General features: G+C 43.3%; 1 protein-coding gene and 1 long non-coding RNA gene across 7 annotated transcripts; one reads left to right on the top strand and one right to left on the bottom strand.

Moving 5' to 3' along the window:
• Positions 1–5,705: 5,705 nt before the first annotated feature.
• On the bottom strand, positions 5,706–110,923 carry LOC118361871 (mineralocorticoid receptor). Of its 4 annotated transcripts, none has more exons than XM_052486725.1 (9): positions 110,450–110,923; positions 106,624–108,570; positions 51,420–51,556; positions 33,015–33,131; positions 31,757–32,116; positions 29,754–29,898; positions 21,725–21,855; positions 13,796–13,953; positions 5,706–12,249 (listed from the first exon to the last, which is right to left on the bottom strand). In XM_052486725.1, the coding sequence occupies exons 2-9, from the start codon at positions 108,549–108,551 to the stop codon at positions 12,094–12,096; spliced, it is 3,132 nt and encodes a 1,043-aa protein (XP_052342685.1). In that variant the 5' UTR covers positions 108,552–108,570; positions 110,450–110,923; the 3' UTR covers positions 5,706–12,093. The 4 variants fall into 4 exon arrangements, with proteins under 4 accessions (XP_052342685.1, XP_052342684.1, XP_052342686.1 ...); XM_052486724.1 differs by having other exon boundaries at positions 110,478–110,923; XM_052486726.1 differs by having other exon boundaries at positions 51,429–51,556; positions 110,478–110,923.
• LOC127913668 (uncharacterized) lies at positions 43,569–45,868 on the top strand. 3 transcript variants are annotated; one of them, XR_008086367.1, is made up of 3 exons: positions 43,569–43,648; positions 44,533–44,736; positions 45,415–45,868. It is a non-coding gene; the product is annotated as an uncharacterized LOC127913668 (long non-coding RNA). The 3 variants fall into 3 exon arrangements; XR_008086365.1 differs by lacking the exon at positions 43,569–43,648 and adding an exon at positions 43,776–43,852; XR_008086366.1 differs by lacking the exon at positions 43,569–43,648 and adding an exon at positions 44,135–44,194.
• Positions 110,924–118,317: the final 7,394 nt, after the last annotated feature.

The following is a 118,317-nucleotide window of genomic DNA, read 5'->3' as shown; positions in this document are numbered from 1 at the left end:
GAAATAATTTGAAGTCTTACTGAATGTTTCCTTTCTACTTATTGAGTCATTGGATATTCAGTAAACATTTCTCTATAGACACTGCAGAGATTTTTCGTCACTGATTCCGTCTGCTACAGCCCGACTGTCTGCAGTCGAGTTGGTCTTCCACTTTATAATGGAGGCCTACTTAAATTTGCATTATACATTAGGATAGACCAACAAAGCTCTAGTCCAGTCTATTGGAGCTGTACGACTGCAGTGTTTTCCGAAGGATCATAGTCTGTATCAACAGGCCACGTGATGTCTATCTAACCTCAATCCTCCACTCATATGTGAAAATCCTTGGGATTTCATCTGGCGTAATTAATGTACAAATTGCTTCCAGCGGGCCACTGGGATGTGATGCAGTGTTAGATAATTATCACGCGTCGTTGGCCTCCAAGTCTTGCCGAGTTCAAAACAACGGAACTCCGAAATCTGACTTCAGCGCATTCAAGACCGCTTGGAACATGATGGGGGGACAAGCTCCGACTGGGAAACATAGTTTTGAATGGTCAGCCAAGTCGGAAACTTGGGCCTCTTTCTAGAGCTCCGACCTGAAGATCACTGACGTCATGAACTTACCTAGTTGTATTTATTTATTTTCCCCAGAGTTCCCAGTTGTCTTGAAAGCACCATAAGACATCCACTCTTACGTAGTATGTACTGGAGAGCAGGGCATGCCGACTAGCTGGGTCGGATGTTTAGGCTAAAAATAAATACAGGGTGGTCTGTGTCCAGGGGGAGGGTAGTGTGGGGGGAACTAATGGCGAAGGAGGAGTCATGGCTCGAAATGAAGACTGCAAAAGAGGAGGCTGTGACAGCAGTGGTTACATAATCAAACAAGGCTGGGCTAATGAGACTCAAATTATTCTCACTATCAGACTGCCTCGATTTTGTCTCTCTCACTCTGTCTGTATGTCTTTACTATCTGCCTGTCTCTCTCTGTCTTTTTCGCTTTAATTTTCTCTTTTCGTCTCATCTCTTTTTTGCGTTTGTCCATCTTACACGGAACCCAAACAGCCTGCGCTTGCGACATCGTGCATAAATGTATTTTGTCCCCCTACACCAAACGTGATCACGACACGCAGGTTAAAATGTCAAAACACACTGAACCAATGACACATTAATTTGGGGACAGGTCGAAAAGCATTAAATATGTATGGAAATTATATAGTTAGCTTGCACTTGCTAGCTAATTTGTCCTGGGATATAAACAGAGTTATTTTGCCTGAAATGCACAAGGTCCTCTACTCTGACAATTAATCTACACAACGGCCAACCGAATCGTTTCTAGTCATCTCTCCTCCTTCCGGCCTTTTTCATCCTTGAATTTATATGGTGATCCATCTAAACTTTCATAGTATTTCCATGACGACCGGCAAAACGGTTCGTCTTTCAATCGCCCACGTGGGTATAACCAATAAGGAGACATGCTTCTACACCTGCATTGCTTGCTGTTTGGGGTTTTAGGCTGGGTTTCTGTACAGCACTTTGAGATATCAGCTGATATACGAAGGGCTATATAAATAAAATTTGATTGATTTGAGATGGCACGTGGGTACCTGCTTCTATAAACCAATGAGATGGGAGAGGCAGGACTTTCAGCACGATCTGCGTCAGAAATAGAACTGACTTCTATTTTAGCCCTTGGCATCACAGACGCTTGATGGCGCGTGCAATAATTGAATAACATGGATTTCTACATTTATTTTGCGATGCTTGCGCATGTGACGTGTCTGGTCTGGTCAGCATGTTACTGCCTCACATGCTGACCAGACCGCTCACGCGCATGTTGAATTTTGTCCCCCCACACCAGATGTGATCAGGACTACGCAGATTGAGATATCAAAACGAACTCTGAACCAACTATATTAATATCGGGACCGGTCGATAAGCAAACATTTATGGAAATTTAGCTAGCTTGCTGTTTGTTGCTAGCTAATAAGTCCTGGGATATAAACATTTGGTTATTTTACCTGAAATGCACAAGGTCCTCTAGTCGTCTGACAATTAATCCACAGGTAAAAGGGTAAACAGACTTTGATTCTAGTAATCGCTCCTCCTTCTGGCTTCTTATTTGTACTTTAAATTGCGGTTGGCAACCAACTTTAAGATGCGTTACCACCATCAACTAGCCTGGAGTGTGGACCTCAGTTCATCTTTCAATCACCCAAATGGGTATATGCTCCTAAAAACCAATGATGAGATGGGAGAGTTGGGATTTGCAGCATATCAAGCGTCACAAATAGAACCAAGTTATTTTTTAGCGCCTGGCTACGCAGACGCTCATGAGCAGTGTGGGTGCAATGATTGAATAACATGCATGTGTACATTTATTTTGCAAAGCGAGCTTTGTGGGAAGCCTCTGTCTGCCCCGTTCTCGCTCTGTCAGTCTCACTCAGCGTCTGTTTGCTCCACTTCTTTCACCCTCCCTGCAAATTTTTAGGTAATTTGTTAAGAAAATCACTGATACTACTCTAGTCACTCTTGTTGAGGAGCTAACCCAATATTACTTATATTAGGACTTGAAGGAGCTGGAATGAAAATGAGTCTGTATTGCTGCTCAAAAAGTTGACTGGCTGCCTGCCTGTCTGTCTCTGCCCTTCCGTCTATTTGTGAGGTTCACTTACAGTATAGCCCCAATCATCCGTGTCGTCACTTATAGTTGTGTACTTTGATACAGTACAAATCTAGCTGGATGTTTTTAATTTCCTCGGCCAGCAGTCTTCGGCCACGCCTCAGCTGTCGTCCACCACCTGCGGTGCGGTGTCCTTGAGCACCTGAAAGTAGACCTGGTCTTTTATTACATCATGGCCCCTAGACAACATAGCCTAGTGACAGTGTTCAGCTTATGCCATAACAATGTAACAGAAGTCTCAACACTTTCCTTTTTATAAAATAATATGTGGGTGACCAGCTGGCAAGTGTCTACACTGAAATGTTCAACCTTTCCCTGGCCCAATCTGTAATACCTTACAGGGGTTCGTGCTTAGTTCTCTCCTGTTCACCCACAACTGCGTGGCCACGCACAACACCATCATTAAGTTTGTTGACAACATGACAGTGGTAGGCCCGATCACCGATGACGGTGAGACAACCTATAGGGAGGAGGTCAAAGACCTGGCAGTAAGGTGCCAGGACAACCTCTCCCTCAACGTCAGCAAGGCAAAGGTGCTGATCGTGGACTACAGTAAACGGAGGCTGCCTTACTGCTTGGTAGGGCCACTGCTTGGCATCTGAGCACAAGGCACTACAGAGAGTAGTGCATACTGCCCAGTACACTATGGCCAAGCTCCCTGCCATCCAGGGCCTCTGTACCAGGCGGTGTCAGAGGAAGGCCCTAAATATTGTCAGACTCCAACCCCCTAAGTCATAGACCATTCGCTCTGCCACCGCACGACAAGCAGTACCGATGCACCAAGTCTGGAACCAACAGGACTCTAAACAGCTTCTACCCCAAGCCATAAGATGGCTAAGTAGTTAGTCCGGGTTGGTATTTGGTTAACTATAAACTCAACATGTCAAGTGGTGTTCCCATGTTTCATGAGCAGAAATAAAAGATCCCCAGAAAATTAACATACACACAAAAAGCTTATTTCTCTAAAATTGTGTGTACAAATTAGTTTACATCCCTGTGTTAGTCAGCATTTCTCCTTTGCCAAGATAATCCATCAACCTGACAAGCTTATTAAACAGCATGATCATTACACAGGTGCACCTTGTGCTGGGGGCTATAAAGGTCATTCTTAAATGTGCAGTTTTGTCACACAACACAATGCCACGGAAGTTGAGGGATCATGCCATTGGCATGCTCACTGCAGTAATGTCTACCAGAGCTGTTGCCAGAGAATGCAATGTTAATTTCTCTACCATAAGCCGCCTCACGACCGCAGACCACATGTAACCATGCCAGCCCAGGACCTCCACATCCGGCTTCTTCACCTGCGGGATCGTCTGAGATTAGCAGGGTCTTGATGCAGTTCGGCATCGTAACCAACTTCAGTGTGCAAATGCTCACCTTCGAAGGCAACTGGCACGCTGGAGAAGTGTTTTTCACGGATGAATCCTGTTTTCAACTGTACCGGGCAGATGGCAGACAGCAGACAGCATGTACTGTATGGCATTGTGTGGGCAAGCAGTTTTCTGATGTCAAAGTTGTGAACAGAGTGCCCCATGGTGGCAGTGGGCATTCCACAGGCCACAATCAACAGCCTGATCAACTATGCAAAGGAGATGTCGTGCTGCATAAGGCAAATGGTGGTCACACCAGATACTGCCTGGTTTTCTGATCCACACCTACTTTTTAAGGTATCTGTGACCAACGCATGCATATCTGTATTCCTAGTCATGTGAAATCCATAGATTAGGGCTTAATCAATTTATTTAAATTGACTGCTTTCCTTAATACAGTATGAACTGTAACTCAGTAAAATCTTTGAAATTGTTGCGTTTTGTTTTTGTTCAGTGTGTCTGCATTGACCCTTTGCACTGTTTATTATCTATCCTGTCACTTTATTGCTGTGTATATCTACCTCAATTACCTCGTACCCCTGCACATTGACTCAGTACTGGTACTCCATATATATAGCCAAGTTACTCATTGTGTATCTTACTTGTGGGTATTTTTCTATTATTTCTCTATTTTCTTTCTCTGGATTGTTGGGAAGGGCCCGTAAGTAAGCATTTAGAAGAATATGACGAACACAATGTGATTTTAATCTGGTGTATTAGGATAACAATCTCAATTCCCTTGAATCAGAATATCAGAATATCTGAATATTAATATAATAATAATAATAATATTAGCCTATCTTGGTGGGGAAGGATTTTCCAGAGTGCGATTAGGCAACAACAGAAAATGAAAGCGAGAAGAACCAATGCAGGGTGAAAAGAACAGATGAAGAAATGAGAGAGAAATAAATGTAAAGCAGAGTGTAGAATGTTTGGAGAGAGCGAAAAGGAGGTAGCTGGGAGAGAAAGGGGGCCACAGAAGCCGCCATGTGTGCCGGGTGCAGCGGTGAAATGGGACTGATCCAATAGATTCTGTTTATCTGGCACGACTACACAGTGAAAGCTATTGGAAAACTGGGGGAGATTTGGAAGTGGGCTGTGGATTTTTCAAGAGCGAGGGAGAGGGGAGAGAGGAAATGAGCAAAAGTCATACTGTCGGGTTCTGTTGCTGCAGTCTGGCATCCGGGAGTATTTTCAGATCAGCTTTTAATGAGGTTAATGGTGATTCTGTCTACAAGGGTGGCTGGTGGAGGGAGGGGGGGGGGCGGTTATAATATTATAAATGTCTCTAGTCTCTTTCTCTTCTGTTTTCCATCCCTCTTTCATTATCTATTGAATTGTTCAGTCTGTATGAGCTAAAAAATAAAAAAAAAGTTGATATTAGCAAAACAAATAAACATGCATTTGGATAACATGCTAAATTCTCTCCCTCGGTCTCTCAACTCATTTTCTTCTCTTCCTGGCACATCTTAATTAGTCATCTGGCTCTCTCTCCCTCCCATCCTCCTACTCCAATTTTCCCAGTCCTGGATCTATATATACAGATTGGATAAGCCAGTGGCCCGAGCTGTGTGCATTCCCTCTGGTTTTCCTCTTTCAGACAATCTCATTGGGGTCTTCTGACGCATGCACACACTCGATGTTACTTACAAACTGCAAATCAAAAGACATTTTGTTAACGGTTTTATTGGAATCTCTTGATAGTTTTGCAAACACAGTTATGGCAAATATCTGCTTCAAGATATACAGTTTGTAGTAGGAACTAGTTGTTTTTATTCACGCTGAAGGATATTCATGTACTGTGGATAGTTGCTGACAAATATTGTACAAAGCATTGGATTAAAAATGTATTTTGGGATAAAAACAAACCAGGTGCTATTAATAGGAAATGTTGAGCTTGGATGTGGCTTTGGGGATATGGCTTAGTCTCAATATACGGGGTTAATGTTTGTTAAAAAAAAAGTTTAATGCTGTGGCTCCATTACAACTGTAACTGTCCAATAATCGGTGACGTAGGACAGAAATCGATGGTAAGCTACATAGTGAGCTCAAAGTATTAGGACAGTGACACATTGTTGGTTGTTTTGGCTCTGTACTCCAGCACTTTGGATTTGATATGATACAATGACTGGAGGTTAAAGAGCAGACTGTCAGCTTTAATTTGAGGGTATTTTCATCCTTATCGGGTGAACCGTTTAGAAAGTACAGCACTTTTTGTACATAGTCCCCCCCATTTTAGGGGACCAAAAGTACTCGGACAAATTCACTTGTGTAATAAAATAGTCTAAAGTTCAGTATTTGGTCCCATATCCTAGCATAATGATACACTTTAACCTCTCATAGTCATTGCATCATTTCAAATCCAGAGTGCTGAAATACTGAGCCAAAACAACAAATGTGTCACTGTCCCAATACTTTTGGAGTTTACTGTACATCCATGTCCTTGCACAGAGATAAATGAATGCTGTAAAAGATGAGTAATAAGTGTTTTTGTTTAGAATATATCTGAATTGAAAGTCCTCATTTGTTATTCTATATGCATACTGTAAATGAGATGGTGGTAGGAAATCCCTTCATACACATGCATAGTGTTGTACTGTAAAAGGATGAGCAGATAACTACTAACTTATTTCTGAGCAAGGCAGTAAGCCATATACAGTAGAACTTCCATTGGGAGCACTGCAAAATCTGAGACCAAGCCAACTAAACCTGTGAACAGTCATGATGCATCCATATCTCAATGATACAAATGGTTGTTTCTAGAAATCCCAGGGTAGCACGGTTTGGGTTCTATATTATCAACAGTATTGGAGTCGAATTCATTTAGGTGTCAAACTTTCAGTCAATCCAAGAGTTATACCCCAATGAACCTTTTCCTCCAATTCAAATGGTATGTCCAGATTATTTCCTAAATGGATTGGAAGTGTAGTAAAATGAATCCCAAAGGTTGATGTGGTCACCACAAGTCTTTCACAATGTATCTGAGTTGGAACCTTTAATAGCTGAACAAACTGAAGAGGCAAGAGTATTTTCAACCTACAGTATTTCAGCTTTAATCTTCTTCTTTTTTTTGTTTTTTTGATTGCTTTATTTGTGTGGTGCTATTAAATCACATATCGCCAAGGGGTTTGGGAGATAATCATGTCAACAGCAAGAACTCATTGATCCATAGTTTGGTACTGTCTACTCTCTGTAACAAAGAAATGACATATGTTTGCCTACTTTTTTTTAAGTCACATTGACATAAAATGCAAAATAAAAGTACAAAACAAATCAGATCAACAGTTAACATTATTTGTAAAGGAAGAAGAAAAGACGACGACATTTCTGTTCTTTCTCTAACATTCAGGTAGTAAAGTGTCTGTCACAATGTTTGGTACTTTCATAACTCACTCTAACCCGTTGGCTTTTTTGTAGCCTGGTCCCAGATCTGTTTGTGCTGTCTTGCCAACTCCTGCCAATCGTTATCATGTTTGGAATCACAATGACTGGCAAGAGTTGACAATACTGCACAAACCGATCTGGGAGCAGGCTAGCTTTTTCGTGTGAACCTTGTGCCATTTCTTTCTATGATCCAAAATGACAACATAACAAGTGGGAGCCGCATGAACTGCAGATATTCCAACAAGATGTAAGTTAAAGGAATAATCCACTCAAAAACTATATATTTAATTTGTTTCATTAGTCCCCTGTTGATAGTCTCAATGTTTTTGCATGTCAGCAGCCAAGTTTTCAAGATGTATGTTTTTCAATAAGCAAAGTGCAACTTTGGTGCTTTCAAGACACAAACACGGGGTAAAATCATGTCGGAGATCTTCAGGGTTAGAAAGTCAGAGCTCTAGAAATATGCCAGAGTTTCCCACTTGGAATTTCGAGTTGAATTCCGAGTTGAAAATGACCCCCCACACCCACGACAGCATTTGCTTCTTGAAAATCCTACATCTTGAAAACTTGACTAATGAAGTAGTTTATTATATTTTTTTACACTATTAACAGTGGACTAATGAAACCAATACCAAAATATTGTTTCTGACCGGATTATTCCTTTAAAGTATAAATGTTTTTTACACTACTCAAACATAATGACTTTATTATTTACAATATATACTGTAAAATTTTAAATCAGGTGAGATAAAAAGGCACAATTTTCCCTTCTTAAATACAATGTAAACATCTCATCAAAAAAAGCATGCAATAAACATTTCACTTTACAAAAAAAGTTATGTTTTTTATTTTTAGACAAAGTACTTAAATATTGTTTCCAGCAAAATATAATTCTTTCAAAAATACTTTCCCCATTCGTCCTATGAACCTTTTTTGACACTTTTTAAAAAATAAAAAGGAGAGGGTAGAGGAGCAAAACAAGAAAAAGAATAGCGGTTCTTTACAGCGTGTCTTTAGGGTCCTTCAGTTCACAACTTCAACACAGCAATGTACAAAAGGGACATGGATGGACAGTCTGCAAAATGAGACTGTTTAAGCATAGGGACTGGCTTTTTCTTTCATCGTGATCCTCCTGCCATTGTCTGTTCTCTATGTCCAACTCTGGACAGCTTCCTACAAAGTAGAGCCTATAGTGAAACACCAACAGCACCTTAAAGGGGGAGTTCACATTTTGAAGTGAACTATCTCTTTAAACTATAGGCCTTATTCATGCAGGGTCTCCCCGTTTTTATTCACATTTAGTTATCAACCAGACACACAACGTTCTAGCTGGGTTAATGCCTCAATTGTCACATCTCTTCTGTACAAATCTAATTCAGGCAATTAGGATATTCAGCATAATCCTATAGAACGTAGGAAAACTAACAATGCCCTCGAAAAATGCAGATCAATTATGCTCATGCTTGCCAGGAAAACAACAACAACCACACACCCTCACTCACAAACGAGGTGAAACGATGGAACCAAACGCCCCCTCTGTTTTTCCTCTCAAACGACTATCTCTCACGCTATTCAGTAGCATCATAGTGTTCCACAATGGTTAAGCAGTCAGTCAATCTGGTGTGAAACTAGTAAGAATAAGACCTGGGTTCAAGTACTATTTGAAATGGTTTCAAATTCTTTAGCTGTACTTAATTGAGCTTGACTTTTGCAATAGCACCACGTGAAATGTCCCAAAAAATGCAAAACCCACCCACCTGACAGTCCCGGCAGACTAAAGCAAACGCTCAAAGTAGTTTGAAAGGTTTTGAATCATGTTTGAACCCAGGTCTGGTAAGAATGGTCCAGATGACTGGCCATACATCTAGAGTTGGCCCAAAGACAAGATGGACAACACAAAATCAGGACAGGTGGCCAATGCAATGAGTCAATCATTTATCAGCAGTATCAACATGTACTTCCAAAACAGTTTCTGTACAACAGTGGGGGAAATGTGACTGTAACCTAAGCAAGTGCCATTGCATTTACTGTATGTATTTGCCGCTTGCCAGGTAAATTTGAATACATTATGCATTTACTGAAAGCACTGTGACTGTAGAGTAATGGCATTTTCCAACATCCAGTTCCAATATCAACTCCATACAGTATGTTTGAAGGTTATTGTATCTAATCAGGGTTGGGGAGTTACATGTAATCTGATTACAAAAAAATGCAACTGTAATCAGTTACTTTGCCAGCACAAATGTTATCTGATTACGGATGCCTACTTTTAAAAATAGATGATTACTTCTTGGATTACTTTTAAATTCAGAATGGATGTTTGTGGGAAAAAAATCCATTACGACACCTTTCCGTTTTCTCTATGAGAAAGGCACGTTTAAGTTCCACCTGAGCGGATCTGATCACAAGTCGGAGACCACTGATGACACACACAATGCATTTGATGGATTATTTCTGTCATCTTCTAATGTCTCTTAAGGGGAAAGTAATCAGATTGCGTTACTGAGTTTGGGTAATACCAAAATGACGTTACTGATGAACATTTTGGACAGGTAGCTAGTAACTGTAACAGATTACATTTAGAAAGTAACCTACCCAACCCTGTATCTAATGCTGATAATTGTACATGTGTTAGTTACCAGAAAAGTGTTATTTCATCTTTACGTTTACAAAAAGAAGCACCTTAGGTGTAAAATGTCTGGTTTATGAAACCGAAAACCTTTGCAACAACACAAATGCTTCATTATTATTTCTGGAAACGGTAGATAAGTGTCGGTTGACTTCACAAAGGGTGCTGGTTTGGATGCACTGTAAGTACGTAGAAATAGACCAAGAAATGGGTGCTCTGATGTTTTCACTCTACTGTATAACTCAGGGGTTCTCAAAGTGGGCTCCACATCTCAAAATGTATTTCTTTTTGTACTTTTATTATTACTAACAGATTAAACAAATCTGGGCCAAGGGATCTGTGGAATAATACTATATAAAGGGTGTAATACATATTATTAATCTACTGTACAACTGATGTTCTTAACCCTGGGGAACATGGGCCTGGGAGGCTCACAGGGATATTGGTATCCACAGTACTCAACCAATTATTAATATTCAATATTAATTATCCTTGTATTCCCCCATGTTTTTTATATGCACTGTCATTCAAGCTTTAAACAGCTACGGTTTCTCTCTGGCTCGTGGCAAAATGTGTAGAATTTTAGGATATTAACTTTAAAGCTACAACAACAAATCGGCCCCATGACAAAATGTGTAGAATTTTAGGATATAAACCTTAAAGCTACAACAACAAATCGGCCCCATGACAAAATGTGTAGAATTGCAGGAAATTAGCTTGAAAACGGTAACGTTTTCTCTCCGATGCCAAGGGCCTTTTAAAATGGTCTTTCCCAGGGCCCAAGACTTGGTTCGTCCAGCCATGCACAGCGAAAGTCCTAGTAAAAATCCTTTTATGCTATTTTTAGTCATTAGAGTTGTGTTCTGATTTATGAATGGGTTCCTGATGAATTTGCTATGAAAAAAGAGGTCACAGCCCCAAAAAGTTGAGAACCCCTGGATAACTAACTGGGTGTACCGCCGTTACGATGTGAGGGAAAGTCGTCATTGTGAATCCATCAGGTGTTTCCATACTCCTGCACCTATTATGGATGGAATTAATCTACTGACAAATGTTGCGTAGTTAATCATCTACATATCAGAAAGCCTTCACGTATGACATGGCAGATTCACTTTGAACTGTTACTCAACTTTTTTCACACTGGATCACACAAAACACCATACTTTTGAAAATTCTTCATTTTGAAGTTTTTGCATATTAATACGAGTTACGTTTTTGATCGTTATACAACGTTAAAACAATTTTAGTTATGCGGGCATTTGGGTGTTGTAATGCACACCACTGCAGAACAAAAGTGGAATTAGTTAGCTTTTTAAGCAACTATTCAGTTTATTGTTAAGCTTGTTAGCCCTTGGAGTATGTTCAAATAGACCTTGATCCTCTCACAGAAACCCTACATTTAGTCTTTGTCATGAAAAAATTGTATGTTGCCATGTAACCTAATGAAAATACACTGCATAGCAACATCTAAGCATTGTTTTCCATATTGTCAGAGTAGTAGAACTAATATCCATGAATCAATGCAAAAGCACAGTTATCATCTGACATTTTTCAGGATGGTAAGATGGTCTGTGTTACTGTCTACCTGTGTGCGTGCTGCATTACTGTACACGTGGGTCTGTGTGAATGTATGGACTGTAGCGCAACCAAAAAAATGTATGGCTTCGAATCCATAGAAAAACATCATCGTCTTTGGGGGGTGGTGGCACGCTAAGGGTCGGGATGCTTCTTTGTCACATTTTAAAAAGTCCTCGTCAGTGCGTTTTCCTTGGTGCTGAGATGTCACTCACTCAGCGTCACCTCTCTAACCGGCGGACGGAGATTTCAGTGTGGAGGACTCAACTTCCTCCACCTCACTTCCTGCCCCTCACGTGTCACTTCCTCTCCCATTTGAGATCGGGGAGGGGGCAGCAGATTGACTGGCTGGCATAGTAGTTAGGCCACTCCTGAGGCTAGGGTCCTTCCTTGGCCTTCCTCCTCTCCCACTCCTCCCCCTCTCGTTATTTCATTCTCTCTCCTCTCTTCCTCCCAAGGACTCAGTACAGTCACTTCTTGTGGAAGTAGAGGGTGTGTGTGTTGCCCGACTCCACCTTTGGTATCTGGTCACTGATTATCTCCACCAGCATCTCTGGAAACTCTACCTTCAGAGCCTGAGACTCACGGAACGTGTAGAAACAGAAGTCTAGCAGGTTCCCCACCAGCTAGAGGACAGAGAGAGAGGGAGGGATCAATCATTCGCATGTTATTTGTCACATAGAGACTAACAGTGAAATGGGTCCTTCCCAACAATGCACAGAGAGAAATGTAGAAAATACACATTGAGAGGGGTAGAGAGAGAGAGCGGGGGAGGGAGAGCGGGAAGGAGAGTTGTAAGTTTGATAGAATCCAGCTGTGTTTGCATAGGGATTTCATTGGCTTATAGTGAAGTGTGAATAATACACAGTACAATCAAAGCCTTGTTCTTGGAAGTTGGGGTCAACTTTGTGCCCTGGGAAAACTTGAATTGGCATTCCCCTTTTCTGACGTGTGTTCGGTTACCTTACCGTACCTTATTCAGAGTGATGGCACCTACCATAGCCAGATCCTTAGGTTAACGTTGTCATGGCATTGTGTTCGGTTACCTTACCGTACCTTATTCAGAGTGATGCCACCTACCATAGCCAGATCCTTAGGTTAACGTTGTCATGGCATTGATATGACTGTAATTGTTTATCGGTTAGGGGTCACAACTCATGAGTCTGACATACCACTAGGGGGTGCTACTGATTCTCAATAGACTATACCTGCTCTTCAACATAGGGCATTGTTTCCCAAACTAGGGGTTGCATGAGTTGAAAATGGGATCACAAGGGAAACTCTGGGGGAAAAATAAATATAATAATTGCTATGTTCATAGAACCAGGGTTACGTCAGTAACCTCCGGTAGCTGCTAGATGCGGTTGTAATAAACAGCGTTTTTTTGTTTTCTTCCTACAAATGCGTCTCTCTTTTCAGCAGGTTAAGCTACAAAATATTATGACCCCATCACTGAAGGAAAAGACTCTCAGGAACATGTATGTGTCTACAATGCCCACAAACAGTGCAGGACTCATTAGATTGGACAAGACCAGGCACTAAATCAGACTGGGGGAAAAAAAGAACATCAATGAAGATCTATGATCTTCAGTGTAGAAAAAAACAAGATTATTGCCTGATCTTCTGAACTTCCCAATACCTTTCTGATGCATGTCAATCACTTCAAATCCTACTTCTTTCAAAAGTATGGTTTGACAGACTGATTTTAGACCATCATAGCCCAAATATCAGGGACTTTTCCCTTTGTGAGATGTGAGTATTTTTCCCTAATGCTTCTAGCTCCTAATGTTTCACCACATGCTAAGTTGTCCTTGCATAACCCCTACAGTCAGTGCGTTCAGTGCATTTAGTTAGGGGGACAGTTGTATTGACCCACCAGGCCACCACTCTGAGCCTGGACATTGATTCCTCCATGTTCCATTCATTCACCAATACAGGGCAATCTCTGCCCATTCCAAAATAAACACCCTTTAGGGCTAGTCATTGGAATGTAATCTGTTGTTTCAGAGATACTACCTTACATTGTTAAACTCCAGTCAGTGATGGGGACCTGCTACTTGCTCTGTGTATGCATAGCATAGAGGAGGCTTGTTGATGGGACTTGGCATGGTGATGTGGCGCTGGGTCCAGTGCCTGATGTTATGGATACAGTGATGCGGGTCCAGTGCTTACATCATGCATGGCGTCCAGTAGCTTGGTGAGCTGGAAGAAGCGTTGCCACGTCTGTCCAGAGTTGTTGGTGGCCTTGCCCACAGACCTCCTCAGCTCCTTGATGTAGTTCACTCTCATCTCCTCAAACGCTGCCTGGTTCTTTAGGCCCTCTTTGGGAACTGAGAGGAGAGAGGAAGCCAAAAGATAAGTATTAATGGGAGGTGTAAACAACTAGCCTGCATAACACAAGATACATGTATTGTATAAGCACATGGCAGTTTGACCTAAACTTGACCTGAGAACATTTAATTTGAACACCCGACAGTTCTAACCATGTCATAAGTATTTGAATCAATTACCTTTTTTTACTCTTTTTTTTTTTGTTGACCAACCACATCAACCCTTTGTCACTTCGCCCATTTAATTCAGTTCATGGTAGTTGTCCTCTTTTTTTTGACTACAGCGTCAGTCAAATAACTAAGAGAGTGATGAACAGGATGTACAGAGTATTTTAAGTGAGAAATTAGATAAGTGTGTCTTCTCAGGATGGATACAGGTATCCTCTCCATTTCTCCCTTTCTAAATCTCTCTTTCCCTTTAGCTCGCTCTCTCTTTCTCTCTCTCTCTCTCTCTCCCTCGCTCATATCTCCGTAGAGGACAAACTAACGGCGATATGGCTGCCTGCCAACCTCATCTTAAATGACATTCCGTGTCTGGCTGGCTAACTGATTAAGAAACACCTCGTCTCTCAAAGAATGTCTGGCTCTCAAGTCTCCCAACGCAGTCTCTCTTAGATCTTTCTTCTAGTGGAGGCCTACAGGAACACTTCTGATATACACTGTGGTGTAATGAACAAAGTGCAGCAGGTACAGTAATCAAACTAACCAGCACAGTGCCTTTATCTCTAGTAGCCTGCAACTCTGCCACTGTTATTCCACTGTTGCACTGGAGGTTGGTGGCACCTTAATTGGGGAGGGGTGATGGCTGGAGCGGAATCAGTGGAATTGTATCAGCATGGTGTTTATGTTTTTGCGGGCATTATAGTGAGCCGTCCTCCCGTCAGCAGCCTCCTGTGCACTGTTGATTATCATAGCTGCTACTACTACAGTAGATTATCATAGTACACAGTAACCTACATTATTATGGTCATACAGAGGCATCACATTCAGACATATATTGAAAACAGGTCTATAGGTCAAAAAACAATTGTTTAGTTTTATTAAGTGCAATATCACGGGACAGTGTTAGTTCGGTACTACACACACACACACACACACACACACCGTGTTGGCACACTAAGGCAGGTGTTCTCTACCTAATGTTAGTAATTGACTAAGTTGCTTCAGGTAATGATTACCTCAAACCAGAGCAACCAACTGTTCCAAATGACACACTTTAAAGTCTAATTGGCATCCTGTTTCATAGGGAGAAGGATGACACACCATAGCCCAGGTTAGTAGGCTACCTGCTGGGCTGGTCCCAAATCTGTTGGTGCTGTATAGGCAACTCCTATGGTCAGACGTGGCGTTAGCTGGTCCCAGTTCTGTATGTGCTGTATAGCCAACACCTATGGTCAGAATAATCATGCCGAACAAACAAGTCCGGGATCAGTCTAGGACCTGCCTGGTCCCAGATCTGATCCAAACATTACATGACAGTGACCATAGCAGTTGGCAAGACAGCCCAAACCGATCTGGGATCAGTCTAGAAGCCTTGGCTACTTGCCTGGTCCAATATCTGTTTTTTGTCCACATGATGACAATAACCCTAGGAGATGGCAAGATAACACAAACAGATCTAGGACCAGTCTAGGGAGGATAGGCTACCTGCCTGGCTAGATCCTTCTGGTGTCACAGCGTAGCTCGACCTGCCTCACAGTGGTACGCTAATGACAAGCTGCTCTCCTTGTACTGTTTCTATGGTCAGTTTTGATATCTTTAAACATTTAAATTAAAAAAGCTATGTTCTGGGTTGCCTATGGCTGAGTTGAGGCACTGTGTTGACCCTTGAGGCCTGCATTTGATATACAGATGTAGGATCTTAATTTGATCACCCTGTTCCGGGAGACCTTTCCTGCTATGCAGGCCATTTGAAACTTGTAGTATATTTGAGGTTTAAAAAAGCTTGTGAAGTTTGTTAATACCACTTTGAAAGTCCGGACTTGATTTTCCCTTAGGGGGTCTGGCCCGCCCTACCGTACCTACTTGCCCATCCAAATGAAATATTGATCTGACAGATGCACGCTGACAGAAAGACTCGATCTCAGATGAAGTATCAGCGTGAGCGAAACGGCACCCCTCTGTCTCCGTATGTGCAGACCGTGTATCTGATAGTCTGGACAAAAGGAGTATGGCACGTCGTACTTAAATCTGTGGATTGTTTCAAATCACATGCATAGGCCTATGCCTATTTGGGAAGCCGGCAATTTGGGCAACGCGCTTGGCAATAGGCCTAGTTGATTATTTAGTTGCGGCTGTCAGTGAAAACGATCTTTAATGTGTCTTGAGTATCCTTTTAAAGTGTTGAGACGAGGGGAGTGGTGTGTGGTGACGATATGGCCGTCTTTCTCCAGAATGTGCTCCGCTGTCTGCTGCATTGTTCCATTGTGTGAATTGTTTGCCCTTTTGATTAGATTTGTTTTAATCAATTCACCATTACATATGTAACGAGTAGGTCTACTAAATGTACCGTTCATCCCTGCCATCTGGCTACATTAATTTATGTTAATGCATGTATTACAGACATTTATTATTCTCATTCTAAGAGTGGAAACATTGTTTGCAGAGAAATCCGTTTAAGTTAATTTTATATCCATAATTTAGGAGTTTAAAAAAATGTTGTCTTTTGTTTGGAGTGCTCCATGTGAGCAATGAGGATTTGAGTGGTTGAGGGAGCGTGCGCCCATGAGCACGCCAACCTGCTGAGTTGATACAATATTGCACTTTACTAGCGATAGCTCACGTCAAGACAGGTAGAAAGGGAGGCAGACAGGCAGAGTATAGAGATTAATACGATTGACAGAACCTGAATTTTCACCAGGCTTATTTATTAGTTGGCTTTAGGCCTATGTATTTTACTTAGTTGACGATGGAAGTTATTGGCCTACTGCTGCATTGGCCTATAGGCTATCTCTGGGTAACATGCACTCATTTCTTTAGCTGCCAAAGTATCACGGGGTATCAATGTGTTCATATGGCAAAGGCTGGTGCTCTTGCATTAGTTACATTTTCGAATTTATCGTTTTGATTCAGATTTTTATGATTAACCACGTGACAATAATTTTGAGTAACGAAAACATTATTGAAATGAAACTGTTCCACAAACATTTTATATAAAATATAATCCATAACTGGAACATAGATCGGTAGAAATGGTAGGATAAATTGTAAACTTCTCCAAACTTGAAACTACAAGCTGCCTGTGGTCTTTACTATAACACCCAATAACACAATTCCTGAAAACAAACGGCTCGTTTTTAGAAATCATAATGCCCATCCAACTGATTCGCTCTGTTACCTGCCCTGAAACAATGCCCATTTATTATAATCCACGTAATAATTCACACTTCCTGTTGTTGCAGGATTCTTTTTTCTGCTGTAGCAAACTGGCTCAAATTAAGATCCTACATCTGTACTATACTCCGTCTGAAGTAAATGTGGTGCACCTGCAAGTAAACGTGTAATTGTACTGTGTACACCATGTGTGTCATGTACATATGACAAATACACTTGATTTGATTTTATGTTTAATTAGCCTAGTTTGAAGCTTTGCATTTGAAGACTTAACCCAAACCAACATGTGGCAGACAGAAACGCACACCTGTTGATGCTGAGAGCCATGTGGGAAAATACAGTTGACAGGACTTTTTGTTTCTTAGAACACACAGCCACAGGCAAGAGTAGGACTAGAGCCTGTCAGTTAGCATTGCATCTTGGAGGAAATCGCTCAGCGAATGGCAATGCTCAGTCGTACGTACGCAGGCACGACACACACACACACACAGAGGCATAGACACCGTGAGAGATGCAGACGCACACACACAAACCTAGCCTAGAACGTAACAGAGACCAAGAGCAAAAGAACGACAAAGCAGTAACTAGAGCTCTCTGGAAAAACATCAAGGCGAGAGAGGGATTCTGTTCATTCTGTTTCGCGGCTTGTTTTGTGGCCCTTATTAACAGGAACATGCTAAAACCAGTGCCACATTTGGGCCCTGTGCTCTCGCCCCACTGACTCAGTCCCTAATTTAATTCAGCTCCAGTTGGCATTTAGTGTCTAGGGCCTGCAGAAAGTGTGTCTTTTAGGGGCGTGGCCGGCAGAAAGTGTGTCTTTTAGGGGCGTGGCCGGCAGAAAGTGTGTCTTTTGGGGGCGTGGCCAGCACAAAGTGTGTCTTTTAGGGGCGTGGCCGGCAGAAAGTGGGGCAATTACTCAACGCAGGTACGCAACCTAGATGTGTCAACCAGGCCGTATTTCACACTCACGCACGCACATCCATATTTCTTAAGCAGCACCGGGTTTAATAAATAATAATAAGCACCAAACGGAAGAAAACTGACTGAAATAGGGAGGGACTATCTATACCTGAACTTGTCCAATAAGAAATGCTTGTTTTCATTTTCCATTTCAAAACCTTTTGCTACGGTGCTCCCTAATGAATATGACCCAGGATTTTCTATGAATTGCAACCTGCAACCTTGAACCCTCTTTTTTTTTTTCACAACCTAGAAATACTTGCATTGTTTCTGTCTCCTGATATGTTCTGTACATAGCCTATATATTATATTGGGTGTCAATGTGAAAATATCCTATCGTTAAACACACATGACATCTAGCTTCCTGCTTTAGTCTTACCAGCTCATACCTCACTGACTGTGTGTCTTGGCCTTGAATCAAGCCATGATGTACCGGCTTACAAAGAAAATGCAGGGTATTTCAATAAATAAAGACTGCCGCACAAATATGCCTGTAGACTGTTCTCCTCCTAGATAAAACTTCATCCAGAAATATCGCATCCCGTCGCACCGGAAACGTTTAATAAAACAATGTCAAAAACAGCCCCACCAATGAATAACACTCAAAGGATTATTATCTATCTGACAAATAAATCAGATTATAATAATGGATTGTGGCTTATATAATGATTATATTGCTTTTTTTGTACTAGTTTTAGAACCCTACTTTATGTGAGGTAACTCACGTTATCTACCATTAGTGTAGCACCCACCTAGTGAGTGAGGCTAATGCATGTCAAGTTTAGAAACCATTTGATGACCAAATCATCCACCACAATATGTATTAGGGGGCGTTCTATTAACGAGTATTGTTTAAAGGATAATGTTTCCACACACTATCACTGTGGAGCCGAAGGGTACATCTGTTTTTATCAGATCACACCCATTCTACAGGGTCTCATGAGAGACTGCAGGGCAAGTGAACCCTTAACCAAGGTCAAAGACAAAAAACAGCTCCACACACAACTACTTCTCTGTAAACACTTTTCCACAATAACTCATCACACACACACACACACACACACACACACACACACACACACACACACACACACACACACACACACACACACACACACACATTATCCTTATCTCAAATGTATTAGTTGGTGACAGTCTGTTCAAGAATATGGAGGACGTTGGTAGCTGGAAATGTTTTCTCTGCCTCAAGTATCAGATCTCACTGTTAGTCACAAATATTAAAAGAGGATGAAATAGCCTTTTACAAACCTAAAAAGTAAACAACATAAAATTCATAGTCACTTCAGTATAGAAGGATTGAGATGCTAAAATGAGAACCTCTATCATCATCCACAAGAAGACCTACAGTAGGATGCAATCTCTGACAGACACTACTAAAACCCTATTCTGACAGATTCATGCAGCGACATAAGATCAGTCAGATCACCACAGCTCTCTCCCTCCATTTGGGCCATGTTTGAAGGAAGTAGGAGGAAAAACAGCAGGTTTTGGAGTGCTTCCCAGTGCTTGACTGGACTTTATTAAGTACAGCAGGGCTCTTTGGAGAGGCTCTAGAGGATGAGGAGGGAAGAGGCAACAACAACAGACGGACCAGAGAGCGCTCTCGTTCTTTCTGTGCTCTCTCTCTCTCACACTCACTCACATATATATTAATTCCATCCTTCCACTCCAACAGCACTCCTGCGTTCAGATTAATTTACTGACACTCGGGTTGTCAGGCCAGTGTCAATGCCCTTTGGGAATGCTTAGAATTTAGGGACTAAAATCTAATTGAATTCAAATTACACAAGTGTTTTATGTCATTGATTGATCTCCTTTTCATTTAAGATACACATTTTAGTTAATTGTATTTTTTCATGCATATCCTCTGAGTGGGGTCATGACCAGTGCCACTGGAGCACCCCTGGAGTAATTAGAGTTAAGTGCCTTGCTCAAGTGCACATCAACAGATTATTATAAAATGTTTTACCTTGTTGGCTCCAATATTCAAACCAGCAACCTTTGGGCTACTGGCCCAACGCTCTAACCTCGAGGCTAAATGCCGCCCCTTGCAGGTAGATAAAGCAATATGCAACTAAATTAGGTGTCGATAACATAATTTTGTATTAAAGGGGTCATAGCTGCGGGAAGTAGTTTGGGGGTGGAGGTGCCTACATTTTTTGTTGTTGTAATGAAGCCCTGTATTTACTTCCCCAAAGCCAGATGAACTCGTGGATACTATGTTTGTCTCTCAATGCCGTTTGAAGGAAGTTGCTAACTAGCATTGGCGTAATTGCTAACGCTAGCTTGCACTGGCTCGCGAAACTCTAACTTCCTCTGGATGCAGAGACGTACAAATGTAATCCACGAGTTTATCTGACTCTGCAGAAGTAGATAAATGGCTTCATTGTCAAAATCCCAAAGCATCCCTTTAATAGTTTGTCATTTTCCGCTCTGTTTGCTCTAACAACACTCCTAGCCAGGCATCCATTATCAATCAGGCAGAAATCCATGGAAAGCTGAGTAGTGCTGCCTCTGGCTCCAAGTGAGACTACCCAGGATCCTCCAAACGGAGGCCCTGCCTGCCTGACAAGTCTAATAAACATTCCTACAAATCCGCACGGCGGCAGTTCAAAGCAGAGCAGAGGGCTGAAGCCTGGCCTCCCAAAATAGCTCCCATAACTGGCCTATGTAGCCTTGCCCTCCTGTAGCTCTGCCTGCCTGCTCTGGTCCGACTGCGTTTACTGCTGGCCGCCAACAAGAACCTTGTCCTCAGGTGCCATATGGTGAAACAATATGGGGGTCTCGCTTTCTTTATGTCCCGTGTGGCTCAGTTGTTAGACCATGACGCTTGCAATGACAGGGCTGTGGGTTTGATTCCCGAAGGAGGACCAGTACAACAAGGGGTGCACTCCCTACTGTAAATCACTCTGGATAAGAGCGTCTGCTAGCTAAACGCCTAAAATGTAAATCCCTCTCTCACACTGATATTCTTCTTCTGTACTTTCTCACTATTTTACCTCTCGCTCTCCATCGATTGCCCTCTCTTCTCTTTCTCTCTGGCACATTAGTGTCATGACAGGTTGCATGCCAGAGGTATAGCATAATCGTTGCATCCTGTAGAGTCACCCAATCCCGCTTTCCGTGCATACCTAGAATGTATACTACCTCAGCTCATAGACATGACCCTGTATGTATACCTGTTATTATTCCCTGGTTCCTGTTTGTGTTCCAACTCCAAGCTCAGCAAACAAATGACAAGTGATGTACTTGTTATTTACTCTGTCAACCTGCTTGTATACTGACATGTGGCTGATACACACTACCTCACTATAGCTAGCTGTTGATTGGTGCAACACACACACAGACACACCATATAGACACACACACTGCTGTATGCACACACTCAGAGTTGGGTGTTTTTCTGGCAAAGGAACTCACACCCCCCCCCCTCTCCACACACCTTCAGCTGCCTTACCTGTGCTGAGCAGCAGCAACACTTTCATGGAGAGGAACTCTTGGTAGGTGAGCTGCAGCCTGACAAACTCCTGGCTCACCTGCCTCATGCCCAGACACAGGTCGTACATGGCTGACTGCTGCATGCGGTCCCTGGGGGGAGAAAGGATGGTTGGTCAGTGCCTGAGGTGTATTGGTTCTTGCTCTCACTATACAGCGCTGTACGTTTACCTCTAAAAACAACTGAGTGCATTCCCACTGGGAACACACTGGTTGAATCAACGTTGTTTTCACGTCAGTTCGATGAAATTCCGTTGAACCAATGTGGAGTAGACGTTGAAGTGACGTCTGTGCCAAGTGGGATGGCTCAGTAAGCTCCCATTAGCATTGACTATATTGTGTCCAGCCAAACTAATCTCAGATGTCCATGAAATACAGCCAACATCCCCAAAACACTGTGAATCATCCATGTAAACTCTTATATGTACATTTCCCACCATCCACCACATGATAACATACAACATACACACACACACACACACACACACACACACACACACACACACACACACACACACACACACATACTACTGCGCCTCAACCCCTTGGAACATCTTTCCACATCGTTATTCTACTCGCTGAGATAGGATGAGTTGAGAGCCAAATTCCTCTAGAGTACAGAGCACTGCACACCCACAGGAACACAACGCAGATGACTTAGCTGCTTCAGTACACTGTGTAAAGGCTGTGAAAGACTTACTGCATCACCCCAGTCATGGTACCTGAAAACACACAGATACACTAACATACACACTCCGTTCTAAACACAGTCGCTCACACACCATATCAGAGACGTTGATCTCGATCCGGTCAACGTGCAGAAACGGCCAACCAACAACAACGGGGCAGAGGGACAGTAGAGTAGGTTGGGTCGGATGGAGAGGGAGAGCCAATGTGTTATGCAGATGCCGCAAATCCCAGGGAATTATGGGTTTTGGAAGCCACCTTCTCCACTTTAAATCACCCATCACGTCGAGACTCGAATAATCTAATGCAAGCGGTGTGGCTCCACTTGAAAGGGAGTTCACCATAGGGGCTGCATAGCAAATGGCACCCCATGCCCTATTTAGTGCACTACTTCTGACCAGAGCCCTATGGGGCTAGGGTGCGATTTGGGAGGCAGCTCATGTGATACTACTGCAGAAACCGCATCGTGACACTAGGACAGAGGAGGGAGATTCTGCTCTGTGGATCGAACCAGTCTTAACATTCTGAAACAGATTTGCAGAAACAAGGGAGAATTGGTGCATATGTTCTCATTATAAGCATAAAGTAGGTTTCAAATACTAATTAGTCCAATTAGTTTACTGTATACAATGTTCATCTGGCTGCATGAGGCTTGGTTTAGCTGAGTGTCTCGTTCTTTTTCTGAGTGTCTGACTGTATTTCTGTCTGTCTGACTTTGTCTAACTTAAGAACATATGAAAAATGTATGTGTTTTAGGAGTAGCATTGTGTTGGAGTTCTGCAAACGGCATTTCATTATTTGGAGAACCTTGGGTCTGAGAATAAAAAGTCTCTACATATTTTGTCTGAAATCAATTTTGCTGAATCATTGCCCAAAATTAGAAGAAACTCACTGCCCCTGGTTTTTCTCTCTCCGGCTCCCACCGTTGCCATGGAGAGAGATTCAGGAAGCAAGAGCGAGGATGTAAAAAGTCAGACTCACTTCACTGATGTGAATATCCCTGATAGACAGAGCAACTACAACTGTATAACCCCCACTTAAAATACAATAGTTTGTATTGTGTTTGTTTTTCTTGGGGTCACTGGATATTATTGGCAAACGTCTTTCAGAGTCTTGTTTATACCTCGTTATCTTCTGTCCTCTTGGGTCGAGAAGGAACTTTGCATGACCTTCTTGACCCTCCTCTGTCAATTGCTACAGTTTAGGTCTAGATGCACCCACTACGGGCCCAAAAGTTGGAATAACTGTTTTAATACAGCTATTGCAAGCTATTAATGCATAAATTAAGTTTAAAGAGCCACTGAACACAGATTGGTGTGTTTTTTTTCTTCTGTTGCTCGTTAGAAAGATGAGATTTCAGTCTTGGAAGTGTGTTCCTGACCGATTCTGCATTTGGTTAATGACGTTGGTCTCCCATGAGACACTGCAGGTGCAGAAGCCTGTTTCACTTCCTCATAATCCACAGAATAAATCTAAGAACTCAAGAAATGTTTCATTCATTTTTACATTTATGCCAATGATGTTTTAGTAGTGAAATTTTACATTAAGGTATTTGGTGCAATATTTCTCAAGTAAATAATGTGTTGTCTTATGTAAACAAAGTTGGAGTTGCTGGGTAGGTCTGCCTCACTGTCTATGCTATTGGATAGACAGCAATCACTGCAGCTGTTCACCCCATGTTAGTGGGAAAATTGACAAATCGCCAAATCAAATCAAAACCCAACCTTCATTTACATGTACAGAAGTTCCAAACTCCATTTTAGATGAGACTGACTTCATGACCAAAATTATCCTATTTACAAGTTGTCGTCAATTTTGACACTAACCGTTTCGGACTCATATCGATGCCACATAGTTTTCAAAGGGATTCGTTGCTTTTTGAAGGCAGTTGCTCTTTAATTTAGATGTATTTGGCTTTGACATCAAGAGCACATTTGTCTTTTTTTTTTGTTCTCTCTCAATCAGTAGACCGAACTAAATTAGGACGAGAAATCCAAGTGGGCGGACTATCCAGCTCCAGCCAATTAATTCATTAAACAATGTCAAGACAAGGAAGTCACTAAGGAGCCATAGAAACCATAAGTTAACAAACTGCTTCCTCGAGGACAAGAGATGAACGAACTACTTCCTCCTCAAGGACTAGAGATGAATAAACTGCTTCCTCCTCGAGGATTAGAGATGAACAAACTGCTTCCTCCTCGAGGACTAGAGATGAACAAACTGCTTCCTCCTCGAGGACTAGATGAACAAACTGCTTCCTCCTGGAGGACTAGAGATGAATAAACTGCTTCCTCCTCAAAGACTAGAGATGAATAAACTGCTTCCTCTTCGAGGAGTAGAGATGAACAAACTGCTTCCTCGAGGACTAGAGATGAACAAACTGCTTCCTCCTCGAGGATTAGAGATGAACAAATTGCTTCCTCCTCGAGGACTAGATGAACAAATGTGGAGAAAGTATGGATTGTTTGATATACTGATGCAGACGGGCTAAACAGGCTAGTTTCTCTACACATCACTATAGAGTGACAGACGGGTTAGTTAATCTACTCAATACGCCAATAGACAGGCTAGTTTCTCTACACATCACTATAGAGTGACAGACTGGTTAGTTTCTCTACACATCACTATAGAGTGACAGACGGGTTAGTTACTCTACTCAATACGCCAATAGACAGGCTAGTTTCTCTACACATCACTATAGAGTGACAGACTGGTTAGTTTCTCTACACATCACTATAGAGCGACAGACTGGTTAGTTTCTCTACACATCACTATAGAGCGACAGACTGGTTAGTTTCTCTACACATCACTATAGAGCGACAGACTGGTTAGTTTCTCTACACATCACTATAGAGTGACAGACTGGTTAGTTTCTCTACACATCACTATAGAGTGACAGACTGGTTAGTTTCTCTACACATCACTATAGAGTGACAGACTGGTTAGTTTCTCTACACATCACTATAGAGTGACAGACTGGTTAGTTTCTCTACACATCACTATAGAGTGACAGACTGGTTAGTTTCTCTACACATCACTATAGAGTGACAGACGGGTTAGTTTCTCTACACATCACTATAGAGTGACAGACTGGTTAGTTTCTCAACACATCACTATAGAGTGACAGACTGGTTAGTTTCTCTACACATCACTATAGAGTGACAGACTGGTTAGTTTCTCTACACATCACTATAGAGTGACATACTGGTTAGTTTCTCTACACATCACTATAGAGTGACAGACTGGTTAGTTTCTCTACACATCACTATAGAGTGACAGACTGGTTAGTTTCTCTACACATCACTATAGAGTGACAGACTGGTTAGTTTCTCTACACATCACTATAGAGTGACAGACTGGTTAGTTTCTCTACACATCACTATAGAGTGACAGACTGGTTAGTTTCTCTACTTGTCTCTATAGAGTGACAGACTGGTTAGTTTCTCTACACATCACTATAGAGTGACAGACTGGTTAGTTTCTCTACACATCACTATAGAGTGACAGACTGGTTAGTTTCTCTACACATCACTATAGAGTGACAGACTGGTTAGTTTCTCTACACATCACTATAGAGTGACAGACTGGTTAGTTTCTCTACACATCACTATAGAGTGACAGACGGGTTAGTTTCTCTACACATCACTATAGAGTGACAGACTGGTTAGTTTCTCTACACATCACTATAGAGTGACAGACTGGTTAGTTTCTCTACACATCACTATAGAGTGACAGACTGGTTAGTTTCTCTACACATCACTATAGAGTGACAGACTGGTTAGTTTCTCTACACATCACTATAGAGTGACAGACGGGTTAGTTTCTCTACACATCACTATAGAGTGACAGACTGGTTAGTTTCTCTACACATCACTATAGAGTGACAGACGGGTTAGTTTCTCTACACATCACTATAGAGTGACAGACTGGTTAGTTTCTCAACACATCACTATAGAGTGACAGACTGGTTAGTTTCTCTACACATCACTATAGAGTGACAGACTGGTTAGTTTCTCTACACATCACTATAGAGTGACAGACTGGTTAGTTTCTCTACACATCACTCACATAGAGTGACAGACTGGTTAGTTTCTCTACACATCACTATAGAGTGACAGACTGGTTAGTTTCTCTACTTGTCTCTATAGAGTGACAGACTGGTTAGTTTCTCTACACATCACTATAGAGTGACAGACTGGTTAGTTTCTCTACACATCACTATAGAGTGACAGACTGGTTAGTTTCTCTACACATCACTATAGAGTGACAGACTGGTTAGTTTCTCTACACATCACTATAGAGTGACAGACTGGTTAGTTTCTCTACACATCACTATAGAGTGACAGACTGGTTAGTTTCTCTACACATCACTATAGAGTGACAGACTGGTTAGTTTCTCTACACATCACTATAGAGTGACAGACTGGTTAGTTTCTCTACACATCACTATAGAGTGACAGACTGGTTAGTTTCTCTACACATCACTATAGAGTGACAGACTGGTTAGTTTCTCTACACATCACTATAGAGTGACAGACTGGTTAGTTTCTCTACACATCACTATAGAGTGACAGACTGGTTAGTTTCTCTACACATCACTATAGAGTGACAGACGGGTTAGTTTCTCTACACATCACTATAGAGTGACAGACGGGTTAGTTTCTCTACACATCACTATAGAGTGACAGACTGGTTAGTTTCTCTACACATCACTATAGAGTGACAGACGGGTTAGTTTCTCTACACATCACTATAGGTGGTAGTTTCTCTACACATCACTATAGAGTGACAGACTGGTTAGTTTCTCTACTTGTCTCTATAGAGCGACAGACTGGTTAGTTTCTCTACTTGTCTCTATAGAGCGACAGACTGGTTAGTTTCTCTACACATCACTATAGAGTGACAGATGGTTAGTTTCTCTACACATCACTATAGAGTGACAGATGGTTAGTTTCTCTACACATCACTATAGAGCGACAGACTGGTTAGTTTCTCTACACATCACTATAGAGTGACAGACTGGTTAGTTTCTCTACACATCACTATAGAGTGACAGACTGGTTAGTTTCTCTACACATCACTATAGAGTGACAGACTGGTTAGTTTCTCTACTCATCTCTATAGAGTGACAGACTGGTTAGTTTCTCTACTGGGTTAGTTTCTCTACTCGTCTCTATAGAGTGACAGACTGGTTAGTTTCTCTACACATCACTATAGAGTGACAGACTGGTTAGTTTCTCTACACATCACTATAGAGTGACAGACTGGTTAGTTTCTCTACACATCACTATAGAGTGACAGACTGGTTAGTTTCTCTACACATCACTATAGAGTGACAGACGGGTTAGTTTCTCTACACATCACTATAGAGTGACAGACGGGTTAGTTTCTCTACACATCACTATAGAGTGACAGACTGGTTAGTTTCTCTACTTGTCTCTATAGAGCGACAGACGGGTTAGTTTCTCTACTCGTCTCTATAGAGCGACAGATGGGTTAGTTTTTCTACTCGTCTCTATAGAGCGACAGATGGGTTAGTTTCTCTACTCGTCTCTATAGAGCGACAGATGGGTTAGTTTCTCTACTCGTCTCTATAGAGCGACAGATGGGTTAGTTTCTCTACTCGTCTCTATAGAGCGACAGATGGGTTAGTTTCTCTACTCGTCTCTATAGAGTGACAGATGGGTTAGTTTCTCTACTCGTCTCTATAGAGCGACAGACGGGTTAGTTTCTCTACTCGTCTCTATAGAGCGACAGATGGGTTAGTTTCTCTACTCGTCTCTATAGATCGACAGACGGGTTAGTTTCTCTACTCGTCTCTATAGAGCGACAGACGGGTTAGTTTCTCTACTCGTCTCTATAGAGCGACAGATGGGTTAGTTTCTCTACTCGTCTCCATAGAGCGACAGATGGGTTAGTTTCTCTACTCGTCTCTATAGAGCGACACGGATTAGTTTCTCTACTCGTCTCTATAGAGCGACAGACGGGTTAGTTTCTCTACTCGTCTCTATAGAGCGACAGATGGGTTAGTTTCTCTACTCCTCTCTATAGAGCGACACGGATTAGTTTCTCTACTCGTCTCTATAGAGCGACAGATGGGTTAGTTTCTCTACTCGTCTCTATAGAGCGACACAGGTTAGTTTCTCTACTCGTCTCTATAGAGCGACAGATGGGTTAGTTTCTCTACTCGTCTCTATAGAGTGACAGACTGGTTAGTTTCTCTACTCGTCTCTATAGAGCGACAGATGGGTTAGTTTCTCTACTCGTCTCTATAGAGCAACACAGGTTAGTTTCTCTATACGTCTCTATCTCTACAGGGACATGCTGTAGCCATCCTCCTAACTCGGGACCTTGGCCTGATACCATGGTCAGTCACTGACACACTGGGGATAGTGGGGACACTAGGGCGACATCCAGGTTTTCGTGACAGAGCACTGTGGACATTCCAGTCGACATCCAGGCCATGCAGTAAATCAAGTTGGTGTAGGATACTTCTCATGGGGATTGTCACCCAGAATACCTGGACCATCTGTCACTCAGACAGGCAGTTCCACTGTAACTGCGTCACACACAGGCGTTTCAGAAGGTCTTAGAATATGTATCAGCAGCACATGCTTAGGAAGGCATCTACTGTAGGTAACTTTATGATCATATATGGAATTAGTTAAATGATAGAATGTAACTTTCTCATTGTATTTTACATGTAATGACATTGTATCCAAGCATACTTGGTCTCTGCAATGACTTCATTATTGTCTGTCTTTTTTGTGTGTGTGCCAGGAAACCTTGCATTGAAGTCCTTCTTTTACAAAATCAAACAAGCCAACTCAATTCCGTTCCATCTGGGATTGATGCACTTTCCCCAGCCACCTGTAGGGGCCAGTATTCTCCCTCTGCCCGGGCCCTGTCCAGGTCCCATACCATTACCCTCCACTTCAATGCACCAGTCATGCACCACAGCTCCAATAAGCAGCTGCCCCATATACATTTCCTCTTCCTGTTCTCCTGTTCAAATATATTAGAGCGGATCACACGCCCCATTGACTCCTCGCTCCGCTCTGATCAACTGTGCTCTGGGGATCGAGGAGCCGTTTAGAGGTACAAAAGCCTTTGCTTTAGGGAGCAGGGCTATCTGACTATCAGTCAGAAGACAATGAGCATTTTTTTCAATCCCATCGTCACTCTGAGAGAAGTAGGAGGAACTATGGACTTGTCGTTTGGCTTTGTTCGGGAACTCTATAACTTTTTTTTCTGAAAACTGCATATCTGTAAAGCGAGACTAGGTCGGTGGTAGACAGACTTACTCGTTGAAGACGAGGTCGGGGGCGAAGTAGAGCATCTGTCCGTTGGTGTGTTTGTAGGACCTCCAGCTGAGACTGAAGGAGGACAGACACATCCAAGAGTACTGGATCAGGGTGATTTGGTCCTCTATGGGCAGGCCCCGGAAACCTGGGAGAGAGAGAGGACCATTATTGATGTGATATGTTCCTGCATGTTTGATTTGGCAATGAAAGTCCCTGACATCCACTGTTAATGAAGGCTATTGAATTGGATCAAAGGGGGCTGATGGGAAGGGACACGGTGAGAGGTAGTGAGTCTTAAATTGAGTACAGTAGTGAATGCAGGACCAGTGACATACCTAGAGAGACACAGGTACAACAACCCATGAGGCATTCACCCAGTCTTTCCTCTCTCTCTGTCTCGTGTGTGTGTGTACGCATATGGCAAGGTGCCTAGCAGCACCAATATTTGTTCAGACATGAACAAACCACTGCAGAGTATTCGCCCGGTGTTGTTTTACACAAAATCCCCCAAGGCTTCTAATTATTGGCCTGTTGTCTATGTGGGCCCTTAAAAAGACAGGCGGGAAAGTTGCCAATCTCTCACTCCGACTTTATACAGAGCATTACATATGAACTCTTCCTCATTCTATAATGCAGAGTCCCAACGAGGATGCCAATGCTGCAACTGAAAGTGACTGATCAGAGCTTAGGTACTATTCCAGGCTTTGCATGTCAGTCGTCAGCCATGCAGCCGCTGCCAAGCCCGCGATGTGTCACGGTATCAATTCATTGTTGAATTAGTGTGTGGGTTGTATTGCTGGCTACGCCTGTGGCTTTTTTAAAAAGGACTCAAAGCTCTTGATTCAAATAACCGGCTTACTGTATGTCAATGGTGCTCCCTGGAAGAATCTATAGCTGGGTCTAAGATGATTATTAAAAGATTAACTTTTGGGTCGCCCATCAAAGTGCTTGAAGACTGAAGACACTCAACAAGTCAATAGTTTACAGTGACTACAGTACAGGATGCTGCATACAGCATATACTAGGCTTCCTGTGTACTGTGGCACTGGACTGTCCAGACCAAGGCTTGTTTATAGTCTACAGCAGCCATGTAGCGCAAAGCAGTCTGCCTTATTAGTGCGAGTCTTCTGGAGGTGAGTTTCTGAGCTTTTATTAGCAGAGCTAAGTCCAAATGTAAACTGAATGCAATGGAACTTTCAAAGTCAGAGAGAGTCTCAGAGAGAGAGAGGGACAGGGGAGAGAGAGGGGCTGGTTTCCACCTACTGTGTCTGTCTTTCTATTTATATGTCCGGATACGGCAAGCAGACACCCTGGAAGAGGTATCAAATATTTGCAATACAGCGAATTAAACAGCATCAAAGAGGTACCTGTGACTGTAAGCCTGTAAGGCATCTTTTGAATATTTCACCAACGGACAGTTTTTAGGAACTTACTCACCTCTTTAAAAAAACAAATGGTATATTAAAGTCAAATTTAGCATAAACGAGTTCGATTTACATTATTTATGAAAGGCTGATGAATGTAAATGAGCTCCGTTTCCAAATCTTAAATCTTGATTACATTTTCACTTTAAATAGGATGCTATCGCTAATCTCATTAACGCATTGCAGAATCATTTCCTAACGAGATCGGGAACATTTCTGCCGGATATATTCAGAAGACACAAATGTTAATAATACCACACCATGTCAAAATATGCCTGGAGTATAAAATACATGATAGTGATTTCTCCTAACAGCCAATACGCCCACTCAAGAGATTTACCCATGTCTCTGCCCCCAAGCATTTAGAATGGAATGGGATCAAGTTGACTCTAGACATTTATCTGTTTCCGATGTCCCCTTCAAAGATATTACTGTATAGGAAAGGAAGATAACCCACTCTTCCTTAAATCCGTACTGCCCAATCCCATCCAGAACCCCCATGTCTGTCTAACCTGGAAGTAGTTTGGCCTCCACCAAAGATATTAGAAATAAAAGAAAGATACTGTATCTCACTCTAACCTGGAAGTACTTTGGCCCACTTGACCACACGGATCATCTGTTTCCCAGCCAGCTGGTTGAGGCTGGACAGCAGGTGGTCGGTGGTGTCAGGCTGGGTGTTGTCGTAGCCCGCAAACACCACCTCTGGCTCAATCAGCTCCAACACGCTGCAGATGGAGGGGGGCAAGTAGGGGGTCACCAGCCCACCTCCAGGGCCGTGGGGCACCAGGGCATTAGTGGGGCTGGTGCTCAGCTCCTTCTCTCCCGAGGACAAGTACCCCCCTCCACCTCCAGATCCAGGGCACGTCTGCCCCCCCTCCTTGGTGGGGGTCGAGTCTTCGTTCACACCCTTCAGCTTGCCTAGCTTCTTAGACTTCCGCGCTATAGGGAGGAAGAGAGAATGACGCACCTATTTAAAGTACAACTTACCATGATGTTTCTGCATTGTGTTGTTTCAAAATGTTCTGTTGATAGGAGAGCATGTAAAGTGTACGTACTGAAGTAACTACAAATATTCAAGCTGAATTTGAGCTTAACTTTGTTTGGCAATTGTTGGACTTTTGGAAGCTAAGTGTCATTTTGACCATTCCACAAGGCAGTGCACACTTGGCCCAGCATTGTCAGGGTTAGGGGAGGGTGTGGCTAGGGTAGGCCGTCATTGTAAAATAAGAATTTGTTCTTCACTGACTTGCCTAGTTAAATAAAGGTTCAATAAAATATTCTATCTGCACTTTTGTCAGATGTAGTAGTGCTCAAGATATCCTAACAGAAGTGTTTTCTGCCTCTCTCCAGGGTAACTTTGTGGGAAAGTATGTTAGGAAGTGAATCAGGATTTGGAGACTGTCCACCTATGACAAAGTACAGTAAGGAAAACATTTGTTCTGTATATTGCAATAGCGGTAAAACGGAAAACCTTTCTTGCTGTATAAGCAAGTCTATTTTGGTTCCCTGGCAGTATCCAAACTGTATCACACGTTAATATTGGCCTGCAAACTTGGCTGTGGATTCTGTAATGATACAGAACATCTCAAAGTAGCAGCAATTTGACTCCACACAATAACCCTCAACTTTGTTGTTTTTACGGTTCTACAACCAGTCGGGCACTGACATATTTCTCAGGTTCCTGCCATTGAACCCGCCTATGATCAGACTAGGAATCTGATTGGCCGCTCATCAATAATAGCCGTTAGTCCTAGAAAGCTCCCATTTCCTTAGAATAGGGTGTTATTTCGGATGCATCGGTTCAGATTTAGGATATCTGGCATTTATGATTCCGTACCTCCGAGATTCATCCCGGCTTGGAGACACTTCCGTACTCGACAGGCCGGACAGTTTTTCCTCCGGATCTTATCGATGATACAGTCATTTCTTCCGGCACACAGGTAGTTGTGCTGGCCTTAACACACACACAGACAGGAAGACAGGAAGTTTAATAGTGAGCCAAACTCTGAGAGACAAGACAGCAGGAAGCTGAACTATATGGAGGACAATAGGATAACTTACAGATGTCGGATCTTAATTTGATCACCCTATTGCAGGAAAACATTGTGCATTTCACGTTTAAAAATTCTTCTGAAGTTATTTAGACTTTGACACTTGACTTGATTTTCCCTTATGAACAACTTATCAACCCCTTCAAAAATGTCCACTAATTATCATCAACATAATCGTTGACATATCCTGTTAGCGGGATTATTTTCCTGCTGTAGCAAACTGGCTCAAATTAAGATCCTACATCTGTTCTCAAATGCATTGGAGTGTTTCCATAATATACTGTAACAACCTAAAATTCCAAGAAATCTTGATACCTTAAGCCATTCTTGTACACAGACATATACAGTACATATACTGAGGACTTCCTCAACTGGCCAGTATGGTCTCGTGATATGAATACTACATCATAGAAACGTAGGCTTTAGAATTGACTGTACATAACATCAAATGGGATTATTCCACTAGAACTATAAATAGTCACTAATGGTGTTTCTGTATGGTACATGGGTACTATATCTAAACACTAGAGTGTGGCTGGCTGAGGCATCGGTTGTGTGTGTGCGCACCCCATTTATGCGTGTGTGTCCGTGTGTCGGTCTCTCTCTGACTAGTGCCTGGGCTGCTCCAGTCTCTGACAGTGACGCTAAGAGGCAGAGAATCCCCCTCTTCCTCCCTGCCTAGCCCACAGCTAAAATGCTCTCCTGTTTCAGAGAGCCAGCTTCCGCTCCACTGGACCAGCACTGTACCTCTCCTCCTCCTCTTCCTCTCCTCTATTCACCCCTCTTCTTTTCCTCTCTACACGTCCGCCAGCCTCAGAGTACCACACGCGCCCACACACACATTCGTTCCTCAGGCCAGGGACGGCCAGGTTAGCGCGCCTCCACTGCTCCACGGAAGCTACACAAACACCGTGATTGTCTCACACACACACACACACACACACACACACACACACACACTGACCCGAGCTATGGCCCAAAAACCTTCACTATGGTATGTCACAGCCACAGGAAGTGGCCAAGCAAGATGCACAGAGTACAGCCAGAAAACAGGATACAGTGACATAGTTCATTACATTTCATCTGATGTTGACAAAGTCGGAGTGTCAACAAAGTCGGAGTGTCTACGTAAGTGGGGGTGTGCGTACGTGCCACAGGAGGTTGGTGGGACCTTAATTGGGGAAGACAGGCTCGTGGTAATGGCTGCAGCGGAATCAGTGGAATGGTATCAAACACATGGTTTCCAGGTGTTTGATGCCGTTCCATTTGCTCCAGTTCAGCCATTATTATGAGCCGTCCTCCCCTCGGCAGGCTCCACTGGTACATGCATGTGTGTTTCTGTGTGAGAGTGCCTACTGTACGTGCGTACCTGCATGCATACTCGTTTCTGAGCATGTGTGTGGGAGTGTTGGCATGCAAGCGTATTGCTGCATTGGCCTTCTGTGTGCATGCATGCATGACTGTGCGTCAATGTACAGTATGTGTGACCATACCGTGTGTGTGTGAAGCTGCACAGTGTGTGTGTAGTCTGATCTCTGCCAGGGGAAAGTGGAGGGGAGGGGGGAGAGGAGATAGGAGAAGAGAGTGGAAGGGAGGAGAGGAGGGAAGGGAGGAGAGGCAGCAGCTGTAGCTAGGTCTAGCTCCCTCCAGTCCTCCACTATTTCTGTCTATATCACATGACTCTTACATAAGCCCATTTTTCTTGCTCTAAAAAACAGTAAACTGCGACACAGGAAACGCACAACGCTAACCCCACCCCCCCCCCCCTGCCCTCTTCCCGCCCCCTCACTGGATGGTTCAGACTCTGAAAAAAGGAAAACTTGTCTTGGAGCCCTTCTATCCAGTGTCCAGCTCATCCCATGAATCCTGTTAATCATGGTCAGAAAGTTACACACTCCAAATTGTGTGTGTACATGTACAGTATTTAGTTTGTTCCTGTATGTATTGGTGGGTGAGTGTGGATTTTATGTTTCTCAACATTTACAAAAGGTGTGTTTGCTGATAAGTGATGAATCCCTTTTCCAGGGATTTTGCTCCGTACACTTTATATGAACCGGACAAATATTGTTTATCCTCATCGGCTCTACAGAGAATCTATTTGTTCACATAATTAGAAACTCAACTTACTACAATAGATTTCCCCATTTCCAGATTCATCACCTAGTCCACTATAATAAATATGAAGATGGCTGCCGTCTAATCGGCTCTTAACCAACCATGCTATTTTGTTAGTAACTTGTTTTGTACATAATGTTGCTGGTACTGTCTCTTATGACCGAAAAGAGCTTTTGGACATCTGAACTGCGATTACTCACCTCAGATTAGACAAAGAGTTTTTCTTGAGTCGGACAGGAGGGAGATACTACAGACACCCGACCAGGCCCAGCTTTCGCTGGAGAAGGAAACTGAGATTTCGCGGAAAAGATCAGGGTGCCTTGTGAAGATCAGGCAAGGAGTAGCTAATCTGCCTTTGCCTTCCGTCCTGCCAGCTAATGTTCAATCGCTGGGGAAAAAATGGAACGAACTGAAAGCGCGTATATTCTACCAACGGGACATTAAAAACTGTAATATCTTATGTTTCACGGAGTCGTGGCTGAACGACGACATTAAGAACGTACAGCTGGTGGGATATACACTCTATCAACAGGATTTAACAGCAGACTCTGGTAAGACACAGGGCGGGAGCCTATGCATATATGTAAACAACAGCTGGTGCACAATATCTAAGGAAGTCTCAAGGTTTTACTCGCCTGAGGTAGAGTATCTCATGATAACCTGTAGACCACACTATCTACCTACAGAGTTTTCATTTGTTGTAGCTGTCTACATACCACCACAGACCGATGCTGGCACGAAAACCGCACTCAATGAGCTATGTACCGCCATAAGCTAACAGGAAAACGCTCATCCAGAGGCGGAGCTCCTAGTGGCCAGGGACTTTAATGCAGGGAAACTTAAATCAGTTCTACCTCATTTCTATCAGCATGATAAATGTGCAACCAGAGGGAGAAAAAAAAAATCTAGATCCCTTTACTCCACACACAGAGACGTGTACAAAGCTCTCCCTCACCCTCCATTTGGCAAATTTGACCATAATTCCATCCTCCTGATTCCTGCTTACAAGAAAAAAGCATGAAGCACCAGTGATTCAGTAAAAAAAAGTGGTCCGACGAAGCAGATGCTAAACTACAGGACTGTTTTGCTAGCACAGACTGGAATATGTTCCGGGATTCTTCCGATGGCATTGAGTACACCACATCAGTCACTGGCTTTATCAATAAGTTTATCAAGGACGTCGTCCCCACAGTGCCTGTATGTACATACCCCAACCAGAAGCCATGGATTACATGCAACATTCGCACAGAGCTAAAGGGTAGAGCTGCCATTTTCAAGGAGCGGATACTCTGAAGCTTATAAGAAATCCCGCTATGCCCTCTGATGAACAATCAAACAGGCAAAGCGTCAATACAGGACTAAGATCGAATCGTACTACACTGGCTCCGACACTTGTCGGATGTGGCAGGGCTTGCAAACTATTACAGACTACAAAGGGAAGCACAACTGACAGCTGCCCAGTGGCATGAGCCTATCAGACGAGCTAAATAACTTATATGCTCTCTTCGAGGCAAGTGACACTGAAACATGCATGAGAGCACCAGCTGTACCGAAAGACTGTGTGATCATGCTCTCAGTAGCCAATGTGAGTAAGACCTTTAAACAGGTGAACATTCACAAGGCTGCAGGGCCAGACGGATTACCAGGACGTGTACTCCGAGCATGCACTAACCAACTGGCAAGTGTCTTCACTGACATTTTCAACCATAGTCCCTGTGCTCAAGAACACTAAGGTAACCTGCCTAAATGACTACCGACCCGTAGCACTCACGTCTAGCCATGAAATGCTTTGAAAGGCTGGTCATGGGTCACATCAACAACATTGTCCCAGAAACCCTAGACCCACTCCAATTTGCATACCGCACCAACAGATCCACAGATGATGCAATCTTTACTTCACTCCACACTGCCCTTTCGCACATGGACAAAAGTAACACCTATGTGAGAATGCTATTCATTGACTACAGCTCAGCGTTCAACACCATAGTGCCCTCAAAGCTCATCACTAAGCTAAGGACCCTGGGACTAAACACCTCCCTCTGCAACTGGATCCTGAACTTGCTGACGGGCCGCCCCCAGGTAGTAAGGGTAGGTAACAACACATCCGCCACGCTGATCCTCAACACAGTGCCCCTCAGGGGTGCGTGCTCAGTCCCCTCCTGTACTCCCTGTTCACTCATGACTGCACTGCCAGGCACGACTCCAACACCATCATTAAGCTGATGACACAACAGTGGTAGGCCTGATCACCGACAATGATGAGACAGCCTATAGAGAAGAGGTCAGAGACTTGATCGTGTGGTGCTGGGACAACAACATTTCCTTCAATGTGATCAAGACAAAGGAGATGATTGTGGACTACAGGAAAAGGAGGACCAAGCACGCCCCCATTATCATCGACGGGGCTGTAGTGGAGCAGGTTGAGCTTCAAGTTCCTTGGTGTCCACATCAACAACAAACTAACATAGTCCAAGCACACCAAGACAGTTGTGAAGAGGGCACGACAAAACCTATTCCCCCTCAGGAGACTGAAAAGATTTGGCATGGGTCCTCAGATCCTCAAAAGGCTCCACAGCTGCACCATCGAGTATTCTGACTGATTGTATCACTGCCTGGTACGGCAACTGCTTGGCCTCCGACCGCAAGGCACTACAGAGGGTAGTGCGCACGGCCCAGTACATCACCGGGGCCAAGCTTCCTGCCATCCAGGACCTCTATACCAGGCGGTGTCAGAGGAAGACCCTAAAAATTGTCAGACTCCAGCCACCCTAGTCATGAACTGTTCTTTCTGCTACTGCACGACAAGTGGTTCTGGAGCACCAAGTCCAAGAGCCTTCTAAACAGCTTCTACCCCCAAGCCATAAGACTCCTGAACATGTAATCAAATGGCTACTCAGACCATTTGCATTGCCCCCCTTTTCTACGCTGCTGCTACTCTCTGTTACTATCTATGCATAGTCACTTTAATAACTCTACCTCCATGTACATATTACCTCAATTACCTCTGTACCGGTGTCCCAGGACATTGATTCTGTACCGGTACCCCCTGTATATAGCCCCGCTATTGTTATTTACTGCTGCTCTTTAATTATTTGTTATTCTTATCTCTTACTTTTTTTGGTCTTTAAAAAAAACTGCATTGTTGGTTAAGGGTTTGTAAGTAAGCATTTTACTGTAAGGTCTACTGTTGTCGGCACATGTGACAAATACAAATAGATTTGATTTAATCCAAGAACCCATTGCCTCTATTTGTACTCCATAGAAGCATTCCTAGAACGTGAATGTGCACTGATGGACATGGTGGACCATTATTACATCATAATGTTTTCATATACCAAGGAACAGATCAAATCAACATTATACTTTTTATAATGATACCAAAAACACATTTTGTACATAGTTTCCTTCCTATAATACTATACTTTAGTACAATAATCTCCTGCAATCATCGTAAAAGGGCTACGGCTACATTACTACTGTAAGTGCTCAACCAGCTCCAGGAGAGAGAACTCCATTACATTACATGGCAACCGAGGGAGTTCCTGAACGGACTCCATTGATGTCTCTTTTTCGCTGCATTTGTGACATCAACATCTGGCAACCGGCCTATGAGCGGACCCTGTCTGTCAACTGGAGCATAAAACCGCTATGGGGATATTACTATTTACATTTACATTTAAGTCATTTAGCAGACGCTCTTATCCAGAGCGACTTACAAATTGGTGCATTCACCTTATGACATCCAGTGGAACAGCCACTTTACAATAGTGCATCTAAATCTTTTAAGGGGGGGGGTGAGAAGGATTACTTTATCCTATCCTAGGTATTCCTTAAAGAGGTGGGGTTTCAGGTGTCTCCGGAAGGTGGTGATTGACTCCGCTGTCCTGGCGTCGTGAGGGAGTTTGTTCCACCATTGGGGAGCCAGAGCAGCGAACAGTTTTGACTGGGCTGAGCGGGAACTGTACTTCCTCAGTGGTAGGGAGGCGAGCAGGCCAGAGGTGGATGAACGCAGTGCCCTTGTTTGGGTGTAGGGCCTGATCAGAGCCTGGAGGTACTGAGGTGCCGTTCCCCTCACAGCTCCGTAGGCAAGCACTATGTGGGGAATACTATGTCTCCCTATGGGAGACCCTTTTGAACAACTCTTTATTTTATTTTTTTGGCCGGGGTTGCCAGATACTGAGAATGTCCTTGAAAGAAGAGTCTGAGAGGCCCATGTCCTTCACAGATTCAGGTTTAGGCCATACAGTATTGCAGCCTTTAAGCAGTTCCTATTTAAATAGTCTGAACTTGAGACCGTGGCTCGTGTTTCGTGGTCATAGGTTGTCTGATATCTGTCCCGCATTGAGTGAAGAGGCGTTGTCTAAGACACTTGTGTCATTAGGCTAGGCTATATTTAGTGTTTACCGAGCGTCACATGCACACACGACGACAACAACAGAGAGCCTGCCAGTGGTATGTCTATTCAAGCCAGGCAATGTCTTCAACCACACATCCAACACATTTGACACAGGCCACCTTGGCTGCATACAGCTGTGTAACGACTGTTGTTGTTGGATTAAGGCAGTCGGCTCCTAAATGGCTTTCACCAGATAAAAAAAACTAAACGCTGGAGAATTTGACACAGGCTCAGAATGAAAAGCAATCATTTGTTTTCAATGACGACGTCTGTCAGAGTGGTATTTTTCAATAGAAGTTCTCAACACGTTCCTATTACATTCATGGTACACCTTGCAGTCATTCAAACACACACACTCTATACATTTTGTATTCAAAGAAAGGGAATAGGCACCCATCAACCAAGTTGATCTGGGTTTCCCATCTACTCCCCTATTATCTCAAACGTCTGTTATTTTACCCCAGGCTCACAGCCTTACATGTCTCCATGGTCATTATTCTCTCACCGGGACATTCTAATGAGGCTTTATTTCAACATGAAGGTATAGTCTATATCAAGTCCCCATTCTAATGTGGTTTTATTTCAACATGAAGGTATAGTCCCCATTCTTTAACCTACCTCTCCATCCTTCCCTCTCACACACACATCTAGTGGCCGATGTTCTCTTGGACCTCCATTTGATTTATTAGGGTCCCCATTAGTCAACGCCAGTGGTGACAGCTAGTCTTACTGGGGTCCAACACATAGCGAAAAAGACATTACAGACAAAATACTTTACAATTGACATTTAAAAACATGAACATGAAAGACAATATATTTGATTTCTATTTGGAAGGAAGGAGCAGCGTTCTTTTATAGAGCGGTTTTGAAAATAAACATTTCCGGCAGTGGGCCAAAACAAAAGTAAAACAAATCAAATCTTCCAAATAAAACAAATCAGAAAGTGCTTCATTACCTGTTTCTGGGGCTAATAGTTACACATATACAACCCTCTTGGATTTCCCAACTGCCCTGTCTGTCACAGCAGTGTGAGCATGATTTACTGATTTTATAAAGTCACTGACCTGACTCACCGCCTATCCTAAAGGTTAACCCAGTAACCACGGCAACCACATCCGCCCCTACAGGTTGAACTTCCCGCTTTACCACGACAACCACAGTGCTTAGTCACTCTAAAGGAATTATACCATTTGTGATGCAATAATTCAACAGTCTATGTAATGACATGCAATACTGTAGGTGTAGGATAATTGGCACACCTGCATATTTAGCATAATATAGACCTACGCAATTTAATCTGGCTTGGTGTAGTAGGTACAGTCATACAACTTTAATTTCAGTCATAACACGCACAAAAAAAAACATTTTCTTCAAAAACGTTCTGCAAAGCACAGTCACAACACCAATACACACATCAACAGTACACACACCCACCCACACACACTTACCCCCACACCACAACTGTATCAACACTGCTCCTGCGCATATCAACCACAAACCAATGAGCCAGTGATAACATTGATAAAGCCCATCTGATTGGCCTGGCGGTGTTATTTGGTTAAACACTTAAGGTGTATCCTACCCAGCGACCCAGTGCTCGGAACCCTCTTTGCATTGATGTCAAAGAACAAAGGTATCAGCTTGGAAGAGGAAGTAGATGGGTGGTGATCGAGGCCTTTAGTGCCACGGGGCAACGAGGGCATGAGTGGCTCCACACACCATCTACATGGGTCATCTCAGGTCAGGTTGAGTTAAGGACACTGAGGAAACACGGAGGGACCGGTCGGTCTGTTGGCTGTTAGATATTAACTGGCACTCACGGTTACGATACATCCGCATAGCACTGCCATAGGTCTATTATACAATGGACTAGGACTGCTACTAAGACTACTGCCTACTATTCATCTAAACTGCAAAATACTAGAATGAACCAATTAATAGTAACTGGCAACCGCTGATACTGTAGGCTCATTTGGGTCTGGAGCTGGACAAGTTGAAGGCCAGCCGTAGGCCTACATCCACGTAGCACTGTTTAAAAGGCCTACACAATAAACCAGGACTGCTGCTAAGGTGACTAGCATTCAGAGCATAGACAATAGTTGAATGAACCTTGGGTAACCCTGGTACTTGGCCTACTTACTCATGTTGCTAAACCAATTACTATAATCTGCAAAAAAATATATAGTATTCAGGCCTAGTGTTTTATCAATGCATCATCCACAGCTGTTGTTGCCTGCAACATTTAATTAATACAACTGTGGTGTGAAAGGGTTCGGCTTCCATTAAATGACACAATTACTTTTAATTATCTAGCATAATTACTAGAGGCTTAAGGAAATTCTACACCCTCAGTCAGTCACTGTCTGGCCTTGTTCACTAATTACGTTGACAGTCGTTAATGGGGTCAAGGGGAGGGCACTGTCATCATGGATTATATAGGTGTCTATAGGCTCTAATACAGGTGCATGATCAAAAACTGCTTTCACTGGGTGTTTTGGTAACTTGAATTTCTCGTTGCCAGACTAGGTAAATATAAATGTTAAGAGCATCTGACCTACAGTAATTAGGCGAGATTTTAGTTCTGGGTTTACCGGGATTAAGGTAACCTTAACGAAGTGGGTCAAACACAACCTAAGAGGTGGTCTTAATGACTTCCTGTTAGTTTATGTAATGTTGTTAGTATGGATTAGATTGCTATAATACCTGCTTTGATACAATCCATGATTGCTTACTTCACTTTACCTTACGTTAAAGGGACAAGTGGTGTTCATTGTATGGTACAACTTGGATAAATATGCAATTTTGGAACACCATGCTTATTGTTATTCTGCATATAGCATGACTAATTAATATAAAATATATCAGAGTAGTCAAAGGACATCACCTCTCTATAAAATGTGAAAATGCATATAGCATGATTGTAATAAATATACATTACATCAATGTATGTTTACTGTAAGTCTGATAGGACATGTATGCCATTCGTCTGAGAGGGACTGAGATGGGGACTGAGTCTAATAAATGGCTGGGTTTCAGATGCTGTTATATGAGACAACCTGAGACACCCAGCCCAGCTGTCAGTAAAAATATAAACCATCTGATTGGAGCATGAGCCTGCCAGTCAAAATATAAATCATCTGATTGGAGCACAGACCTGTCAGTCAAAATATAAACCATCTGATTGGAGCACGGACCTGCCAGTCAACTCATAAACAGTACCATTCGTGTCCTCAGATGAACTTTTCAACTGATGCCCGAAGAGAGACAGAGAGAAAGAATGAGAGGGAACATTAGAGAGGGAGAACTTTACATCAGTGTAATGCTAACCATCCCTGTGCCACATACTGTAATAATATACACAGATAGCTTGTAACACGGTTGAACGGGTTCACAGTAGACCTTTTGAGTTCAATAAAGTAAAAGCCAGTAAAGTAATAAGTCAAGGAATAAAGGAACTGTACTGAATATTATTAAACGGAACGGTATGCCAAACCACTGATGACATGTGAATAATAAGCTAGCAGCACTCAACAGTTAGTCTTACAGACCAGAAAGGGGATGTGTCCCAAATGGCACCCTATTTATTATAGTGCACTAGTTCTGACCAGAGCCCTACGCACTGTTTAGGAAATAGGGTGCCGTTTGAGACGCAAGCCCAGAGCAGCAGTCCACATGGAGTGGTTTACAGAGCCCAGCTGTCTTGTATCAACACACTGTCTCTGGGATGACTTCAGGGATAGGGTAGGGATAAGGGAGGGGAGGGATGGGTAGTGGAGGGGAGGCTTTAGGGGAGGGGGTAGTAGAGACTAGTTCAATATGTGAAGATGCTTGGCTTGGAAAGGTACTATATCCACACTGGGATAGGGTAGGGATAAGGGAGGGGGTAGTAGAGACCCTTGGCTTGGAAAGGTACTATATCCACACTGGGATAGGGTAGGGATAAGGGAGGGGGTAGTAGAGACCCTTGGCTAGGAAAGGTACTATATCCACACTGGGATAGGGTAGGGATAAGGGAGGGGGTAGTAGAGACCCTTGGCTAGGAAAGGTACTATATCCACACTGGGATAGGGTAGGGATAAGGGAGGGGGTAGTAGAGACCCTTGGCTTGGAAAGGTACTATATCCACACTGGGATAGGGTAGGGATAAGGGAGGGGTAGTAGAGACCCTTGGCTTGGAAAGGTACTATATCCACACTGGGATAGGGTAGGAGGGATAAGGGAGGGGGTAGTAGAGACCCTTGGCTTGGAAAGGTACTATATCCACATTGGGATAGGGTAGGGATAAGGGAGGGGGTAGTAGAGACCCTTGGCTAGGAAAGGTACTATATCCACACTGGGATAGGGTAGGGATAAGGGAGGGGGTAGTAGAGACCCTTGGCTAGGAAAGGTACTATATCCACACTGGGATAGGGTAGGGATAAGGGAGGGGGTAGTAGAGACCCTTGGCTTGGAAAGGTACTATATCCACACTGGGATAGGGTAGGGATAAGGGAGGGGGTAGTAGAGACCCTTGGCTAGGAAAGGTACTATATCCACACTGGGATAGGGTAGGGATAAGGGAGGGGGTAGTAGAGACCCTTGGCTAGGAAAGGTACTATATCCACATTGGGATAGGGTAGGGATAAGGGAGGGGGTAGTAGAGACCCTTGGCTTGAAAGGTACTATATCCACACTGGGATAGGGTAGGGATAAGGGAGGGGGTAGTAGAGACCCTTGGCTTGAAAGGTACTATATCCACATTGGGATAGGGTAGGGATAAGGGAGGGGGTAGTAGAGACCCTTGGCTAGGAAAGGTACTATATCCACACTGGGATAGGGTAGGGATAAGGGAGGGGGTAGTAGAGACCCTTGGCTTGGAAAGGTACTATATCCACACTGGGATAGGGTAGGGATAAGGGAGGGGGTAGTAGAGACCCTTGGCTTGGAAAGGTACTATATCCACACTGGGATAGGGTAGGGATAAGGGAGGGGGTAGTAGAGACCCTTGGCTTGGAAAGGTACTATATCCACACTGGGATAGGGTAGGGATAAGGGAGGGGGTAGTAGAGACCCTTGGCTAGGAAAGGTACTATATCCACATTGGGATAGGGTAGGGATAAGGGAGGGGGTAGTAGAGACCCTTGGCTTGGAAAGGTACTATATCCACATTGGGATAGGGTAGGGATAAGGGAGGGGGTAGTAGAGACCCTTGGCTTGGAAAGGTACTATATCCACATTGGGATAGGGTAGGGATAAGGGAGGGGGTAGTAGAGACCCTTGGCTTGGAAAGGTACTATATCCACACTGGGATAGGGTAGGGATAAGGGAGGGGTAGTAGAGACCCTTGGCTTGAAAGGTACTATATCCACACTGGGATAGGGTAGGGATAAGGGAGGGGGTAGTAGAGACCCTTGGCTTGGAAAGGTACTATATCCACATTGGGATAGGGTAGGGATAAGGGAGGGGGTAGTAGAGACCCTTGGCTTGGAAAGGTACTATATCCACACTGGGATAGGGTAGGGATAAGGGAGGGGGTAGTAGAGACCCTTGGCTTGGAAAGGTACTATATCCACACTGGGATAGGGTAGGGATAAGGGAGGGGGTAGTAGAGACCCTTGGCTTGGAAAGGTACTATATCCACACTGGGATAGGGTAGGGATAAGGGAGGGGGTAGTAGAGACCCTTGGCTAGGAAAGGTACTATATCCACACTGGGATAGGGTAGGGATAAGGGAGGGGGTAGTAGAGACCCTTGGCTTGGAAAGGTACTATATCCACACTGGGATAGGGTAGGGATAAGGGAGGGGGTAGTAGAGACCCTTGGCTTGGAAAGGTACTATATCCACACTTTTCTAACCGCTTTTATATACATTGTCAATTCAAGTCACATACAAAACCAAATTCCTAACGTGAGGTAACAGAGACTACAGTAAGCCTGAACAGTTAGTTTTGTAGGTACTGTATGAGGTGAAACAACGACCAACAAGGCTCAGAAATGAATGATAATTTGTCTACAACTTTATAGGAGATAATGATTCTACAGCAATACCTCTGGGTGTTATTCATAAGCCCCCGTAACCCTTTCCATTTAGCAACAGCTGCTAAGCTCAATAAATGATGCCTTGTGCTCAGCTACACAGAGAAGGCTATTTGTCATATCAGCTAAATGTATATAAAAAGACAAACGAACGAGTATTAAAATGCATACACCGTTATTCTCTAAATTACGATGGAATATTTATTAATTGAAATGAGAGATCTTTAAGGGAACAGTTAGTGGGCGAACATTTCCGTAAAGGAATTAAACATCATCTGGTTTCAGTCTGGTGGGAGGCAACATGGAGTGCAAAGGGACAACTGTACAACTGAATGCATTCAAAGAGAGGTGTGGGTGGGGAGCTGCCTTAATTGACAACCACGTCATCAGTGCCTGGGGAACAGTGGGTTAACGACCTTGCTCAGGGGCAGAACGACAGATTTTTGACCTTGTCAGCTCGGGGATTCGATCCAGCAACCTTTCGGTTACTTGGCCCAAGAGGTGTACAGTGCCTTGCGAAAGTATTCGCCCCCCTTGAACCTTGCGACCTTTTGCCACATTTCAGGCTTCAAACATAAAGATATAAAACTGTATTTTTTTGTGAAGAATCAACAACAAGTGGGACACAATCATGAAGTGGAATGACATTTATTGGATATTTCAAACTTTTTTAACAAATCAAAAACTGAAAAATTGGGCGTGCAAAATTATTCAGCCCCCTTAAGTTAATACTTTGTAGCGCCACCTTTTGCTGCGATTACAGCTGTAAGTCGCTTGGGGTATGTCTCAGTATCAGTTTTGCACATCGAGAGACTGAAATTTTTTCCCATTGCCTCCTTGCAAAACAGCTCAAGCTCAGTGAGGTTGGATGGAGAGCATTTGTGAACAGCAGTTTTCAGTTCTTTCCACAGATTCTCGATTGGATTCAGGTCTGGACTTTGACTTGGCCATTCTAACACCTGGATATGTTTATTTTTGAACCATTCCATTGTAGATTTTGCTTTATGTTTTGGATCATTGTCTTGTTGGAAGACAAATCTCCGTTCCAGTCTCAGGTCTTTTGCAGACTCCATCAGGTTTTCTTCCAGAATGGTCCTGTATTTGGCTCCATCCATCTTCCCATCAATTTTAACCACCTTACCTGTCCCTGCTGAAGAAAAGCAGGCCCAAACCATGCTGCTGCCACCACCATGTTTGACAGTGGGGATGGTGTGTTCAGGGTGATGGGCTGTGTTGCTTTTACGCCAAACATAACGTTTTGCATTGTTGCCAAAAAGTTCAATGTTGGTTTCATCTGACCAGAGCACCTTCTTCCACATGTTTGGTGTGTCTCCCAGGTGGCTTGTGGCAAACTTTAAACAACACTTTTTATGGATATCTTTAAGAAATGGCTTTCTTCTTGTCACTCTTCCATAAAGGCCAGATTTGTGCAATATACGACTGATTGTTGTCCTATGGACAGAGTCTCCCACCTCAGCTGTAGATCTCTGCAGTTCATCCAGAGTGATCATGGGCCTCTTGGCTGCATCCATGATCAGTCTTCTCCTTGTATGAGCTGAAAGTTTAGAGGGACGGCCAGGTCTTGGTGGTTTGCAGTGGTCTGATACTCCTTCCATTTCAATATTATCGCTTGCACAGTGCTCCTTGGGATGTTTAAAGCTTGGGAAATCTTTTTGTATCCAAATCCGGCTTTAAACTTCTTCACAACAGTATCTCGGACCTGCCTGGTGTGTTCCTTGTTCTTCATGATGCTCTCTGTGCTTTTAACGGACCTCTGAGACTATCACAGTGCAGGTGCATTTATATGGAGACTTGATTACACACAGGTGGATTGTATTTATCATCATTAGTCATTTAGGTCAACATTGGATCATTCAGAGATCCTCACTGAACTTCTGGAGAGAGTTTGCTGCACTGAAAGTAAAGGGGCTGAATAATTTTGCACGCCCAATTTTTCAGTTTTTGATTTGTTAAAAAAGTTTGAAATATCCAATAAATGTCCTTCCACTTCATGATTGTGTCCCACTTGTTGTTGATTCTTCACAAAAAAATACAGTTTTATATCTTTATGTTTGAAGCCTGAAATGTGGCAAAAGGTCGCAAAGTTCAAGGGGGCCGAATACTTTCGCAAGGCACTGTATATACTGTATATGAGAAGTTCCATTGAGATCAGAGTGGTATACTGTTCAGCTGACCACAGTTTAAAGCTACACTTACCAAACCACCAAAAACTACCATTCACACAAACCCAGTCCATACCTAGTTTACGTCTAACCCAAAATGATAACCTGAATTATAGATTATATTCCAGTTCCTTCCACTACTCACAGTGGTCCTTTGTACAGTATCACCTAATCCTATGGTTATTGCCAAAGCCACACAAAGAGATCTGAGACCAGCCTATAGACTACTCGACTTTGTCATTGAGAGGAAGTGGCCCCTCCCTAGTACACACGATTTTACTGTGAGCTGACGATAAGTAAAGAATACTAACTAGCTGTGGGTTGTAAATGGGTCTGAGACTCTGAGTCTGTAACTGGGTCTAATGGGCGGAGGCAGTAGGAGGCCGTCGTGACTGTGAGGCAGCTGGGGGGCGCCTTGACAGAAATTAAACATGGATTATTTCTCCCGTTGTATTGACGTTGTTCTGCAGTCTCCTCTCATAGCTCATTATCAGACTCACAGAGGCCAGGTTTATCACATTGAGGAAGAGGAGGAGAGAGGACGAGGGGAAGGAGGAGAGAGGGGGAGGAGGAGAACGAGAACGTCTCCTCACGTCCTACTTACACCTCTCCGGAGCTCAGTGCTGACACATCACTTTAGTTTTCTTTCTCTCGCTCTTGTTCCCTCTCTCTCGCTTACTTTCTCTCTCAGCTCCTCCTCTCTGCGTCTGTCTGTCTCCCCCTCTCGCTCTCTCTCTCTCTTTATTTTTGTCTGCCTCATTCTTTCTCTCCCCCTCCCTTCTATGTCTGTTTCTCTGCCCTCTGTCTCTCTTCTGCAATTCCCCTGTCTTTTTCTCCTACTCTCATTCTATACCCTACCTCTCTTCCCCTCCCCCGTTTCTTTCCTGCCCACCTCTATATTTCTTTCCCTCCCCCTCTACCTCTCATCCTCTCTCCCCCACCCTTCCCCTCATAGCAGCTATGCTGATGTCAGGTAAGGTATGCGCTAGCTGGGCTCACTGCACACATCACAAAGGACACACATACTACAGTAAGAGAGAGAGTGATGGCCTACAATACCTGACAGTACCAGTTTAGATGTGACACAATCTTCTCCTTAAGTCATTTTAAGGAGTAGGATACTTGTCCGGACGCTTATAAGAAATCTCGCTACACCCTCTGACAAACCATTAAACAGGCAACGCTTCAATACAGGACTAAGATCGAATCCTACTACACCTCTCTGATGCTCATCAGATGTGGCAGGTCTTGCAAACTATCCCGGATTACGAAGAGAAACCCAGCCGCGAGTTGCCCAGTGACGCGAGCCTACGAGCTAAATTCCTTCTATGTTCGCTACGAGGCTAGCAACACTGAACCATGCATGAGAGCACCAGCTGTTCCGGATGGCTGTGTGATCATGCTCTCCGTAGTCTATGTGAGTAAGACCTTTAAACAGGTTAACATTCACAGGCGGATTACCAGGACTCAAGAGCATGCGCTGACCAGCTGGCAAGTGTCTTCCCTGATATTTTCAACCTCTCCCTGACCCAGTCTGTAATGCCTACATGTTTCAAGCAAACCACCATAGTCTCTGTGCCTAGATGGCCGAGGTAACCTGTCTAAATTACTATCACCCTGTAGCACTCACATCTGTAGCCATGAAATGCTTTGAAAGGCTGGTCATGGCTCACATCAACACCATCATCCCAGACCCCCTGGACCCACTCCAATTCTCATACATCCCCGACAGATCCACAGATGATGCAATCTCTATTGCACTCCATACTGCCCTTTCCCACCTGGACAAAAGGAACACCTACGTGAGTATGCTGTTCATTGACTACTGGAAACAGAGGGCCGAGGAACGCCCCCATTCACATCAACTACCTCGTATTCCTTGTATATTGTCTCGATATTTTATTGTTTCCTTTTACACTTTTTTTTCTTATTTCCTTTGACATGTTTTATACATTTGTCTTTAACTCTGCATTGTTAGGAAAGGGCTCGTAAGTAAGCATTTCACGGTAAAGTGTACACCTGTTGTTTTCGGCGCATGTGACATACAATTTGATTTGATCATTTGACATGGCTATCTAACACACGGAAAGAGGACATGTTTAGGGGCTAATTGAACAAGTACACAAAGCAGCAGTTGTTCCACAGAAATCACAGCAGTTTCCCATGAGGCAAACAGTCTACAGATTCCTACTGTGTATCCCATTTGGAATTGAATGAGCCTAAAATAAGACTGAATAGGCTTGGGGGATAACACTCTTAACCAACCTCATGTGGCCAACTCTGCTGCCTGCTTTCTACACACACACACACACACACACACACACACACACACACACACACACACACACACACACACACACACACACACACACACACACACACACACACACACACCCACCCACACACACACCCACCTTCAGCTGTTAGATGTTAACTCTTCCCAGCCCTCCCGGGCACGCTCAGAGTGGAATGATATAATAATAACCCAGGAGACCTAATCCGGTTTCATAGGGATACATATATTTACTGTTTGTAAATATCATCAAATGAAGACATAATTCAATAGGAGTTCACTGTAGTTCCTCAGTTGACTGCTGAAAAAACACCTACCGACTGCCTTGTTTTTGCTTGCCTGCCTCCTCGGAGAGTGTGTGTGTGTGTCCGTGCACGTATATGTGTGTGAGAGATTTAGCCCAGCGCCTCACGCTACACACAGAAATGAAAATTGCATTATGAGTTTTTGTTGATTTTCCCCAGCTAAAACACAGCATAAAGGGCTGTTACGGGAGAAGTATGTAGTTTGTGAGGTTTTTATGACGTTTTCAGTCATCTTAGGCCACAAACTGTACATGCTGAGCAATTTAACCTTATTTGTTTCTGAATGAGTCATACATTTCTATTTAAAACTATAAATATTTCACAGGTAATTATCTAGAAGCTCCAAAAATGGAGTCATTCGTAAACACCAGTTTACGACTTCCTTTTAAACTTTACTGGTGTTTTTTTAGACTGACTGGTCTGGTGTCACCTCTCTCTGGGTGAGTATGTTTTGGGTTTGGGCTACTTTGTTGCTAGCTCAGCATTTTCTCCTGGAGGTTATTCTTCTGAGCCTATATGGAGACTGGTGTGAGTTAGCCTAGCGCCAGGGCGCTAACTTAACTTAGCACTGAGGTTTAAAAACCGCTAATGGAGGGGTTGTGTTTCGCACACAACCAAAATGGCCGACAATTATCTTTAAAGGCCGTATTCACATCTTCTGACCAGGCATATTTCTGTCCCCAAACAACTGTACTACTATAGACAGAAAAGCAGATTATAAACAGAAGCTCTTTAAAATGCATTTGACACTTTCTTTAAGACTTTACTTTACACTGTGTCCCATATGGAGTCTGAGGCCATAGAAGGGAGGGTTCCTCAGACTTCAACAGGAGGCACACTAGTAAGCACCCAAACCCAGACCCAAACAGAAAGGCATATCATACTTTTCCTACCTTCTACGGCTCTCTTGAAGAAGACCTTGCAGCTGCCGCATGTAACAACCCCGTAGTGACATCCCGACGCCTCGTCCCCGCAAACCAGACACACTTTGGCTGTGGACGACGGGTGTCTCAGCGACGCGCTGAAACAAAAGCACACACAGAGACGACACAGTTTAGCCTTTAAAGAAACGGAGGCCTCTGAGATGCTGGAAAACATTCACATTTTTACTACGTAAACAGTACATTAGCCGCACAATGTGGCTAACCATACGGATCCCTGCCAACTGACAGAAAAGAGACTTTGCACTTGTCAGATTTACTGCAGCGAGTTGGAAATGACGCTGACAGAAACACAGAGGAGACGTCTTTAGCAGGCTAAGAAAACCAAAGGACAGACAAGAGGCTGTGAGGTGTGTGTGTGTGTGTGTGTGTGTGTGTGTGTGTGTGTGTGTGTGTGTGTGTGTGTGTGTGTGTGTGTGTGTGTGCGTGTGCGTGTGTGTGTGTGCGCGTGTGTGTGCGTGCGCATTCGTGCAAAATAACAGCAAGACTGTGGAGTTGATTTGGCCCAGATGACAGAGTACAGGTTAAAGTCAGAAACTGTTAGCAGATGTTACATTAGGCTGACCTAACAATATCTCCCCTTCAACTACCTATTGCTGATGTCTAAGGTCAACATTGAAACAACTGTTTCCTAAATAATGGATTCTAAGATATGAAGGCTATAGGTCTGACCTACGCCATTGTCCACATGTGGAGAGAGATGTCAAACCAATGTCGATAGACTATCAGCCAAGTTGATAATGGGACAGCTCCCACTATGGACTGACCGGGCTGCAGAGTTCACATCCTGTCATGTCACTGAGTCTTGCGCCATAGTTAATGATTCTCCAGGTGGTAATCGGGCGAGGACTTAACTTGTTATTGATGACACAGATAGGTTCGAAAACTTAGTCACACACATCACACAAGTTTGCTCAATCATGTTGTTCTCCATTTCTATGTTGTGAGTCATGCTATGGCTTACGGGGTCATTATGGCTTACGGGGACATGTTCTAATAATATGCCAGACGAGTTCACCTATGTCTTAGGTCAACTTAACCAGAGCGTACTGGGGTTACGCAAGAAATACTGAGTGACGACTCAATATTGTACTGTGTAGCCTGTGTCATTGGTCAATTGGCCTGCTGTACTTAGGCAAGGTCGAAGATGAGGCTTTGATAAGATGCTGTTACGGTAGATAAGTTCAAATCTATACTGTAAGTTACACGCACCATAAAATACATCTCTCTGAGCACTGAGAGAGAGGAAGGGAAGGAGAGAAGTATACATTTTGCCCAAACATTTAAAAACGGACCAGGCCTGGGTGCTCCAAATAGTTTTGCTGAATCAGCAAGAGATCAGATTAAATCGCTGGGTGAAACCTGACATAGTTTTCGGGGCAGGAACTCGACAGCGGCACAGTGATGTCCTGTGGAAAGGTTTGAAAGTGACCCTTTCAAGTGATGCACATGGCATCAGCCTAAATTGCGGGAGTAAACTCTGGAGAAGTTGTGAATACACTGTGCACAGTGGGTAACATATTGAAGGCTTGTTTCTCAGGGTGGGACATTCATTAATGTCAGTTATTAATGTCTACTCCAGATACTGAGTCAGCCATAACCAAAAGAGGACTATGTAGAGAGAGACGTAAAAACCAGACAGAGCACAGCGTTGTTATTGACAAGATGCCTTATTATTACCGGGGCATTTGAAGTGTTTAATGTAAGTTACAGTGCTGTGGAGTAAATGTTGTACATGGTAAAAATATATGTTTAGTCTATAATACACATTTTTGCTGATTTACACAAAAATAACCTATGCACACAAATAAACACACATGCATAGAAACCCACACACACCCTACCCCCCTCTGAAACAACAAAAACAAGGAGATAGGTACAAAAACAGGACACATCGTATCAAGACATTAAAAACGACCTCCCTCCAGCCCCCCTCCTTCCATCTAATTACCTCTCTCATCTCAATCAATAACACACAAGGTGATTGTCTGGTTAGCATTCTACCGACATCCTTCATCAAACGAGCTGTCTTCTCTCACAGACACACACACACACTCAGGCACACACACTGGCTCTAACACACACACTTCCTGCCAGGGCTTGCTGGAGGGGGTAAACCAACAGCGGCAAGCAGATACAATCAGGAGCGCTGATCTAATTCAACCTTGACCATCTACACACACATTACATTTCTTAGCGCCCTTAGAGGAGTCTCTATCGAGGTGTGTGTGTGTGTGTGTGTGTGTGTGTGTGTGTGTGTGTGTGTGTGTGTGTGTGTGTGTGTGTGTGTGTGTGTGTGTGTGTGTGTGTGTGTGTGTGTGTGTGTGGATCTGGCACAGGGCCTGTGTATGTGTGTGTATGGGTGTGTATGTGTGGGTGGTTCTATTTATGATCAGCCTGCTAAGCAGACCTAATTTCCCACAAACCCAGTCATCTTTCCCACACCAAAATGCATTGACTGGACTCTGTAATATCAGCAAAACGATGCAGAGATGCGTGGTGAATACAGTGCCAGTAAGCCAGTTGCCTTGCCACGTCACAATAAACTCATCCACCCACCCCCACCCCACGCCCCCGCCCCTGCCTCGCTGCCGGCCGGTCCCCGACAAGGTGACTTCCCCTCCCTGGGAGGAGTTATGTAGGTCATCCCGACTCCTGCTTATGAAACAAGCAGACAGACAGCGGGCCAAGGCTGGCTGCAGTGACTGTGCACACACACACAGCTCCAACAGAACTGTAGTATAGTGAAGGAAGACAACACCCAGCCCAGTCAGGATAGAGAACTGACACATACATACAGACATGGATGCATATGAAATGGCAACCTATTCCCTATGGGCTATCTCTGCATACCTGTTTCTGGAATGTTTTCTACATGAACCTACCAACAACAAACATTCCGGAATATAATACTTGTTAGTTGGTATATCTTTATTTCAATAGCATATTTATACAGTACTGTTAAACCTCTATGGCAGTGGTATTCAAAGCTTTTCAGCTGGTACCCAATTTTTTTTGCCAGAATTTCTGTGGACCTTATTTTTCCCCAATATTTTCTTGTGACCCGACCATACCTCAAATCTAATGACACAACCTTAAAATCGGTAAATTCGTTGCATTTTTCACTCTTATCAAAATGAAAAGAAACCAATAAATACATTTGCTCAATAAAATGTTATTTTTCAAATTAGCTTTCTCAAAAACATTTGTATATTTTCCCATTCAACAATCTGTACTCAATTTTTTCTAAACATTTTGGCGACCCCAACTTTGCATGGCACTGCTCTATGGAGAAACAGAGACAGTTGTCTATTTGTATGAAGAGCTCTAATGTACTTTCACCAGAATCAGCGTAACCACAGCTCTCTCCAGTAATGTCTGTTTATTGCAATGAGCTCAACCTCTTTTAATACTACAGCCAGATATTAGTGTCATCCTTCCATCTGTTCCTGGCCCAAACCGTGCCAACACCCAAATGTGCTTTATAAGGCTGCAGCAACAAACTAACACTAATAATCAGTCATTTTATATGTTTTGCCGAGTACGAGTTGATGAACAGAATCACTTCTTTGGTCTGTGGAAATGATATTCGGGTGTTGCTGGTGTTGTTTTGAACATTAAGTATGCTATCAACCCTTGCAGTTAGCATAAGTATATAACGCAACATTCAACCAGCACTCTGCGATGAATCAGAATCACAATGTCAATATCTACCAATTTTTCAGTTCAACTCCTTATACATGGACATTTTACATTTAAGTCATTTAGCAGACGCTCTTATCCAGAGCGACTTACACATTGGACTATACCAAACATTAGGGACACCTTCCTAATATTGAGTTTCCAGCTTCAATTCATCGGGCATGGACTCTACAAGGTGTCGAAAGCGTTCCACAGGGATAATGGCCCATTTTGACTCCATTGCTTCCCACAGTTGTGTCAACTTGGCTGAATGTCCTTTGGGTGGTGGGTCATTCTTGATACACACGGGAAACTGTTGAGCATGAAAAACCCAGCAGTGTTGCCATTCTTGGCACAAACCGGTTACCTGGCACCTACTACCATACCCCATTCATAGGCACTTAAATATTTTGTGTTACCCATTCACCCTCTGAATGGCACACATACACAATCAATTGTCTCAAAGCTTAAAAATAATTATTTAAACTGTCTCCTCCCCATTCATCTACACTGTTTGAAGTGGATCTAACAAGAGACATAAATAAGGGATCATGGCTTTCACCTGGACTCACCTGGTCAGTCTATGTCATGAAAAGAGCTGGTGTCCTTAACATTTTGTATACTCAGTGTATATGACTTACTTCGTTTATAATGAATTAATCCTAAATGATATAACTACTTTTAAAGGGTTAGTTCGGGATTTCCCCAGAGTCAGATGAAATCGTGGATACCATTTTTGTCTCTGCATCCAGTATGAAGGAAGTTAGAGGTGGTTTTGCGAACCATTAGCATAATGACTCTAAGTCTAGCTAGCATGCTAGCTGTTCCAATAGGCGACTCCCTAAACAAAAACACCACTTCAATGCCAAAATTGAAAACTATATCAACAAAATCCTGAACTATCCCTTTAAGAGCCCAATGTTCTACCACCACCAGACACATGCAAAAGCAGGTGATATATCTAGCCTCAAGATACATGTCTAAAAATGAGCTCTTATTCTTTTCACTCTTGACCCCAGTCTCTTTTACATTAGATATGTACCATTGGATACTAACTCAAGGGGACTTCCAATGCTACCAGAAGATCAAAGCCCCCCCCAGTCCTTTTAAAATATATTTCTATACAAAAAGTCCCAGGGAAGCATTTTCATTGTTTGTAGTCTAACTGTAATCTTCAAACAATAACACAGGCAATACAATAGCAGTTTATTTCATCGCACAAATCTCTAGTCGGAACAACTTGAGCAAACAACCTTTATTTCTCGCCCTGCCTCGCTCCATATGAATCCGTAAAATATCTATGGGATTGATTTCCCCCCGCAATATCTCACTAGAGACTCTATTTTGTCTCAGGGGACTATATGATAATGGGAAAACTAGATAAGGCCGGAGATGTGATTGTGGGTGTGAAGCCAGAAAAGAGCTACTCACTGACTGTGCGGCGAATGCGTTATTGGGCAACAGCAGAACAGATGTTGGAGCTCAAACTAGACACCGGGCTAATTTGATGTCACACAAGGATAACACTGAGAATACTCAGAATGCTTCAAATATCTGGACACTTTCTCAGCTGTGTAAGGAATGCTTGGTCAGAATGAGTTAAGTTAGTGAAGATGGGTGATTTAGCTAATGTTAATGGTGGTGTTATTAGGGGGAAAGGCAGGGATGCAGTCTCATAGAAGGATACTATTGGAGATTGTTTATCTCTATGGATGATAAACAGCCTATTGGATATCCTACAATAATTGTCTGTCGATACAGATTAGTTTTTTTCCATATGTATTTTATTTATTCACTACAAATCTGTCTTAGTGTGTCAGTTGCCTCTGTATTTTGCCTGGCTAGAGAGAGAAAGAGTTGGTTTGTTTTTAGCTCAAGACTGTCAGTTAGCCTCCAAGACCAGAACACAGGTCAGGAAAGGAGAGTGCCCTTGGGGTCAGATGAACGCTGAAATGAGGTCGGATTTCGGAATGGTTACCGTGGAAACTGAACAGAAAATAACAAGGTATCTGCCGTCATTGACAAAGTAATGGGAGGCATTCTCAGAAGGTTACTCGTGTAAACGCATTACGTGGGTGATGTTAGATGTCATCGCTGTGACCATGAAGGCAGAACCCATGTGAGGGAATCAAACCCGTTGACCCCGATAAGTACATTAACATTACATATCACGTAAACAACCTGGATAACCTCACAAGGGCCCTGTTGGATAGAAGACAACGATGTCATCAGGCATATACTATACTGCTCTCTTTCTATCACTCTGTCTGTCACCCACATCTGAACTCATGGTCATGGAAGTGTGTGTGTGTGTGTGTGTGTGTGTGTGTGTGTGTGTGTGTGTGTGTGTGTGTGTGTGTGTGTGTGTGTGTGTGTGTGTGTGTGTGTGTGTGTGTGTGTGTGTGTGTGTGTGTGTGTGTGTGTGTGTGAGTATTTCAAATTTTAATGTCACGAGCAAGTACAGTGAAATGCCTTTCTTGCAAACTCCAAACCCAACAAAGCAGTAATCAATATCAATGTAGCACTAAAAAAAACATAAGGTAGAACAAAAACACACGAGAAATAATAATAAGAAATAAGAAACTACATGCAGAGTCAGTTCCAATACCATATTTACAATGTGCAGGGATACTGGAGTGATAGAGGTACAGTAGATATGTATATGGGTAAGGTGACTAGGCGCGTGTTTGTGTAGGCTTACCTTGGGTACATAGACAGCGATATAGTCACTGACTAATTCCACTTAGCTATACTGTATTACAGGGGTCAGACAAGAGCCATAGCCTCACTGAACCCACAGTCTTGAAAGAGAAGTACCCTTGACTTGTGCAAACAATAGCGCTACAGTACAGTGACCCGCTATGGTCTAGAGTACACTATTTATATAATCCACACCTCGAAATGTAGAAAAAGATTATGTAAAACAAACAGAGAGGGATAGAGAACGGATAAAACGAGTTATGTAACTTGTAGTCAGACAGCCTAAACATTAGGACACCCACTCACCACCTCCCAACGAGACACAGAGGTCTATTGAGGTGGAATTAGAGACTGTTGTTAGGGAGCTACTTTACTTCAGCCTCTGTGAAGGTGACCCTAGCATAAGGCCTGTTTGGAGAGTACCTGAGCACACAGAAATCTGATATGTGTATCCCTACGCCAGATTTCTGTTACATTGATACTGTGGTTACAGTACTGTACACTGGCCACTGTGGTAAAAGGTAAACTGTGGCCAAAGCTTGTTTCTATGTGTTCTGATGCTTCTACCCTTGAGTTGCATTTTTGACAACATATCTACAGTTTTTCACTTTGGAATGTGTATAGATTAAGGCAGGCCCCCGCACCTCTCTGATTCAGAGGGGTTGGGTTAAATGCGGAAGACACATTTCAGTTGACTACATTCAGTTGGACAACTGATTAGGTACCTCCCTTTCCCTTTCCTTTTTTTGTATTGCTTACTGGGTATTGTCCAATGAATTCTGCAACCACTCCCTCTTCAAATCATGGCCTTTGATGGACTTTTTTATTTTTTATTTATTTTACCTTTATTTAACTAGGCAAGTCAGTTAAGAACATATTCTTATTTTCAATGACGGCCTAGGAACTGTGGGTTAACTGCCTGTTCAGGGGCAGAACGACAGATTTGTACCTTGTTAGCTCGGGGATTTGAACTTGCAACCTTCCGGTGACTAGCCCAACGCTCTAACCACTAGGCTACCCTGCCGCCCCTGACTGTCATTTCTCTTTGCTTAATTGAGCTGTCTTTTACCAAATAGGGCTATTTCTATATACCAACCCTACCTTGTCACAACACAACTGATTGGCTCAAATGCATTAAGAAGGAAAGCAATTCCACAAATTAACATTTAAGAAGGCACACCTGTTCATTGAAATACATTCCAATCTAAAATATAAATATGTATTTAACACTTTTTTGGTTACTACATGATTCCATATGTGTTATTTCATAGTTCTGATGTCTTCACTATTATTCTACAATGTAGAGAATAGTAAAAATAAATAAAAACCCTTGAATGAGTAGGTGTTCTAAAACTTTTGACAGGTAGTGTACAAAGTGGGGCATATCTGGGATTCTGGGTATTTCATCCCAATTTTGTTTTCTTGCGCAACAGAACATGAATTGACTGTCCGATTGTATCTGGGCTGTGATTTCATTCCTTATTGAATCTTATCTGTTTTTGTGCTGTCTGCTCGCCGCATAAACTGTCCCTGACCCACCTGATAACAACAACAGATCTACATTCTCTCTCTCTATCTCTCATAAGAGAACGAGAGAGAGCCTGGAGAGGAGGAGGAGGAAACATTTTAGACGAGGCATGCAGAATTCTGCAAAACTATCCTCTGTGTACAACGTAGAACACCAAATAATGCATGCAGAGCAGAATTAGGCCGATACCCGCTAATGATCAAAATCCAGAAAAGAGACGTTAAATTCCACAACCACCTAAAAGGAAGCAATTCCCAAACCTTCCATAACAAAGCCATCACCTAAGGAGAAATAAACCTGGAGGAGAGCCCCCTAAGCAAGCTGGTCCTGGGGCTCTGTTCACAACCACAAACAGACCCCACAGAGCCCCAGGACAGCAACACGATTAGACCCAACCAAATCATGAGAAAACAAAAAGATAATTACTTGAAACATTGAAAATAATTTACCAATAAAACTGAACAAACTAGAATGCTATTTGGCCCTAAACAGAGAATACACAGTGGCAGAATACCTGATCACTGTAACTGACCCAAAATGAAGGAAATCTTTAACTATGTACAGACTCAGTGAGCATAGCCTTGCTATTGAGAAAGGCCGCCGAAGGCAGACCTGGCTCTCAAGAGAAGACAGGCTATGTGCTCACTGCCCACACAATGAGGTGGAAACTGAGATGCACTTCCTAACCTCCTGTCAAATGTATGACCATATTAGAGACACATATTTCTCTCAGATTACACAGACCCACAAAGAATTCGAAAACAAATCCAATTTTGATAAACTCCCATATCTACTGGGTGAAATACCACAGTGTGCTACACAGCAACATGATTTGTGACCTGTTGCCACAAGAAAAGGGCGAGCAGTGAAGAACAAACACCATTGTAAATACAACCTATATTTATGTTTATTTATTTTCCCTTTGGTACTTTAACAATTTGCACATTACATTTACATTACATTTAAGTCATTTAGCAGACGCTCTTATCCAGAGCGACTTACAAATTGGTGCATTCACCTTATGACATCCAGTGGAACAGCCACTTTACAATAGTGCATCTAAATCTTTTAAGGGGGGTGAGAAGGATTACTTTATCCTATCCTAGGTATTCCTTAAAGAGGTGGGGTTTCAGGTGTCTCCGGAAGGTGGTGATAGACTCCGCTGTCCTGGCGTCGTGGGGGAGTTTGTTCCACCATTGGGGGGCCAGAGCAGCGAACAGTTTTGACTGGGCTGAGCGGGAACTGTACTTCCTCAGTGGTAGGGAGGCGAGCAGGCCAGAGGTGGATGAACGCAGTGCCCTTGTTTGGGTGTAGGGCCTGATCAGAGCCTGGAGGTACTGAGGTGCCGTTCCCCTCACAGCTCCGTAGGCAAGTACCATGGTCTTGTAGCGTCATTACGCATCATTGCACATCATTACGACACTGTATAGATACATAATATGACATTTGAAATGTATTTATTATTTTGGAACTTTTGTAAGTGTAATGTTTACTGTAAAAAAATGTATTGTTTATTTCACTTTTGTTTATCTATTTAACTTGCTTTGGCAAAGTAAACATACGTTTCCCATGCCAATAAAGCCCTTAAATAAAATTAAAATAAAAAATATATATATTTGAAGTGAAAGAGAGAGAGAGAGAGACTGCCATTGAGGCAGCTCTGCCTGTGGCTCAGTTGGTAGAGCATGGCGCTTGTAACGCCAGGGTAGTGGGTTCGATTCCCGGGACCACCCATACGTAGAATGTATGCACACATGACTGTAAGTCGCTTTGGATAAAAGCGTCTGCTAAATGGCATATATTATTATTATTATTATTACATTATAAGGGCTCCCTCTGTACTGTAGGTGAAAGATGCATGCTATCATGCGATCTATGTACATACATACTGTACATTATATCTCAACTCACCCCTGCCTTAATTGCTAGCAAAACAGCCCAACCAGATCCACAGGTCTAACTGCACCTCGCCTAGTGTATCTCCTGACATATAGCTGAGAATAGCCCGTTTTATGGCAAGTTAAAGGGATAATTCAGGATGTTGGCAACGAGGCCCTTTATCTAATTCCCCAGATGTGGATACCCTTTTTATGTCTCTGTGTCCATAGTGTTAACATAATGAATGCAAGTCTATGAGTATGCTAGTATTTCACAACACAGTATCCCATTCCCGACCGAGAACTTTGACCTTTACCTTAAATAACCTAGAATACCAGCTGAAAGGTTAGTAGAGACATAGAGCTGACCTGGTATAACCCTCCTTTAAGCTAGAACCTTGACATCTAGTGATTAAAACTAAGCCTGAGGACAAAGTAATCCATTATGCAACTTAAATTTAGCCTCCATCACTCACTGTCACACCTATAGGCCTTGGTCAAATGTAGTGCACTATATATGGTATAATATGGGGTGCCATTACAGATGCAGCACTGACTGTAACTAATTGCCTGAGATAATGAAACCATCTAAGAATGTTCGTGTGAATCTCCACAGCGATGTGAGTGACAGGCTGTTATTATCTCAGTGGGAAGGAACTAACTCCTGGCTGGAAACTCCCATAATTCCCGGTTGTCAACATCAGAGAGTCCAGAGAGACAGAAGTAGTAATAAAATCCATAGGCCTCAGTCATGTGATACGGCTTTGAATGAGCTGCTGTCTAGCCTGGCGCACAAACTATGTCTCTGTACTAAACTCGTAGAAAAAAAGGTGCCAAGTGGAATAATATAGGGTTCTTTGGTTTGTCCCATTATAGGAACCCTTTTTGGTGCCAGGTAGAACCCTTTGCAGAGGGGTTTTCATAGAACCACTTGTAAATGGTTCTACTATTTTACCGGTGACTACCTCATTTTTACACGAGGTGATTACCTCATGAAGCTGGTTCGGAGAATGACAAGAGTGTGCAAAAGCTGTCATCAAGGCAAAGGGCTACTTTGAAGAATCTCAAATTTAAAATATATTTAGATTTTCAGTGGTGTAAAGTACTTAAATAAAAATACTACTACTTAAGAAGTTTTTTGGGTATCTGTAATTTACTTTACTATTTATATTTTGGGCTACTTTTACTTCACTACATTCCTAAATAAAATAATGTACATTTTCCCTGACACCCAAAAGTACTTGTTACATTTTGACAGGACATCCCTGGTCATCTCTACTGCCTCTGATCTGGTGGACTCACTAAACACAAATGCTTTGTCTGTAAATTAATGTCAGAGTGTTGTAGTGTGCCCCTGGCTATCCGTAAGTTTTAAATAAAAAAACAACTAAAATAAAAAAAATTGCTGTCTAGTTTGCATAATATAAGGACTTAGAATACTTTCCTTTTACATTTCATACTTAAGTACATTTAAAACCAAATACTTTTACACAAGTAGTATTTTACTTTTATTTGAGTCATTTTCTATTAAGGTATTTTTGCTTTTACTCAAGTATGACTTTTGAATACTTTTCCATCACTGTTGATTTGTAGAACACTTACAACAATTTGAACTTTTAATCACCTGCTACCTGCATTCAGAATGACTGCCAGGATAGGCAAGATTGAGTAATGAGACTCCCTAAATCATCTAAACTGGAACAATCATCTCAGTAACGGGTGCAATAAGTCCAACTACTAATAGATTGGATTTTTAGGTAGAACCTTTTTCCAAATAGGGTTCATCAGATTCAAATGGTTCTTGGTAGACATCTTTGCTGTTGTTTTGCAACTGAATTATCTACTAGGCCGATAATGAGTAATGACTGATTCCGGTTGTGCCAGCTCTGTATCTGACCAGAGAAAACCTCTTGATCAACAGTCCAAGGATGCATCCCAAATTGCACCATTACCCAATTCCCTACATTGCACTACTTTTGACCAAAGCTCTATGGGCCCTGCCGTTTGGGACGCAACCCAAGTCTGAACCACTTTGATCTGGAGCTGAGACAATATCTGTATTGACTCAAAGAATCAAGGCCTCACAAGTCCAGTACAGCTCTCTGATCAGTTAATGAACCTCATTGTTTCTGTTTTTAGCTGCAAACTTCCAGGAACGTTGTGCTGGAAGCAGCCAGAAAATTCCCAGTAATAGGCCTACACAGTCGGCCACCAGCTGGCAAGGCGACTTGTTGAGAAATAAACTTACTGGGCATAGGATTGATTTCCAGGCCATGGGAAATTGTGAGATACCCCAAACAAGAAGCCTGGTCATATACACAATGAGCTTTAAAAACCGAACAGAACATGAAATAAACAGCACCACGCAATGACTTTGATCGTATTTCCCCCCTCAAAATAACCTGTACAATAGCAAGGAAAACAAGCAAACTAGTTGGCGTTAGGCGTTAAATATAATCAAATTGAAGAAAAAGCCCTGTTTTCAGCACCTTTGGGGTAACCCGGCACACTATTTACCGGTACACTAATCTAGTTTAGTGGCGTAGCCCATAGACATAAACAGAACCTGCTGCGTCAAAGCTGCACTGCTAAATCCTGTTTCTCTAAGGCAACAAATCCTCTGCTTTCGGTGACACAGTTGAACTTGTGACCCTTGCCACCCTTAGCGTTTAACCTCCTACCCCCCGCCCTACCACGGTTCTCTACAGCTCCGATACCAGGCCTTGTCTGTTCGGCCCCAACAGGCCAAGCCAGGGTATGGACCAAAACACAGTCAGTTTAGAGTAGCTATGACAAACAGGAATAGCAAATCTCTAAAGTGCAAGATTATCTTGTGAGGATCAGGCCCTAGCCCTGACCTGAGCCATGCACCTCGACCCAGACTAACAGCTCTCTCTCTCTCTTTCTCTCTCTCTCTCTCCCTCCTCCCTCTCTATTGTACTTTGCAGCAACAGTTATTTCACAAAGCCCATGCTTTGTGTCGCATCACAGAGTACAGTAGTATTGGGCCAGTAAGATGGATTGTGCACATGTAGGGAGAAAGTGTCGAGACTCAAGTGTGTGGAGAGGTCATGACCTGAGCATGCATAAATGTAAAGAGTAGGACTCTAAAAGTGCAGCTAAAAACAGATGTTGATCTAGGGCATGCAAGTAAACTATGTACCATTATTTATTTAACCTTTATTTAACTGGGCAAGTCAGTTAAGGACAAATTCTTATTTATAATGACGGCCTGCCCTGGACAACGCTGAGCCGATTGTGCGCCGCCCCACGAGACTCCCAATCACAGCTGGTTGTGATACAGCCTGGAATCAAACCAGGGTCTGTAGTGACACCTCTAGCACTGAGATGCAGTGCCTTAGACCGCTGCACCACTTGGGAGTCCCCTAAAGAAATGATGTTTTAATAGTATACGGCGTGTCCCATGTGTTCCACTGCTTCATGCCGTAGTCACGTGACTACAGTAAACCCAGCAGCCAGCCTCCCTTATGAATTCCATCTGTACAATGACCCCTATCCAACTCTTGAGCTTTGAAGATTGCATCTAGACTGTGTGTTTACTCTACAGCACAATAAACAATGAGCAGCCAAACTCAGGCCCAGACTGCTCCTCCTCCTGCTTGTCAGACAGCCAACTTGACCAATCGCAGTATCATAATGAGTTAAATGTGAGAGTATGAGATTCCCTACAGTTCAATATCAACATTATAGCTACAGTAGCCAGATGTCCGCATACAAGTGAAAATAACTCAGCATTGACACAAAGACAAACACAGTGTTCCCCCTACATTCATTTAACTTGAACAACTAAACCAGATATACAGTATGTAGAAAAGATAACGGCGCTATTATGAGATCATCTTTGAGAACTAACAACCACAAATTAAAACTAAACATTCAGGGAGAATGTAAAATTTAAAAAATATCATGGCATAGGGCCCCCATTGTTATTATGTTTTGGTTTTCACTCAGCCCCATGCAAAAAATGTGTAGATTCAAGGAAATTAGCTTTAAACTGATTTTTTTCTCTCATCCCCATGATAGAAACGAGCCTTAAGGAGGAGCAACCCCCCACCACACACACACACACACACACACACACACACTACGATAAAATCTGTGGGTAGGCTTCAGTCATGCTGTTGATACACAACTATTTAATAGGCCTAGTCTTTCTTTAAAATAGCCCACTTTGTGTATTGAATTTAATTTCATTGTGCATTAGTACGTTAATGGTTAAAACACATAGTTAAGCTTGGCATAACATTGTAATCTGCAGAAACGTATTCAAAGAATGACCTTCATCGTAGCATGAGGATATTTAGAAAAAAAGTCTGTGGGTGTTAGCTGGGCACAAAAAGCAGTAATGTAGGTAGGCTATCAATCAATCAATCAATCAATCAATCAATCAGTCAAATGTATTTATAAAGCCCTTTTTACATCAGCAGATGTCACAAAGTGCTTATACAGAAACCCAGCCTAAAACCCCAAAGAGCAAGCAATGCAGATGGAGAAGCTCGGCTACACTAGCAGTGACGTGTTGCCAGCAACCATAGACATTAGCATAGCTGTCACATGCAATATCCATCACCTACCACCAGTCAGTGAATTCTAAATAAAAGATTGAATAGGTTTTGGAAGGAGACTGGTTGAGAGATGTCTTATGTAATGGGGATATAGGTTACTTCTAATGTACTGTACTATGTACACGATATACAGTACATATATACTGTTTGTATACTCCTACAGTATAGTGCTGTGCTTCAAAATATTGAGTGTGTGGGTGTAGGTCTGTAGCCTAATTCTCTAACCTACTGTATATACATCAGAGGAGGCTGGTGGGAGGACCTGTAGGAGGACAAAATCATTGTAATGGCTGGACCACATGTTTAACTCTTTTCCATCAATTCCATTCCTGTCATTACAATGAGCATGTCCTCCTATAGCTCCTCCCACCAGCCTCCAGTGATATACAGTACATCGATATATATTCAGTGTCCCCTCCTAGACTACAGTATAGCTGCCAAGCTAGCAGATCTGCCAGTAGGGTTTATTGTATGTACAGTTACAGATGTAGGATCTTAATGTTACCATTCTTTTGTTGCTGAGAATTTTCCTTAAAATAAAATGCTTCTGAAGTTTGTAATTTCCACTTTGATATGATTTGCTCTAATGAAAAATGTATCAACACCTACAAAAAAATCCCATTAATTATAATCCACATAATAATTCACATTTCCTGTTGCTGCAGGATTATTTTCCTACTATAGCAAACTGGCTCAAATTAAGATCCTACATCTGTAAGGGTTGAGCATCTCAGTAAAGTCACAGAGTATGAAACCGCAACCACAAGAAACTACAAGGCAGGCAGGCACTGCACAGGACTGCTTGTCAGCCAAGGCCCTCGTTAGCTGGCACACTGCCATGTGGTTAGCACTAGACCAGCACATTCTGCATAGGACTGGGAGTGCTAGCTAGTAGACTGCCTAGCACTGTTGAAGCTTTCCAGTCGGGCTTTATGTAGTATTTGGCTACGTCTGAATTCTAAAATGGCACCCTATTCCCTACATAGTGCACAACTTTTGACCAGGGCCCTTGGCACTACATAGGACATAGGATGCTGTTTTGGATACTTTGACATGCTGAGCTATGGAATAGCTGCATTCTGGAGCCCAACAAGAAGCCCTATCCACAGACACTTATTCCCTCATCTAGGGCCAGGCAAAACTCTGTAAGCTGCTTACAGCCGTCACAACAAGGTGTCATGTGAGGCCAACCTCCACTTCAATACATGCCACTTAGCAGACGCTTTTATCCCAAGCAGTTCAACAGTAGGCCTACAGAGAGTGCATACATTTAAGTATTATGCATGTGATCCCTGCACGAATTGATGCTTTGATGCATTGTTTAATGTGTTAAAAAAATCTGCCAAATATACATTTGGCTTATGCAGTTATCACAACTTTAGCATATTTAAAATCATGTCCAACTTCAGGTAAACTATGTCTATGTCTTGGGGTGGTAGGTAGCCTAGTGGTTAGTGTGTTGGACTAGGTACTGGAAGGTTGCAAGATCAAATCACAGAGCTGAGAAGGTCAAAATCTGTCATTCTGCCCCTGAACAAGGCAGTTAACCCACTGTTCCTAGGCTGTCATTGAAAATAAGAATTTGTTCTTAACTGACTTGCCTAGTAAAATAAAAAACGTATAGAGAGCATTGGGCAATGGCAAAATGCATCCTCCTGCAAAGGGGGGGGGGGGCTCTTTCAAGTATAGACAGAGTGGCAAACAAATTGCATGTATTATGTTAATTTTCAAGAATGCACAAATTACCATTTGACTATGAAGAATAAACTGTATCTGTAGTAATCTCACAATGTATTTCTAAGATGATTCTGAGTTTGTACTTTGTCTCCACGTCCACTAATTTCTAAAATGGACTAGTCCGGGCACAACTATCCCTCAGAGTTTATTGACAGGTAAGCTGGGTTGAATATTACTCCCTCAAAAAAGAACAACACATCAACAGACTGGGTGTAATGACAGGTATGAATACGCAAAAATATATAGTTTTAAAAGGTTTTACTGTTTTAGCTAGCCCACCAGGATAACATTACGCTAGGGGCTTGCTAGCTAGATAGCTCTGGACCACCAACTGAGATGTAGGCATTTTGGGTAAATGTAGTTACAGACTACTATGCTATTGGCTACTGTACCTGTCCTTGCCTGAACCTGTACCTTTGCTCTAGGCCTGTACCATGTACCATAAGACCTGATGAGGCATGAAACTCTCCTGTCTCCCATCAAATGTGCAGGTCTTTTCTAAATGACAAACATAGCTATATGATACCTCTATATGATAACTTTGTTATGTTCGTTGTACAACTCTGTGTTTGTTGGGAGAGAATAGTGTGTGACGACGTCTTCACTCTCATCATATTTTGCAGTGAAACCTCCTACAAGCCTAACACCTGACCTGACCTGACCTGACCTGACCTGACCTGACCTGACCTGCACAGCTTCTGTTATTACATAAACTACGTCCAATCAGCCATACAGTATGAGTCTGGTAGAGTACAGTATAAGGGAGGTCACATCTATGATACTCAAATGTAACATAATACTCTCTAATCCTGGTTCAACTGAGGATAATGGATGTAGTTGTAGAATGCCCCCTCCCAATTATTTTCTTTACACCTGAGTCAATAAAATAAAACAAAGCTTTCGGTGTTTCCTCTACATGCATTTAGCAGAGGCATTTGACTGGCTTAACCCAGGGCAACACTCATTACAACTATTGTTTTTTTTCTTTTTCTGAAAGGTCAACTTTGAGATTCTGACCCACCACAGTAGTACAAAGCATTCTACACAGACGTGCTACAAAATGTTAAGGACCAAGAGCATTAGGACCACACACATACACAAAACCACACACGTACCCGGTTCTGCTAAAGCTAAATGTGTCCTTGCCCGATGACCTTTATCGAATTTGTGCACGTCAGTGGATTACTGGCACATATGGCCATTGGACGAACAATGCCACACCTGTTCGAGGACGCGCTGCAATCACGTCCCAGTGAAAAACAAAACCACAATTAAGAAAAGCCTCAAACAGACAATAACAGACTATCCAGGGAACGTAATGCATCTGATGACGCTTTTTCCACAATCCCAGCAGTGCTATATGTTGTTTAAAATCCTCAAATTCAGATGATATCACAGGTGGCTGGTGGCATCGTAATTGGGAAGGACAGGGTCATAGTAATGGCTCGAATGGAATGGTATTAAACACATGAAAACCATAAGTTCGCGACCATTCCATCCACTCCGTTCCAGCCGTTATTCTGAGCCGTCCTCCCCTCAGCAGCCTCCTGTGGATGATATTAATGTTCTTGTGAAACGTCTGATTCTAATCAGAACAATAATAATGCGGCCAGTCAGTCGCATGAGAAGATGAAGCTGTGTCACATTAAAGTTGTAAGATGCTTTCTCGTTTAAACCAGTTCTACACACAATTTGGACTGTGTTATTCAAAAATACAAAGAGAAAGGTCACACGGGTGGTTGTGCAACAAGGAGCATTGAAGATGGAGAAACCGTAATGGGAGGGAGACTATTCAAATGCACAGAGAGTCGATTTGAACTGTAACAGTGTGGAATACAGTGATTCACCATCAATGTCTCTGGATCGACTGTGATACCAGTTCCAATCACACAGTGGGTTCAGCACCCCAAACCAGGCACTGCCAGGCAGTTGACATGAGAGAGAGAGAGACATGTTACAACACTGTATATAGACATAATATGACATTTGAAATGTCTTTATTATTTTGGAACTTTTGTGAGTGTAATGTTTACTGTTCATTCACTCTTGTTTATTATCAATTTCACTTGCTTTGGCAATGTAGACAAATGTTGAGAGAGAGAGAGAGAGAGAGAGAGAGAGAGAGAGAGAGAGAGAGAGAGAGAGAGAGAGAGAGAGAGAGAGAGAGAGAGAGAGAGAGAGAGAGAGAGAGAGAGAGAGAGAGAGAGAGAGAGAGAGAGAGAGAGAGAGAGAGAGAGAGAGAGAGAGAGAGAGAACCATGTGCAGTTAGCCAGTCAGAGATGCTTCAAAGATCAGGATGCTTTCTAAGAACACACTCCCTGCCCTCTACTCCCCCCTCTTTTTGCATCCCTCTCTCTCCCTGCTGTCCTTCCACACAGACGACCGTTCGACGGGAGGGCAAAGCCCTAAAACTAAAAACCAGCCAGCCGTTCAAGACAAGAGGTTAGAAATAACATCAATCACAGTAACCTTGGCTCAGGTGAGAAAGAGCTACCTCAGATATGGCCCCGGACCCATCTACTGATGTATATTTAATAAGGTGAAAAATATTTGCAGTGGCGCGAGAAGCTGTGCCCTTTCAGCCCGGGCGCCAATGTCACCTTGGACCTTGGATGTCAGCAGGCAGGCGGTACAGTACAGTTGAGAGGGGGAGGGAGAGAGAGCGAGAGCACTTCTCTATGGGATTTATTTGGGGGCTGCAGAGATGGCCATGACCAAGGTGAAGTTAGCTACAGTACATCTACCAGCAGACAGTGTTGTGGTGGTGCTTGCACCAGTATGTACACTATGCTTGAAATCCTGCTCATAAAATATTGCTACAAGTCAGCTAAATGAGAGTAGCCTAGCTACCTAGCAGTAGAACACACAGTTATGTAACCACCAGAAACAGTAATCTAGTACAACTGTCCCTCTCTGTCCCTTTCTTTCCTCTCCCCCACCTTCTCCTCCTCCTCCTCTCCAGACTCCCTCTCTCGCTCTGTCTGTCTGTCTGTCTGTCTGTCTGTCTGTCTGTCTGTCTGTCTCTCTCTGTCTCTCTCTGTCTCTCTCTGTCTCTCTGTCCCTTTCTTTCCTCTCCCCCACCTTCTCCTCCTCCTCCTCTCCAGACTCCCTGCCTCCTCTCTCTCTCTCTCTCTCTCTCTCTCTCTCTCTCTCTCTGTCTCTACCTCCATCTCTGTCCCTTTCTCCTCCTTCTCCAGGCTCCCTCATTTCCTCTCAACTCATCTGACCCCTTCCCTCTCTCCTCTATCTTTTCTCTCTCCACAGCTGATCCAAAGCAGTCCCATCATAATTCCTATCACGTCGCACTTTTAATGAATCATCACACCGACCAGGCTTTGCAGCTCAGACGCCCCAGTTCAAATAGAACTCTGCCCAACTCAAATATTCTTGGGGCCTCCAGGAATATCTCCCACTATTTTCCGTCCCAATGAAATACTGTCAATTCATCCCCCTCTTTTTCGCTGCCGTCTTCTGCAAACAGTACGTCTCATTGTTGGAGGTGTATAAAACTCTGAAGATTAGGATAAATACATGACATCCCTCCGAGTTCACTCATAAATATTTAGGAATGATGGGAGACGGCTTGGTCTCAGGCAAGGATGGAGGGAGGGGGAATATATATAGTGCTTTATTTGGAAGGTGTGTGTGGGAGTTATCTTTGTTTAAAGTGGGAAGTGAAAATAATGTATAATTTTTACAGGAGCTGGAGACGGGCTGGGGTTCTAGATCTGTGGAGATGGGTCTCTTCCTAAAAGTCCTAACAGCGCTTCACTACTGCAGTCAGTCAGTCAGTCAGTGTGGATTTCTGGCCTCTTTAATTACTCTTTGTGGGCTGGAGTTTAGTCTCAAGTGAGATTCGTTTTCAGGAGTGCTTAAATGGGAGACCGTGGGGATTTGTACGGCGAACAAAGGATTTCCTATTGAAAAGACAGGGCTTTGTACGCACAGCGGAAAAGCTGCTTGTCCTCGTGGCATTTATATATATTCACAATTCTGATTCATCTTGTAAAACCCTGTTTCGCTGTTGTTAATGGAAAATAAAGCATGATTGGTTGATTGAGAGCTATAAATACAATACTAAGACGGGGGGAGTACAACGAGGGATATGCAATCTCCCATCTGCTCTAGTACTGATCTAGGATCAGTTTGGCCTTTAAGATCATAATGATTAGGATTATATCGACAGGGGGGACCTTATCTTAGATCAGCATTACTAAGAGGCTTTTTGAATATGGACCCTGTGCTCTATACTACGTAGTGCTGTTTTGACACCAGGTATCGGACATTGGCAGCCTTTGAGGTTCGACTATACGCCTCTCTTTCTGTGTGTATTTTGCCCTTGGGGTCTGCCTGTCCTTAGCAACTTTTACAAGAAAGCTTGTCAAAACACGGTATTATAGTGTAAGTAGTGCCCTGTGCTGGGATGATCCCGGGCCAAAACACACACACACTCTCTGGTTACAGTTTAACCCCAGAGGAGGTGACACACACACACTCCTCTGAACTGGTTTACCGCTGCTAGTCTTTAGAGAACCAATAGGTCATATTTTCCGTTTAGCACCTCCAGTCTCTACACACACATTAGCGTCACAGTCTACTTCTACTAGATAAACTGCCCAGCAATGGTATATATAATCTGTTGTCTTTTGCAACCACTACCGTTGTACGGGTTGTCACTTAGGCATAAATTACAGTCACTCCGGCTATTTTACCCCACAAGCATCAATACCGCATAGCCTTTAACTCAAATAGGTTTTTGATGTATATATTTTTAAGTATATCCCCACTCATCAAACTGCCATGGTTGTTTCCAAAACCACTTTCCCCTCTGCTAACACATCTTATCCCAACACAAAAGCCCCCAGAATATATAAATGTTTTTCAGGGTTGGGGTCTATTCCATTTCAATTCAATAAATACACTGGAATTCCAATTTGGTTTACTTTCTGAATTGACCCCAACCTAGATTTGTATACAATGTCAAACATACAGTAAATCTAACCTCAAGGACCTCTGACCTTTGCTTTGAATTCCCCTCATGTCCTGGTATAACAGACATCACACTGCCTGCTTAGTGAGTACCGCTTCCTCCTGATTCAGCTCACACTGAGACTCGAACCCAGGACCTCTGCTTTGCTAGCACACGTCACCTCCCTCCTGATTCAGCTCACACTGAGACTCGAACCCAGGACCTCTGCTTTGCTAACACACGTCACCTCCCTCCTGAAACGCCTGACCAAGGCGAGCTATTCGGTGGTGCAAGTGGCGATACTTCAGGCTGAGGAGTAAGATTCACATTCCCCTATGTGCTACACTGGCTGTAGTAAATCCACTCTTCTGGCCAGTCCTTGCCCCCTGGTTCTCCTTTGTCCTCCTCTGTGGGGCTGCATCCAAATGGCACCCTATTCACTACAAAGTGCACCATATAGGAAATAGGATGCCATTTTGGACGCACGAGGGACTGGCTTTTTGTAGCGCCACAGGGCCTGTGCCTGTCACCACTTCTGTACTCTACAAGGTCTTGTAAACACCACATCTTTCTTCAGCTGTTTCCTCCTCCTCCTCCTCGTCTCTTAGTTCCTTCTGTTTGTCAAACATACACACAGGACTATATAGAGATTTTTTATTTTCTGGTGGCCAGACAATTCGACTCTTAATATATGGACAAATCCCTCTTCCTGTGTTCTGGTTTTGGGTAAATATGCTATAGGTTTTTGGCAATGCCATTTAGACAATTTATTTTTAATTCAGCAAAATACCAGTATACTGTATGTACTGAAGGTAATTCACATGAACATGCATACTAGTTTCTCCTGAAAGCCAGTTTCCCCTTCAGAGTCAGGATGTTGTGCAGAGCTCCATTTTGAATCCTGTTTGTTTTATTGTAATACCATCAGTTGTTATTAACGGCAAACATGAACCAGAGGATCAATTAATCCGTCTGTCTGAGACGCTTGCCGTCGGCCATCAATCAGTAACAATACTGCTGATTTAATTGGTTGGGAATGCAGGCTTGGCTACAGATTATACTGAAACATCACCTCCTCAACCATGGCAATAACGACTAGTTAGCCTAAATCCCAATTCTCTAGGAAAGTGTACACTTGTGCACTCCTCCCCATGCATCTAAACGCAATGAGGGGAAGTGAACAGGTGCACACTTAGAGCAGAAGAGTGGTGAATTTAGATGCAGAGTTAGTACCATGTCAATCATTAGGGTTAGGGTTAGTACCATGTCAATCATTAGGGTTAGTACCATGTCAATCATTAGGGTTAGAGTTAGTACCACGTCAATCATTAGGGTTAGGGTTAGTACCATGTCAATCATTAGGGTGAGAGTTAGTACCACGTCAATCATTAGGGTTAGGGTTAGTACCATGTCAATCATTAGGGTTAGAGTTAGTACCATGTCAATCATTAGGGTTAGGGTTAGTACCATGTCAATCATTAGGGTTAGGGTTAGTACCATGTCAATCATTAGGGTTAGGGTTAGTACCATGTCAATCATTAGGGTTAGAGTTAGTACCACGTCAATCAATAGGGTAAGAGTTAGTACCACGTCAATCATTAGGGTTAGGGTTAGTACCATGTCAATCATTAGGGTTAGAGTTAGTACCATGTCAATCATTATCTGTGGATGAAGGAGAGCGATCCGGCTCTACTTATTTTCCTGGTTTGTGACTCCACCCCCAGTTAGAGGGGAATAAAGCAACCCAAGAGTTAACATACACAGGAACTTTATTTAAACACATTGAGGAAGATGAACATGGGGATGAGTTAAATAAAGGTTCAATAAATAAAAAATAAACATGGGAATGGTAGTAGAATGGTAGTAGAATGGTAGTAGAATGGTAGTAGAATGGTAGTGGAATGGTAGTAGAATGGTAGTGGAATGGTAGTAGAATGGTAGTAGAATGGTAGTGGAATGGTAGTAGAATGGTAGTGGAATGGTAGTAGAATGGTAGTGGAATGGTAGTAGAATGGTAGTAGAATGGTAGTAGAATGGTAGTGGAATGGTAGTAGAATGGTAGTGGAATGGTAGTAGAATGGTAGTAGAATGGTAGTGGAATGGTAGTAGAATGGTAGTGGAATGGTAGTAGCATGGTAGTAGAATGGTAGTGGAATGGTAGTAGAATGGTAGTGGAATGGTAGTAGAATGGTAGTAGAATGGTAGTGGAATAGTAGTGGAATGGTAGTAGAATGGTAGTAGAATGGTAGTAGAATGGTAGTGGAATGGTAGTAGAATGGTAGTAGAATGGTAGTAGAATGGTAGTGGAATAGTAGTAGAATGGTAGTGGAATAGTAGTGGAATGGTAGTAAAATGGTAGTAGAATGGTAGTAGAATGGTAGTAGAATGGTAGTGGAATGGTAGTAGAATGGTAGTGGAATAGTAGTGGAATGGTAGTGGAATGGTAGTAGAATGGTAGTGGAATTGTAGTAGAATGGTAGTGGACTAGTATTGGAATGGTAGTAGAATGGTAGTAGAATGGTAGTAGAATAGTAGTAGAATGGTAGTGGAATAGTAGTGGAATGGTAGTAGAATGGTAGTGGAATGGTAGTAGAGTGGTAGTGGAATAGTAGTATAATGGTAGTGGAATGGTGGTAGAATGGTAGTAGAATGGTAGTAGAATGGTAGTAGAATGGTAGTGGAATAGTAGTAGAATGGTAGTGGAATAGTAGTGGAATGGTAGTAAAATGGTAGTAGAATGGTAGTAGATTGGTAGTAGAATGGTAGTGGAATGGTAGTAGAATGGTAGTGGAATAGTAGTGGAATGGTAGTAGAATGGTAGTGGAATTGTAGTAGAATGGTAGTGGACTAGTATTGGAATGGTAGTAGAATGGTAGTAGAATGGTAGTAGAATAGTAGTAGAATGGTAGTGGAATAGTAGTGGAATGGTAGTAGAATGGTAGTGGAATGGTAGTAGAGTGGTAGTGGAATAGTAGTATAATGGTAGTGGAATGGTGGTAGAATGGTAGTAGAATGGTAGTAGAATGGTAGTAGAATGGTAGTGGAATGGTGGTAGAATGGTAGTGGAATAGTAGTGGAATGGTAGTAGAATGGTAGTGGAATAGTAGTAGAATGGTAGTGGAATAGTCGTGGAATGGTAGTAGAATGGTAGTGGAATGGTGGTAGAATGGTGGTAGAATGGTAGTAGAATGGTAGTGGAATGGTAGTAGAATGGTAGTAGAATGGTGGAATAGAATGGTAGTAGAATGGTAGTGGAATAGTAGTGGAATGGTAGTAGTAAATGGTAGTAGAATGGTAGTAGAATGGTAGGTAGAATGGTAGTGGAGAATGGTATGGAATAGTGGAATGGTAGAATGGTAGTAATAGTAGTGGAATGGTAGTGGAATGGTAGTAGTGGTAGTAGAATGAATGGTAGTAGAATGGTAGTGGAATTGTAGTAGAATGGTAGTGGACTAGTATTGGAATGGTAGTAGAATGGTAGTAGAATGGTAGTAGAATAGTAGTAGAATGGTAGTGGAATAGTAGTGGAATGGTAGTAGAATGGTAGTGGAATGGTAGTAGAGTGGTAGTGGAATAGTAGTATAATGGTAGTGGAATGGTGGTAGAATGGTAGTAGAATGGTAGTAGAATGGTAGTAGAATGGTAGTGGAATAGTAGTAGAATGGTAGTGGAATAGTAGTGGAATGGTAGTAAAATGGTAGTAGAATGGTAGTAGATTGGTAGTAGAATGGTAGTGGAATGGTAGTAGAATGGTAGTGGAATAGTAGTGGAATGGTAGTAGAATGGTAGTGGAATTGTAGTAGAATGGTAGTGGACTAGTATTGGAATGGTAGTAGAATGGTAGTAGAATGGTAGTAGAATAGTAGTAGAATGGTAGTGGAATAGTAGTGGAATGGTAGTAGAATGGTAGTGGAATGGTAGTAGAGTGGTAGTGGAATAGTAGTATAATGGTAGTGGAATGGTGGTAGAATGGTAGTAGAATGGTAGTAGAATGGTAGTAGAATGGTAGTGGAATGGTGGTAGAATGGTAGTGGAATAGTAGTGGAATGGTAGTAGAATGGTAGTGGAATAGTAGTAGAATGGTAGTGGAATAGTCGTGGAATGGTAGTAGAATGGTAGTGGAATGGTAGTAGAATGGTAGTGGAATAGTAGTAGAATGGTAGTGGAATGGTGGTAGAATGGTAGTAGAATGGTAGTAGAATGGTAGTGGAATGGTAGTAGAATGGTAGTGGAATAGTAGTGGAATGGTAGTAGAATGGTAGTGGAATAGTAGTAGAATGGTAGTGGAATGGTGGTAGAATGGTAGTGGAATGGTAGTAGAATGGTAGTGGAATGGTAGTAGAATGGTAGTGGAATAGTAGTGGAATGGTAGTAGAATGGTAGTGGATTAGTAGTAGAATGGTAGTGGAATGGTGGTAGAATGGTAGTAGAATGGTAGTGGAATGGTAGTAGAATGGTAGTGGAATGGTAGTAGAATGGTAGTGGAATAGTAGTAGAATGGTAGTGGAATGGTGGTAGAATGGTAGTAGAATGGTAGTGGAATGGTAGTAGAATGGTAGTGGAATGGTAGTAGAATGGTAGTGGAATAGTAGTAGAATGGTAGTGGAATGGTGGTAGAATGGTAGTAGAATGGTAGTGGAATGGTAGTAGAATGGTAGTAGAATGGTGGTAGAATGGTAGTAGAATGGTAGTGGAATGGTGGTAGAATGGTGGTAGAATGGTAGTAGAATGGTAGTGGAATGGTAGTAGAATGGTAGTAGAATGGTGGTAGAATGGTAGTAGAATGGTAGTGGAATGGTAGTAGAATGGTATTGGAATGGTAGTAGAATGGTAGTGGAATAGTAGTAGAATGGTAGTGGAATGGTAGTAGAATGGTAGTGGAATGGTAGTAGAATGGTAGTAGAATGGTGGTAGAATGGTAGTAGAATGGTAGTGGAATGGTAGTAGAATGGTAGTGGAATGGTAGTAGAATGGTAGTGGAATAGTAGTAGAATGGTAGTGGAATGGTGGTAGAATGGTAGTAGAATGGTAGTGGAATGGTAGTAGAATGGTAGTGGAAGGGTAGTAGAATGGTAGTGGAATGGTAGTAGAATGGTAGTGGATTAGTAGTAGAATGGTAGTGGAATGGTGGTGGTTTTTGAAACAGAGGTAATTCATTCACTGTACACAATACTACAACTGATAGCATAAGTATAGCAACAAGCTTATTAACAAGGGAAGGATGACAATGTATATTCTACCTGTACATATTACAATCCAGCTATACACAAAGGCAGTGTACCACCATAGTAACAACTAACTGTGAAGAACAATATACAAACTCACTTTGTGCAGGAACAGCATCCCACCAGTCCAGAAAGTGTTATTGAATCCAGTTGTTGATGAGCAGAGGCAGAGATGTTGCACTCTGCCACTGCTTGAGAGAAACTGATGGTATTGTGTGACTCGAGTCAAGAGGATGGGCAGATGTCCAGCCCCTTAGTAACAGGACACAGGACACAGGTCCCACAGGTCAGGGAGACTTTGAGAGGCAGGTTTATGGTACCCCCTAGACTCTCAGACTCCGGTCAGTCGTGGGGGATAGAGAGGGGAGTGTGCAGCTCAGGGTTGTGAGGTGCTGATAACAGTAACCGGCAGGGAATTTTTAACAGTGGACTTCTCCCCTGTGGACAAACACTGTTGGGCCCTCCACTAGACACTATTATACTGGGACATATTTTAGTGTTAGTACCAATGTAGAACCCCAAAACAATACCAACAGTATTTCCTTTAGGGCCTTTATTTGTCCCTGGTAGAAAACAATTCAATCCAATCTAACTCTGGGCCACGTACAGTCATCCTTGAATGTAGCGTTGATGTGCCCAAGGTCAACACGTTGGGAGGTAACTTTTGCTTTGCTCTCCCTTTCACTCTCTCTCTCTCTCTCTCTCTCTCTCTCTCTCTCTCTCTCTCTCTCTCTCTCTCTCTCTCTCTCTCTCTCTCTCTCTCACTCTCTCACTTATTCTCCTTCTCTCTCTTTCTCTCACTTTCTCACACTCGGTCGCACACAAGCTTACTTTCTCTCTCTCAGCCCCTCCAATCACTTTCTCTCCCTAAGCCCCTCCTATCACTTTCTCTCCCTCAGCCCCTCCTATCACATTCTCTCCCTCAGCCCCTCCTATCACTTTCTCTCTCTCAGCCCCTCCTATCACTTTCTCTCTCTCAGACCCTCCTATCACTTTCTCTCTCTCAGCCCCTCCTATCACTTTCTCTCCCTCAGCCCCTCCTATCACTTTCTCTCCCGCATTCCCTTCTATCACTTTCTCTCTCTCAGCCCCTCCTATCACATTCTCTCCCTCAGCCCCTTATATCACTTTCTCTCTCGCAGCCCCTCCTATCACTTTCTCTCTCTCAGCCCCTCCTATCACTTTCTCTCTCTCTGCCCCTCCTATCACTTTCTCTCTCTCTGCCCCTCCTATCACTTTCTCTCCCGCATTCCCTTCTATCACTTTCTCTCTCTCAGCCCCTCCTATCACTTTCTCTCTCTCTGCTCCACCTATCACTTTCTCTCCCGCATTCCCTTCTATCACTTTCTCTCTCTCTGCCCCTCCTATCACTTTCTCTCTCTCAGCCCCTCCTATCACTTTCTCTCTCTCTGCCCCTCCTATCACTTTCTCTCTCTCAGCCCCTCCTATCACTTTCTCTCTCTCAGCCCCTCCTATCACTTTCTCTCCCGCATTCCCTTCTATCACTTTCTCTCTCTCAGCCCCACCTATCACTTTCTCTCTCCCAGCCCTTCCTATCACTTTCTCTCTCCCAGCCCCTTCTATCACATTCTCTCTCCCAGCCCCACCTATCACTTTCTCTCTCTCAGCCCCTCCTATCACTTTCTCTCTCTCAGCCCTTCCTATCACTTTCTCTCTCACAGCCCCTTCTATCACATTCTCTCTCCCAGCCCCTCCTATCACTTTCTCTCTCTCAGCCCCTCCTATCACTTTCTCTCTCCCAGCCCCTTCTATCACGTTCTGTCTCTCAGCCCCTCCTATCACTTTCTCTCTCTCAGCCCCTCCTATCACTTTCTCTCCCTCAGCCCCTCCTATCACTTTCTCTCCCGCATTCCCTTCTATCACTTTCTCTCTCTCAGCCCCTCCTATCACATTCTCTCCCTCAGCCCCTTATATCACTTCCTCTCTCGCAGCCCCTCCTATCACTTTCTCTCTCTCAGCCCCTCCTATCACTTTCTCTCTCTCTGCCCCTCCTATCACTTTCTCTCTCTCTGCCCCTCCTATCACTTTCTCTCCCGCATTCCCTTCTATCACTTTCTCTCTCTCAGCCCCTCCTATCACTTTCTCTCTCTCTGCTCCACCTATCACTTTCTCTCCCGCATTCCCTTCTATCACTTTCTCTCTCTCTGCCCCTCCTATCACTTTCTCTCTCTCAGCCCCTCCTATCACTTTCTCTCTCTCTGCCCCTCCTATCACTTTCTCTCTCTCAGCCCCTCCTATCACTTTCTCTCTCTCAGCCCCTCCTATCACTTTCTCTCCCGCATTCCCTTCTATCACTTTCTCTCTCTCAGCCCCACCTATCACTTTCTCTCTCCCAGCCCTTCCTATCACTTTCTCTCTCCCAGCCCCTTCTATCACATTCTCTCTCCCAGCCCCACCTATCACTTTCTCTCTCTCAGCCCCTCCTATCACTTTCTCTCTCTCAGCCCTTCCTATCACTTTCTCTCTCACAGCCCCTTCTATCACATTCTCTCTCCCAGCCCCTCCTATCACTTTCTCTCTCTCAGCCCCTCCTATCACTTTCTCTCTCCCAGCCCCTTCTATCACGTTCTGTCTCTCAGCCCCTCCTATCACTTTCTCTCTCCCAGCCCATCCTACCACTTTCTCTCTCCCAGGCCCTTCTATCACGTTCTGTCTCTCAGCCCCTCCTATCACTTTCTCTCTCTCAGCCCCTCCTATCACTCTCTCTCTCAGCCCCTCCTATCACTTTCTCTCTTAATTCTCTCTCTCTAATTCTCTCTCTCTCCCTCCCTCTCTCTTGCATTCTCAGTGATAATTGTCTTATTGAGTAATCTGTAAGCAAACTAAGAGTAAGCGGATCAATATGGAATGTTTGTATTATTCTCCAGGAAGTAAGAAGTCATCAAAGTGGGACACGCAGCAGTAAGCCAATAAGTAATTAACTGGTTATATCTACATGTCGTCCAGGGTTAATTGCTCGTATTTAATACCAAATCAAGGTGACTTCAAAAAAGTAAATGATTGTCTCTTTAATAGTCTCATCATGGATATCCAACTAGCCGCCTCTTTCAAAGGCTTCCGAAGATCAATCAGTTAATGATGCACTTGTATGAATGACTGGATGCTTCGGGATAACTTGGAGTATAGCACATTACAAAACTTGTTTACTCTTAGCTAAATGGATTTTGGATCTCGCTCAATGCATGTTAATGGCCAGATGGGCGGCATACAGGGCTCGTAATCTGACATCCTGTTAACTTCCTGTTTACAGAAAGGCATTGTACAAACACGGTCGTAAACAATGTCTTGTAAAGAGTTTGTTTTGTAATGGTCAAGTTCAAAGACCCTGATCCATAACCTGTATTGTTGCCATGATATCTTCTCAGTAAACGAGTTAACTTGACTCACGTCTCTCTGCCTCATCCATGGAAATGTAATGTACATTTGAGCATAACGACAAGCCCACCAACTGCCCATTGGGCAGATAGCATGCTATGTGTTCATGCTATATGTTAAGCCATGCAATTAACCTGTGAAGGCCGGTGTCTTGAAGAATGGGCTCTCGAGGGTTAAGAGTCTGTACCATGCTCTTACCTGACGTCAACTGCTCATGGCCTCAAGACTGTGGGTCATTAGATCTCTGTTATTCCCTTCATTGCAGATTATAGACCCATAGTCATTTGAATGTGTTTCATCTCTGAAAGTATGTCAATCTCTGAGCAAACAGAATAACTCATTTTTCATTTTTTTTCTTCATTTCATCAGAGGACTTGTTTACATAGCCTGATAACTTTTTACTTACCCTGATAGCACGTTTACTTAGCCTAATAACTTTTTACTTACCCTGATAGCACGTTTACTTAGCCTGAAGAACTTTTTACTCAACCTGTTAACACGTTTACTTAGCCTGATAACTTTCGGGACTGAACTTGCAAGGGAGACGTAGCACAGGTAGTGAGTGAGGAAATCATTTATGACTGCTATGAACACTGGGTATGTACCTATGCAGTGTGTGTGCCAGCCAAGGACTGTAGGGATGTGGAGTTTCTAGGTCAAGGGAATAAACATTGGGAGTACTTAGCATACTTTCTCTCCTCGCTCGAGTCGAGCAGCGTGTATTAGCAAAGAAACGTTCCTCTGAAATTTACAGAAGAACCTCTTTTGGTTTCAGCAACCTGAGCTGTCTCAGACGGAACGCAAGACGTTGTGGCCGCTCGAGTGCGAGCCCCAACTGCCGTGTTCATTCGGCGACGTCAGTAGAAATGACACATTGAAATTGACACGTCATCAGAGCTTTCTAACAAAAGCGGCTGCAATGACGTTTCTCTTCTATTCTGGGTATATCTTCTTTTTCCCCCCTCCCCTCCCTCTCGTCCAAAGACCTCATAACAGCCCTACGGATAGAAAAGCTTTCATGTCAGTCCCATCAGATCAGTGTCATTGGCATTAAGCGCCTTAAGTACAATATAAATACGTATGTAGGCCAATGAGGTGGCCCCATTCAATCCAATTACCCAGAATTCAATTCAAGGAAGGAACCTCAGGAGCCATTTCTAATGATTTATCCATTAACTATCTGACAGTAACAGACTATGAAGGTAGAAGCTATTTGTGTGGCCCAAATGATCACAGCAGCTGGAACGTAGCCCAGTAGCATCTGTCTATGCGTTTGTGCTGGCATTGTGAAACAGCATGGAGGAAGAGTATACCTCCACTCTGTTCTGTTGAGGCATGTAAGTGACTACAGGTGGACCAGCACAAACAGACCTCCCCCTTCCCGTTCTGCTTTGTCTGGCTTTCATTACACATGTTTACCATCTGCACTGATTAAATCTGATTCTATACCCATGTGTGTGGTATATGCTTATCCAAATGTATGCATTGAAATGAATTGGGGCTGTGTGGAACGAGGTTACAGACAGCAGTAGTAGTACTTGTGTAATGTATAGGCTGAGGTCAGTCCAAGTCAGGTTCCCATATGTTTTGAGCCATTCCCCCTGTGTTGGGTCTGTTACCTAAGTGGGCTCGGGTTTACATCAAGGGATTTGGTTCCAGGGGGGCTGCCCTGTGTAGGTGATGTGAGGATAGGAGACTGGATCACACACAAGTCCAGAATATTGATAAGGGAGTGATAGTGTCGTAACAGACCTGAGGTGAGATTTGCTCTCCCGCTGATTCCAGGTCAGTCAGGTTATCTTGTCCTCAGCAGTGGGGCTAACACCCTGTCTAGGGCTTTTAACACTACTGGACCGAACAGAACCAAAACAAGTACTTAGCTGGCCTGGTTATGCATGCACCATCATTGCTGGAACCATGCTGATAGGTACAAGGTGAAAAGGCCAGGTATCAGTAGATATGAACTTTGCTTTCTGAGTGTACAAAACATTAGGATCACTGTAACGGCAGATTTCCTCCTCTTCGTCTGAAGAGGTGTAGCAAGGATCAGACCAATGCGCAGCGTGGTAAGTGTCCATGGTTACCTAAATATGGTTCTCAATCAGGGACAACGATAAACAGCTGCCTCTCATTGAGAACCATATCAGGCCAAACACAGAAATAGAAAAAACATAGAAACACAAACATAGACTGCCCAACCCAACTCACGCCCTGACCATACTAAATAAAGACAAAACAAACTAAATAAAGGTCAGAACGTGACAATCACCTGCTCTTTCCATGAGACAGACTGACCAGGTCAATCCATGTGAAAGCTATGATCCCTTATTGATGTCACTTGTTAAATCCACTTCAATCAGTGTAGATGATGGGGAGGAGACAGGTTAAAGAAGGATTTTTAAGTCTTGAGACAATTGAGACATGGATTGTGTATGTGCGCCATTCAGAGGGTATGAACGGGGTATGATAGTAGGTGCCAGGTGCACATGGTTGAGTGTGTCAAGAACTGCTACGCTGCTGGGTTTTTCACTATCAACAGTTTCCCGTGTGTCTCAAGAATGACCCACCACCCAAAGGACATCCAGCTAACTTGACACAACTGTGGGAACCATTGGAGTCAACATGGGCCATTATCCCTGTGGAACGCTTTTGACACCTTGTAGAGTACGTACCCCAAAGAGTTGAGGCTGTTCTGAGGGCAAAAGGGGATGCAACTCAATATTAGGAACGTGTTCCTAATGTTTTATATACTCCGTGTAGAATCTCTGTTTCTAAGAGTGGGTTGAATGTACAGAACGCAGATAAAGCTGGGGCTTTAACACGTACAACACAGTCTACCGAGCCACTGGGCATCAGCCAGGTTAAGACGGACGGATGCACTGTAGACATTGTTGCTTACACTACATAATGTAACCTTCTACTACTGTATACTTCAAAAGGGTCTGCCTTGAGGCTATACAGGTCACGACCCCTGCCTGTTTGTATAAAGTCAACGATTACTTGTTAAACTAAATGTATTTCTCTTAGCATTTGAATTAGTATAAAATAATACAAGACAAAAAACTATTGGCGCATACAATTTAGCTCAGTATTTGTATTATGTATTTAATAGTTTTTTTTGCTCACCTTTTATCAAGAGTGCCAGTCATTTTGGACCTTAATATATATACAGTGTATACAGCCCATAATATCCTATGTATTTACACAAACAGCTGATGTTTTTTCCCCTTAGAGACTGTTTGATGTCCTGTTACTGTATGCTATTCCCCTTAGCGACTGTTCAATGTCCTGTTACTATATGCTAGTCCCCTTAGCGACTGTTCAATGTCCTGTTACTGTAAGCCCTTAGTGACTGTTCAATGTCCTGTTACTATATGCTAGTCCCCTTAGCGACTGTTCAATGTCCTGTTACTGTAAGCCCTTAGTGACTGTTCAATGTCCTGTTACTGTATGCTATTCCCCTTAGTGGCTATTCAATGTCTTGTTACTGTATGCTATTCCTCTTAGCGACTGTTCAATGTCCTGTTACTGTGTGCTATTCCCCTTAACAACTGTTCAATGTCCTGTTACTGTGTGCTATTCCCCTTAGCGACTATTCAATGTCCTGTTACTGTGTACTATTCCCCTTAGCGACTGCTCAATGTCCTGTTACTGTGTGCTATTCCCCTTAGCGACTGTTCAATGTCCTGTTACTGTGTACTATTCCCCTTAGCGACTGTTCAATGTCCTGTTACTGTGTGCTATTCCCCTTAACGACTGTTCAATGTCCTGTTACTGTGTGCTATTCCCCTTAGCTACTGTTCAATGTCCTGCTACTGTATGCTATTCCCCTTAGCGACTATTCAATGTCCTGTTACTGTGTACTATTCCCCTTAGCTACTGCTCAATGTCCTGTTACTGTATGCTATTCCCCTTAGCTACTGCTCAATGTCCTGTTACTGTATGCTATTCCCCTTAGCTACTGTTCAATGTCCTATTACTGTATGCTATTCCCCTTAGCTACTGCTCAATGTCCTGTTACTGTATGCTATTCCCCTTAGCTACTGCTCAATGTCCTGTTACTGTATGCTATTCCCTTTAGCTACTGCTCAATGTCCTGTTACTGTATGCTATTCCCCTTAGCTACTGCTCAATGTCCTATTACTGTATGCTATTCCCCTTATCGACTGTTCAATGTCCTGTTACTGTGTGTATTTGCCTCCTACTTAAGGGTATACTGTATAATACGGCAGATCGGCAGAACATTTGCATTGAGCCTTAATCTTATTATACCTAAATGCAATCAATTGTATGCACAGATGGCGGCAGGGGGAAATTTGAATGTTCTGATTTTGTACACATAAGGCATAGATTACCAAGAATACTACTATTCATTTCCTGGGTAAACCTATTTTTCTATCTATTAATAGGTCCAGGGGATGGAGGTAAGTCCAATGAGATGTTTAATGATACAGGGTCGTTTTAGTTGTGCTAATGTAGGGGCTATATTAAAGGCCAAGTGCATTCAAAAACGTGAATTATATATATTTCCACACTATTAGGTTGAAATAATACTGTGAAAATGATGATAATGCCCTTTTAGATTAAGAGCTGTTTGAAAAGACCACCTGAAATTTCAGCCTGTTTTGGTGGGAGCCTCTCTGCCAATAACAGAGAGGAGATTTTCAGTTTTCCTCTCCCCACTCAGACCCACTCCCAGACAGTCCTAGCAAAATTCTTGAGAAATTGCTCTTTGCTAAGAGGCTATTTTTTTTGTTTATTTTTGACCATTTTAATTGAAAACAATTACAGTAAGGTACTTAATTGTTACCCAGAAATGATGTGATATTGAGATAAAAAAATATGGCATTGGACCTTTAAGGTTTTTGTGCTCTATACTGTGCTATCTAGAACCTAAAATGTTTTTTCAGCTGTTCCCATAGGAGAGCCCTTTGAAGAACCCTTTTTGGTTCTAGGTAGAACCCTTTTGGATCCAGCTATAACCATTTTGAGTTCCATGTAGAACCCTTTACAGAGAGGGTTTTAGATGGAACCCAAAAGAGTTATATCTCGAACCTGAAAGGGTTATACCTGGAACCAAAAAGGGTTCTCCTATGGGGACAGCTGAAGAACCATTTAGGAGCCCTTTTTTTCTAAAAGTGTATAGGCCAGGTTTTTTTTTTACAGTGGGAAATTATATAAAGATTCATAGGAGACCTAGGGTTGTCCTCTTGCCCTCAAGGGATTTTGCTCTCTCATCCTTTCTCTTCGTTACCCTCACCCTTTCTCACATTCTACCACTTGTTTTCCTTCCCCACACTGTGATGAGAGCTGAATAGAGAGTAGAGAGGTGTATTGTACAGTTCAGATATGTAATTAAATAATGAAATGTTTGAAGGGGGAAATAGAATTCAGTTGTGAAATAGGAAAAATGTCAGCTGAAATGATTCTCTATCCAAAAGTTCACTGTCTGTTGCCAAAGTTTTTGTCGAAATGTGATATGCCCTGCAGTTAAATTAATTCTGAGGCAAAGTTACAAAATTAATTTTGAAATGCACGACTATAAATAATCAATGCTATGCATCTACAGTATTATGTTACTTAATCCTTGAATCTCAATCAATCAGAGACGATTACTGCTGGCAGGCAGCACTGTCGCAAAAAACATGTTGGCTCTTAGATGGCAACCACCTCACTCTCTCCCAATTCACCAGTGGATAGATACAGTTACTGTGTTATTTATTTAGTTATTTCTCCTTTATTTAACCAGGTAGGCTAGTTGAGAATACGTTCTCATTTGCAACTGTGACCTGGCCAAGATAAAGCAAAGCAGTGTGACACAGACAACAATACAGAGTTACACATGGAGTAAACGATTAACAAGCCAATAACACAATAAACAAATGAATGACACAGTAGAAAAAATAAAGTCTATATACAGTGTGTGCAAAAGGCATGAGGAGATAGGCAATAAATAGGCCATAGGAGCGAATAGTTACAATTTAGCAGATTAACACTGGAGTGATAAATGAGCAGATGATGATGTGCAAGTAGAGATACTGGTGTGCAAAAGAGCAGAAAAGTGAATAAAATAGAAACAGTATGGGGATGAGGTAGATAGATTGGGTGGGCTATTTACAGATGGAAGTTGTAACATTAGAATTATCGACAGCGAGAATGAATGGTGCTAGTCAAGGAACAATTGAGGCATGTACAAAATACTTGACTATGTAAAGAATAATCTTAGCTAAAGCCCAACATATACAAACAAACAAACAATATATTTATACCTATTTTCCTATTTTTTTCCCCTTTGCTTTCAGGCGCATGGGGAAGGAGTGGTATGGGGAGGTTTTCTCTGGTCGCTGGGAGGGTGGGGGGTGTGGTGGATGACTGACGTGGTGGTGGAGACATGTTGGCTGGGTGGGGTTGGGGGAATGAGATGGGAGGTTGGAGGTGGAGGCATGTTGGCTGGGTGGGGTTGGGGGAATGTGATGGTAGGTTGGGGGTGGAGACATGTTGGCTGGGTGGGGTTGGGGGAATGTGATGAGAGGTTGGGGGTGGAGACATGTTGGCTGGGTGGGGTTGGGGGAATGTGATGAGAGGTTGGAGATAGAGACATGTTGGCTGGGTGGGGTTGGGGGAATGTGATGAGAGGTTGGAGATAGAGACATGTTGGCTGGGTGGGGTTGGGGGAATGTGATGAGAGGTTGGGGGTGGAGACATGTTGGCTGGGTGGGGTTGGGGGAATGTGATGAGAGGTTGGGGGTGGAGACATGTTGGCTGGGTGAGGTTGGGGGAATGAGATGGGAGTTTGGGGGTGGAGACATGTTGGCTGGGTGGGGTTGGGGGAATGTGATGGGAGGTTGGGGGTGGAGACATGTTGGCTGGGTGGGGTTGGGGGAATGAGATGGGAGTTTGGGGGTGGAGACATGTTGGCTGGGTGGGGTTGGGGGAATGTGATGGGAGGTTGGGGGTGGAGACATGTTGGCTGGGTGGGGTTGGGGGAATGTGATGGGAGGTTGGGGGTGGAGACATGTTGGCTGGGTGAGGTTGGGGGAATGAGATGGGAGTTTGGGGGTGGAGACATGTTGGCTGGGTGGGGTTGGGGGAATGTGATGGGAGGTTGGGGGTGGAGACATGTTGGCTGGGTGGGGTTGGGGGAATGTGATGGGAGGTTGGGGGTGGAGACATGTTGGCTGGGTGAGGTTGGGGGAATGAGATGGGAGTTTGGGGGTGGAGACATGTTGGCTGGGTGGGGTTGGGGGAATGAGATGGGAGTTTGGGGGTGGAGACATGTTGGCTGGGTGGGGTTGGGGGAATGTGATGGGAGGTTGGGGGTGGAGACATGTTGGCTGGGTGGGGTTGGGGGAATGAGATGGGAGGTTGGAGGTGGAGGCATGTTGGCTGGGTGGGGTTTGGGAAATGTGATGGGAGGTTGGGGGTAGAGGCATGTTGGCTGGGTGGGTTTGTGGGGATGAGATGGGAGGTTGGAGGTAGAGGCATGTTGGCTGGGTGGGGTTGGGGGAATGTGATGGGAGGTTGGGGGTGGAGACATGTTGGCTGGGTGAGGTTGGGGGAATGTGATGAGAGGTTGGGGGTGGAGACATGTTGGCTGAGTGGGGTTGGGGGAATGAGATGGGAGGTTGGAGATAGAGACATGTTGGCTGGGTGGGGTTGGGGGAATGTGATGGGAGGTTGGGGGTGGAGACATGTTGGCTGGGTGGGGTTGGGGGAATGTGATGGGAGGTTGGGGGTGGAGACATGTTGGCTGGGTGGGGTTGGGGGAATGTGATGGGAGGTTGGGAGTGGAGACATGTTGGCTGGGTGGGGTTAGGGGAATGAGATGGGAGGTTGGGAGTGGAGACATGTTGGCTGGGTGAGGTTGAGGGAATGAGATGGGAGTTTGGGGGTGGAGACATGTTGGCTGGGTGGGGTTGGGGGAATGTGATGGGAGGTTGGGGATGGAGACATGTTGGCTGGGTGGGGTTGGGGGAATGTGATGGGAGGTTGGGGTTGGGGGAGATAGAGACATGTTGGCTGGGTGGGGTTGGGGGAATGTGATGGGAGGTTGGGGGTGGAGACATGTTGGCTGGGTGGGGTTGGGGGAATGTGATGGGAGGTTGGAGGTAAAAAATAACAAAACAAATACAAATGTGTTCAATTAAAAAACAATTATATTTTCTCTATAATTATCCTTTACAGTTAAATCTTAAACCAATTGAAATTGCTTTCACATATGGCTACACTTAAACATCAGGGGCCAAAGCAAATACACTCCATTTATCATAAACTTCATATTTAGAAAATAACAGTACTGTGAGCAATCAGTGAAAGATAGTAAGCTCTTGCAAATGCATTATAGAAATATTAACTACATTACTGTAGAAATACAGTAACCACAAGAGATTAAATACATTACTGTAGAAATACAGTACCACAAGAGATTAACTACATTACTGTAGAAATACAGTAACCACAAGAGACTAACTACATTACTGTAGAAATACAGTAACCACAAGCAATTAACTACATTACTGTAGAAATACTGAGCAATGTAGCTAAGCCAGTGATGTTTCTAATTTAAGAACATACAATGTTATTTGATTCAGGTACAATATGTTTCATTGGATAAAAATAGTAGCCAATGGACAAAACAGCCACTGGCCTTGAGTAGCATGCACAGACTCATGTTGCAGGAAATGTATTGTAAGTGTATGTCCTAGCTTACTGACAGTAATTTGAATATAGTATTAACTAATTATAGATGGTTGATTGAAATCATGGCAGTATATTTGACCTTCTTGGCTGGCCTCTGCAATAACGGTCTATGTGACATTCATGAAACGTAAAACACATGTTCTAGACTTAGGCCTATATAATACCATTCTATATAGGTTTCGACGTTAACTAGGGTCATTTAAGGCCAAGTCACAAAGTATTAAATAGTAGAATGACAAAGCAAATCACTCATTAAAACCCAACCAATCAGAGTATGTCCCTAACACACCCACTAAATATATTCTTAATTCATTGGATAATGAGATTTCCATCAATGTCCTCCCCAGTCCTAAGCAATGTAGCGTGCAGTAAAAGAGTATGTCTGACACATTTCCCTGTCCTTCAGTATCTGCCCTATATCGTTACCCTTTTGCTAAATATAGATTGGTGTCGTCCCAAAAAAGAAATGCCCAATCATACATTCACTCTCCTTGTAAGTGACTCTAGTCCTCCGTGTCACATTGCTCCTGTGTACACTTCCCTCATTTTTTAAAGGCCCAATCCTTAATTAGAAAAACAACAAAATGGCAACCCATTGACCGCCACTTGGTTTGCTATCAAGTTGAGGGTATTATAGCTGTAAATATCACAGCTTGTGGCATTTAAGTTTAGCAAAGAGCCCACACCTGATCTTGATTCAAACTGCCTAGTCTTTGCCACAGACAGATTTCCACTAGACATTGGCGGTAATATGATGATTATGGGGTAGAAGTCCTTAAGGAAAGCATTTAGCCAATTCAGACGCAAAGGCCTATTGATTTCTAATGGGCTAGCCTCAAGGTCGGACCTCCGGCAAAGAATTCTCGTCTTTCCAATACGGATGTAATTTGTAATCCAACGCCACACCACAGCGTCCGCTCATTCTCATCCAAGAATCAATCACAACTGGCCAAGAAATATAGGCTCCCAAAACCCAAAGATAGTTGTTTGGTTTTTCAAAGCTCATCATCTCACCATGACCTTCATTCGGGCAGATTTACGACGAAAACTTAATATTCTAGGTCTGCAATTATAACATAATTGAACATTATACAATGAAACAAGACATACTGTACATGCTTACTTTGTGTATTGCTACCAGTGCCCCAAATCAGCAGCCACATCATCAACCCACAGCCCATCATAGTCTGTCATACAGCCAATACAGACACGTGTGAGTCTATAGACTAGAGGACCACAGAGGAAGCCAAACCACAGTAAACCACAGAGGGAATGACTGGCATAGTACGGCCCTGCAGATGTTTACTGACTACCACAATTGGGAAAGAAAACGATGGAACCAGCACACCCTGTGGCCAAAACCAATGTAATGTAGGCATGTGCTTCAGGGTGGCGCTGGCTCAACTAAGACAATGGAAGATTGGCTACATATTGTTCAGTAAATGTGTGAGGATCTCCTAGGGCTGTACATTTCTGTATCTATGAGGGGGTGGACCATTAAACACTCACCCTGAGGTGAAACGAAAGGCAAGGCACGGGACAGTATTCTGTAAACTTGACTCAGCATTTTTTTGTGTTCATGCTTATCTGTGTGTGTTCGGCAGACATGCTCACCTTGTTGGTAGAGACACACACACACACACACACACACACTGTTTTCGTCTTGTGATGAGGGACAAAGCTTACCCCACCGCTCAGTTCTCAGTTCCCATTGAGGCAGTGCAGCATAGCCGCGGTGGTCTAGTCGTCTGGTTGTCTGGCTCCTGCACCAGGATGTGGCTGTCATTAAAAACAATAACCTTAGGTGCCTGCATGGTGACTCGTTGTAATTGTTTTCTCATTTGATCTACTTTCTTCCCTCTCGCTCGCCTTGCCGGCAGACAGGAATAAGTGTTTCACCTCCTCCTCTCCTCCTCTCTCAACCTTTTCAAAATCAAATCGGTCCAGTACCATAATCAACAACTTGGGAATATGCCGGGTGAGAATATGAGGGGTGAGATAAGAAGTAAAACCTTTATGACCCATGCCCCGCTCTGCCAGGTCCAACCTCCATCACACACACACACACACACACACACACACACACACACACACACACACACACACACACACACACACACACACACACACACACACACACACACACACACACACACACACACACACACACAAACACACACACACACACACACACACACACACACACACACACACACACACACACGCATGCATTGTGGGTGCACAGTTCTTATTAACAGGTTTTCATCCTCTTCCGTATGGAAATGTTCTCTTGTTGAGTTTTGGCTCTTTCCAGTGTAATCACATGGGGAAATCACCCCTCACACTGTGAGTGTTTGGACTTTTTTTCATAGTATGGTAGTGTATGTTTGTATATGCGTGTGTGCACACGTTTGTATGTGTGTCTTTTGTGTGCCTGCATCCAGTGTTAATGTGTGTGCGATTGTGTGTGTGCACGCATTTGTGGTTGTTTTCATATTTTATGTAATGAGATGTAGCTTTGTTCGGATGTTGAAAATGCCACTCCGGCACTGGAGCATGTCTAATACAACCACAAAGGGGATTTTAATAAACATTACAGCACAGCCGGGAGACAACAGGACACAACGGCCCTCGTTGATAGTGTTTGGTTTGACCCGTTGCAGTTTGACCTGTTTTTACGGCAGATAGCTTAGATTCAAATGTGTAGCCTTCCGAGTCTTATATTGTAGTTTGGCCTGTTTTATTTTGATTTGACTCTGTGCTCTTCTGACTTTATAAGAAGTGTCGGCAAACTTCAGTCACAAAGATGGAAAGAGCACCTATTTGTCACGTACTGTACAGCAGGGACAAACTGACAGTCACTCTGGTATGACTTGTCAGTTTTTATTGGCTTTCAACATCTGGTTCTAGAATGTCCGTGACCCTGTTCTTAGCACAGAGGACACCAGCCCAGCAACATAAACAGAATCTTACTGTACATAGATTTGTCCGCTCCATGGCATCTGTTAGTGACTGCCTCGGACATGGACTGTTAGTAGCAGCACTGTACTGTAGGAAACTGGTGTGGGCTGAAGTATAACAAGCAATGGAAAAACACAACGTACATTTCCAGACTGAGCCTATGACCCAGACATTGTGGTGATTGGACTGTTCAACCTCCCACACCTCGGTGTAATGTACACTGATGTATTATTCCCCTCATTCAGACAGTCATTGAAAGAAATGTCTATATGGACAAAAGAATCCATAAAAGGTAGAAAACATCCATAGTAAAATCTATTTATGAGCACGTGTAGGGTAAAGGGGCCCTATTAACAGAGCATTGTTAGTATAACTCAGGGCCCAGGGGTCAAGGGTGAGGGGAGTGCATCTGGGACTGACGTGTTGGAGTTGGAGTTATGGTTGTGATGAATAGGATCAGAGGGAGGGAGTTTGCCCAGGAGTGTCAGGTTAACATTGCGTGGGAAGCTCTACTGGGAAGAATAATAACCAAGGCTATGCATTATACCACACCACCATTGTAGATATAGGCTGTTAAACTGTAAGACCATATGTAGGCCACAAACTCTTTCTTTCTGTCCACTGGTTTACTTGATGATTGTGGAAACGCCTCTAGGCTCTATTGTGAGTGACTTGGATCCTTCCCTGGGCTGGTCTCAAACAGGTCTGCTCAACACCTTTCACACGACCTGTCAAACAAGCTGTCCCGCACGCCTGATGGAATGGTGTCAGCCGAGTACCTGAACGTCTATGCTCTTTAAACAGATGTTCTTATGATTCTAGAATAATTACTGTGTACATAATAATATAATAATAATAATAATATATGCCATTTAGCTGACGCTTTTATCCAAAGCGACTTACAGTCATGTGTGCATACATTCTACGTATGGGTGGTCCCGGGAACATGTTGCCGGGGTGTAAGTAAGTACACTGGAATGGAAGAAAGAACTCCAGGCATCTCAAACGTGTCAAAAACAACCCAAGAAAACATCCTCCTCCTCCAAAAACAAACCGGCTGCAGAAGCTTTTGCACGTGTTCCTTGTCAATAAACTGGGAAAGACATCAGAGGAGAGGTTTAGAGAATGAACTGACAATAGACTACTCTGTTCAAAGTAACTACAGTATGTGGAAGTCAGGGTACATTTGACTGTGTGGATGGATATAGGGAAAACAATTGGCTTTCAATGGCAAATGTAAGGGCAGTAAAGTGACATAGCCATTTACCATGGAAAGGTTTGTAGCCTACAAGCTCTTTAGTCAGGTTACTCAGCTAGTTTTTCAGAGAGGCCCTAATGAACACTCCTGGATGTAGCTTGACAGACACTCAGCCCTGTTAGCCCTGGGGTGCGTCTCAAAAGGCACCCTATTCCCTATGTAGTGTGCTATATTTGACGAGAGCCCTATGGGCCCTGGTCAAACGTAGTGCACTAAAGAGACAGGGGTGCCATTTGGAATGCAATCATGGTCTACCCAAGGCCAAAGATAACAACTGTTGCCTGGGCTGATACAAAATGAAGCTGAAGCACACTTCTAGCTAATGCATTGAGCATAAATAGGTCAGACTTCCCCCTCTGAATAATGGGGAGAAAAGTGGACTGGCTCTACCAGAGTGGGCACCACATAAACAATATGTCACAGCCATATCTAGATGGGATACAGTGCGGTGTTGGGGCAAGAGTTGTTGTTTCTGAAGCTGTGCCATAGTGTTACCTATTAGCTGAAGCTGTGTCATAGTGTTAGCTGAAGCTGTGTCATAGTGTTAGCTGAAGCTGTGTCATAGTGTTAGCTGAAGCTGTATCATAGTGTTAGCTGATAGCTGAAGCTGTGTCATAGTGTTAGCTGAAGCTGTGTCATAGTGTTAACTGAAGCTGTGTCATAGTGTTAGCTGAAGCTGTGTTAGCTGTTAGCTGTGTCTTAGTGTTAGCTGAAGCTGTGTCATAGTGTTAACTGAAGCTGTGTCATAGTGTTAGCTGTTAGCTGTGTCTTAGTGTTAGCTGTTAGCTGAAGCTGTGTCATAGTGTTAGCTGTTAGCTGATGCTTCTGCTAAAGGAGCTAGTTTCATTCCACAAAAACAATGTGCCACAGCCATCTAGAGGGCCTAAATTTAGTTGTTGTTGTTTTGAGTTGTTTACTGAAGCTGGGTTATGGTGTTAGCTAAAGCTGGGTTGAAGGAGCAAGCTAGCTAGCTGCATTACTACCTGTGTTTTAAGTGCCGACTGGCTGGCTGGCTGGCCCAAGCCTCTAAGTATGTGAGTGAGCCATCCATTCAGACCGTAAAACTGCACATTATCACTCCAGATTTGTGCTCCAGTTATGCCTTAAGCACCGGATTAAATGCTCATTTGTAAGATTTACTCTGCAACGGGTATTACTTGAATTTGCATCAAGAGGAAAAAACACTGTTTGTTTTCTCCGTTTCTTTTTTTTTAGACAAGACGGTGCTCCTGCAAGATAAATATGTTTTGTGTGCTGAAGGAGGTAAATCTCCTAGAAATCAGGAGTAGCACAAGAAGAATCATATGCATGGACACCTGAAGCATGCAGGATCCTTCTACCCTCTCAATTACCTTGCCAATGAATACATTACTCAAAGAAGAGGACAACACGTATTGTGTTGAGAATAATGTATAGTAACTATTCAAAAGTAAACTAGCATAACTTCATAGGTGTCTTTTGTGGCTGGAACCATAATCTCACAGTATGGGCCACTGTAACTAACAACACAACCACCCTAGGCCCTTCTGGCTTACTAACCCAGGCAGTTTGTATATAAAACATGGCTCCTATTGAAGCCGGGACAGAAACCCACCTGCTTAACAGGGCTAAATCCAAATAAAAGCCGCCCTGTCTCCCTAACCGATTAGACTGAACCAAGCAGCTGAAACCAAGTGGCTGGTGTCAGCCGAAACAACAGCAGACAGTAAACAGGGAATGTCTGGCCTGTGCCAGGTACAGTGCAGTAAAACCAGGGCCAGGGGGTGCCAGTCCTAGGGCAGTGCGCTGTAGAGAAACGTTGTGGGTCCACGGAGCCAATTGACAAGGAACACAATGGTTCTAGTGTATCCTGGTCTGCCATTTTGGATCTAGGTTGGTCCAGGTTGCCCTATGACCAGGTCTTCCCCTAAAAAGACACCAGTCTATTTGGACATGGCAGCCAGGCACACTCGTAAACAAGACATGGGAACAAATATCTCTCACCATTACTGTATGAAAATATCACTGTCAAGTCAACATTTTTTTGTTTGCACAACATGGTATGCACAACAATACAACAGCCTGTAAGTCACACAAGTGTTCTAGGGCGCCAGAGCCACCCCAGCACATACCTTCACACAACCTGTACACAATACCGTTGGATCTGTTCTACATAACAGGGGCCATTGTGGGCCAATGTCATTGTCATTAACACAAAAGCCCTGGCAATTACAGGATGATTCTCTAACCCTACCCTCCATCCCTTCCTGCAGTAGGCAGCCATTTTGATTCCTGCTAAACCAGTTTACCCCTTTTTAAGTCTTGGTCACCCAATTGCGTCCGTGTCAGCTCTCTGTGTAATGTGATACAGTGTCTTTTCTATGGACTGTCACCAGACCCCTGGAAGTCTCCTTTTACCTTGGCTGGGTCACTGTATCAGAGCTTGTCCCAAAGGTGCTACATTATCAGAGCCTGTCCCCAGGGCACTACATACATGATTTTTGTGACAAAGCCAAGCTCCCAATAGCCTGAGTCATAACAATCTACCAGGGATTTTATGGGGTGGGTTTTTATGGGTGCAACTCAAGACCCGACAAAGCACAGAGCACACTGGGTTAGAATATAAAGAGAAGCTCTGTGTGAGAGTATGCTACTACTAATATAAGTCGATGCCATCACATAGCCATAGTGCTAGCCATTTCTTCAGATGTATTAGACATATTCTGAAGAGAACAGAGCGTATGTGTACGTGGGTGTGTGTTGACCTAGTTAACGGACTGCTGAAGCAGAACAATTAACATTTTTTGGAAGTGTTTTCCTTAATGACATCCATTTCCGCTTATGTCAGTGAGTCGAGTGTCACGGCCGTTGAAAGAAGAGGACCAAGGCGCAGCGTGGTGAGCGTACATTCTCTTTTTATTAGAAAAAAGACGCCGAACCAAACAATTAAAAACTACCAAACAAAAACCATGACGCTAAACGCTATAATGCCAACAAAAAAAGACAACTTCCCACACAGAAAGGAGGGAAAGGGCTGCGTAAGTATGGTTCCCAATCAGAGACAACGATAGACAGCTGTCCCTGATTGAGAACCATACCTGGCCAAAACATAGAAACACAAAATCATAGAAAGCAAAACATAGAATGCCCACCCCAAATCACACCCTGACCAAACCAAATAGAGACATTAAAGGCTCTCTACGGTCAGGGCGTGACATCGAGTCCCGTCATGTCCAGCGATGAGCTAGCTGCTAGCTAGACTAAGTAAACATAGCAGTTCAGAACTTGAATACAAACTCCAATTACACATGAATGATGAATCGCACCATGCCCTTATTTGGTCAGTAGAGCAGATCAGAATGCAGGGAGGAAGACAATGATGCACTGAGAAGGAGAGGAGGGAAATCCACTCAGAAAACTCAACTAAAATGTAGTATGGATCTCACTCAAAGAACTAAACTAAAATGTAGTATGGATCTCACTCAAAGAACTAAACTAAATGTACTATGGATCACATTGCTTTTTATAGTTGGGATGAATGTGAATTATGTCCTTGTCCATCAAACCGATAGAAATCAAACATTTGCTACCTTAAAATCCATCTGGACACAATTAATTTACCGTAATATCAAAATCGTACAATCAAATTCTGCTGTTATGAATCATAGCCTACACCAACAATGAAGAACAAACTTAAAGGGGCACTGTGGAAGCTCATAAACAGTCGTCTATATTAATGATAGGAGCCTCAGTGTCTTGATAACTCTTTCATCAACTAGGCCTGACACTATTCTCATCCATTTCACACAGCTTTTATTGATAGAAACCAGGGTAGTCGTCACAATAATCTCATGCTTTGTGTTGCAGTGGTAGAAGTATACAGTTACATTCTCTTCATACAGTATGTACAAGAGCTCAATGACGGACAGGGACAAGCCTCTGTATGTCAGCGATAGGTAATAAAGTCTGAGCACACACACACACACACACACACACACACACACACACACACACACACACACACACACACACACACACACACACACACACACACACACACACACACACACTCTCTCTCTCTCACACACTGTGCCTACTGCCTACAGTACGGCCCACCCTGGAAATTTGGGCAAGTTTCATCAAACCCTGTTTCAAGAAGAAGTTGAATTGAGGACAGGCGTTCTGATCCCAGCAGGGAAGGAGAAGGAGAAAGGTACAGTCAGAGAGAGAGAGGGAGAGAAGGGAAAGGAGGGAGGGAGGAAGGTACAGGGAGGGAGGGAGGGAGGTACAGTAAGAGAGAGAGAGGGGAACGGAGGGAGTGAGGAAGGTACAGTCAGAGAGAGGGGGGGAGGTACAGTCCGAGAGAGATGGGAAAGAAGGGAGGGAGGAAGGTACAGGAAGGGAGAGAGGTACAGTAAGAGAGAGAGGGGAACGGAGGGAGGGAGGAAGGTACAGTCAGAGAGAGAGAGGGAGAGAAGGGAAAGGAGGGAGGGAGGAAGGTACAGGAAGGGAGAGAGGTACAGTAAGAGAGAGAGGGGAACGGAGGGAGGGAGGAAGGTACAGTCAGAGAGAGAGGGGGAGAGAAGGGAACGGAGGGAGGGAGGAAGGTACAGTCAGAGAGAGAGAGAGGGAGAGAAGGGAAAGGAGGGAGGGAGGAAGGTACAGGAAGGGAGAGAGGTACAGTAAGAGAGAGAGGGGAACGGAGGGAGGGAGGAAGGTACAGTCAGAGAGAGAGAGGGAGAGAAGGGAACGGAGGGAGGGAGGAAGGTACAGGGAGGGAGAGAGGTACAGTAAAAGAGAGAGGGGAACGGAGGGAGGGAGGAAGGTACAGTCAGAGAGAGAGAGGGAGAGAAGGGAAAGGAGGGAGGGAGGAAGGTACAGGGAGGGAGAGAGGTACAGTAAAAGAGAGAGGGGAACGGAGGGAGGGAGGAAGGTACAGTCAGAGAGAGAGGGGGGAGGGAGATACAGTCTGAGAGAGAGGGGAAAGGAGGGAGGGAGGAAGGTACAGTCAGAGGGAGAGAGAGAGAAGAGAAAGGAGGGAGGGAGGGAGGTACAGTCAGAGAGTGAACGAGAGAGAAAAGGGGGGAAGGGAGAGAGGAATGTACAGTCAGAGAGTGAGAGAGAGGGGAGATGCAGCAACAGAGAAAGACGGGGAGGTAGGAAACTAGTAGTTACCGCTGTATGAGTATCAATTAATTAGGTCATATCCTTCCTTTCTCCTCTCATCTTTTAATGAAGATAATCATGTTCAGTGTTTTTAACTAAGGCAGTCTTTGAATGTCATAATACAACATTTATTTCATAAGACAACTGTAATAATTATTTTATTTTAGTCCATAGCTTCAAGTAATTATTTTTGAGCACATTTCTCTCATAATCCTTGTAGTGATAATAATGGCTGGTGTTTTTATATATCACCCCTGTGATATCTCCAGTCTATGACTAACTTCCCATCTCTTAGCTCTGTCGTTTAATAAGTCCTCTTTTATCCAGCATTATACCGCACTCAACATAAAATAGTGTGTGTGTGTAAGTCACACACTCACACAAACACAACAAGGTGAGGACCCGACATACAGTAGTTCTCATGTGACCACGTGGAATTAGCAAAGACCCAGGCTTCAATGTCTTTACCTCCTCAAGGAACACCTTCCCCTCTCTATAAAAGGGAAGGGAAAGACACCTTGGACATGACCCCCAACACCCCTGTCTCACATTCACATCCCAAACGAGCAACTAACGTCCCTCACAGCCTCACAACCCACAATGCACCGGGGCCAGCCGTACCGAGCCACACCACGAGGACGTGGATTTAATTAGATATTAGTATCCAGCCGCGTCTGAATTAATCAAATCAATGCTACTCATTAATTTAGTAGAAGAACATACAATTAAAGGGCTATTAGCGTTCTCTCAGGAGTCTGCCCTTTCATCCTGCCAGTAGAACATTGGGACTTGGCCCAGGTCCAGAGGCAAAGCGTTCTTTTTTAACCGGCACTTCCTCTCCTCCGCCTGACTCGATTCTACTCCTCTTCTCCAGGCTGGTGCCATAGAAGTACAATGACTAGATGTAGTATGTGCAAAAAATAAATATCGGCGTCACTTTAAATCAATACTTTCTTTTATCCATAAGCATAACATTTAGTGGGAGGATGATAGAGAAATATGTTTTCTTTTTGTATTTGCATGTTTGTGGTACTGATCTAGACCCAGCCACCAGGTACCTACAAGTGTACTGGGCCTTTTGGGTTGTATCTTCATTTGGTCCCTGGCCACATTGATTTAAACACTAACACCATTTCCATGACTTAATGGTGCTTGACAGCATTTATCCTGTAAGTAGCTCGTCATTTCGGATGGCGTCTCAAGAGTTTTAAACTCTAGAAATGTCAACACACTGTAGCATAGTCCCAGTCAATGCTTAACAGGGCACTCTCTAAATAGGGTGACACAGAGATTTGGAGATTTAGGGAATGAGCACACAAATAATCCAGCACCCAAAACTAGGTCATTTTATAGTAATATATTTTGTTCAGATAATTTATCATTTGATCATGGCTGTGTATATCTCAATTGAGGAGGTAAGGAAACTAGACTGAAAATAAGATTTTAAGCTTTTCATAGACTTTAAAGTAGTACGGTATTGTACATGGGACTGTAGGGTCCCCAACAAGATTTAAACAGTAAATACTTCTATCGGATTCCCTACAAAACATACAGTCAAATATAATCTTATTTAAATACAGCAGGGGAAATCCTCTGCGTTCAAAATGTCAATCTCTGCACCGCATACAGCTGGCCACCTGTTTCTCCCAAAGCACTGAAGCAAACTAGGCTCTGACAGAAAATAATTCTGGGCCAAGGAGATTCTTTTTCTCTCTCTCTCTTTTTTTGCTCTTGTGAATTAAAGTTAAAACGCTTTCGCTCTGAGTAATCCAGACTCCTCTGACGAACAGTCATTTTTAATTAAAAACATTACCCCATTTACAGAGGAAACCAAAGTGAAGCCTGAAAAAAATATTAACTGCACAGGGATTTCTCTCTCTACTTCGACCTAGCAGTCTCTCGATTTTCTCTCTCTCTCTCTCTCTCTCTCTCTCTCTCTCTCTCTCTCTCTCTCTCTCTCTCTCTCTCTCTCTCTCGATTTTCTCTCCCTCTCTGTTTCTCTGTTTCAATCTTTCTTTGCCTCCCTCCCTCCCTCCCTCCCTGCCATCCAAGGCTTCAGTTGATCAAAGGAAGTTCCAGTTTCTTGCTGGTTTTTAACGGTTATGTAACTTTCTCCTGATGAAATACTGGCCTGGGCACAAAACTAACCCATCCAGAGCTGAACTGGACCATAGAATTCCTGCAATTGGACTTTTGGGGGTTATGTGATCCTGGCAGGAAGTCAATCCAACTCACACTGCGGCAACGCTTGGCTACTTGGAACGATTGTAAACACCCTAATAAAATGTAATTAATAGGTACCATATACATTGTTTACTGAGTAAAACTGAGTCCAAAAAACTTTGATTAATCACATAAGAACAGCAATCTCGGCACAGGAATATAACTAAATAAAGCAATATTTCTTAACCACAGGCATATGGGTCTTCTGCAGTGCAGTTTTGATTGAACCCATCCTCTTGTGATGAGATATGTGTAGTTGAAATGAAGTGTTGTTTCCCTGAGAACAGCAGGACTCTGGCTAGTCTTCCCCAGTGCATGTTTGATTGAACCTCTCCTGTGAGGAGCTAAGTGTATAGTTTTATAGAGAGGGGAAGTTCCAGAGCTGTGTCTGTATCTGGGTCTCTGCCATACGGCCAGGCCAGGCCCCACCTCTGACTGTCATCCTGCCTGACATTAGGGGGCTAAGCTGTATCTCATTAGGCCTAGGGTGGCAGTGATCCCGTCAACATCACTTGAAGCTCTGGCTCCCACCATAGGGGAAGAGACAGGTTGTCTCCAAGGTAACGGCCAGATCATTTGGCAGGAACTGTATGCCTTTTATTCCCACAGAAACCCACAGATACTGTAGGCAGGCGCAGCTAGCACACACGCACACATACAAACACACGCACACATACAAACACACACACACACCCAATACATGTGTGTAAAGACAAACACACGTATAGTCACTCCACTGCACATAGACATCAGCTCTCTCTCTCTGCCAATCAAACATCCGGCTATTCCTCTGTGTCCAGTATTGATTTAAAACACAATGAATCCAGGGGCGGGCCAACCGTTTAGGAAAAACCATTGAGTTCATTTGCTGCTCGTACCCTAGTAGGGATAATCATTCTCACTGTTGAAAGAGAAATTGATTTCTGTTAATCATGAGCCAGCGTTATTCAAATCAGTGGGGGGGTCAACCCAGGCCAGATATCTTGAAAGAGGGGGTTAGAGAGGGTTATACAAGCAGAGTCAAGTATTTAGGTCATAAAGGGCAGTAGAAAATAGTTTGTTTTATTGGGTTGTTACAGTAAATGACATGAGTTTGCATATAACCATAGAAATTGAGCTGACAGAATTACATGTAAATCTAACTCATTCCCACCTGATCTCAACTAAGTCTCTGGGCCCATATTCACAAAGAGTCTTTAGATTGGGAGTGCCGATCTAGGATCAGTTACGACTTTTAGTTCATAATGAATAACATTTTATGAACATTTTATAACCTGACCCTAGATCAGCACTCCTACTCTAAAAACACTTTTTGAATACATGCCCTAACCCCCTGTCACATACTCTACTGTACTTCCTGAATGCCAAAAGTGGACTGACCATTCCATAGCCAAGTATGACAAGAATAGCCCTGATCAGACAGCCAGAACAACTGGATGAATTGTAGCATGGTCTATCGATAGGAGGTCAATGGGACAGGGACTAACCTCCTGGACCAACATAACAGCCTCAGGACAAAGGCTGACATGACCATTGCCCCATTTTTAACCAGCCTGATGGTGCTATTGGTGCTATTTTGAGTGAGACTGGATAATTGTTTTAGATCTGTTTGTGAGTGCGTTCAAATAAAGTGGTTGGGGAGAGAGAGAAATCATTAGTTTCGACCAATGATGTATACAAACCCTGGATTGCTGATGATATGTATTGGCCAATGAGAGGCTTTGAAGTCACCGGTCGGCCATATTGGCACTTCCCCCAGTAGGAGCAGTCCTCAATAGGAATGAATGGGATTCTACAGTATTTCAATTTGTTTTCATGACAAAATTACATGTATTGGATTATATTTTGCTATAGTGGGGAAAGTAACATTAGTAAGCTAAAACATATAGACTAAAGGAAAATATATTATGTATTTTTTAATTTTTTAAATGTTTAGCTCACATAATATAATTTAAGATTATGCATTAAGGTGTCTGTAATATAATACATGTGGCAAAATTAATGTAGACATTAATAAATGCATTTCTAAAGCTTCCAAAATATTTTTTACAACATAAGGGAGTGAGAAAATGGAGGCACGGTGGTTTCAACACAGCGCCCCCTATCAGTCAACTAGTGTACATATAAATCATTGGTTGCAACCTAATTGGAACACATTGACCCATTGTGCTAGCCTAGTTCCTAGCAGTAGTAGGCCTAATCTTCTCTACTTGTCTCTGGGGAAAACCAACCAACACAACCAACACAAACATACAAAGCCAGGCCCCATTGCCACAAATAATCACATGTATACAAACAGATTACTGACCATTTCGAATCCCACCATACCTTCTCCGCTATGCAATCTGGTTTCAGAGCTGGTCATGGGTGCACCTCAGCCACGCTCAAGGTTCTAAACTACATCATAACCTCCATCGATAAGAGACATTACTGTGCAGACGTATTCATCGACCTGGCCAAGGCTTTCGACTCTGTCAATCACAACATTCTTATCGGCAGACTCGACAGCCTTGGTTTCTCAAATGACTGCCTCGCCTGGTTTACCAACTACTTCTCAGATAGAGTTCAATGTGTCAAATCGGAGGGACTGTTGTCCGGACCTCTGGTAGTCTCTATGGGGGGGCCACAGGGTTCTCGGGCCGACTCTCTTTTCTGTATACATCAATGATGTTGCTCTTGCTGCTGGTGATTCTCTGATCCACCTCTACGCAGACGACACCATTCTGTATACTTCTGGACCCTCCTTGGACACTGTGTCAACTAACCTCCAGACGAGCTTCAATGCCATACAACTCTTCTTCCGTGGCCTCCAATTGCTCTTAAATGCAAGTAAAACTAAATGCATGCTCTTCAACCGATCGCTGTCCGCACCTGCCCGCCCGTCCAGCATCACTACTCTGGACAGTTCTGACTTCGACTTCGGTGATGTCATCTATAAAATAGCCTCCAACACTCTACTCAACAAACTGGATGCAGTCTATCACAGTGCCATCCATTTTGTCACCTAAGCCCCATACACTACCCACCATTGCAACCTGTACGCTCTCGTTGGTTGGCCCTCGCTTCATACTCTTCGCCAAATCCACTGGCTACAGGTTATCTACAAGTCTCTGCTAGGTAAAGCCCCGCCTTATCTCAGCTCACTGGTCACCAGAGCAGCACCCACTCGTAGCACGCGCTCCAGCAGATATAACTCACTGGTCACCCCCAAAGCCAATTCCTCCTTTGGTCGTCTTTCCTTACAGTTCTCTGCTGCCCATGACTGGAACGAATTGCAAAAATATCTGAAGCGGGAGACTCACATCTCCCTCACCAGCTTTAAGCACCAGCTTACAGATCACTGCACCTGTAAACAGCCCATCTATCTACCTACCTCATCCCCATACTGGTATTTATTTACTTATTTATTTTGCTCCTTTGCACCCCAGTATCTCTACCTGCACATTCATCTTCTGCCAATCTACCATTCCAGTGTTTAATTGCTATATTGTAATTACTTCGCCACCATGGCCTATTTATTTCCTTAACTTACCTCATTTGCACTCACTGTATATAGACTTTTTGTTTTCTTTTGTTCTACTGTATTATTGACTATGTTTTGTTTATTCCATGTGTAACTCTGTGTTGTTGTATGTGTCGAATTGCTATGCTTTATCTTCGCCAGGTCGCAGTTGCAAATGAGAACTTGTTCTCAACTAGCCTACCTGGTTAAATAAAGGTGAAAAAATATATATATATTTCTCTTTGGGAAACATCTGAGTATCAAGGTTTTGTAAGTCAGGAGGGGATACCGTTTGCAGATTTGTTTAATGCTTCCTGCACTGACTCGAGCTGGTAAAAATGCAATAATAAGCAGGGCATTTACAGTGTGCCATGTCGTGCATTCGTTTACGACTTCGGTGATCAGCTCAGATTTTATACCACCATTATTATACATCCCCTCTGTGAAATGAAAAAAATTAAGAAATATATCACACCGAAAACAACTCCCAAACTCTCCAAATACCATAGAACGATAATCATATCTTCATATCTTTAAATGAACTGTAAACAAATAAACTCCTTCTGCAAGGAAGGAATTCCTTATGGTTGGTTTCCTGGTTGGTTTCATAGCTGTGATACTTTTGTTTTATTCATCCTCGATCTTAATATCATAATGCTGTATTTAGCTTCACACTCAACTGGGACATCAGATAAACTGTCCGAACAACAACGGTGTCAAATTTAGACGTTGCCATACAGTATTTGCCTGTGCAAAACAAAACGTTTTTCTGAATGTTTTTTATTTATTTTATTTGCCGGGGCTCTGCCCTGCAAGGCGACTGTTTGTTTCCTACATCTGGCAACAAAAGCATGTGATCAATCATTCAGAATAATTTATGACGTCGCCACATAATGGCCAGCCCAGGCTCGTAAAAATATATTTGCATTACACAAGGTCCCTTCAGGACCTCTCAATAACAGTACAATAAATGTTGTTTTTGTCCATACACATAGCTCCGATAAGAGAACAAACTTTAGCCTCTGTTAGATACAGTAGAGAGTAGGGCCAGGGCAGCAGTGTATGTTGCGATGTTGCTATCTCATGCTGGACCCCATCCCTTAGTTCCTGTTCTCCCAGCCAAGCCAACATCCCGGTACTTTTCCCTTTCCCAAGCCTTGTTGTTATTAGTATTTTGGTAGTCCCCGACTCGGAGAAAACGCCCTTCTTTAACCCCTCGGTCCTGAGCAACATGGTCTTTAAGTCAGACACACTGTCCCCTTCATTCATCCTGTCACACTGTAGTAAACAGACTCAGTTCAACCTGAAAGTTATATAGCAGGGAGCATCTCTCTGCACATGAGAGCCCTTGTATTATACCACTGGGTGTGCTTTGTGCAGATGCTGTGGACAATCCATCACGTCTTATAACAAGTCTAAAGTAACATAAAGTAACAAGACCAAAGTAACTTTCTGAGAAAGCACTCTTACTGTACTAGAGTTTTGTAGCAGCACTACACTCCCAATAATGCTGTTTGTTTTCTCCTTCGACTTTTCTATTTTGAAAGTAACAAACATTTCTGAGCCAGCCAGCCGCTCTTACTGTGCTGGAGTTGTGCAGCAACACTACAGTACCCACAATGCAGTTTGTTTTTGTCCATACATCGACTTCTTTCTTACCTTGACATGCTGTCTGGCATGCAGCCGTGACCTGGATAGCCCTCTCCTCTTGGACCCTGCGACATGCCGGGCCGGGATTTCCACGACTCCATTAACGCGGTAACAGGTGAAATTAGATTCAACAAGGGGTTCGTCCCGTGATCCCTTGGGTCGTGCCGTGAGAAAGACATTGTCCCCTGCGCTCCGATCTGGTAGTGAAACGAGTGTCCGCCTGAATTAACACCCACAATGGCCGAGGTGGGCACAACGTTGTTGTTGTTCTCTTGGTAGTAGCTGCCATCATTGTTCTCTTGTTTAACTTTAGACAGGAGGTTGTGGGGGAACACGCCGGCTTCATAACTGCCATTCATCTCCGTGCCCGGAGGTCCCAAGATCCCAGAGAGACTGTATTCGTCAATGTTGTCCCTCAGAGACAAGTAGGTAATCTCGGACGGACCTGACTGGAAGAGACCCATAGAGTGTTGCTGCTGCTGCTCAGTGTAGCACTGAGGATTCATGCATCCGCCGCCATCTTTGTTTGGCTCACTTTTTACCTGTGTGATGAAAGGTGAGCCATTGCTGGGGCAGCCGGGGACCTGGTTACACTTTGTGTTGTTGCTACCATTACCCAGACACATGCTCCTATAGTCCGTGTCGGGTTCATTCTTGATGAACTTTACCATACCCATGTGGTCCAGGCCTACGTTGAACATCTCTCCGTCCACGCTCTCCACCTTGGGGAACTCAAACTCCTTGAAGTCCTGCTGGTCTCTTCGTCCCTCGGGACTGTTGGAGTCATTTTGCACCAGGCCCAGTTCACTAGCAGGGCTGGACACAGCAAACCCACCCCCGCCACCAGAGGGGTTCCTGGGGCTCGAGGACATTGCCATGGGGCCCCCGGTGGTCGGACTGGAGATAGACAATGAAGCCCTCATGTTGTTGGTGCTGCCAGTGGGGCTGGAGACAGACGATGACCTCATGTTGGTAGAGGTGCTGCATGACGGTGGGGAGAGCACGCTGCTCATGCTTTGAGGGCTGGAGATGGGCGAGCGCATCACGTTGAGAGGGCTGGTGAGTGGAGGCGACCCCACCGTGCTGGAGCCTGCCGGGCTGCAGGTGGCAGAGTTCCTCCTGTGGACGTGGTTGTGGGCCAGAGCTGGTCCGGCAGCGTTATGCTGGTTGACGGGGTTACTTATGGTCGTGCAGGCGAATGGCCCCCCAAAGCAGGTGGGGCTGGTAGTGGACGAAACTAGGTTGTTGCTGCCCCCGGGGCTGGAGATGGAGCTGGGCGTCTGGGGGCTGCAGGACAGAGACAAGCCCAAGACGGCTGACCCTGCTGGGGTTCCAGATGAGCAGCAATCCCCTGGGGTGGAGCTAGGCTGCTTCGGGAACCCAGTAGAAGGGGACTTCAACTTGGGGCTCCCCCCGGACGCAGCACACTGGCTGTCCTCGAGACAGGGACGCCCGCAAACTCCCGCTGGGTACATCTTCCCCGGACTACAATGACCCCCCTGTTGGCCGAAGCCGCCAAAGTCTGTGGCCTCCCTGGCCGCATTCATATACAAGCCCATGGACTCAGCCACAGTTTTGGACAGCTCCTTGGAGTCCATCATCTCTGGCTTCCTCCCATGGAGGGAACTGTTAAAGAGGGGGAGAACAAAAGGCTGGTGTTGGTTCTGGGTCAGTTTGAGAGTAGGCTGCTGCTCTGGCTTCTTCTTCTCTTCGTTGTTATTGTTACTCTCCTTGCTGTCGGCTGTGTTGCTGCTGGGGGAGCAGCTGACATTGACTATGTCCATCAGGACATCACTGTTGCTGTTCAGGTTCAGGCTGTCGGCCTCCTCGGCTCCGCTGCAGCAGTAGTCCATGGCACTGCTGGGGACATGGGACCATCTGTTCTTCTCTGTGTCCGTGGATCCTTCGAAGAAACTTGGGTATCTTTTGGTCTCCATCGTTGGGTCATTGATTTACCTGCAGGTTGAAGGAATACATTAATGTGATGAATGCTGTTTAAATATGAATTCAAAGTGGTAGGGTATTTTTTATGCATTATTCACACATCATGCAAAAGCCGCTGGAATCTCACATTGCCGAAGCTGAGAGCATACTACTGAATATAAAAACTGTAATTTAACACGAATATGTATTAAATCATGAACAGTGTAACCTATTTATTTAATGGGTGGCGATTTCATTAAGATTGACTTAAGTGTGTTTTATAGCGGGAAAATTTTGCCAAACATCGCCTGTATCAAAGTGAAGTATCCTTTTAAATCAGCAAGCATTTTCTCTGTCAATCAAGTCAGTCATTTCTGGAAAATCATTTAGACATTCCTCCTCACTTAGTTAACTGTTTATTTGCTTTGGATTTTAAACTAAGAATCCCTGAAATGGTTATATAGGGGAACTTTGTCTAAGGCACGATGTCCCAAATGGCACCCTATTCCCTTTAAAGTGCACTACTTTTGACCAGAGCCTTATGGGGGAATAGGGTGTCATTTGGGACAGCCTGAACCATGTTTGGAGACCTCGGGATATATGGGGGGGTCATGGAACGATTATTAAATTGATTAGATTGTGTGTTGTCATGTCTGAGTAATAATAGTTCTATGACTCGTTTCCCGATCACACCTTATCATACATAACAAGTTCCTTATTATAATGCATTTCTTTAGATGTGTGACATGATAACTTCTGGTTTGCAGGAGTAATTGCACTAACTGTACTATTAAATCGCCAAGTCAGTACAGTTTGATAAAAAAAATAAAAAAATACATGACGTGCTTTTATAGTGTCCATTTCCTCCTCTTGGGCACTTCCATTGGATAGAGACAGACCCAGCGTCACAAACTTTCATCACGCCATTCACGGATTGGTCCGACTATTCTGTCAATCCCTTATTGTTTTTTCAGACACAACATAGCTGCGACATAACTTGAAAATGGTATCTATCTTTGAGCGTCTTCTGGAAAACATATAACAACTTTGGAGAATAATTCAATGCACAATATTGACCCATGCTATCACATTTAGCCCTTTATATTATGCGTAATGTAATGCTGTTCTTCCTAAATGTATACTCTGGTAAACTTATGTTGTAGCCTACTGTCAAAGAGAAGGACTCAAGAAAAACACTGATATTTTGATTGAGGTGACCTAATTACGGGTTAGGCTATACTAAATGAGAAAGCTTATGAGATAGGATAGTTGTCGACGCACAAACTACAAAAACAGGTAGGCTTACATGCCAGGTTGTAACGACAAAATGAAGGCTATGCAATATTTTGGGGGGCAATCTGATCTACCAAAATGAACATCACAGTTTTGACATTGATGGAAACTGATCGAAGAGTGTGCAAAACTATTTCAAAAGTGCATTAATAGTTAGAATGCAAGTCATTTCAGACATCGCAGTTCTGCAATGACAGCAGTGCAAACCGTACTCTTATCCATTATTTCTTATTGTTAAGAATGATTATCTGATGGAAATGTCGCTGGAGACAAAGTTCAAGTTGTTATTAACTGATCTTTGAAAAGTCATAAACAACTGATTTTAAGTTTAGATTCCATAATAAATAAATGCGCCAATAGCTTGCAGGGCGAAAATAAGTCAAATTATTGTTATTATTATTAAGCTATTTTAATTGTTTAGAGAGAAAGAGGGCAGCCTTTAATTGTATTTATAGCCTATACTGTAGGTCACAATCTGCCTGAGCGGTCCCCCAGGATATAGTTCAAAGTTAAAGATTTCCTGGGGAAAATTCAGGTGACAATTAAAGTGATGTACATTTCGTTTAGGGAGTTGACATGTTAATCTAAGTATTATAATAACCACAAGACGTTTACCTACCTCGAGCTATATCATTCGGCGCCCTTACCTTAATTACGACATTCAGATTTGTCAAGTGGCTGTGTTGCTGGGCGGCAATAATCCAGAAGAGAGAATAAAGACACGAAACCAAGCCTACACCTTATATCTTCTTCTTTACAATATCCCCCCCATCAGCTATTCTGCATTTTCTCTTGCCATACATCCACTAGTTTCAGTTCTGACAGCTCAATGCACAGAACAGTAGGCTCGAACTCTGCTGAGCTGCGTAGCCTATATCACTCGTAATCCTCAACATCAAGACGCTGCTTGGACACACCGATCGAGAGCGACGTATAGATCGGACGCATCAGATATTCTCACATTCGGACCATAATTCCGCAGATTTATGATTTTCTAGCCCTTCGATAGAATGACTGATAAAAACAGCGAAGGAGTCAGACAGACTTGCAGTGCGACGTCATTCTGTGCACATGAACCCTCCTTCTGTAGCGAGTGCAATACGAACTCTGAAGGGGTGGCGGGGACGAGAGAGGGAGAGGGGAGGGAGGGAGGGGAGTGCGTTCGGTCGCACCTTTACATTTGAAGTATGGTTGAGTTTCTCCGTTTTAATACTTAATACTCAAAATGCTTTTTGGATAGGAGGAGACCCTTCTCAAGAGTGTTGAACGAGATGAAATAAACATGACAGCTGTCAATTTTATTTTTAGATAGTGTAGAACAGAATAATAAATTGCAGTAGGCTATAAATACGACATATACTAATAGGCCTAAATTCAACATGAATAAAATACACATTAGGCCTATTCATGTTGCAAAAAACAGGTATATTATGCATAGTATGCATCGTTTTCCACTTTGAAATCTCAGTATTGCTCTTTGACAATGGCACTGTACTTTGCAAGGCTGACATTTTGCACATTTATCTGTAATAATGAGCTGGTGTGGGGTTATACTAACTGTATGCCAACTTGTTGTTTGAGTACTAGACAAAAACACCCACAGACGTGGATATATGTTAATAACTGTCTGACATACAGGGCATAGGTCTAATGAGACTGTTACATCTTCCCCCTTGGCAGAAACTGGCTACATAATCTATCAACCTTTCTTAGTCAGAGATAGGTTATGAAGATAAAACCATCAACAACAGTAAGTGTTTAGTGCCTATGAATCATAAATAAGCATCAAAATATCCTTAATGATGATATGTAGTGGGCATAATACATGATAATACACAAGTCTTGTTCAGATGATGAAAAAACATGCTGTGTAGTGTTAGCAGAGTGAAATCAAAACAGGATGTTGGTGCTTTTCCTCCGACTACATCCTTTGATCTTAGATAGGAGCGACTAATAACCCATAATATATCAATACTAGCACACTGGACACGTCACTAAGTCATAGAGGTGAATTCAGTGATTTCCCTCGGCTTTATAGCCTATATGCGATACAGTGGAGCTCTCAGTTTTAGTACAGTATTGCAACATGTTATGACTGTAGAAATTGTGTCCACAGGATGGCGCTATATTTCAGTTTCTGATCTGGCACTCCAAATCGTATCAAATCAAATTGTATTTGTCACATGCGCGGGAATACAAGAAGTGTAGACCTTACAGTGAAATGCTTACTTACAAGCCCTTAACCAACAATACAGTTTTAAGAAAAGTAAGTGTTCAGTAAAAAAATAAAAAAAGAACAGTAACAAATAATTAAAGAGCAGCAGTAAAATAAAAATAGCAAGGCTATATACAGGGGGTACCGGTACAGAGTCAATGTGCGGGGTCACCGGTTAGTCGAGGTATTTGAGGTAATATGTACATGTAGGTAGAGTTAAAGTGACTCTGCATAGATAGTAAACAGAGAGTAGCAGCAGCGTAAAAGGGGTGGGGGGTGCAATGCAAATAGTCTGGGTAGCCATTTTATTTGCTGTTCAGGAATCTTATGGCTTGGAGGTAGAAGCTGTTAATAAGTCTTTTGGACCTAGACTTGGCGCTTCGGTACTGCTTTGCCCTTGCGGTAGCAGAGAGAACAGTCTATGACTTGGGCGGCCGGCAAGAGTCTTTTACATTCTTAAGCCTTCCTCTGACACCGCCTGGTATGGAGGTCCTGGATGGCAGGAAGTTTTGCCCCAGTGATCTACTGGGCCGTAACCACTACCTTCTGTAGTGCCATGCGGTTGGTGGCCGAGCAGTTGCCATACCAGGCAGTGATGCAACCAGTCAGGACTCTCGACGGTGCAGCTGTAGAACCTTTTGAGGATCTGAGGACCCATGCCAAGTCTTTTCAGTCTCATGAATGGGAATAGTCTTTGTCGTGCCCTCTTCACGACTGTCTTAAGTGTGTTTGGACCATGATAGATTGTTGGTGATGTTAACAACAGGGAACTTGAAGCTCTCAACCTGCTCCGCTACAGCCCCGTCGATGAGAATGGGGGTGTGCTCGGGCCTCCTTTTCCTGTAGTTCACAATCATCTCCTTTGTCTTGATCACGTTGAGGGAGAGGTTGTTGTCCTGGCACCACACGGCCAGGTTTCTGACCTCCTCCCTATAGGCTGTCTCATTGTTGTCAGGGATCAGGCCTACCACTGTTGTGTCATCGGCAAACTTAATGATGGTGTTGGAGTCATGCCTGGCCTGCAGTCATGAGTGAACAGGGAGTACAGTAGGGGACTGAGCACACACCCCTGAGGGGCCCCTGTGTTGAGGATCAGCGTGGGGGATGTGTTGTTACTACCTACCCTTATCACCTGGAGGCGGCCCATCAGGATGTCCAGGATCCAGTTGTAGAGGGAGGTGTTTAGCCTTCAGTATACCGTGATCCCAGTTCAGTTTCCCCTGAGCCAGACATAACCCAAATAAGAGAATCGGCAGCTGGGGGTCAGTGGAGGCTAGTGGGAGGAGCTATAGGAGGACAGCCTCATTGTAATGGCTGGAATGGAATAAATGGACCTGAGTCAAACGTGGTTTCCATTTATGTTATGTGTTTGATACCGTTCCATTTATTCCATTCCAGCCATTACAATGAGCCGTCCTCATATATAGCTCCTCCTACCAGCCTTCACTGGTAGAGAGAGAGAGAGAGAGAGAGAGAGAGAGAGAGAGCACTTATCAATGGTATTTACAGGTTCATTTGAGGGCCATGACCAAGGTGAAGCTACCTACAGTACATCTACCAGCAGACAGTGTTGAGAGACAGACAGACAGAGCCCAACCTGCAGCATTGCCTTGCCCTGGTTTGCTCTGCTGGCTGTTAATCCTGCATGGTTGGGAACCTGCTTAAAAGAGCAGGAAATTTGTTCCCAATGAGGTGATAACCACCACAGTTTCCCGCCTCTGCTCTGGCAGCCAGGCAGCTCTTCCTCATTTCTCTCACAAAATGGCCGCCAATCAATCCCTGCCTGCTATAGGTACAGACAAGATCATAAACATGTCTGTTTCGTGATGGGTTAAATCATTTACCTGGGCTTGTCTTCTCTCGAGGGTATGGATCTTTAAAGGCCAGGTTGCAATTAAATTTTGCCTCCAAAAATGGAATATACACCACTTGTAGATGGCAACCCCCCCCCCAAAAAAGTGTGTTTCTTATTATAGTTTTTTTTAAATGTATGATACATGACCTTTAAAGTCTTTGGCGAACTTTCACTATATGTCACGGCCGTTAAAAGAAGAGGACCAAGGTGCAGCGTGGTGAGTGTACATTTTCTCTTTATTTGGAAAATGACACCGAACAAAACAAAAAACACTACAAAAACAAACCATGACGCTCAAGGCTATGTGCCCTAAACAAAGTCAACTTCCCACAAAGACAGGTGGAAACAAGGGTTACCTAAGTATGGTTCTCAATCAGAGACAGCGATAGATAGCTGCCTCTGATTGAGAACCACACCCGGCCAAACACAAAGAAATAAAGAAACTAGAATGCCCACCCTAGTCACACTCTGGCCTAACCAAAATAGAGAATAAAAGCCTCTCTATGGCCAGGGTGTGACACTATAAGGACTTCACTGGTATAAATCAATGCATTTACTGTATTTAATTTCTGATCTATCAAGATTTTACATAGTTTCTGGGATCTCACTTTCTTCAGCCACTAAACCTGATGTATTTTCGACCAGATGCGCTGAGCCGGCTTCATGGCACCTGGTTCGATGCCCAACCTAGCCGATATGAGGCGCTTCTATGTACCGCACCGGGCTATGCATGCGCACCGGGGACACCGTGCGACTCACGGCATAACACGGTGCCTGCCCGGTCCCTCTCTCCACGATAAGCATGGGGAGTTGGCTCAGGTCTCCTACCTGACTTAGCCACACCCCTCGTGTGCCTCCTCCCAATACATTTTTGGGGCTGCCTCCCAGGTTTCCAGCCGCGCTGCCTTGCTGCCGCCTCCAGCTCATCCTTGGGGCGGCGATATTCCTTAGCCTGTGCCCAGGGTCCCTTGTCGTCCAAAATCTCCTCCCATGTCCAGGAGTCTTGCGATTTCGGCCACTGCTGCTGCTGCTGCCCGTTACCACACTGCTTGGTCCTTTGGTGGTGGGTAGTTCTGTAACGTTCGTCGTCCTCGTCTGAGGAGGAGTAGGAGAGATCAGACCAATATGCAGCGTGGTAGGTGTCCATGTTCATATTTATTAAACAGAGAACACTAAACAAAATAACAACGGCAAATGAAACTAAACAGTTCTGTAAGGTGACATACACTAAACAGAAAACAACTGCCCACAAATCATAGTGGGAAAAACAGGCTACCTAAATATGGTTCTCAATCAGAGACAACGATTGACAGCTGCCTCTGATTGAGAACCATACCAGGCCAAACACATAGAAAACCAAAACTAGAACAACACATAGAATGCCCACCCCAAGTCGCGCCCTGACCAACCTAAACAAGAAACATAACAAAGGAACTAAGGTCAGGACGTGACATGTTCTCCAGCAACAGGGTGATCAAATGAACATCCAACATCTGTAGTGACAGTTAGTCCTCTTGGTTGAATGATAACTATGATTAGAGGCATCATCCGCTCCAGTGATCAGAGTCAGGCGGTACGCTAGACGGTACGGCAGATTACTCGAGCAGCAGCAGCGACGTGATCATGAGAGGGAGAGGTACAGGGTGCCTCATGGGGACAGGTGAATTGGAGCATGTTAACTCCAAAACAAAACACTTCCACAACAGCAGAAGTTACTGTCCCCACTGTATGTAGTAATTATGGTGTTAGTTCTAATCAGCCAACTGCCAACCCGACATCCCCCGCTTTGTTAAAGTCCCACTCTCGAATGTCGGTAGTGTCATTTTTCTTTTCAGCCATAGACTGGATAATGTTCAATTCCAGCAATAGTAAAGAGATTTTTTCGGGACACTACCAGTCACCAGTTGTATTGAGTACAATAAAAAAAATGCACACAACTTTAAGCAATTTCTTCCCTATATTATTGTGTCTTTAATTTGTCTAAGGACACAGTTTCTTTTGTCTAATGACGCTATTTCTCAACCTCCTCTTCTTTATTTAGCTCAGTGAATATATTTAGCTGTCAAGCAGTTGTATTGTGATAAACCCACGTCATTGGTCAAGTGTACAGGCCAGTACCCACTTTCACCAATTTAAGCAGTGTTCTTCTACAGCCTTGCCTGTGTGTGGCACGTTTTGTATCCGTCGTCCATGCTATGTGTGTCTTATGTTTCAGTGGGCTAACAGGCCCATGGGTGTAGGTTTCAATAAGGTTGTTTGTTTGGACACAGTGACTCATTTGGGGAACACACAAGACACAACGATACGTCTCTAATGACAGCCTCTGTCCGTTTGCCACCGTAAACAATTTCTTTAGTAAATGAGTTGGATCCTCGGCCGTGCCAGGAGCATATTGGATGAGCAACCTGGTCTCACTGTGTGTGTCCGACTTTAGTTAACACGTCCATGATGCATTGCGGCGTCACACCATAATGCATATGGGGCATAGTACATGCACACACACACATCTACAGCACACACAGTATTGTCTTCACAGTGGGGTTCTAACTCTCTAGCTAGTCCATAAAGGTCAACTAAAGGGTATGTGTTGTTAGCCTGGCTTAACTCATCTCTTTTGAAACCGGAGCTAGCCAGAGTCTTAATGTGCAGTATATAGGTCAGGGAATGCTGCTAAGGTACTCAACCGTAATTACATTTCGTCAAAACAACATGTATAACTCATGTTAAGACTGTTAGGTGTCATATGTTTATTGGGTCAGTGGAGTTAGTTGAACATGAATGTGATGTGCCTAGTTGATATCAAATATATAATGCCAGTTATTAAGAAATAACATATCCAAAGACTACTAAGAACTACAGCCTACAGCCAGTCAGATTCTTTTGAAAACACTTGTGTTTCCTTTGTATGTACTTGTTCAAATTTGGTAAAAGAGCAATTATCCATAATGTACTACAATGTAATAATCCGTCCATCCATTTGTCTCATTCAACTACATTGTGATTCAGAGAGAAATAATGAAAATGGACGCATGCGCAAAGCAAACCTACAGCAGTGACACTAGTAACATCAAAAACAGAGGTGGGGTTATGGAGGTTGCATCATCTCATATACGTTTCAGTCTGATTTGGTGGAAATTCACGTGCAAATATTTTGAAAACTAAAAATGATATTGGAAAACTGATTAAATTCTCCAGTCAGGGCAATTACTAATGTTTTTCATAGGAATTCATTGTTGGGCGCTGGCTGGCCATGGCTTGTATGTCCCTCTTGGCAATACCAAGAAAGGGCACACTGAAAAAGGTTACGGTGTTTTCACAGGTGCCCAGACTACATAATAACCACATGTGGAGAAAGTGCTAGCGAAAGAGCGAGAGAGTGAAAGAGGGAGAGTGGGGAGGAGAGACAGAGATTATGTGAGAGTGATTGAGTGAAAGAAAGAAAGAGATGAGGGGAGAGAGATTCATAAAAAAAAAGTCAAATTCTCCAATATATGGCCTTTAGATCCCTCAAAATAAAGTTTAAGCGCTTTGATTCGTTCCCATAATAGAGGTCGATGGAAATCGAAGACAGACTGTCTAAATATCCTTTTTGCCACGTACCTTAAGCCCTCACATGTGAGACTTCAACTGACTGTTAGCGGTCTCCTTTTACTAAGTTCATTCAGAGACAAAGCACAGGATCTCAGAGTAGGAGTGCTGATCTAGGATCTGTTTCTTATTTTAAATAATAAATAATAAGATTATATGGAAGAGGAGACCTGGTCCTAGATCAGCACTCCTACTCTGAGGTACTTTGTGAATATCAACAAATACCATATCCAGCCTTTGACACAGTAGTACACCGTAACATGTTTTTGTATTGATATAAATATAAGACAGGTTGATATAACACCTAAGCCTGGAATAACCTACTCCCTTCCCTATATAAAATGCTAGCCAGTATTTATGTGAATACCCCTAGGGGATTTAGCCTACAGATGTAGGATCTTAATTTGATCACCCTTTTGCAGGAGAACTTTCCTGCAATGCAGGACATTGTAAAATGCGTAGTGTACTTGAACTTTAAAATTCCTTCTGAGGTTTGTAATCTCCAATCTCAAAATTGATTTTCCCTCACGAAAAATGCATCAACCCACACAAAGGGGTTGAACTGGTTCGAATTAAGATCCTACAGCTGTACACTGTTGACTAAAGCATAGGCGAGCCAGCTGAAACGGGTTTATTACTGAATAACCTGTTTACTCCTGCTGCCTGGTAGTATGAGACACATGATCAATATTTAGTAGGAACACCGGGTATAGAGGCTACATCCCCTGACTCCAGATCAGCACATTAACATGTCCGTTTTCATCACTACATAATGGGATGTTTGACGAAATTGTGTCAAGTAGATTACAAATTGATATTCCCCAGTTGC

This window comes from Oncorhynchus keta, chromosome 29, assembly GCF_023373465.1.
Source record: "Oncorhynchus keta strain PuntledgeMale-10-30-2019 chromosome 29, Oket_V2, whole genome shotgun sequence".
In the NCBI taxonomy this organism is placed as follows: Eukaryota; Metazoa; Chordata; class Actinopteri; order Salmoniformes; family Salmonidae; genus Oncorhynchus; species Oncorhynchus keta.
This window is presented reverse-complemented; position numbering and strand designations above follow the sequence as displayed.

Excerpts from the sequence above, each read along its gene's own strand:
- LOC118361871 (XM_052486725.1), bottom strand. The coding sequence starts at position 108,551 with ATGGAGACCAAAAGATACCCAAGTTTCTTCGAAGGATCCACGGACACA. Across the intron at positions 51,557-106,623 it reads ATGCCAGACAGCATGTCAAG|CGCGTCGCTGAGACACCCGT; the intron begins GTAAGAAAGAAG and ends CTTTTGTTTCAG. Across the intron at positions 12,250-13,795 it reads TACTGGACGCCATGCATGAT|CTGGTGGGGAACCTGCTAGA; the intron begins GTAAGCACTGGA and ends TCTGTCCTCTAG.